This window comes from Pleurodeles waltl, chromosome 2_2 (genome assembly GCF_031143425.1).
Source record: "Pleurodeles waltl isolate 20211129_DDA chromosome 2_2, aPleWal1.hap1.20221129, whole genome shotgun sequence".
Classification (NCBI taxonomy): Eukaryota; Metazoa; Chordata; class Amphibia; order Caudata; family Salamandridae; genus Pleurodeles; species Pleurodeles waltl.
Window position 1 is genome coordinate 1,144,877,784 of NC_090439.1, and position 144,179 is coordinate 1,145,021,962.

Below are 144,179 nucleotides of genomic sequence, written 5' to 3' on the forward strand. Positions count from 1 at the left end.
TGTCCTGTCTGGTTGGTGACTCCTCCTTGTTTTTCTCATTATCTCCTCCAGCCTTGCCACCAAAAGTGGGGGCAATGGCCAGAGGGGCGGGCATCTCCACTAGCTGGGAGGCCCTGGGGTGCTGTAACAAAAGGCATGAGCCTTTGAGGCTCACTGCCAGGTGTTACAGTTCCTGCAGGGTGAGGTGAGAAGCACCTCCACCCAGTACAGGCTTTGTTCCTGGCCACAGAGTGACAAAGGCACTCTCCCATGTGGACAGAAACTCGTCTGGTTGTGGCAGGCTGGCAGAAACTGGTCAGCCTAGCACTAGGATTCGGACTGGTATTCAGGGGGCATCTATAAGATACCCTCTGGGTGCATTTTACAATAAATTCCACACTGGCATCAGTGTGCATTTATTGTGCTGGGAAGTTTGATACCAAACTTACCAGATTTCAGTGTAGACATTATGGAACTGTGGAGTTCGTTTTGACAAACTCCCAGACCATATACTCTTTATGGCTACCCTGCACTTACAATATCTAAGGTTTTGGTGAGACACTGTAGGGGCATAGTGCTTGTGTGGCCTCACCTGTGGTAAAGTGTACCCTGCCTTAGGGCTGTAAGGCCTGCTAGAGGGGTGACATACCTCTGTCACAGGCAGAGTGAGGTTGGCATGGCACTCTGAGGGGAGTGCCATGTCGACTCAATCATTTTCTCATCACCAACACACCCAAGCTGTGAGGCAGTGTGCATGTGCTGAGTGAGGGGTCCCCAGTGGGGCATAATACATGCTGCAGCCCATAGAGACAATCCCTGGCATCAGGGCCCTTGGTACCAGGAGTATCACTTACATGGGACTTATGTGGATGCCAGGGCTGTGTCAATTTTTGAAACAAAGGTACAGTTTAGGGAATGAACTGTGGTGCTGGGGCATGGTTAGCAGGGTAACCATGCCAAGGAGGTATTTTCTTACACAAACCCCCCTCAAACAAAAGGAGATGAAACTAACCTTTCCCAAGAGAGTCTTCATTTTCTAAGTGGAAGAACCTGGAAAGGCCAGTTGAACAGTACTGTACTCTATTGAATTACATTTTATTATTTAGACATTGTATGGTACAAACATATAACACTGAGTATGAGGGCAGAAGGAGAGAGTGAAAAGTATTCCTATGAAGAGGCGGGGAGAGGAGAAAGAGTCATGGAGGGAATCCAGTCAGTATCTTACACCAAGTACAATTGCAAGAAACACAAGACTTTAGTGCAGTCCAAAATCACACTAAAGGGATGAGGTCCTACTGCACCCTACTATACCATGCACACTATGAAGCACCTTCTTATGTTTGCTACAGCTTGTTCACTGTGAAACACCTACTTATGCTTGCCATATCTCACTCACTATATAATGCCTACTTATACCTTCTATATACATTACCCACTATAAAACGCCTGCTATAACTTGCACACTTTGAAATGCCTACGTGTGCCTGCTATACCTTGCACACTATGAAATACCTACTTATGGTAGGAACGATGCAGTGAGTGTTCAATGAGTAACTGTCTGCAGGGGAGCAAGAAGTATGTTTTGTTTTCTTTCCACATAACAATGTAACAACACATGAAATGATTTGGAAACCTTCCTATACACAACCACTTCAGAAGTGCACAGAGAGTACCCAAAAGATGAATGAGTTTGCCACCCTGGTGCCTTCATCTAGTGATACTAAGTATCTGTTTGTGTCACTTTCAGACCTTCCTTCCGCTTTCTTCGACACCCCATGGCTCTTATCTTTGCTGTAGAGGAGATCAACAGAAACCCTGAACTCTTACCAAACCTCACACTGGGTTACCAGATTTATGATTCTTGTGGCAGTGAGATGAAAGCACTTCAAGGCACTATGAGTACATTCTCACATAAAACAGAAGCAGTTCCAAACTACAGCTGCCGGAAGAAGAACACACTGTGTGGGTTCATCGGAGACTTCACTTCAGCAACAACCTTACCAATGGCACAACTTGTGGGAGTCTACAGGTATCCACAGGTAGGAGATGCTGATGACTTTATAAGTTTAGTAGTTAGAGTAGTTTCTGCTTAACTGAGATAGAACCTTCCAGCAGCACAAAAGCATGTAGGAACAAATTGCAAATCTGCACATGTTAAAGCTAGAGGCAATCAGATTCCATTGTACCATGGGTTAGGATCCTGTTGTCACAACGTCCTTGATAGATGCCTTTATTTAGCTGCTTTTTGAACTGTTAACTTAATATCATGAGGTAACTACCATGCACTGTCGAGTAGCAAAGGGAGGTTCAAAGTTCGAAAAAATGACAACTTTTTTCAGAGCTCACCAAATCCACAAATATTGTGTCAAACACTGGGCAACCAAATAGAAGATAAAAAATGATATATTATATATTTTGAACTCTAGCTAATAATAATCTTTATTTCAGCATTATGCCATAAAAGATAAATAAAAAAAAACACAGCAATAGAACACTACTAGTATATACAGCAGCAGTCTCAGATCAAATATACATTGAAATATCAGTAAAATCAAAGGATAGATACCCATAGCACATTCATAAATAAATGATAGATCCAGAGCACAAGTTTCTCAAAGAAAATGTTGAAAAGCAAGTGCAAACATACAGCAGTTTGGCATTAGAAAAAGAATTAGCAGCCAGCTCCCTATATTAGTGAACCCCTGATGTGCAATTAGACTCAAGCAATGCAGCACCAAAATGGAATGAACAGGCAATCAATGTGTTGGATTTAAAGGGGGGCAGTTATCGGTGCTAATTTGCTTCTTTTGTACCACATTGCAAATAGGAATTTGGAGACCTCACAAACAATAGGTTGGCTTGGGTACATTTTTAAAATTCTGTAGGCCTCCAGATGCTGACAGGTCCCAAGATTCCTAGACACAGGAACAATCCACTTTCTTCTGGACTCACTATAAGCATGGCAGATGAAAAAGACGTGGACATCAGTTTGTTTATGTCCACCACATGAGGGATAGGTCAGATTTTTTGCGAACTTTGCATTTGCCCATTTAAAGGTGTATGAAAATAAGGGGAAAGTGGCAACCCTAAATTGCACATTAAATTTCCTAGCCAATCTTGATTCAATTTCATTCATATCATTTTTTAGATTATAAAAGTCTTTATTAGATATAAAATTGTTGGTCTGTGGTCCTAATGGAGAACTAGACAGCATTAGATTTAAAACATAAGATGTATACTTTTTTTTAAGTCCACTGGCATCATCCCACAAACTGCCCCTCCCCATGCTCCTTGGCCTTGATCTGACATGCCTTAACCAGTAAGTACTGTAGAGTAGCAAAGTCAAGTTCAAAAGTGCAAAAAATTATGGGCCTGATTACAACTTTGGAGGAGGTGTTAATCCGTCCCAAATGTGACGGAGATACCACCAGCCATATTAGGAGTTCCATAGGATATAATGGACTCGTAATACGGCTGGTGGTATATCTGTCACATTTAGGACGGATTAACACCTTCCTCCAAAGTTGTAATCAGGCCCAAAATCTTTTGTAAGAGCTCACCAAATCCACAAATATTATCGCAAAATTGTGCAACCAAATAGAAAGTAAGAATATATTTTTTTTAAGTATTTTATTCCATTTTTTAAAATATTGTAGTACCTAATATTGTTGTAAATATTTAGTTGCGTATATGCTAATTTAATGTTTTAAGTTTACAATAAGTTATATAAATTGTATAATGTTAAAAATATTTTTTCTATACATTTATGGAAACATGGGCCAGATTTACTATAGATTTTAACAATCACTAAGTTTCTGATTCACAAAATCGGGCTGTTTGCAACTGCTAATAAACATTTTGTTGTGTACCAAAGCCTTATCTTCAATTTGGTAAGCTATTCCCAAATCGTAAATAGGGTCTGAGATTCGGTACTAGGAAGGGGTGTGTTAGGACCAAAATTCAGTCACAAAATATTTGCAGTTTATCATAAACTTCACTTTCGCAAATGTGAATGTAGATGAAAATATTCTTTTAAGAGCAGGCAGTCATCCTATTGACCATTGCCTACTCTTAAAAAAAGAAAGGAAAACTTTAAATTTTTCTTTCTGAAACACATTCTATTTCCCTTTAAGGAAAACCAGCTGCATTTCAAAAGAAAAAAATGTTTTATTCAAAAAGGAAGCACAGACATGGTGGTCTGCTGACCCCAGCACTCTACCAACCCTGTGATATTTGGCCATTCCCAACGAATTGCAATTTGCGACCTACCCCATGCATATTAATGAGCTAGGTGCATTTTAAATCCACTGGGAATCACTAAATGTGTTTGAGACACATTAGTACATCAATGTTTGAGATTTTCTAATTGTGAATCACAAATATTTGTGATTAGGAAATCAGAAACATATTTTTTCGTGTACCTAGCTCCATAGTTTGTGTTTGTTCATTTGGTGTATATGTAAATTATTTTGTTTTACTTTGGGTAGTAAAACTTTAATCTGCCCTCTCTAAAGTTTAACATTTTGCCATCTGTTGCTTATGCTGGTGCTAGAATAGCAGTCCTCACCCCTCCAAAATTCAACACAATCCCTACTGTGTTTATGTGTGATTGGTAATGGTAAATGTGAAACCACCACAGGAAATAAGGTAAAATTGAATTACATTATTTCAAAAATGTTGAAAATATATAAAAAAAATAATGTTAACAATTTAAAAATACATCATAATTATTATTTCATTATTATATATATGAACAGGCTTTTCCAAATGTATACATAAATGTGATGTGGACATTTTTAATGTAAACTTCAGCAAAATATTTAGTTAAATTTGATATATTTAAATTAATAAATATCTATTTCAAAATTAAGTGAATAGCAGCGTCTATTTTAGCTCTTTTGATTTAAATGCAAAATAAATATATGTAATTTATTTCTACAATTGTTTAACATATAAACATCTTAAATAATGTATTATACAGTTTAAGAAACATTTTACATTTTCCCATAAAGAGATGGTAAAACAAGTAAAAATGTTTTTATGTTAACTTTTTTTGTAAATTGCATTTTTTGTAAATGTTGAATAAAAGAAGAAATGCTATGTCAGTTTAGAATTACATTTTTAAATACCCTAAATTATTGAATTTATTTTAGATTAAAAATGAATTCTACCCTATTTTTTATGCATTATTTATTAAAAGTGATTATAAAATTAATCAACATTTTTTATTTCTTTCACTAATTTTAAATGCCATAACATTTGTTGAAATATTGTACAATTCAATAATACATGTTTTATTTATTTTGTATTTTGATATATACATATTTTATGGATCAAATCTGTTTATTGGTATATAACATAGACGGACCAAATACAACGCTCTGTGCCTACATCCGAATCGGCCTTCAATCAAGTTTAGCAGGAATCCTGCAACACATACTAACGAACAGGTCTGTAGAGAAAGCCAACAGACATGATGATACACATTCCCTTATCTTCAGAGCCCAGCCCTTGGGAGCCACCACCCGTAACCCAGATGACAAGACAGTCCGGTCTATGAGGGAACTAGAAACCCAGAAACAAACTGAAACCCAAAATACAAAACTGTGCTTCCCGTTGCAGCCCCCGGCAGTGCCTCTCTTTCTGACCCACCCCTTGTCTCCTGCTCCCCAGGAGAGGCCCAGTCCCCATCTCCTCTCCTCTGCACCAGTTAGCCTCCTACCATCAGGCATCACCCAGCAGCCCCAGCACTCTTAAGTATGCAGGGCAAGTCAATTTGTTGAATTCCATGGACAAAATCTGAATGAACGGTCTCCAAATATTACAGACGTCTCCCACCCTCTGCCTAGATGCCAATGTTAGTTTCTCCATTGCCAAGATTAACCAAAGCTTATGAAGCCAGTAGGTATAAGTTGGGACCCTGTCCGATCCCCAAAGAGCTAGTATCGCCTGTTGCGCTGCGTTGAGAGCCAGAGCCATCTGCGTCCTCTCTGTGAGCGAAGAGGAAAGGTGAGAGGGTTGGGTAAGCCCAGAATAACATATGACGGCAATCTAGGAATCTCTGTCTGGAATACTCTGTCTATATCGTCAAGAATGCTTTTCCAGTATCTGTTTAACTTGGGACAATGCCATAGCAGGTGTATAGGTGTGCCCGTGCTGCCACATCCCCTCCAGCAAAGGTCAGACTTAGCGGAGTCCCATGCATGCACCCTTGCCGGGGTATAGTACCAATAAGTGGCGAGCTTGTAGGCGGTCTCTGGCCCTGACGTGTTGTAAGCTGTGTGATGCGCTCTATAGTGAACACTCTCCCACGCTTCCTCCGTTAGCTCCCTCCCCAAATCTTCCTCCCATCGCCTCTGCCCCTTGGTTTTAGCGGACCGCTTCCCCCTCTGCAAGAGTCTATACAATTCCGATATCATCCGTTTGTCATCTTTCTTTCCCAGAAACCATTTCTCAAAGGATGTAAGCGGTCTATCTACCAACGGCCTGATCGCCGGCTGGAGGGCCCAGTGCCGGATCTGGTAGTATGTCAGACTGTCTGCCTCCGTAAGCCCGTAAGTCTCCCTCATCTGGTCAAACAGAATTACTTCATCCGCATCACATATGCTGCCAACCCTTTTGCAGCCCCCTTTGTACCAGTGCCGGAAGTGCTCCACCTGAAGACCTGGGGCGAAGTCGGGGTTCTCTCAGATCGGAGACATAGGAGAGGGGAAGGTCGTCAAACCCTGCCTCCCCGTCACTGCATCCCACATCCAGAGTGTCGTACCTGTAACGGGAGAGGGATAAAGCCCCGACGCTCTATGCATAAGCTGGAGCCAAGGCTCCTTCCAGATATGAGACCCGGCCACTGCCTGGCCCATAAAACACCAGTGTTTTTCGGTGATTGACGACTTCACTCCAGCAGATAGTGCAGCTGGGCGGCTTGAAAATACCTCAGCAGGCAAGGGACTGCTAGGCCCCCCTCCTCCTTAGGATGGTACAGGGCACGACGCGGCATCCGCACAGGCTTTCCTCCCCGTACAAATTTCAAGATCGCTGACTGGAGTGTCGATATGGTACGCGGCGGCGGGGTCAGAGGGAGCGTCTGAAACACATAGAGTATGCGTGGCAAAACTGTCATCTTGACTGCGGAGACCCTGCCGAACCAGGAGAGCTTGTGTTTCTCCCACTTCTCCAGGTCCACCAGTATCTCCCGAGACAGGGAAGTGTAATTCATGCTAGACGTTCTTGCCGCCGATGTTGCAAGAGCAATGCCCAGGTAAGGTACATGGGACGCTGACCATATAAAGGGGTATCGAGCCCGTAAGGCCTCCTCATGCGCTGGTAGGATTGACAAACTTAAGACTTGAGATTTCTGTGTATTCACTTTAAACCCAGGTACCCCACTAAACGCGCTAAGGGCCTTCATGAGCACAGGCAGTGAGACCATGGGAACCGCCAGTGTGAGAATCACATCATCAGCATACAGACTAATGAGGTGGTGGTCTCCCCAAAATTTGACGTCGGAAATATGAGTATCATCGTGGAGACGCTGAGCAAGGGGCTCCATATAGAGCGCAAACAATAGTGGGGAGAAAGGACACCCCTGCCTCATCCCCCGCCCTATCAGAAACAGAAGCGACAAAGTCCCATTCACGCGCACGCGGACCACGGCTGTGGGCGCACGGTAAATGCATTGAATCCAGGTCCGAAATGCCGGTCCAACCCCAAAGCACTCCAGCACCCGGAAGAGATGAGGCCAATGCACTTGATCAAACGATTTTTCCGCATCGATGGAGAGAAGGAGCGCCTCCCTATAGGATCTATTAGTTTTGTCTATTAAGTGTAAGAGACGCTTCGTGTTGTCTCCGTACTGTTGATGGGGGTATGAAGCCCATCTGATCCGGGTCAATGAGTCCTGGCATATAGGGATTAAGGCTCTGTGCTAGAATACCCGTGAATAACTTGTCATCAAGATTTAGGAGCAAGATGGGCCGGTACGACCCACAGTCCTCTGGATTCTTCCCATGCTTATGGATGACCGTAATGGTAGCCTCTAGCATGCTAGGCGTGAGGGATCCAGTTACTAAGAAGGAGCCCAGAAGCTGGGCCAGCTCTGGGCAGAAGGTCTTATAGAAAAGCACAGTAAAGCCGCCAGGACCCAGTGACCTCCCAACCGTAAGGCGAGAAATCGCCATGATCACCTCCTCTATCCTTATAGGCTGGTCAAGGGAGGCCGCATCTTGCTCACAGAGCAGGGCAATTCTACAATCCGCGAGATAAGAGGCAGGGTCCGCGCCGATCCCCACATCCGCAGCATACAGGTCTCTATAAAAATCTGCAAACACCTCAGCTATTTGCAGATCTGTCCGTACCTCACCCCGAGAAGGGGAGCGCACCATCTTTATAGTATTGGCCAAACGCTGGGCTCTCAATTTATGGGCAAGGAGTTTCCCACAGCGATTACCCCCTATGTAGAATTTATGTTTAAGCCGGGCAACCGCATACTCCGCCCAATCCCAATCGATTTGTTTCAGCTGGTGACGCGCCTTCTCCAATTCCCTCCACACCCTGGGGGAGCCCGTGTGCTTGTAGGAGCGCTCTAAAACCGACACTTTCTGATCTTACACCGCTCTCAGCTCTCTCCTAGCTTTATTTTCTTTGGCCGAGAGTGATATCACCTCCCCACTGACTACAACTTTCATCGCCTCTCAAAGTGTCTCTAGACTAGTCCTCCCATTGTCATTGTGGCTAAGAGAGTCAAGAATCGCTCGTCGCAGCGCTTCCTCCACCGACCGAGACTGTAGTATGGTGTCCCTGAAGTGCCAACTCGGGACCCAAGCTCACCTGCCATCAAGGCGGACCACCAAGTTAATAGGGGCATGATCTGTCAGGGCCTGAGGTTCAATCGCGGTCTCCCTGACTTGAGAACTAAGCTCTGAGGAGGCCAGGAAAAAGTCTGTGCGTGTGTAAGTCTTGGAGGACGCTGAGTAGAATGAATAGTCCCTTAGAGTCGGGTGTGCCCTCCTCCAGATGTCCTCCAAGTCACAGTCAGCCAGCCACTGTCGCCCCGCCGGAGTCAGCGCCCCCGTCTGCCCGCAGCGGTGTCTAGAGCGGTCCAAATCATTGTCCATGACCATGTTGAAATCCCCCCTATAAGTATAGCCCTGTCCGGTGTAGAGAGCATGGGGGATATAGCTTGTTTCATGAATGATTCTTGCTGAACATTGGGAGCATATAATGTGGCAATTGTGAAGTGGAATGACTCGACAGGCACTCTAATGGCCAGGAACCTACCCCTACCTCCCAAGGAAAGGCCCTCGAGATCAAGATTGGCACCCTAGCATGCTTCGTACGAGCAGAAGACCAAAATTGTCGGGGAAACCACCTGGAGCGCATGCGATAAGTGTCTGTGGACAACAAGTGTGTTTCCTGTAGCAAACAGATATGGCTCTCAGATCTCTCAAGGGCAGAGAGGATTGCCAATCTCTTGGCGGGACTATTAAGCCCCCGGACATTAAGGCTTAGACACTTAAAGGACATGAGTAATTGAGGGGATGAAGCTCCTAAACCAGAGACCTCCACCCAGGGACAGCCTCCGAAGCCTGCCCGGGGGGGGGTATACCCACAAAAGAGCAGTGATCATTACTCGGGCACCCAAAATTTTCAGAGGAAGCACAACAACATAAAACAAAAGTACACAACAGGTGTACATCTAACTCACACAAGTCCTCTATCGAACGTCCAAGAAGAGGCAAGTTCCAGACCATTGCACCCCTAATTGCACCCCCATGTTAGCCACGTTCCTCTCACCTCATTTGTTTTTTTCACTACCATGTCATCCTCCAAAAGTTCCTGTTTCACTGATGAAGAGTTAAGAATCATGGTGGATGAGATCATGAGAGTAGATCCACAATTGCTTGGGTATCAAGGCCAGCATACACCTCATGGTAGGAAACAAGAAATGTGGGACAGGATAGTCGACAGAGTGAATGCTGTAGGTTTCATCTTGTTCATAAAGGAGGACTTCAGGAAGAGGTGGAACCACTTGAGGAACAAGGTACATTCCCTGGTCTATAGATACCAACTGCAGGCCAAGAAGACTGGTGGGGGCCCTCCCAGTGTACGTTACAGCTCTGTTCCTGGGAGACGGTTCTTGCCATCTTGCATCATGAGGGCTTGACAGGAATTCCTAGGGGAGTGGAGTCTGGTAGGTAACAACACTGAAGAGGTAACTAAAATGCCAGTTCATGCATGCCCACAAGTAACCTTGTACCCCACTTACTGTTACTCCACTCACCTGCCCAGTGTCTACCTCTACAAACACATGCTCTTGGCAAATCACAATTAAAGTGAACCCACCTGGGGAGGATACCATCTGTACAGTGTGTGCAGTACAGCGACTGACCTGACTACAGCTCCCAGAAGGCCTAGTTTCACCAAAGTCCAACATCAGCTCAGTAGCCACTTGTCCAAATACACCTGTTTGTCAACAAAAAACTGGAAGTAAACTCACTTGGGGGATACCATTGGTAGAGTGGGTATGGTAGAGGGACTGAGCTGATTACTGCTCCCAGGAGGGCTTGTATCAAATACTCCAACCACAAGCTCAGTGGTCACTTGACCAAATACACCTGTTTGACAACTCCAAATTAAAGTTTACCATCTGTACAATGTGTGCAGTACTGTGACTGACATGACTACAGCTCCCAGCAGGAACTGTTTCTGAACCTGTGCATCAACTTACAAATGAACTTCACCCACCTGGGGGGATAACATTTTTTCAGTGTGGGATGTACAGAGACTGACATGACTACTGCTCACAATAGGCCCCGTGTCTGTGACGCCAATCACTAGCAAAGTGTTCACTTGCCCTCATACTCATGTGTGTCAGCTCTTAAGTGAAGTTTACTAACCTGGGAGTGTAGTATTTCACAAGCGTGTGAAGTACAGGGAGTGACATGAATACAGCTCCCGGCAGGACTAGTTTCACCTACTTCTAACATCAGCTCAGTTGTCACTTGTCCAAATGCATCTATTTGTCACCAAACAACTGGAGATCAGCACACCTAGGGGGATACCATTGGTAGAGTCGGTATAGGAGAGGGACTAAGTTGACTCCAGCTCACAGCAAGGCCAGTAACAAATACTCCAAACAGCATCCCACTGCTCAACTGTCAGAATACCCATGTTACTCAACTGCCAAGTGAAGTGTACTCACCTGGGGGGAGAATATTGCTAAACTGTGTGAAGTGGAGGGAGAGATCTGACAACAGCATCCAGCAGGCACTAATTCTGTGACTACAAACACCACACCAATCCCCACCAGTCCACAAACCTCTATTTGTCAACTCCCACTGGAATTTTGGAAATCTTCAATGGGTGTCACATACTGAGTAAAAGTACATAATTGCAATTACTGACCACCCGAGCAGTGAAGGGAGGGATTTGTCATACATTGTCTTGTAATTTTGGCAAGCAGTGAAGTGGGTAATGTCAGCAGCCCGAGCCTTATCACATACTACTCCAAAGTAATCCAACATCACGCATACCAAGAGACAGACAGAGGGTAGTGCAACAGTCCCTGGTCACAGGCCCATCCCTATGCAATGCCCTTGCATCTGGTGGTATGACCCAAATATACAAGTCCGCCTCCTGTCATAGAGAGATTGCGGCCAAAGTGAAGGGAAAATAAGTTGACAAAATCCATGACTACATATTTTGGAATCAGATGATGACACACATGTAGTAGTAGTAGTACTGGTAGAACTTTATTGCTTGATTAATACAAACCATTACAATATAAAACAAACGTGCAACAAATAATAAAATTAACACTTGCCAATAAAATGAGTTTTAAAAAAACTAAACAGCTAAAAAACATTTCTAACCCAAATAAATGTTTAAATTGAATCTTTAAGAACTAACCTGCAGCAATTGTCCCAAGTCCACCTTGTTCAGTTTCTTACGGGGCAGTTATAAAAATTTTACCCCCACTCAGCAAAATGAAATTGACTCACCCTTGAGCCAGATTATTACTGCAGGTCTATATGAGCGGATGTTAATAGCTATAAAATCATGTTTTAACAATTTTCTTCTTTCCAGACCTAAAGTGGGAAAAATGCAAAAGGCATGCAGCAAAGCAATAGGCGGCAGTTTTGATCAATATACTGGCCTTTCCAGGATGGACGATCTTCTTTGGTGTCGAAAAAACCCACACGGTATAACAGGAATTGATGTTTGGTGTGAACAGAGAAGTGCTCAGCCAAATACCACTGTGGGGACAATGTCGAGTAGAACCTCAAGACTGCCCAGGCATGCCCTCTTTTGGCCAGAATGGCTTTGTCTGTGATGAGCTAAAGGGAACGAAAAGTAATGTTAACTAATCTGTTAAATTCTGCCTTCCCAATGTTAGATTTCCAGACTTCTTCCATTCCCTGGCTAATAATAACCTTACTTAGGTAGCTTCCCCATGTTCCTTTCATATTACCAAGTTGATGCGCCTGCACTTCTAGCCAGCAGGATTAGAGAATGGAAGAATCCTCTGCCGCACGTAACTTCCATGATGCTTTAAGAAAGGCATCCTGACGCTGGAAACTTTGATTTTTTAAGCCCATCTGCAGCCTAACCTGGGCCAGGAAGGCCCTTTTCGGGATGTTAAAAATGGCCTTGTACGTTTTAACCTGACTGTTATTGAAAGCACCGGTCTCGCAGCCCTTCAATATTTCGGACCCATAAGAGATGGCTGAAAGCAGCTGTGCAGGCATGATTTTTAATAAATGGAACCAGTTTGAACAATCCAGCTTCTTTTTGAGCAAGTTAAAGCTACATGTTAGTGATTTGGCCTTTGCCTTGATTGCCTGTAATTGGCGCTTCCATTTCATGCGTGGTTCAAGATGAACTCCTAGATATTTGTACGACTGCACCATCTCCACTTTATTTCCTCCCAGGTACCAATTAAATTGTTTATAATTTGCATCAAGGAAACTTATCAGTTTAGTTTTATCCAGATTTATTTCTAGGCCTTACTCGGCCATAAAGATGTTAAGTGCTGATAAACTTTGTTGTAAACCTTGGGGTGTATGGCTCAGCAGGACGATGTCATCTCCATATTGCACGTACCCAATTTTCGCTGAACCCAATGCTGAACACTTGTGCTAACATTCCAGCAAAGTCTGCCAGGTATAGATTGAAGAGCATTGGTGCCAGAACACAACCTTGCTTTAGGTCAGATTTTATAGGTAATCTATTTCAGTGTTGTCCAACCTTTTTATCGCCGCGGACCGGTAAATGTTTGATAATTTTTCCGTGGCCCGCTTGTCCCATTGTGTGACAAGCGGGCCACGGAAAAATTATCAAACATTTACCGCCCGCCACAGTGGGGCGGCCCCGTGCCGATTGATCCACGGACCGGCACCGGTCCGCGGCCCGGGGGTTAGGGAACACTGATCTATTTGTTAATCTCGAACCGTCTCCGATTTTAATCTGGACTCAGGTATCAGTGTAGAGATCTATAATGGACCTCAGTAGGTTGTTGGTGATTCCCCTTATTCAACCAGCTTAGCCCACAACCTTTCCCTGGGGACCCGGTCAAAGGCCGATTTGAGGTCAATAAAACATGCGTAGAGGCCCAGTTTCTTGTGACTGGCTTTTTCCACTATAAGGGAAAGTGCAAATAAATTTTATGACGTTCCCATGCCTGCCCTGAAGCCTGTTTGAAACCTCGGGAGTAGCTTGTTTTCATCAGCCCAGGCTTGAAGATGTTGCAGCAAACATGAGCCGTATAGCTTGGCTTCTACGTCAGTGAGGGCTATCAGCCTATAATTTGATGGCAGAGTGGGATTCACGCTTTTATAGATGGTATGTATTATACTGCCTCTCTAAGATTCTGGGTTCCAGTTGATGTGGACGATAGAGTTGAAAAGTAGCAGAAAATATTGCACCCCATATACTGGGTCGGCTTTGAGGATTGTATTCGGAAGTCCATTTGGTCCAGCTGCCTCTTCAGACTTCAGTTTCTTGATCAGACCGACTAGTTGTGCTAGCTCCCAAACTTGCTTTTGATCATCCTTTTCGGCGATGTCTAAGATCCTGCCCCCGGCTTCAGATTTAGTAATTGATTATTACTTGTTGATGGTTCGGACCCCATCACTAAGGGAGGAAGCCTGGCTCTGCCTTTTTTACAGCTTATTTGTCAGCCCATACAGATTGCTGACATGGCTCACCCAGGCTGCATGGGTTATCCCACAATTGTGATGTCTGCTTTTCCCCACCGCCAGGTTGTTCACTAACCCCCAAAAGAGCTTGCTATCTGACATTCGGCTTGCCCATAATAATATGGACCATACATGTTAATGATAGCTTCTTTTTGCGGGCCAACAATCGAAACAATACCGTTTTTTCAATGTCCATAAAATGTGATTTTCCTCGCCTTCTCCTCGATGGATCGATTTTACCATTTTCCTGGTTTGATGCACAATTTGTGATTTCTGGTTGCACAAGGCTTTGTTGAACCAATGTTGACTAACACGGTCCCTGTTGGATATGTAGGGCGATCCCTGGAAGGTTTAGTTGGAGGTGGCCAGGAATTTTGCCAACAACCCGCAACATAGCATGGTCCAGTCTTTGTTCCAATCCACATTCAGGGTAGGCTCCTTTTGTTGCATATCTGCAAGTGTTTTTCTGTCTCCCAGGGTACCAGCCATCTGGTACACCTCATCCATCCCTGCTGCTATTCCTTTCTCACACCATTTCAATCTCTTAAGATTAAACAACTCTGGGGAACGTATTAGATCATTTGAGGGTTGTAACAATTCAGGTTTATATGCTAGTTCTAATGTTTGTGGAAAATGATCACCCTCCACTCTGCATTTAATTTGAAAATTCCTTACCAGGGCCCTAGCAGAGGAATTTATAAGGGTGTAATCGATGGTTGAACTTTATTTCCCAATTACAAAGGTAATAGAGTCCGGAAAGTCCTTTTTGCTGTTTCCATTTAGAATGGATAGACCTAGTTTCTCTAGCTGATGTCTGCGGGCGCTTGCACCTTGGTTCTTTGCGTTTCATCCTTTTGGGGGCAATAGATTAAGATTAAAATCGCCACTAATGATGAGTATGGACTCTTGATATTGTCTCAGTATTGTTTTGATAAATTCACCCAGAGTTTCCAATTTCACCCCCTTATGGGCTTTTTTTGGGTGAATTTACACATTTATGAGGATTAAATCTAGTTGGCTTCACTGTGGTCTACCTAATGTGATCTTGGTTGTCTGGATCCAGTTTGACTCTATAGCGATTGAAGTTTTATGGCATATGAGGGCCGTGGAAATCAAGGCCGCCAGGCCTCCCTTTTGCATGACCATATTTGCTATTGGACCTTGCTGGAATGTATGAGGCGTTGTACCCGGATACCGCAATCAGCTCTGTACTCCAGGTTTCTTGGAGTAGGATAATATCGTATTCCTGGAAAAAGGATTGTACTTCTTGATCATGAAAAAGCATTTGAATACCATGGACGTTCCATGAACAAATTTTGACATATGGACTACCTGGACCCTGATTCCTGACCTTTTGACTGCTGTCAGGACATTTTTGCAAAATAGAAGGGAGAGATTCTTTAGAGGCCCAAAATATGTGGCCAATTCCTGTTTCACCATCGTGTTTCAAAACTGATAACTTTCCCCTTGCCAAAGACGTTGTACCTGCCCCTGTCGCCCGTCTTAACACTGATATATTACAGTTCCTGGGGGCCCGCAGTGGACCTGGGTAGCAAGGACGGGCTATTTGTCGTAGTTCAATACCCCATGATAAAAAAGTGTCCGAATATGATGTTAGCTGATGCACATGGTCTACTGTGGACCAAGTGGTGAGTATGACCTCTTGATTGTTCCCAAGTGGATGGGGTTTAAATTCAACAGAGAGTAGATCCACCGATGAGATCTGGGATAGGCCTCTTATTTTCCCAGTCAATTTAAGAATGTTTCCTCTATTCAAGATGTCAAAATTTCCCTCTGATTTAAAGTGTGGAATGAGAAATAGTTTATGCGCCTCTGTGTGTGTCACCGCCATTGAAACTTTCGTAAATGCTTCATTGCTCTGGGTCGAGCGCTTATAATCTATATTCAGTTGATGCTGTAGAAGATAGTTTGGCTGCATGCTAGGGCTGGATGAATTCCTTTCATTCCATCTTTGGGCCTTTCCCACCTTCTCATTTTACTGGTTGATATCCTCTGTTGTTGAATGCTGATGTTCTACAATGCCACGAGACTCTGTGATTGTTGGGTATTCACTGACGTACATACCCTGGGAACCGTTTTGTTATTAATCGGCTCACTGATAGAATATGACACTTTTGCTACATTATTTTTTCCCACCGTTGATTGTCTAAAGAGAGAGCCTTGTTCCTTGTGTCTTTGGCCCTCTGTTACTAGGGGTACAGAAGCACTTTGAATATTTGGGCCTGAACTAGGACATTCCTCAACCGTTACGGATAGTTTGGTATCAGATGGTGAAAAGGCATTAGCATTAGTATTATTGACGTTCAGTACCGCTGGCTGCTTATGTTGCAAAAATAATTGACATATGCTTTCCTGTTTAACTGTTCTTGCTTTTTTCCTTGCTTTCCTTTGCTTCTTCTTTCCCCTTTTTGATCTTATATGTACTGGGCATTGTGAGGCACTATGGGAGGCATTCACCTCAATTTTCCTAATAGTACTTAGATTCTTGCAATGACTCCCTGTATGGGGGACCCCTTCATGTGAACTGCTAAGTGAGTTTCCGGGCTCTATTTTTCTTGTGGCCTGTGGGGAAGATGCATTGAAGGGTCTCTTGACAGATTTTCCATGACAATTTTTTCTTCTTCACATTTTCCTGATTCATCAAGTTCTAAAACTCAGAGTCTTTCTTTTGAACTTAGGGCCTGGGCTTTGACTTCCACTAATATATCCTTTAGTATTGGGATGAAGATCTGAGGATTATTTCCTGAGATCACACAGCCACATGCCACTTGTTGTACATAGTCTGTTTTTGGGCTCTCTGGATCAAATCATTGAGGGATTGTAGCTTTGAATCAATACCCACGATATATTTAGCCACGACGTTGAGTAGGTCGACTTGAATATCTTGCTTATCTGCCTGATGCTTTATTGCAGTTTCCATGACGTTTAATGTTGACAGAAGTGAGCCCCACATGTTGACTGGAACATCTGATTGGGGCTGGGAATTACGGGTACTATCCTGAAATGATGGAACGCAACATGTCCTCTTCGTGCTTTTGGCTGGATTTATGAGGAGGAACTATTTTCACTTGTACCATTCTAGTGTCCCCCTCAAGGGAGTCCATATCAACAAGTTCTATCAGGGGATAGTCAGATATACTACCCAAGACCGGCAAATCAGACTCCTTCCTTGTCTGAGTGCTTGGGGGTTGATCCTCCCAGGTGCTAAAATACAGATATGGAATCGACCCAGAACAATCTGGTCTTTCAATTTTGACCTTCAAGCTCTCCTTACTGAAGTCCAACCTCTCAGGCTCTTGCGGAGTGGAAGGATGATCTCCCAGGCAGAGATCTTTCTCAGAATTAAGCCCGGTTACCACATCTGTTACCGCATCTGCTAGATATGTTGATACTTTATTTTCCTGCAAATGTAAAATCCCAGTAGAAAAAAAGTCTGTGATTTTATACTCCACTTTTTTTACTGATGGCATTGAAAAGGATTCCAAATTGGGTTCCCTCTGATTCGTGGGCTGTACCCCTTCAATTCCAGGAGTGCTTAAACATACTACTGATAAGTTTACAGGGGGGCAATACCTTTCTTTTTTTGGGGTTCTAATCCTCCCACCATTGGGATCAACCCAAAGCTTACTGAAACACATTATACTAGCTTACTTACTGACGGTTGAAAGGGGCAGAAACCAATGGTGGGATTTGTTCAAGTTGGTCCTTATTTCCCCAACAGTCAAAGATTCACTACTTGCGTGCTGCTTTGACATGGCGCTTTGTCACTAGCACTTAATGTGATGCGGTAAATAGGTTCTGCAACCTTACTGACAAGGTTTCCTGGCTTGCTTGAAGAGGGTGGAATTTTCAGGGGCTCACTCTAGATGCGCGAGTGAGTGGGTCTCACTGACGAGTTCACAAGCTGCACCAAGGCCTAGCTGGGCCGCTTCTGTGAACCCGCAGGGCTCAACATGCAGCAGCGGCTGACTACAGCAGCTGCGCTCGTCCTCCCACCTGTACCAGATGCATATGCTGAGCGAAGGCACTGCCCCTTCTGCTACTGATGCTATTAATGCTCTTGGTTCTGATGATGTGCCGTGCTGCCGTGGAGTCAATTATAAAGGAAATAACAATATAAGGGTGTTCCTTTTCCGGTAAGCAGTGATGGCAGCAATATCTGACTAAGATGGAGTGTATGTCGTTGACCCACTGAACAACCTTATGCCTCGTCCCACTGTGCTTGTTTCATCTGTGCTCCTGGTGCTTAGTGGACCGAGTGCTTTGTCCAATCTAGTTATGTGTTCTGTGTTCTGGGTGCCACCTCTCCTCCACGCCTGTATGCTGTAGCTAGCACTGGGCTAGCACTGGATGAACGATAGAGGCAGTGAAGGGGCACAAGCACGCCACCTGGAGTGCTGGGAATACTTGGTGCAGCAATCCAGCTTTGTGTTCTTGGCGCCGCCTCTCCTCCACGCCCGTAGGCTGTAGGCTGTGGCTAGCACCAGGCTAGCACTGGATGAAAGATGGAGGCAGATGAGGGGCACGAGCACGCCACCTGGAGAGCTGGAAAATACTGGTGCAACGGTCCAGCTGGGGAGTAGCAAGAAGGGGCATGGTGGGGCAGGTAATGAAGGAACCCTGAAGAGCCCAGGAAGGAGCTCAGCAGGCAAAGATGGGGGGAAAAAGGGGAGTGGTGTGCGGTGTGTGACACTCTTGCCCCACTCCTGGTAATTCTTGGCCTCTCCACACCCTCCCGACCACCTCAGCACTTCAAGCTCCTCCCCCCTGCCACCCACCTGCTACCCCCTGCTACCACCTACAACCTGCTCCCACCTCCTGGCTATATCAAGCGCAATCCGATCTGGAGCCCCTTGGAGGGGCAGGGGACCCTTCTTACCAGAATGCCAGTATGCTGTGTGCAGAGGGCTGAGAAAGCTGAGAGGCGGCGGTGGCTGTTAAGGCAGCAGCAGCTGCAGGTTAAACTCCCTTTCGCCCCCCACTAGCCGCACCCGATCGGTCTGGCCGCTTCCGCAGGGGTCTGCAGGAGGAGCTGTGAGCCGCAGGCCATGAGGAATTCCAGACATGCCCTCGGCGGGTAGAGTGCTTTTCGTTGCTGCGCTCTGCTCTCTGATGCTCTGCCGCTCGTGGCTTTGCTCTGCTCTCTGCTGCTCTCTGCTGTTGTGCTTCCGCTTCCCAAATTCAAAGCATGCAAAACCTCAGCAGAAATCCAAGCTCTACAGTAGTTTTGAAAGATCGAGGTATGCAGGGGCCCATCCTTTAACCCATGATTCATCAGGCCTAAACAAACACAATAAACAAGTACAATTCCCACATACAAACATTCACCCATACGATGAGCAAACTGTCTTGGCACAGGTCTAACACATCACAACTCTGCAAACAAAAGTACCTGGTACAACCCGTGGCCACTTGATAAGTCAGAACAGCATTAGCCATCTGCCAGTGTCACAAATCTGAAATGCCAAAAGGAAGATGTCAGGGTGAAGGTACCTGTACAAAGGATGAACAAAGAGCAAGGGTTTGAAAACATACCAATGACTTGTCACATTGCAAGGAAGTGGAATCCAATGTACATTGCAAGGACACTGACACAAACAATGATACAGCAACAAGGTGGGGTTTTATCAAATGCTAACATGCCAAGCAGCCTTTGATTGCATGCTGCAGTGTATCAGTCCCCTAGCTGTTAACCAAACATTCAACTCTACACATTCAAACAACTACAGTGAATTGTACAGTCACCCCCTTTACATCACATGACATACTTACACTCATGAGAAGTGGCTGTTGAGATCTTCTCACAAGTCAACCATTCCTCTTCACTACTGTCATCCTCACTTGGCATTTCAGGATTCTCACCCATGGCACTGCAGGCTCCCCCTCCTCTGCGACATATGGGATTTGTCTCTGTAGGGCGATGTTGTGGAGCATTCAGTATGCCAAAGTGATCTGACACACTGAGTAGAGGAGGAGGATGCCTGTCCCATCCAGGCAACTAAACCTGACCTTCAGGTGCCCGAAAAACTGCTCCACTACCCGCTGTGTTCTCCCACGGGCAGGATTATCACAAATGACAATGTGCACACATGCACAGGACAAACGTTACTTACCAACCATCCAGGCCCTCTCTGTTTGCATGTGTGACATCAGCTGGGGTATTGTGTTGTTCTGCATTATCAAGGAATCATGGGCTGACCCAGGATAACGTGCACACATGTTTGCAATGTAGAGATCCACTAGACAACCTGCACATTGATGAAATGGAATCTCTTCTTGTTGCAATGCACTTGTTCACTGGCCTGCATTTGCACAAATCCTACATGTGTGCCATCAATGTCCCGCACCACACATGGGAGGTACCCAAAACCATAGAATTCAGCCTACACAGTAGCCAAATCCTCACTTCGGGGAAGCCTGAAGTAGCTGTTGATGTGCTTCATCATTGCTGAGAGGAAATCCTTCAACACTGGACTAAACATAGGTTGGGGAATGCCAGCTGAGACTGACACTATGGGGGTGATCATGACCTTGGCGGACGGCGGAGGCCGTCCGCCAAGGTACCGCCGCCAAATGACCGCACCGCGGTCAAAAGACCGCGGCGGCCATTCAGACATTTCCTCTGGGCCGGCGGGCGCTCTCCAAAAGAGCGCCCGCCGGCCCAGAGGAAATGCCCCTGCAACGAGGACGCCGGCTCAGAATTGAGCCGGCGTAGTTGCAGGGGTGTGACGGGTGCAGTTTGCACCCGTCACGTATTTCAGTGTCTGCATTGCAGACACTGAAATACACAGTGGGGCCCTCTTACGGGGGCCCCGCGGCACCCTCTACCGCCATCCTGTTCCTGGCGGGAGACCCGCCAGGAACAGGATGGCGGTAGGGGGTGTCAGAATCCCCATGGCGGCGGAGCGCGCTCCGCCGCCATGGAGGATTCCCCGAGCAGCGGGAAGTCGGCGGGAGACCGCCGACTTTCCGCTTCTGACCGCGGCTGAACCGCCGCGGTCAGAATGCTCGTGGGAGCACCGCCAGCCTGTTGGCGGTGCTCCCGTGGTCGGTGGCCCTAATGACCCCCTATATGTTGAAGGGTGCCTGTGGCCAAAAAGTGCAAAACTGATATGACTCTTATGATAGGTGGTATGCTGGTTCATCAGATCTGGCTCCAACTGACGACATAAGTCCACTTTTGTTTCCCCTATCCAGGTGGTAAAATTTGATTATATGTCTATGTTCCATGGTCTGAAGGTTTGGCAGTGGATGGTAGACAGGAGGCTGTCACATTCTCCCTCTCCCAGGGTACCTATATGTGAGAAGACATAATTTAATACATTAGTTGGTGTGTCCACAGCAACATACATGATGCATGTCAATCTTATCATGTGACAAGGCAGTTCAGAATGGGTAGACATGGCAAGCAAAATACATCACAGCTGCAGAGGACACAAGGGTCACATATGATCTCCATGATATCCACACACATGCACACAACATGTAAATGGATGAAACTCAGAGGTGTGCTACAAATTTGCCCCTCAAACTTTGAATGGATATCCTGACCACCAAATTGTCTGTCAGTGGGGGTGGGCTGTGTCCCACTGTGCTCTGGAACACACTACGATGGATTCTGACGGGTAGGAGGACCTATGTGACAGGACAGGATATGCTTGTTGGTGAACTTTCAAATATTTGTTGGCCTGTATGACACATTTGCTAAAGCAGCATTTCATGCCTCCAAAATGGCACTTGACTCCTGACACTGCTGCCAACAACACATTCACTACCTGGGCTGCTGTGTGCCACCTCTGAGAGCAATCAAGCTGAGTCCTGCAGATGATAGGGCTTTAGTCATCTCACCAGAAGAGCTGGAGAGGCTGCGGGGGGAGAGGTCTTACCCCTGTATGGTCTGCTCTATGGCTCACCAGAGGAGCACGCAGGAACCCCATGTGCACAATTTGACTGTACTTAAACATACTTACCCTTCTCACAGGCTGGGATGTGCCCAGGTGTGCCAGTTAGCCTACTTCTCTGTCTGTTACACCAGTCTGTGTGGCGTAAATGGTATAGATATTGTGCATGTACTGATGGTCAGTAACATTTGTTAAGTTTAGTCAGATTGTGTTGTTTGGTATTATTTGGGGGCCTAGGTTCTTCTTGTTTTGGATGCACATAACTAGTTAAAGAGTAGTTACTGCCACCCCCTGCCATCTCATTCCTCCTGGTTCTTGTAAATGTCAGGCAACAGGTATGTGAATGCCAGCATGAACTCTATATGTATGCTGTGGGAGACAGATGGAGATCAAATGAGTAATGTGTAGAGTGCCACAGATCACCTAATTGCATCTGGCCTTGCAGTACAGTTGTGTGGAAGGAATATCATGAGTCAATCTGCCCTTCTGGTTGCCAAACACAACACATGCCAAATTGCTGTTAGCTACAGGATGTACTATAATGCATGGCAGTTGTGGGAATGTAGTGTCAAGTAGGTTCTATCTTCTCAGATGCAGAGACCCGGGCCTGTCACATGCACCTTCCAGTATGGGTCCTAGTCTAGGCTGGGGGGTAGTCACTGTGGCTATACAACTGTAGCAGAATGTCTACTCCCTGTACTCCATCAGTAGACCACTACTCCTAACTCTTCCAGGCTATGGGTTAGTGGGTGATGGATCACTGTTCTCTGCTGTATGTTAGGGTAAATGTGCATATAGGCATCTGCCACCCAGAAGTTAGTTGTGATGGGTGCTGGTGCCTCACGGCAGTCTGTACTGTGAAGATGTCCAACATTCTTGTGACAGGATTTATATTTTTCTTTGAATGCAGCTATAGATCACCACTTACCCTTGGTAAGTGGGGAATGTCCATTTACCCAATTATTGTGCCATCACTTGTGAGCTGCAGTTTTATACCTGGTCTATCTCTGTTGATGGGATGATGGCTGGATTCCCTCACATATATATGCATGGCACACAGTTTGCAGGATGGAATATTTACAATGGGGCTACATTTCGTGTTCTGCCACATACAGAAGTGTGTCATCATTGTTTATTGCCTGACACATATCCTCACCTGTCAAAGTGTGCCATTTGGCCTCTACCACTGCAATAGCAATGAGGGGCATGACAGGTAGACTTAGAGTGGAGAGCCACAATGTGAAAATCTATGCCCTTGATGTGACATCATGTGGAAAAGTGCACTGAACATGTATAATGGGTAAAATTTGTAACCTGACTCTTGACATACATCATGCCGTGACATGCTGTTATGGTGAAATCATATGTGTTTGGGTCTAGGCATTCATCCACAGACAGTCATCTGGGTTAGCATGGCCAACATGTGTACATTGCTGTAGCTTCTCATTGAGCAAGATGGTGAGGATCTACTACAAGTACCTGCAAGCCTCTGTGTGTCTACAACATGCACTGGACTATAGTTATACTGATGCACTGAGAGTATGTCATTGTAAGGTGTGCCAGACATTAGTGGTGAGTACCCTGGGGCTTGCAGATCCATTGTTGTGTGTGATTTGGAACATTTCTCCCTGACATATTGCATATGATGTCTAAAGTGTCCATTTGCATGCCACATGTGTGACCTATCTGATCCATGACTTTATTGGGACATACTTCTTTGGAAAAGTGTGCATTGTTGATATGTTTCAACTCTGACATGGGTATTTCCATGTCATCTTCTCCAGGATGTTATACTGTTGTCATCAACATGACATGATTTTGTATCTTAATTTATTATTGTTGGGTCATTATGTATGTGAGACATAGATGTGTGCACGGTCTTGTGGGTACTGTGGAAATGCATTTTACATTGGCCTACTATCAAATGCCACAGTTGATGAGGTGTGCTCCACTATGCATAATTTTGAGTGTGATGGGGTCTCCTAATGGTTGGATGGTTGTTGTGATTGGACAACTTCAGCCATGCAATTGTTGTTGCGTGAGATCCTGGTTTTCGTATGGGCAACTCTTGCCAGTTCAGATGGCATGCATGCATATGGTATGGCACATGTGTGGGCCACTTAAGTGGAGTTTGCTGGTGAAATTACTTGAAATCATGGTAATGTTTGCTAGTCTGATATGTTGTTCAAGTGTGATCATGGACATGTGATGACCCTATTTCTCTCTGTATTTTCAGCATCAGCACCGGAAAGCGAGGTAGACAGGGCATAGCCCGCCTACTCAAAGGAAACTGTCAGATCCGCACACATCCACATCATAACACAAGAGGACCAGACACATACCCAAGCACCATAAAACACATCAGCACACAAGCATACAACAGCTATCCACAGACACAGTAACAGTCACAACTTCCCTAGACACCTCCACCACCCCCAGCATCACAGACACAATATTCAGCATACCCACAGGCACCACAACAGCAGTCAGTGACACACCAACCCCACACATCATACCCACAGACACCACGCCAGCAGACCCCCGGGCATCCACCAAAAGCACCAAACCCTCAGATACTATACCTGCAGACACACATACATCCACCACATCTAGCAAACCCGCAGTTACCACCCCAACAGCCGCACACACATCCAAGTCTCTCCATCCTTCAGCTCCTCCACCTCCAAGCCTCTCCAGGGACACAAATGCAGTCACTCACCCACTCAACAGAAATCCATCAAATACAAGCATAACTCGCACGTACACACATCAACGACATCCACACTGATTCAGCAGACAACCACTCTCTCTTTCTCCAAAATCCCAAACCCTTCTGCTGACTGCCCTCGTAGATGTAAGAATTGTTTTTGTTTGACCTTGCCCTTTGCCCTGTTCCCTCCACCCTGTCCCAAATCCAAGAGGCTCCCACCCACGTGCCAGTCCCTCGCATTTACCTCCAAGTCCTCACCTGCCATGCCTGCATGTACCCATACTTCCCAAGAAACAGCCCACCTCTCCCAAGATGAATCCCACCTCTCCCAAAAAGCAGCCCACCTCACCCAAGGCCAAACCGTTCTCTCCCACATCCAACCCCCCTCCCAAAGATGATGCCTGAGGTACCTGCCTCCCCCCTTAATGCCTCTTTCTGGGGAGGTTCCCTGGCAATTAGGAGTCAAGTGAGAGAACAGTGATTTGTCTGGACATTGCAAAATTGACTGGCCAATAGCCTTGGACTTCTAAAGTTTGTTTATTGATAAACCCAAACTGTTCTTTTGTTGGCTACACTTTTGTCCTGCAATTCCCTTTCTATCTTTCTGTTGTTCCTGTGTTGTCTGCCAACAGTTGTGAGTATGGGCATGCTTGCTAATCCATTTGCTGTTATTTGCAGTATCTGAGTCTTTCTCTGGCAGTGCCGGTGTCACCCAAGACATAGATATATGTTGATTGTATGGATATGTGTGTGTATTGATGCAATGGTGGTGTCATGGCATTGTGTATTGTTAAGTATCGTAAGTATGTCATCTTGTGTTGTCTAATGTGTGCATGTATAGTGTTAGACTTGTCCCCCTGACATGGATTATGGACACATCTAATGTGTGTCAGCTTGGCTTTTGTTTGTGTAGACATGGAGTGTGCTGAATTTGTCGTACCTTTGATTAAATTTGACTGGGCATGGGTCCATTCCTCTGTGTACATCTTGCAGCTAGTTCCTGTAGATGAATGTCCCAGGTAGTTGGAGTTGTATGTACTTTGTTGAATTGCACTTTCACGTTGTATAGATAGGCATACCATTTGAGTCTGGTTCTGTTTGTCTCTGTGACACATGTAGGTCCATTCCCTGTTCACACGTTGTTTGAGGGGGCCTATGCAAAGTTATACTTGTCAGTGCAGCATCCTTCCCTGAGTGCTCATGATGTAGCCTTCCCTATTGTGCAGTATTATGAGCATGTTGCTCTTTTGGTATTTGTCTACCTGTCTATTGTACATGCCATTGTCCTTCCATTGTACTGTGATGTGGGTGAAGTGTGTGTTCATTGCAGGACTGTTTTATGTGAGTGATGTTTGTGTTCTATGACACATCCATACACATATGTATAGTATGTCACAACAGTCCATAGCCTGTGTGGAATATGAGTATGTGAGGTGTATTTGTATATGTGATTTTGGTGTGTTGTTTGTGATGTGTGAGAAAATGTTGTGTGGAGTTCACTGTCCCTGTGTGTGAGATGGTCAGACGTGTGTTTTTGTGTGATGTTGCGGTGCAGTGTGTATAATGTGCCCAAAGGGGGCATATTGTGTCTGTGGTTGTGTGATGGTTTATGTGGGTTTTCTGAGTCGGAACACAATGAGAAATATACATGTTGCCCATACTGTGCCCCCCTATATGATGTGGCTGGCGGTGCCATAAGCTGATGTCGTGCTGTGCGGCACATGTGTGTGTATACTTAAAGTTGGTGGCTTCTTTGACAGGGATTTGTGCTCCTTCGATGGATCATTAGCAGTGGCAGGATGTGTATGATGGGCTCCATGGTGGCACTGGATGTGTAAAGCTGCCTTCAGGTGATTGTGTCTCTTTATATTTCCTGTTCCGCCTGCTGAGACGTGGTGGTTGGGCTGCCATGGTCGCATTGGTGGTGTGCTATCACATAATGTGTCTGTCAGGGACACAGGCTCTGCTGGCCTGTTTGTGCTGCTTTGTGCTTGCGGTGGTCTGTGATGCCTGGCGGTGCTGGCGGGACCACAGTGGTCTTCACTCCATAAGCCATCATGACTTGTAACATGGCAGTCAATGCCACCAACCCGATTGAGCTCAGACCATCACTATGGAGGTCCCAGGACAGCCAATCTCGTAATGAGGCCTTAAGTGTCAGCTCATATATGTTTTGAAATAATGACATTGAAGACCATAATTTAGAAAATGTAATTAGTGAGAGTTACCCCGTAAAAACACAGGAGTGAATGGAACACATATGTTTGATGTGGCAGATGTGGCAGTCCAATAATCACTCTGTTAGCCCAATAAACACTTTGTTAATTCAAAGTATATGGAATATGTTCATATTATATTGGTAGCATGGCACAGTCTGTCAGGTTTAATTCACAGGCAATGTATAAAGTATTTGTACCAACACACAAAGTAATACTGCGAAACCATTACAAAATGGACACCACACCAGTTTCGAAAAATAGGCAATATTTATCTAAATCAAACCGGTCCAAAACAACAAAAATCCAACATACACAAATAAAGATATGAATTTTCAAAAGAATAAAACACTTACTTTATAGAAAACAATGGAAACGTTGTTGTTACAAAAAGTACCTGGTTTGTGTAAAAAGTAAAGCCGCACGGGCGAGCGTGCATCAGAAAAGTCAGTGATTTTCTCTCCTGCAAGAGAACAATGTGTCGATTTCCGGACAGGCACCTCGGATCCACACAGGCTTGAATTGATTTTGGACAACCATTGACGACGCGAGCGAAATCCGGCACTCGGTATGGGAAAAACATACAGCGTGGTTGTAGCAAAGTACCATCTTGCCTGGCATGTTACCCCCATTTTTACTTGTATGTATTTTTTTTGCCTGTGTCACTGGGATCCTGCTAGCCAGGACCCCAGTGCTCATAAAGTGTGCCCTGTATGTGTTCCCTGTGTGGTGCTTAACTGTATCACTGCCGTTCTGCTAACCAGAACCTCAGTGTTTATGCTCTCTCTGCTTTTAAAATTGTCACTGGAGGCTAGAGACAAATTTTACCAATTCTGATTGGCACACTGGAACACCCTTATAATCCCAAGTATATGGTACCTAGGTACACAGGGTATTGGGGTTCCAAGAGATCCCTACGGGCTGCAGCATTTCTTTGGCCACCCATAGGGAGCTCAGAAAATTCTTACACAGGACTGCCACTGCAGCCTGAGTGAAATAACGTTCCCGAACTTTGTGAGTGCGGGGACACCATTACACGCATGAACTACATATGGGTCAATACCTATATGTAGCATCACAATGGTAACTTCCAACATGGCCATGTAACATGTCTAGGATCATGAAACTGTCACCCCAATACCATTCTGGTATTGGGGGGACAATTCCATGCATCCCCGGGGCTCCAGCAGAGAGCCAGGGTACTGCCAAGCTAACTCTCCGGGGCTTTCTCTGCAGCTACTGCTGCTGCCAACCCTCAGACAGGTTTCTGACCCCCTGGGGCCAGGCAGCCCAGTTCCAGGAAGGCAGGACAAAGGATTTCCTCTGAGAGAGGGTGTTACACCCTCTCCCTTTGGAAATAGGTGTTAAGGGCCTGAGAGGAATAGCCTCTCCTGGCCTCTGGAAATGCTTTGAAGGGCCTTGCATAAGCCAGTCTACACTGGTTCAGGGATCCCCCCAGCCCTGCTCTGGCGTGAAACTGGACAAAGGAAAAGGTAGTGACCACTCCCCTGACCAGCACCTCCCAAGTGGAGGTGCCCAGAGCTCCACCAGTGTGTCCCAGACCTCTGCCATCTTGGATGCAGAGGTGTGAGGGCACAATGGACACCTCTGAGTGGCCAGTGCCAGCAGGTGACATCAGAGACCCCTCCTGATAGGTGCTTACCTCTCTCTGTAGCCAATCCTCCTCTGAGGGCTATTTAGGGTCTCTCCTGTGGGTTTCTCATCAGATAACGAATGCATTAGCTCACCAGAGTTCTTCCGCACTTCTCTCTTCGACATCTGCCAAGGATTGACCTCTGACTACTCCAGGACGCCTGCAAAACTGCAACAAAGTAGCAAGAAGACTACCAGCAACATTGTAGCACCCCATCCTGCCTGCTTTCTCGACTGTTCCCTGGTGGTGCATGCTCTGAGGGCTGTCTGCATTCACCCTGCACTGGAAGCCAAGAAGAAATCTCCCGTGGCTCGATGTAATCTTCCCCCTGCCAATGCAGGCACCAAACTTCTGCATCACCGGTCCTCTGGGTCCCCTCTTCCCTTAACTAACGTGGTCCCTGGAACACAGGAGCTGGATCCAAGTGTCCGACAGTCCAGTGGCCCTTCTCTCCAAATTTGGTGGAGGTAAGTCCTTGCCTCTCCACGCCAGACAGTAATCCTGTATACTGTGTGAACTGCAAATGCTAGGGCTTCTGCACCTTAGCCCAGGTCCCCAGCACTCTGTCCTGCATTGCCCAACTCGCTGAGTTGGACTCCGACTTCGTGGGACCCTCTTTTGTTGTTCTGAGACAACCGCCATCCTCAGATCTTCTGAATGCCCGTTCAGGTGCTTCTGCGGGTGCTGCGTGCTTTTGCGTGGCCTCTCTGTATTGCTGAGCGCCCACTCTGTCTTCTCCTCCATGGGGTGACCTCCTGGTCCTTCCTGGGCCCTGGCAGCACCCAATATCCTCAACCGTGACTCTTGCAGCTAGCAAGGCTTGTTTGCGGTATTTCTGTGTGGAAACAACTCTGCATCCTTCAGCACTCCGTGTGACATCTACTGACCACAGAGGAAGTTCCTGGCACTTCCGTTGTTGCAGAATCTTTGGCTTCTTCCACCCAGAGGCAGCCCTTTTGCACCTTCATCCAGGGTTTAGTGGGCTCCTGCCCCCCCTGGCAACTTGTGTGACTCTTGGACTTGGTCCTCTTCCTTTGCAGGTCCTCAGGTACAGGAATCCGTCTTCAGTGCTTTGCAGTCTGTTGTGGTCTTTGCAAAATCCTCTATCTCGAGTTTAGTGTGTTTCGGGGAAATAGTAGTAGTTTATTCCTACTTTCCAGGGTCTCGGGGTGGGGTATCTTGGACACCCTTAGCGTTTTCTTACACTCCCAGCGACCCTCTACACACTAAACTAGGCCTGGGGTCCATTTGTGGTTCACATTCCACTTTCATAGTATATGCCTTGTGTTGCCCCTTGGCCTATTGCATCCTATTGTTTTCTATAGTGTTTGCACTTTTTTCTAACTATTTACTTACCTGATTTTGGTTGGTGTGTATATTTTGTTTATTTTACTTACCTCCCAAGGGAGTATATCCTCTGGGATATTTTTGGCATATTGACACTAAAATAAAGTACCTTTACTGAGTATTGTCTTTCTTATGATATAGTACCTATATGGTATAAGTGGTATAGTAGGAGCTTCGTATGTCTCCTAGTTCAGCCTAAGCTGCTCTGCTATAGCTACCTGTATCAGCCTAAGCTGCTAGAACACTACTAATCTACTAATAATGAATAACTGGACCTGGCACAAGTTGTAAGTACTATCAGGTGCCCATTATAAGCCAGGCCAGCCTCCTACAGCGTCCAGATGCAGTTTGTTCAGTCAGAGGTCACAGTGGACGTTGCAGAGGAATCCTGCTGGAGTCTTGCAATCCAAATCTGAGGAACCACCCAAGAGAACACTCTAAATAGCCCTGAAATGGGCACTGGTCACCTAGCTGGGTGGCCACCTATCAGGAGTGGGCTCTGACATCACCTGCTGGCACTGGCCACTCAGATGCTCCCAGAGGTCCCTGTCAAACTTGAATCCAAGATGACAAGACACAAGGACCCTCTGGAGGAGGCTCTGAGCCCCACCCCTGGGGTGGTGATGGAGAGTGGAGTGGTCACTCCCCTTTCCTTTGTCCACTTTTACACCAGAGCAGGGACTGGGGGTCCCTGAACTGGTATAGATTGGTTTATGCAAGGAGGGCACCAAATGTGCTCTTCAAAGCATTGCCAATGGCTTGGAGTGGCTACCCTTCCCAATTTGAATTTGTGAGTTAACTACTAAGGTTATGTTGTCCTATTGCCTACTGAGTTTGCCACTCATTTAGAATGTAGGCTATTTTTGATTTTGCAACTACTATTCTGTATTGTCCAGTTACCGGGAGCCTTTGTGGCATTTACTTCATACATTTAAATTAGATTTGCTGCATTTGCTTCTTACATTTTCTGTAATATACTTTTTAAATGTTTGCAATAACTCTTGATAACTTTTCTAATTCCAAAGTAGAACTCACCTATTGAGTCAGTCCTTTCTTCCGTAACTGCATTTTTAATGTGCTAATTATATTCCTTGCTTCTGAAGCACATTAACTCATGAAAATGAGGTTTAAAACTGCCCACATTTCACCCCTGTTGTTTAATGTTTGAGGTACAGGGCTTTTTGGGGTATACCGCACCAACATCTGCCTAGCAGGCATCAGGCAAAACTTTCCAAGTATAGTTGAGGCTCCCTCATCCAGGGGGTGTCTGCATTTTGAGCAGAGTGAGCAGGTATCTATCTCTTTATTGGACATATGTACAGAGGAGTCACATAGGCTTCTCCTTCAACCTTTATCTTTCATAATAGATTACATTTTGCTTTATAAAATTAGATAACTATTTGTGTTGATTTGAGTAAAAAACAAAGAAAAATCTTACTTTTTGTAAAGTTTTTTGTCATCAATCTCTATATTTTATTGTTTATATATCATAACTTGGTGATTGTTATTAATGTGTGCAGCACCTTATTAATAAAGCTATTTTCTTAAATGATGATCAATGTATAGGGGTTGGTAATATCATCACCAAAGTAAGGAATGGGACTAGGGGGGAAACAGGAAGGTAATGTTTACATTACTCACCAGTTTTTCTCATTACTCCAACTAACCCTTCATTCTCCCATTACTTACATTGCCACCCTTCCATGCCTGTTTTAACCTTTGGAGTTGCTTTGTTTTGGTCAAAAGAAAAGAGGAAGAGGGGAAGGATGTCTCATGTCAATTCCTGTTAGGAGGAAATAGCCAAAGAAAGAAGCTTTGTTATCGGAGTGCGGGAAGCTATGGAAGCACCTTCAGCTCACTGTAATAATTAATAGGACAAGGAAGAATTCATCTGAGTGATCTAAACATTACCATTGTTTATGGAGCATAGTCAATGATTTCTGAAAGGAGGTGTGAATGAATAAATCACTGAGCTTTAATATAATGCATACAGAAATCCACAGGTTTTAAGACTCTAGCACATAACACATTAATGGAAACAGTGTTGTGATGTAAGAACATGTTCCTTTCTCGGTGATAGACAGAAAGATCCACAGAGAGTTGAAACTAAGATGGCTGACATATGGGGAGATTATCACCATCTAGCTGTTCCAGGAAGCTCCAGGTTCTGAACCAAATAATCCTCTACATAGCCTGTATATACCACTGCACCTCTTCAGGACAACAGTACAGGAATATGCCTCAAGATAGAGAAGAGGGTGTCCGTAAGTACTTGGAGGCGAGGTGATCAACCTAAAATGTGATCCCAGAAACACAAACCAAGGGGTGATCTGTCTCTGCCAATGCTGTTTAATGTGATGGACAGGTGTGCATCCAACTTTCCCTACAGAAATGATTCCAGATATTAATTGATCAAACACCATTAGTTTGAGACTCCTCTCAGAGCCAATCATGTGATGTGATAACTTACTAGTTGCAGCTAATTCTCATGTGTTATTTTTAATTTCTTCCTCTGCTCTTTTATTCTTGTTTGCAGATCAGCTTTGGTGCTCTTAATCCTATCTTCAGTGACAAATTGAAATTTCCGTCCTTCTTCCGAACAGTCCCGAATGAGCTCTCAGTGTTCGCAGGAATCACTCAGCTGCTAAAACACTTTGGATGGACCTGGGTGGGGATCCTGGCCTCGAATGATGACAGCGGAGAGAGAGCGATACAAGACCTAAAGATGATGATATCCCAGAGTGGAGGCTGTGTCGAGTTTTCCTATACATTGTCCTTAGATCTAACTGAAGATAATACAAAAAGGATTGATCAAATTGTTGCTGCTATACAGAACTGTACTGCTCAGGTTATCATTGTCTACAGCACCAGTGCAGCAATGACCATAGAATTCCTCTATCAATCTTGGAAAAAGGTCCATCATAAAATTTGGATAGGATCTGTGAACATGTCCTTTTCTCAAGCGACAAACGATTTAGATAACCTGACTGTATTAAATGGAACCCTGACTTTCTCCATCAAGGAAGGACAGATTCCTGGATTTGAAGATTTCCTGTATGATATAAGTCCTTTGAAGTATCCAGATGACGATGCTGTGTGGGAATTGTGGATTTACATGTTTAATTGTAGCAGTTACTCTGAAGACAATATGATCCAGCGTTATATACAGTTTTTACCTCTCTGTTCAGAAAATGACACCTTGAGATGCTATGATCTGTCAGCCATCAATGCCTTCAGTTTTCGATTCACCTACAGTGTGTACACGGCTGTCTATGCATTGGCACACGCCTTGCATGACATGTATGTGTCTGAGTCCAGATCAGGATCAGCAACTGGGAGCTTCAAGCTGAACTTCAAGCCCTGGAAGGTGAGGGATTATTGCATGCAGTGTTTAAGGCAGCATTCCCCAATGAATACAGATTATCAATGTTGATGGGTCTCTCATGCCTTATTTTCTGCAGTTTTACTTTCTTAATGATGAGTTTACTTTTCTAGATTTCTGACATATTTGCAACCCTTTAGTATTTCTTGGTTTGTAATATTCTGCATGATTTGAGGATTTAAAATATTTCTTATGCACAATTCCTTTTAGTCTCTCAGTGCATTTGGTAAATGATACCAAGCTACGTTTAACATTTTATGTTCAACATTGCATTAATGTCTGGAGAGTTGTGTTTTGTGTTTTAATCTATACCTCAATTCACCTCAGTTTTGACCTGTAGCTTCAACTTTAAAATGTATAATGTATGCAACAGAAAACAAGAGGCCGACAAACACAACCAGTAAAGGACATAAGCTGAAAACCTCACATTAAAAACATAAAAAGGTAAACAAAAGTATTGCAATCTTACAAATTATCTATTAAACACCTACAATAGACTTCTCACAACCTCATCAAATTCTGTGCTTGCATAAGTGACCTGACATGGTACTTCATAAAGAGCATCTGTAGATATCTCCTGTGCAAGAGAGTAACAACATATGCTGGTATCTCTTGAGCATGCATAGCTTTCTCCTGTGAGGTGCAGTCAGTTTAGGACAGACTTACACACCATGCAGCAGGTCCTGGATCTAAAACTCACATAATATACCAACATGGCTCAGTGATTAACAGTGTTTGAATTTCCCCAGTTCTCCTCCAGTGGAAGCTCCACAGTGCAGAAGGTATTGACAAATCTGGGACAGTTATGCTCATTCAGCAATAGAAGACATGGTTTTGTGATTTTGTGAGAACAGGTGAACTGACTTGCACTGACAAATGAGAGATTAGGTACAAAAACCCTGTCCTCCATTCATGTCTTTCAGTATTGTTTCCATTACATTAAGAGATGACCATCTTCCCACATTATCCCATGTGATTCCTGGCTTTTCTAGTGCCAAGCTTAGATGAATGAAAAAGAGCAAAATCTGTCCACTAGCCCTAGACATTCTTGTTAACAAGGGCCTTGGTACTTGCACTCGCAGACCCCAAATATAAGTCAATTACATGAACAGAAAGGCTTTGCTGAACTCTTATGGATGTCACTTCAAAATCCTTGTGCACCCCTCCTCTAACAGAGACAATTTCCCCAGAGGGACCCAGAAGAGTCGTTGGAACTTTCACTTCATATACCTGGCACAAGAATGCAGATGGCTGTAACTCAATTGAGGAAATACGCTGCTATGGAAAAAGTAATGAGTCTGCAGCAAAGGAATTCCCAGTGCCAGACTCCAAAACACTGCAGACACATCAAGAGGCCCATGCACCCAACTCCAGACAATAAGGACAGGCAAGGGGGTGGGCATTCATTCAACACCAACTACAGAAAACACTCTAAAAGACCAATACATACAGCTCCAGCCGGTGCAGACACACCAGAGGAAAAGCATCCAACTCCAGCCATGACAGATACAACAGGTGCCCCATACATCCACCTCCAGCCATGACAGATATCTCAGGAGGCCCGAGCACCCAACTCCAGCCATGGCAGATACCTTAGAAGGCCCATGCATCTAACTCCAGCCAGGGCAGATACTGCTGGAGGCCTATGCATCCAGCTCCAGTCATAGTCGATACCTCAGGAGGCCCATGCATCCAACTTCAGCCATGGCAGATACCTCAGAAGGCCCATGCCTCCACCTCCAGCCATGGCAGATACCTCAGGAGGCCCATGCATACAACTCCAGCCATGACAGATATCTCAAGAATCTCATGCATTCAACTCCAGCCATGGCATATACCTCAGGTGGCCCATGCATTAATCTCAGGCCACTACAGACACACTACGAGGCCAATGTATCCAACTCCAACCTAGAATAGAGTCCTTAAACTGTGCAGTCAACTCTGCTAATATTCCTTGTCCATCCCTATGCCTGACCCTGTGTAAGCTCATCATCTTTTACCAAACAGCAGTGTTTTGTGTTGTTCACATGATAATGTACCTTGTAGCTCTGCTGACGTGTTGAGCATTCACACAGTTTTTTTTACTAGGATGTTAGGCTATCACAAGTTCCACAAAAAATTGTTTCCTTTTATCAGGTATAGGCTGTCTGACGTCTCCTCTTGAACTGGTTAATGGGGCCTGCACCTCAAGTATCTTGTTTTTCTTTCACCCACATCTAGATTCTGTGTTGTAGTCCATATTTACTTAGTTGTCATATCCCTCAGTGGATACAAACCAATGTGCCTTGGGGCACAGTGCAACCCCTTCCATTGGCTGGAGAATGGCACTTAGAGCCTTTCCCTGCGCCCCTTAGCACCCCCCATACGCCACCATGTGTGCGCCTCATCTAAGGTATGGTGCACCATGGTGGTACTTATGGAACTAGTGTCAAAATGTGCAGGATTAGTGTAAAAAATGTTGATGTTGGTTCTGCAAAGCACATTGAGGCCCATTGTAAACAATGGTGTGCCTCCTTTTAACGTATGCTCTGAGCACGCATTTAAAGTGTCAGAAAAAATGATACAAAGAAATCTTTTAGATTTCTTTGCACCATTTTTTCAGCCCAGGGGAACACCTCCTTTGCATACAACTTGCCTGGTGCAGGCATAATGTAGCACAAAGGGTTACAAAGTGGCACAGTGCATGCATTGTGCCACCTTGTAAATTTGGCGTGGCAATTTTGGCCTTGTTGGGCCACATTAGTGTAAAGAAAAATACTCTTTAATGTCAGCGATAAGTCAGTAGCTAACAAACAAACCCAAAAGTATTTAAAGTCAATCAAAGCCTGATCCACCTCTTCACATACAGTTTTGATAAGCAGGTTGTAGTGTGAAAAACCATGTGGCTATATGTCACCCCTACAAGGTGTTAGTAAAGTCTTGTTTCTTTTGAAGTATTGCTTTAAGTGTCATATACTTTCACACTGTAAAAAAGATTCATTATATTAGATAATGATTCACTATAAATTGCATTTATTAGAAATTATTAGTGGGTCAATCTACAAACAAGTTTCAAACTTCCACCTTCCACCTAAGCATGCAAGCTATAAAACTGTCCTTACCCAATGATTCTACAGCAACTACTAAAAGCATTTTGTCCTTTTAACAGCTGCCCAAGTTTCTTACGAAGACAATCTTTCAGACCACAAATGGAGACAGAATTGTACTTAATGAAGCAGGGGACATGCCAGCAAAGTATGACATTCGAAACTGGGTTAAGTTTCCCAATGGATCAATATCTGGCATTAAGGTTGGAAGTTTTGACTATTCTGCCCCACCAGGCCACCAGCTTTCAATCAATCAAAGCTCTATCCTATGGCACTCTGAGGGGCCTAACTTGAAGATGGTGAGTGTGAGATCCTTTCCTGAATACATCTGCATGTGATGTTCCATCCAGGGACTCCTCTTCCTGAAGCAAGGGAGTGTGAGAGTCTGTCTTTAGTATATCTGCATGTGATATTCCATTCAGCGGCCCTTCTTTCAGTAACAGGGTTGTGTGAAAGTTTTAGAAATTGGGTCTCTAGTTGGCAGAAGTATGCATCCTGTTCAAGTAGAGACCACAATCCTAGTCGGGGGTAAATCAATTACACACAATGAATTATCATGTGCTCACCCTCTGGTAGCTTGTCAAAAAGTAGGCAAGCTTAACTTAAGAGGCAATGTGCAAAGTTTTTGTGAAACACTTAAAACAGTAAAAGAGTGAAAACACCACACAAAATTAACCCACATCAAGTTAGAAGAACAGATCTTAATGTAAAGAACAAAACAAGACCAAAATGGCAACAATCCAATAAGTAGAACTCAAGTTATGAAATTATAAATAATATCTGCAATTGAAGTGCTTAGAAACTTAGTTTAGAACTAAAGTCTAAATATATTCGTAGTCAAGTTAGACTTTTGGTCAAAGTTTAGAAATTTGTTCTAAACTTACACCAAAAGTCTAACTTTACTACTAGTAAAGTTTTAAACTTAGACTTTTGGTCTAAACCTAGACTTTGGTCTAAGTTTACCTTTGTGAATGGGGCCCTTAAAGTGCCAACCAGGCCTATCTGGTTGCGCAAGACTGGAGTAAATACAAATTTCAGCCCGACAGTGATGGAGCGTGGCATGCTACAGCGATCATCCTTGTTCCACTGAAAAAGTACCTTGTGCGGAGTGTTGTTTAAATGTCAAGGATCCAATGCCAGGAACTGAGGAGGTAATGCATTGGTTCTGGTCATTACAGTCAGGGATGTATTGTTGACAAGCCATGGCAGTCGGCAATGCGATGTCTTTGAGATGCAGCGTTGAACAGTGTACTACCTAGAAGCATTCCCCCAGCCTCCAAGCCTCTAAGATGGCACACTATGCAAGGAGCTGGTTCTACAGGCTCCCTCACTGGCTTTTTCTTTCTTTGTATCACTTGTTCTCCTGTCCTCTTGCTGGGAGATCTTCCTCAAACTGGTCCTTAAGAAACCAGCCTTACTGGTAATGCAGAGCACCACTTAGTCCATTAGTGGGGCTTGCTCTTCCAGCTGTCCATTGCTGCTGCCAGCATCCAATTCCATTGTCCAACTCTCCCCCTCTCACTTATATAAGAGTTTTTAAATGGAGATGGAAAGTTGTATGGATGAGTGCAAGTGAAATGGTTTATGCGTGGTAAGTGTGGGTGTCTGTGTGCATGTATAGGGGTGGGGGCTGCGTGGATTAATTGGAGGAGTGGAGGGATTGTGTGTGAATGGGGCTATATCTGAATGTCAGGGAGTGGGGGAGTTAGTGTGTGTATGGTGGGGTTGGTGGGGAGCTGCGTTTGGATGGAGGGGGATGTGGTGTCAGGGGAGTGTTGGGGGGGTTGGGGAGCCACCTACTGGCAACAGGGAAGGAATTCCCTGTCACCGGTAGGGCCTACCACCATGATTTTCATGGTGTTCCTAACGCCACGGAAAACATGGTGGTAGGCTGGCTCAGAATGCGATGGGCGATCTTCTGTTGGCCGCCGGGCTGAGGATTCACATCCCTGGCCTGGCAGCTCATACCGCTGTGGCGGTATGAATGGTAAAATCTCATGATGTGGCGGTATATACCACAAGACTGTTGGTGGTACTACTGCCAGATTAACACATAACGAGGGCCTATGTATTTATAAATATTTATTTACTTATTTGAATATTTATACATTGTATTTTGTCTGTGCAAAACAGTATTTAGAAGAGGAAAAACTGATTCACAGTGGTATATATTATTGTTGTGTCACAACATCTTATTGATATTTTATCAACACCTCGAACCATTAGCAAATGGGCAGCGGTCTCCAAGAGACCCTTTCCCATTTGAGAGTACAAAAAAAATGTTTAAGAGCATGGGCAATTGCCTACTTCTAGAACATGAAAAACTTTAAAGTGTCATGTTTTTAAACAAATCCTGCTTTCCTTTAAGGAAATGTCTGCGAAAAAAATGCTTTATTTAAAAGCAATTGCAGACATAGGGCCTGATTCTAACTTTGGAGGACGGTGTTAAACCGTCCCAAAAGTGGCGGATATACCACCTACCGTATTACGAGTTCCATAGGATATAATGGACTCGTAATACGGTCGGTGGTATATCCGCCACTTTTGGGACGGTTGAACACCGTCCTCCAAAGTTAGAATCAGGCCCATAGTGACCTGCTGATCCAAGCAGACCATCACCCATGTGATAGGAGCAATGTGTAGTGGGCACAAATTGCAACCTACCTCATTAACAGATATGAAGTAGGTTGATTTGCGACCCCACTAGGAATCACTATTTTGAAATATATTCGCTAGTACTTTTCCTTTAGGAATTACTATTTTAACATATGATTCCTAGTACTTTAGGAATTGTGATTTCCTAATTTCAGTTTGGCAAGAAATGCAATTTGAAATCATAATTCCTTATTCTTGTACATTTGACCCCATATTTCTTCAGGGCCTTGATGAGAGATGCTACAGAGTGTAGGATGTCCGTAAGGGGTACCAGCGGATAATCTGCGCAATGGATCAATGTGCTACCACATTGCAAATCTGAGAGTATGAGAGCTCAATAGCTATTAGATCACTTTCTGGAAGAAATAGTTTCACTTTTTTTAAGAGCGAGAAGTGGTACAAGTGATTTCTTGGAGTGAGGGAGAATCTAAGTGGCTAGACCTTCCAGTGAACGTTGGGGTTTGAAGCCATCAAAGTTCATGTCATTGAGGCAGGTTTGTACTTTCATGTTTGTTGTTCTTAGCAAACAACTAAGGCCTGACTCGCTGTTGTCTAAACAAAAATGTTTTCAGTTCTTTTTGAAAGTTGTTTTTTCCCATGATGCATCTTACATATACAAGGAGATGGTTACACGCCTTGGCTGCTACAATGGTGAAAGTGGAGCCTACACGGTGCTGCCTTTTAAAAGGAGTGGCCACCATTAGGCCAGCATTATTGGACCAAAGTGGCCACGTCAGACGATATTCCATCACCCTCTCATTGAGGTCATTTGACACCTTATTATAAAAACATTGGTGGACCAGTGTGTACGTTTTGAAGAATATGCATTGCTGCACTGGCAGCCAGTGTAGTTTTTCTCAAAAAGGGGACACCCTTGCTCTCTTGGGGATTTTAAACAAAAGGTAAAACAGCCATGTTCCACATCAACTGTAATTGTTTGATCAAATAATCTGGCAGACCCAAATAATGGCTGTTGGCATAGTCCAACCTAGAAAGAAGCATTGATCGCGCTTCTGTCACCTGAGCAAAGTGTGGTAGATATTGTAAGGCTTTTTTCAGCATGTGAAAGATCCCAAAGCAAGATTTGACTACAGTTGACACCTGAGCCCCAAATGAGAGTTGGATGTCAAATATGACCCCTAAGTTTCTTGCAACCTTCGTAAATGGAGGTGGAGGAGGAGCAAGCTTGGGCCATGCTCCAGCTTATCCTGGAAAAGGATCATGATCAAACAGTAAGATTTCTGTATTATCTGAGTTGCATTGCAATTAACTGACTGTAGGAGGATTGCCTGGTTTGTAGTGGGTACCTAAGGTACTTATACCAGGTCCAGTTATCCCTTATTAGAGAAATGTAGGCAGTGTCTAGAAGCCAGGCTCTCTAGGGATAGCTGTTGCCGAGCAGCCACGGCTTATCTAGGCAAAGCTCATGCAATACCACTGTAGTCACACAGTACTTACACACATACAAGAAAATACTTGGTGTTACAAAAATAAAGGTACTTTATTTGGGTGACACAAATGCCAAAAATACCAATGAGACTATACTGCCTTAGGAGGTAAGTAATACACAAACTATATACACTTGTATGCAGAAATAGCTTTGAAAACAGTTAGAAAACAGTGCAAATAGTGAAAATCACAATAGATAGCAATGGGCCTAGGGGAACATAAACTATATACTAAAATAGTGGAATTCAATGTTGGTTTTGCACCTAGGCAAGTGTAGTGTGTAGAGGGGCACTGGGAGTATTAGAAAACACCAATGGTAATTAAAGAACCCACTCCAGAGCCCTGGAAAGCAGGAGTAAATCACAGTAACTTTCCTAGAACACACAAGAACATGTGATAGAAGATTATGCAAGAACCAGAAGAGACTATAAGAAACCAACGATGGATTCCTGGACCTGAAGAGCTGTGGAAGAAGGGGACCAAGTCCAAGAAGCACTGAAGAGTCCAGGGAGAACAGGAGCCCCTGCTAACCTAGATGAAGGTGCAAAAGAAGAACCACAGGAGAAGAAGAACAGTCAGTACTGCACCCAAGAAGAAGGATGCGGGTTCCTGGTTGGTGCAGATGATGTCCCACGCTAGATGGATGATTGCAGTCTGGATTGCATTGCTGGATTCCGCCAACAAGCCGTGGCACATGCAACGCACCTGGTTTCCGGAAAATGGCGCTGCCCGGGAGACAGAGGTAGCTCACCTGCTGGCACTGGCCACTCAGGAACTCCCAGAGTGCCACACCACCTTGGAATCGGAGATGGCAAAACCCAGGGACACTCTGGAGGAGCTACGGGCACCACCCCTGGAGGGTGAAGGACAGGGGAGTGGTCACTCCCCTTTCCTTTGTCCAGTTTTGCACCAGAGCAGGGACTGGGGGTCCCTGAACTGGTTTAGATTGGATTATGCAAGGAGGCCACCATCTGTGCCCTTCAAAGCATTTCCAGACGCTCTGGGAGGCTACCACTCCCATGCCTGTAACACCTATTTCCAAAGGGAGAAGGTGTAACTCCCCTCTCCCAAAGGAAATCCTTTGTTCTGCCTTCCTGGGCTTGAACTGCTCAAGCAAGCAACAGTAGGGCAGAAACCTGTCTGTGAGGTGGCAGCATCTGGGGCTGCCTGGAAAACCTCAGAACGCTGGTATGGCATTGCTGGATAGTCCAGTGTGGAGCCCCCAGAATGCATGGAACTACATAACCAATGCTAGAATCAGCATTGGGGTATAGTTCCAAGATGTTAGAGACCATACATGGCCATATTCGGAGCTACCATTGTGAAGCTGGACATAGGTATTGACCTATGTCCAGTTCATATGTAAAATGGCATCCCCGCACTCATGAAGTCTGGGAAAATGGTCCTGGATGACGTGGGGGCACCTCTGGTAGTGCAGGGGTACCCTCGCACACAGGTACTCTGCACCCAGCATTCAGAGTTGGAAGGCCTGGTATATAGGTGACTTATAAGTGACATGGTGCAGTGTAAATGGCTGTGAAATAGTGTATGCACCATTTCACACAGGCTGCAACAGCAGTCCTGTAGAAGCCATTGCATGAGTTTGATATGGGTGGCAAAAGAAATTCTGCAGTCCTGGAACCCCATTGTCCTGAGTACCTGGGTACCATATACTAGGGACTTATAAGGGAGCACCAGTATACCAATTATGAGTGTAATACTGTGTTGACCGTATCCAACACCCAAATTTAAAGGAGAGAGAGCATAAGCACTGGGGTCCTGGTTAGCAGGATCCCAGTGACACAGTCAAACAACCTGACAAACAGGCCTGAAATGGGGGTAGCCATGCTAGAAAGAGGCTACTTTCTCACACAGTGATAATACCAAGATACCACAGAAGGTATCATCAATTATGTAATATGTGAAATAACTTGATGTGCATGGCGAAGGTGCTAATCCTACCAAACATTCTACAACAATGCAGACACAATTGGGCAAGCGTGCCTGCATAGATGCTAGTCAGCAAATTGTGCACCAGCGTAGGGGGGAAAGGACAGGAATGGGCCACATTTTGCCTTTTCGAATTGATGTAGAGCAGTGCAGCAGAAAGGCTTGTGGCACTGCCCTATACCAATTCCTTGTAAATATGCCCCCCTAGTATGAGGATTTACAAAGGAACTCATCCCTCTAGAAACACTCTCTGAGTGAACAGGGTATATCATTCAGTTTACAAACAGCAGACCCTCTTGCCACACTGCTCAACATAGTAGAGGCTCTGTGTTAGATTTACCTTCCTTAAGGTGGTCACCCCCCAAACTTTTTGCCTCCTATTTTTTCTTATTTTACACTTAGGACTCTGTGTACATCACCACCGCTAACCAGCGCTAAAGCGCTTGTGCTCACTCTACTGAACACGATTTAATTGGAATATTTCTAACTTACCTATAAGTCCCTTTTAGAGTGGTATACCATAGACTCAGGGCCAGTAAATGAAATACTACCAGTGGGCCTGCAGCACTTACTGTTCCACCCTCATCGTAAAGACTCCTGTTATAGTAATGAGCCTGCTGGATTTGGGCAGCAGCACCACCAAGTGCAGCGGACTGAGTCTGATCCTGAGCCGTGTGACAGCTGTCGGCCTAACCTGCCAGCCAGCTGGCAGCACCTCACCAGTGCCCAAGGGTAAAGGTGAATTGTGGCAGCCGTTTGCATGATATCCAGATTTCTCATGGAAACCCGTGGGGGAAGAGATCATTCACCTTTTTCTCAGTCACATATGTCTCACACAGGCAAAAATAAACAGAAGCAGGACTAGGTTTAATATATTTTATTGAATCAATTGCATTCTAAAAGGCATGCATTTTGATTTGAAGGATTTGAAGGATGATAAAACATAATAAAAGCAAAGCAGTGACAATGAAAGAGAAACATAGGAAAAAGTCCCACCATACTGTCACAATAATGGTTCTAGAATCCCTACCTATCCTACTAATATTCTATATAAGCGCATGGCAGTGTAAGCCCTATTCTGCCCATCAGGCCCCCCAGAAAGAACTCACCCCCATACCTGTGTTTGTAGGTACAGAAGGCATCTGTTGGTCTACTGAAAGTCTTCCCACATAGGGACAGAGAAGGAGTTAGGTCTCAGCAGAAACGGTACGGTCTGCGTTTTTCATACAAAGGCACCTAGCTGGAGTTGCCTTCTATTATACGGGGGGGTAGTGAGGTGTTTTATAATGAAACATCTGGCCTTCTGAGAAAACTGCCCCGATGTGACAACACATATATTTCTGTATATAAGGGTTCTGGACATGATGAATGCTTTTTGCCGGCAATGTCTCATAAACCTATGATGTTTAGCTTTGAGTGAAAATATCATGCAGAGAAATGAATAACATAATTCTGTGTCAAAGAACACATGATAAAATAATAAAAACACCTCCACTAAAATGAAGCTTTTGCTCAAATAATAAAAGGAAAAAAATGCCATGTATCTAAGTAAAAGGGCACAAGCTTCAGGCCTAATCCAAAATAATATGCCTGTCGAATTGCTAAAGTAACCTTACAACACCCTCCTAAGTAGCACTCTAAAACCTGTCCCAAGCCTTGCCAAATCACCTTTGACTTTTAAACTCCCTTGCCAAGCCATAAATCCCCCTTTTATTATTTATATGCCATACCTAAGGTAGGCCTAGGTAGCCCATAGGGCAGGGTGCTGTATAATTGAAATGTGGGACATGTACTTTTAGGTTTTGCATGTCCTGGTAGTGAGAAACTCCCAAATTTGTTCTTTAGTACTGTGAGGCTTACCCCTCCTTAGGATAACATTGGGGATTATTTCTTACATTTAATAGCTGTATTCCTAATTGAGAGGAGGTATATATGCCCTGTTTGTTACCTATGTAATTGTAATGATAAGCCCTCTTTAATGGTAAAATCAGACTTTTCATTACTGTTAGACCTGGGAGCCTTAGAGTGCCCCCCCAAAACTTTTGCCTACCTCCTCCATTTTCTGAACTGGTGTTGCTGGTATTAGGAGTCACTACACTTTACCACTGCTAACCATTGCTACAGTGCCTGTGCTCTCCCACCTAAAGATGGTGATCTTGATTTACCACAATTGGTATATTTAATTTACTTATATGTCCCTAGTAAAGTGGTACTATGAGTATAAAGGGTCTGTAAATTAAATGCAACCAGTGGGAATGAAGCATTGATTGTGTCACACAGTTAGGTAGCCCCTTTACCATGTCTCATGCCTGCCATTGCAGATCCTGGGTGTGCAGTTTTACACTGCCATATCGACCTGGCAAAAAAGCCCTTTTGCCAGGCCCTAACGTTCCCTTTCTAGAGCTATAAGACCGCCCATGGTAGACCCTGGACAACCGAAAGGGCAGGATGCTAACTATTTTAAAGGCAGGGCATTTACTTTTAGGTTTTACATGTCATAGTAGTGAAAAACTCCCAAAGTCGTCCTTCACTACAGCAAAGACTACCGCTCCCATAGGATAACAATGTGAATACCTTATTACATTGAATAAGTGTAGTTCACAATCTGGAAAAGATAGGCTTTTCAAGTTTGGTGTCGCTGGAATCACAATTGAAAATCACAACTCCTAGTGAAGACGGATTTAAATTACAATTCTGAAAATGCCACTTTTAGAAAGTTGGCATTTTCTTACTTTGGCCATTTGCTGGCTGTCTCTGATTACTTGTCTGGGGTGGGTGACAGCTGGGCTTTGTGTATTCCCCATAGATAATCACACTCAGTAAGAGTTTAGATGTGACTTGATGGCCCTCCCTGGGAGGATAAGAGGGAGGAGTTGGGCACAGCCTCACTTATACCTGAATAGGATATGTCCTGCCCCTACACAAAGGGCTGTCTTGAATCTGGAGCCAGGACAGGAAGGCAAGGACCTTTGTACGCTCTAAATGCCTGTCTTTGAGGTCTCCACCACTTGAAAGGCCCTACTGGAAATAGGTACTGGACCACCACTTCAGTACACCTCTGGACCAGTGTGTACACTGCCAGGAAGATGGTTTGCTGTATTGCTGAAGGACTGTAGCTCTGGAGGACTGCACTCTGCTGTACACCTGATTTGCTGTGCTGGCCTGCTGGCCTCGGCCTGGGTGAGAAGGACTATACCAACATCACTTGAACCCAGAGTGAGCCGAAGGGCTAGTTTGCTGGCTTCCTGATGTCATGTCTCAGCGACATAAAAGAGTTCCATCCATCCTGCTTCTGCATCTAGACTCTGTCATCTGTGAGTCTACCCTGCAAAGTGGTGTTACCGCAGTCCTGGAACCTTGGAAGTGTGTTTAAGGTCCTTTCTCTGCGGAACAAACACAACCTCTGCTGAGCTATACTTCCCTGAGCAGAACCAATGCATCTCCTCAGCTGAGCTGCACACCTTCAAGCAGATACGACACATTGCCGCTGTTGCCTGGATTGGATCCATCACAATAAACTCACATCACCACCGCAGCCCGCATCTTGGGTTTGACGCATCACCTTTCTGAACCACCACTGTGGGGCACTTTTCTCAGTGCAAGCTCCTTATATCTCCCTTCAATGACAGCCTCAACAACAAACCTGAAACTCTGCATCGCATCTTCACCACTCATCGGAACCCATGTATCACTTTGACAGCGCAACTCAGCTTCGACACCGGCCTTCTCTTTAGCAGCACCACCAACAGGATCCTCAACATTGACACAGAAGGATATTGCACCCCAGCCTTGCCTCATCTCAGAACTGACACATCTCCTAGGCTGCACTATGCATCTTCGACGCAGATCTATGCAATGCTTTGCAGACCGTTTTCAAGGTACTTTGGTTGAGAGGGCTTAACTGGGTCCCTGCAGCTGACCCATGCTCCATTACGGTCGGCCTGAACTTTTGACTTTGTCCCAGTCAGTTGTGACCAGATGTCCCCAAGAGCACTTTTTGCTTCTATTTTTGACTCAAAATTTTTAAATTCCATATCTCAGTTCTACTTATTGGACTTTTGTCATTTTGGTCTTGTTTTATTTATTACATTTAGATTTGTTTTTCTAACCAGGTGTATAATCTTTTTGTGTGGTGTTTTCACTGCTTTAATGTTTGAAGTGTTTTCACAAACACTTTTTACCTTGCCTCTAAATTAAATCTGACTGCTCTGTGCAGAGCTACCACAAGGCAAGAAAAGGTTAATTTAGGATTTGCCTGACACTTACATTTACTAGGATTGTAGCTGTTGGTTGACTATGGTTTACTCCCCAGTCAACCAACTACCCAATTTTGATCAAATTTGGAAAATGCAACTTTTAGAAAGTTGGCAATTTCCTGGCCTTAGTCCTCTGTGCCTGTAGCCTGTCTTAGGTCACATGGTTGGGTATATCTGACAGTTAGACTTTGTAAATTCCTCCTAAATAGTCACACAATAGAGGGGTTAGGTGTACCTGAATGGGCCATCTGCTGGCAGGATGGGGGGCAGAGCTTAGCACAGCCCAATTCACACCTGAATAGCTCGTGCTCTGCCTTCACATAATGGCATAACAACCTTCTATTGTCACTGCAGCCAGCTTGGTGCCACGGCAGGGGAGTCAGAAAATTCTAATCATTTCCAAAATCTTTCCAGAAACGTTTTCAATTTCCAGAAGAAGGGAACTAGGATATAAAAATAACTCTTCAACTCTTCATTACTGGACCTGTTTAAAGACTCTGATAGGACTTCCTGCTGCTGTGATCTGCCTTGTGTTCTGCCATACGTCTGCTGAAACTGAAAGGACTGTCCTGCTGCCTGGAGCCTGCCTTCAACCCTCAGCCGCCAGCCCTGCTGTTGAGCCCTACATCAATTGCTCTCAGTATTTCCACAGTGACTCCAAGGGTTACTGGCCTCCTGTTCAGAGCCACAGGGACATACCAGGCTTGCACCATCTTGAACCCAAACCTGGACCCGGCCAAGTGAGTACTGAACTCCCAAGAGGTGTCCCATCACTCCTGAACCCTTGATTGTGGTGATAAAGGTGCCCAGATGGCCATTTTTCAAAACTGAAGAAAAAACAACATTTGGCCAAAAAGTACTCTGAGAACCAGGGGGAGACCGCAACTAGCCTGCTTGCCTATCCACCCAAGCTGTATTGCTGGTCCAATTGACTTTGCAGCTTCTCCCACTATGTTTTTCTCTGCTGCAGCATATATGTTTCCGCGGCTCTTTGCCAAAGGAGTATCCCACTTCTGCTGCAGACCTCTGCTTCATCCGGCTGGAGTTTGTTGACTGACAATTTGATGACTGAGTCCAAACATATGTATAAAGAAAATGCATCAGTAGAATTACCAAATAGCCTCACTGCTGAGACTTATTTACAGTGTAAACAGTGGGCATCAAAATCTGTAGTGAGCAAATCACCCTTTGTAAACACATTTTCTCTGAGCAAACAGGGTGTATTTTTGGATTTGATAAGAAATGCATCTACACTGACACATTTGTACAGAGCAAAGGTTTTGTGTAGAATGTTATACAACAATGTTAGTCCCTGTGCCATCATATTTCAACAGAGTTGTCATTCTATATGGCAATTTCATAAAAGACTCCCTCCTTTCTTTAACCTCTATACAGGCAGAATGCTTGGGCTTTATGACAACCATTGTCTCTCTGCTCAGACTTCTCTACAGAGTGAAGTCTAGTTTTAAAAGGCTTTAGTGAGGGAGTCACCCTTCTGCAACCACATTATCTCTGTGTCAATAAGACCAACAATTGTGTTTACCAAGTGCAGCCTCTCTACTCACACCTCTGACCAGAGAAAAGGGACTGGGTAAAAGGAGTGACAGAACCCGGATAACATCTGTTATCAGATTTTAACAGGGTGCACATTCTAAACGCGCATAGCCTTCATGACAACGTACCCTGACTTGGAGAAACCACGCTACAAGGTGAAAGCTGGGTATCAAAAGATTTACTGACAAAGCCATCCTTCTATAAAGACCATGTCTCTCTGTAAACAGAATATATGGTTTTGCTTAACTAACAGCAGTGTCTCTACTAACATTTCTTAGAGTAATACGTCAGTGTAGAAGGATGGAAAGAAACACCAGGCCTTGACCACCATATTTTAACAGGGATCCCAATGTGTGTGGAAGGTTTAAAAAAACCCATCTCCATATATGTTATATCTAAGTGGATGGAGTATATGAATATATTTCATGATGCTACGCTCTATAGTGTCACCTGTCTGCAGAGTTAAGGTTTTGTATACAACAAATTATAAACACAGTACACCCTGTGCAAGCACATATCAATAAGGTACAGAAACGTTATGCTATAGTTTCATACAAAAGCACCTTCATTTTCTTGGCCTATGCAGGGTGACTATTTCAGTTTTACAACTACATGGTCTCTGGTGATAGCGCTTTATGTTTGTGTTTGCTAAGAGCTCCATCTATACTGACACCTCTGTGCACCGTAAATGCTTGATTATTATAAAAACGCACCTTCTCTCCTAAGACTTATCTGCAAAGTGAAGGCTGGGTGTGAAAGGCTTTAGTGAGGATCTCACCCTTCTGCAAGGCCTTATCTTTTAGGGAACAGGGTGTTTGGTTCAGTACAGTAAGACCACCCTCTCATGTCATACTTCTGAACAGAGTAACAGTCCATGTAGAAGGGTCAAAGGAATAACTAGGCCCTGTGCTAGTACATTGTAACATGCTGTCCATTCTGTATTGTAGAGTTTGATTAAACAGTGTTTGTAGCTCATACTACTCCTTAACAGCAGCCTCTCTACTGACACCTCAGCAGAGAGTTAAAACTCGCTGTAGAAGAATGTAGATAAATAGTAAATGATGTGTTATATCAATTTACAAACAGCAGGCTCTCTACTGAAATATCTGACTAAAGGTTTTGTGTAGAAGGTATTAGAGAACAAGTAGGCCATGTTCTAGCTAACAGAGTTCAGAATGAATATCACAGAGTTTGATGAAAGACTTACTTTTTCTCATACAATTCCATACAGAGTGAATGGTTCAGTTATATAGCAACATACCACCTCTGCTGAAACCTCTATGCAGTCTGATTGGTCGGTACAGAAGGTTTTAGTAGTGAACTCATCTCTCTGTACATACCATTTCTCACTGTAAACAGGTTGTTTGATTCAGTTTTCAAACAGCAATCTGTCATATGACATCTCTGAAAAGAGTAAAGGATCTGTCTAGAAAGTTCTAAAGAAACACTAGGCCTTCTATTATCACATTTAAAGAGGGCACAAATTCTGTACAGTTTGACGAAAGAGTGGCTTCTTTTCTTTTAACTGTATGCAGGGTGAAGCTTAATTGGGTGTAAAAGGCTTTAGTGAGGAACTCATGCCTCTACAAATTCCTTTTCTCCTAGTGAAGAAGATATATGATTGGTTTTGCAAACAGAAACCTCTCTAGTGACAGCTCTGAACAGAGTAAAGGATAGTGTAGAAGGCTTCAAAGAAACAGGCTCTCTGCCACCATATTTTAATACAGTGCAGAATGAGTATGCTGAAGTGTGATGCACCAGTAAACCTTTATAATACATGTCTATACAGAGTGGATGTTTCAGTTTTGTGACAACTTATCCTCTCTACTGACACCTCCGTACAGTATAAAGACTGGGTCTGAAAGGCTTTAGTGAGTAACTTACCCCTGTACCAAAATATTTTCTCTGAGTGAACATGGTGTATCATTGGATTTACAAACAGCAAGCACTCTAGCCCAGGTGCTGACACTTTTTAACAGGGTACAGATTAAATAAGGAATGAGTTGACAAAGACTGAGTATATCTTGTACATTTTTCTCTCTCTAGTAGCACCTCAGCACAGGGACCTGAGTTTTAAAGAGCTTAGGCCCGTATTTATACTTTTTTTAGCGCCGCATTTGCGCCGCTTTTTGACGCAAAACGGCGCAAACCCACAAAATACAACGGTATTTTGCAAGGTTGCGCCGTTTTTTGCGTCAAAAAACGACGCAAATTCGGCGCTAAAAAAGTATAAATACGGGCCTTTAGTGTGGATGTCAACCATGTGCAAAAATCTTTTCTCTGAGTGAACAGTGTCTATGATTGAAGAGGAGCCTCACTAGTGTCAAATGACACATGGATGGATGTAAAAACCCTTAGTGAAGAAGTAAGCTCTCTGCAAATCCCCTTTTTTCAGTAAGTAAGGATGATAATGGGGGTTGCAAAAACAGCCTTTACAGTAACACATCACTACAAAATAAAGACTCCATATACTTGGCAGAACATAATCACAAGGCCCTCTTTTTTCACATTATAACATATGCAGTCACTATGGTATACTTTCATATTGGCTCCTCATCTTAGTACTCTACGGGGTTATTACTTCACTTTCATAACAACATATCCTCTTAGCTGACACTTCACTACCGAGAGACTCATTGAGAATATTTGTGGCTTTATGAGTGTGTTTGCAAGGCCACTCTCCAAAATTATATAGATAGTGAGTAGAAAGCTTTCAATAACAGCAAATACTCCCGAGAGACATTTACACTTAATACAAAACATTTCAATAGCCATTAATTAACTTGATAACATATCAAAGATTGGTCAGGGATGGTTGAACTGGAAGCTCTGTGCCTGTACCTTTGCCTCCCTTCCATTTTCCCTCTTCCTGAATATTACTCATTCTGCTGAGCACTGCTGTCATGACTAACATCCCCATACTGTATCATGGTTTGCCCCTGAGTTTGGGTCACAGCTCAATCCACTGGGTTATAGAATAGGACAACAATTGTGGTATCTGGGAATTCATAACTTGGACATTATTTGGATTAAACACAGAGGTATGAAGTGGTATCAATTGTTACCAATGATTGAGAACATTTTCGATTGTGAGCACCCAGACCTGATGATAGCTCACTGTGGTGGCACAATCCAACTGAGGAGACCTTTTCACAATTGATGTTTCTCCTTCCTCACACATTCTTTGTAAGTTCTAATATATGTCAAAGACAAAAATGGCAATAGTCAAAACAGTTTCTTCCTAAGATTGAGAAGTCTCAGAAGTGTATTAATAAAACATTCCTGTATTTCTTTGTGACCATGGCATGGCCTCCATTCATCAAAACAATATCTGTTTTGATGTGCCTGCTATCTATATGTGAGATGGAGTCGAGTTCTATGGAACAATACACACTATAAATACAAAAGACTTTTCAGAGCCACCCTACGTCTACATAAGCATTTTGTTTTTGGTTGAACTATTTTTTCATAAAAAAATATACACCAGCTGTATACTCCTCAGAAGTACATTATTTCTACCACTCTTGCAAGAGTCTTGTGAGCTAGTTCTTCCTATGTATACAGTCAGGCTGAAAACTGTGCAGTACACACTATTGAAAGAACTCACTCCAAGGAGCTGCCCCCATTGCAACTGGCATGACAAGAACAGACATGAAAAGAAAGGGGAGCAATGTGTGGAGATCCCGTAGGAGGGATCTCAAACATCCACAAGTAAAACATCCACTGCACTACCAAGACAGAAGACACCATCCAGACCATGGAATACCTCAAATGCAAACTCAAAACTAATGGAAAAAACACCATTACAGGCACCCTCACCTACACATTACCTGGAGCAAGCCTCAGGTTCTGCACATCATCACTGACATTATCACTTCTCTCACCATTGACTCCAAAGACTACATCTTCCTTTGAGATCTGAATTTCCACATCAATTACACCAATACCACCAGCCTCCTTAAGAGCATAAATAACATCAGACTCACTCAACTCATCACTGACCCCACTCACAACTCAGAATACATGCTGGACCACATTTTCACTTCCAGCTACAGAGTCAAGTACAGCCACATCAACAAACTCACCTGTACTCACCAGTCCATCGTACACTTCAACATCTCCAGCCCCAGAACGTCTAGCGCTGAGGCACTCAGTGTCCCCCACCACAGCTGGGGCAAAGTATCAGAAAACCAATGGGCCAACATCCTCAACACATCATGCCCTAAGACTGCATCAAACCATGACCAAGCTATCAAAAACTCCAACTCCTGGATCAACCGCTGTACCAACATCATTGCTCTCATCATGACTAGCAGACATAGGAGATCCACCAAGCAGGCAAAATGGTACACCAAAGAACTGAGAACAGCAAAACGACACTGCAAGCAACTGGAAAGACGATGGAACACAAGCAAAGACACTCTACCACCAGCTATTGAGAGAGACAAAGAGGAAAGCCATCATCATGAACTCCATTCACTTAGAACGCCCATAAACCCCTGCCCACACCACATTTAAATCCCCTTAAGCTGCTGGATCTTCAGCAAGCCCACCACCCTCTTCAAGGGCCAGATGTAGCAAACGTTTTACCCAACCTGTGCCTATGGGAAAATGTGTTCATAGATATGGCCCCAAATTCTCATTTGCCATGGCCACCGTTCCCAAAGACTGGAAACATACAGAAGTCAAACCACTCCTCAAAAACCCATCTGCTGACCTGAGTGAATTCAAAAACTACTGTCTCATCTCCCTGTTTTCACCAAAGTCCTGGAAAAAGTAATACATTTACATAATATCTGAAGCAGAACCTTCTCCAAGACTTGTCCCAATCTGGATTCTGTGCCGATCCACAAAACCAAGACTGCCTTGATCACAGCTACCAATGACATCAAAGTCCTCCTCGACCAGGGAGAAACAGTGACTCTGATCCTCCTCAACCTCTTAGCAACCTTTGACACAATATCTCATCACATCCTGATCAGAGCACTCCATCAAATTGGTATCCAAGGAAACGCCCTCTAGTGGATCTCCTCCTTCCTCACCAGGAGAACTCAGAACATCCACTTACTCCCTTTCACCTCCAACTCCAAGGACATAATCTGTGGAGTCCCTCAAGGATCCTCCCTCAGTCCCACCCTCTTCAATACCAACATGACCCCCTTGGCCAACATCATCAGATCCCATGTACTAAACATCATATCCTACACAGTCAATACCTAGCTCATCCTCTTAATCGCACCAATACAAGAACCAACTTTCAATATGGGCAAAACGGAAGTGTTGATTTTCAGCAACAATAGAACCCCTTGGAGTGACTCCTGGTGGCCCTAGGAACTAAGACCATCACCAAAACTGACCAACCACACCAGAAACCCCAGCATAATCCTGGGCAGCAAACTGAACATGAAATCCCAGATCAACACAGTCACCTCTACCTGCTTTTGTATACTTCACATGTTAAAAAAAAGTCTTTTAATGGCTTCCACTGAACACCAGACATATTGTCACTCTGGCTCTAATCACCAGCCATTCAGACTACGACAATGCAAACTAAACTGGAATCACCACACACCTTCTGCAGAGATTCCAGACCATACATAACTGCTGCCAGACTCATCATTGACCTCGTGGACCCACATTACCCCCCAACTCAGAAACCTCCACTGACTCCCCATACCGAAGAGATGCCAATTCACTCTGATGATCCATGCCCACAAAGCACAACACTACCAATGACCAGCCTACATCAACCATTACCTGAACTTCCAACAACCTGTGAGACAACTTTACCCCACCTTCCTCTCACTTGCTCACACTCCCTGCATCCACCAAAGCAACCACAAAGGTCACTCTTTTTCCTACCTCATTGCGAAATCCTGGATTGACCTCCTTCTGCAGGTATGGACCTCCACCTCTCTAGTGGAATTCCAGAAAGTGCTTAAGACCTGGCCGAGTCTTAAGAACCATCAGGACCCTCAAGCACCTCCTTTGACATGATTAGTTGTGCTTTTTAAAACCACTGGATTAATTAATCAGCCAGGGACTAGCCTTCTCCCCCAAGACCTCTTCTTCATGACAGGTATGCATGAAAGGATGTGGGAAGGAACTACACTCTCTACTCACACCTACGCATGCCGGGTGCCCATAGTAAGGTGTTAAAAACAAGTGATATCACTGCTAATACCTCTGCCTGGGATAATAAGAAAGTGTATTAGCATATGGAAAGGGACTGACCTCTCCACCCAAATCTCTCTCTGGGATGACGGGTGTGCATTGTAGGGTTGGGAATATACTGATCTCTGCTCAAAGGCCTCCCTTTCGGATGACGGATGTCAGTACTAGAGTGAGAAGGGAGACTGATCTCTCTGCTGAGACCTATCTCTTGCATGACAAGTGAGCATAGTAGGGTTTAGACTTAACTGGTATCCCTGCTAACACCTCTGACTGGGATAACAGGTGTGAGTAGTAGGATATGGAGAGAAGCTGAACTCTCTACTCGCAGCTACTGGCAGGGTAATGGGTGTGCATTGTAGGGTGTGGCGAGGGAGTGGCCTCTCCTTCAAAACCTCTTTTTTGGTTGACGGGTGTGTGTACTAAAGTGTGGAAAGGAACTCATCTTTCTGCAAAGTAGGATATATGGGAGGGACTAGCCTCATAGCTGAGATGTATCTCTTGGATGATGGGTGTGCGTAGTAGCACATAGGGAGGACCTGACCTGTCCACTAAGACCTCTCCCTTGGATGATGGGTGTGTGAAGTAGAGTGTTGCAAGGGACTTGCCTCTCAGCTGATACATCTCTCTTTAATGATGGGTGTGGGTGTGTGTGCAGTAGGGTGGGGGTAGGAACTTCAGACGAGATTTATAAGGCTGTAGCACCACAAGTGTGTCACTTTTAGTGATGCTCTGGTGGGGCTGTGTGGTGCACCACATTTGCAAGGTGGTGCTAAGCCACTTTTTTGTGGCTTAAAGTCACTTGTAAACGTGGGCTCCCCATGCAGTTTTCTGCATCAGAGGGGCATGCAATGGGTGTTGCTGTGGGCATTCCACAGCAACACCAAATGCTTTTGACGCTGCCACAGATTTTTAAGACGGTGTAAATCTGTAGAAGACCCAAAAACTAACACCATCCCAGGGGTGGCGTTAGCATGGCAAAACAAGGAGAAATTGTTTTTGTGGCACACATCAAAAAAGCAAAAGGCCATGAATGATTATTTATGTGAAGGAAATTGCACCACACATAGACGTGCCAAATTGCCATTGCAGATTGTAAATGTACAGGAAGGGACACCTCCCTGCACATAAACAATCACTCACCTCAGTGTAGACACCCTTACACTATGGTGCAAGGAAGCCTGTGTTGGCGCTTGTTAGAAATGGGGTCTTTGGTTGGCAGTCAGGCTATCCCCTGTCCAAGCAAGGAACCTGACTCAAGTTAGGGTAAGTAACACACAATCCAAATTATCCTGTGCCCACCCTCTGGTAGGTTGGCATGGAGCAGTCAGGTTTAACTTAGAAGGCAATGTGTAAAGTATTTGTGCAATAAATCATGCAATAACACAGTAGAACACCCCAAAAATACACCACATAGTGTTTAGAAAAATATTTAATATTTACCTGGTAAGATGCAGGTCAAAACAATCAAGATTCAATAAGTATACTTCTGTAAAAATCTTCTAAAGTGTCTTTAGCCTTCAAAAAGCAACACATGTCTCTTGCAAGCACAAAGTACCTGGTTTGTGTTCAAATTCTCTGCAAGGGACCACTGAGGAGGAGATGCGTTGAAAACGGTGAGGTGTGCATCGATTTTTTCAATGCACACAGACGATGCGTCGTTGAGTTTTCATGCAGACCAGGCTTTGTGTCGATTTCCGGTGCAGAGACTGGGATCCTCATTGGGTTGCAGGGTTTTCGGACACCCGGAGACGATGCGTCGAAATCCTGGGCATGCAGGACGAAGCCATAGGGGTTGCGTCGATCCGATGGGCGATGCCTGGTAATTTCTGCTGCACAGCAGGCGCTACGTAGATTCCTCGTAGGAAGTCGGGCTGCGTCGTTCCGGCTCTGCTTTGCGTCGATCCTGTGGGATGTGCATCACATTTCTGGTCACAACGCTAGCGCTGCATCGATTATCTCCTTGCAAAGTCAGGCTGCGACTTTCCGGTTCAGTATGCAGTGATTTTCTCACCGCGATGCAGGCTGTGCGTAGTTTCTTGCAGGCTGTGTGTCAATTTTCACCTTACAAGGAGTTCTTTTGCAGGAATGAAGTCATTTTGCTCCTGAGACTTCAGAGAACAGAAGGCAGGCTCTATCCAAGCCCTTGCAGAGCACTTCTCAGCACAGCAAGAGAGCAGCAAGGCAGCAGTCCTTCTCAGAGAAGCAGTTCAGGTGAGTTCTTTGTGCAGCCCGGCAGTTCTTCTTGGCAGGTTGCAGGCTTTGGTTCAGGGTTTCTTCTCCAGAAAGTGTCTCAGTTGGTAGGGTCAGAGACCCTGTATAAGTACCCAAATGTGCCTTTGGTATGGGGGAGACTTCAAAGAGTAGCTTAAAAGTGCACAAGGTCCCCTTTTAGTTCCATCCTGTCTGCCAGAGTCCCAGTAGGGGATGTGTCAGTCCTTTGTGTGAGGGCAGGCTACTGTCCGTTGACAAGTAAGTGTCAGTCCCTCCACCCTCCCAGCCCAGGAAGACCCATTCAATACGCAGATGTGTTTAAGTGTGACTGAGCACTGTTTGGGGTTCTCTGAGTGAATGCACAAGGGAGCTGTCAACTAAACCTAGCCAGACATGGATTATAAGGCACAGAAGGATTTAAGTGCAGAGAAATTCCCACTTTCTAAAAGTGGCATTTCTAAAATAGTAATATTAAATCCAACTTCACCAGTCAGCAGGATTTTGTATTACCATTCTGGCCATGCTAAATATGACCTAGTTACTCCTTTCATATCATAAGCTACCCCTCAAACATTATACGAGGGCAGCCCTAATGTTAGCCTATGAAAGGAGCAAGCCTCGCAGCAGTGTAAAACAAATTTAGATGTTTGACACTAGCTGGACATGTAAACTACACAAGTACATGTCCTGCCTTTTGTCTACACAGCACTCTGCCCTATGGGTTACCTAGGGTCTCCCTTAGGGGTGACTTATATGTAGAAAATGGGGAGTTTTAGGCTTGGCAAGTAATTTTAAATGCCAAGTCGAATTGGCAGTGAGACTGCACACACAGGCCTTACAATGGCAGGCCTGAGACATGGTTAAGATGCTAGTTAAGTGGGTGGCACAATCAGTGCTGCAGGCTCACTAGTAGCATTTAATCTACATGCCCTGGGCACATATAGTGCACTTTACTAGAGACTTATAAGTAAATTAAATAAGCCAATTGGGTATGATCCAATGTCACCATGTTTTAAGGGAAAGAGCATATACACTTTAGCACTGGTTAGTAGTGGTAAAGGGTGCAGAGTCCTAAAACCAGCAAAAACAGTGTCCAAAAAGTGGAGGGAGACTGGCAAAAAGTTAGGGGTGACCACCCTAAGGCTGTCAGGTGTAACATTGTTTGCAGCTCAATTTTAGCGCTGGTGCAGGGGGAAACATAGGGATGCACCATCTTTCAGTAAATACCACGCATCCTTGCATTTCTAAAGTGGCACAGCATTGTGTTGCACCACTTTTTAGTAAATCTGGCCCTTAGTACATAGTAAAGAGTCAAAAGAAAGAAGGCTCTCTGCCTACACCTCTCCCCAGACTGGGGCAAACACACACATTATGCTGTGGGGAGACGCTGATCTGACCCTTGAGTCCTCTACCCAGAGTGGAAGCTGTGCATAGTAGTACTTGAGGAGAGAAAGCCTTTCTGCTTCCACCACTCTCTTGGATGATAGATGTGCATAGTAGGGTGTGAGGAAGGAGTGGTCTCTCTGCTGACACATCTAACCAGAGTGACAGATAGGGGAGAGAGTGGCCTATCTCCTGAGACCTCTCCATGGTGTGGGGAGGCATTGGCCTCTCCTCTGAGGCCTCTAACCAAGGTGACCAAGGTGACCATCGTAGGCTTGCGAAGTAGTGTGGTGAAAGACTGGCCACTCCACTGAGACCTCTCCCTGAGGTTGCGTACCTTGCTCAGTAAGGTGTTCTTTCTGATGAAACATCACCCCAAGGCAACAGGTGTATGTAAAAGTCTGTGAGGTGAGATTGGCCTCTCTGCTTATACCTCTCCTCAAGGTGACGGGCATGTGGAGTAGGGTGCAAGGAAAGAATAACCTCTACACTAAGAACTCTCCCAAAGGCTCTATCCATGAGTAGTAGGCTCTAATAAACAACTACCTTTTACAATCCCTATCAATAACTATGGGAACAGGATGCCTTTGTCCTTTACCCCTTACATAGCTTTTTTACTCTATACTCACAACACCAGCAATTTTCCACAATAAACAGTAACACTATCCATTTCATTTCTGAACCTCCAACAGCCAGACAATCAAAGCAGGCATTCCCATAGTTCTTGCAGGAGTCTCTCTCTTCCATGGGAATGAGAGACGAAAAGGCTGAAGAAAAAAAGCCAACAAGATATACAAATATTTTTGAATTGTAATGTCCCAAAACTACTGAACGGATTTCTACCAAATCACAAAAACTCAATCTAAGGACTAAGATCTAGTTTCCTACCAAATCTGGTATAATTCTATTTAGATGTTTTTGTTCCAGCACTGCCTAAGAAGGTATATGAAAAATGCACAGGGATTTTGTGTTTTGGTACCCCTTTTTTCTTAGCCCCCGCTTGACATCACCCCAAAACTTTCCAGGAAGGAGCTGAAGTGAATTAGTTTTTTTGGAACGTTTCGGGAAGATTCATCAAATGGCACCAAAGTTATTAGCAAACAAAAAAATGCCATGTCTATGGAAAAGCAGTCATAATTATAGCTACTCAGTGGTGACTGCCACACAATTACTTAAATACACACATGTAATTTACATTTTATAATAAACAAACATGTTTATATTATGTAGAAAAAAGATATATATATATCTATATACTCACTTTGTGAATAATGAACATGCACACTTAAATAATGAAATACACATATTATATTGATATATTTAAAAAAAAGAAAATTACGTATGTCTTAACTTATCTATGATCATGCTGCTTGAAAAAAGTAATGCTTAATATTAGATTAATTTTTAGAAAACAAAAACAATACTCACTGAGCCCTCCACCTCAAGACCTCACATGTTGAGCAGGCCCTCCTCATGGTCAATAATGGTGCCAGCCTTGCAGGACATATAGAGATGCAGTTGCCTCCAGAGCACCTGATATTCTGGCAGGACAAACATAGTACAAAACAAAAAATCGAGTAAAATAAGTAAAGAAAGTGACGAAACAAACACACATCGAAAGTCAGAAAGTAATAAGATAAACTGTGCAAAAGGTGGCATTGGGTTGGATTCAGTTTAAATGGGGCCCGGGAGTAGGAAAAAATCAGAAAATCATGAAAGCTAGACAGGAACAGGCCCCTCTCTGGACTTATTCAGGAGCTGTCAGGCCTAGGTACTGTGCTGAGGGGGTCCCATGGAGCTCAGGCACATACTCCCCACTCTGCGGGGTCAGTGGGGGTGTTTATTACACACCTCTTCCATTATTCCTCCTTGCTAGCATGCACTATTTAAAAAAAACAACTGAATCATTTACAATGGCACATCAACCAGTATGGCTGTTTATCTTAAAACAAGTTTGCCATCTCTGGTGGTTCTCTGTACAACTACAGCCAGGACACCATAAGACTACAGGCTGAGCTTAAAGTAAAGAAAAAAGGAAGTGGACCTTTTCTCTCGATGGAAACAGGATTTGGAAAACAATTCTGTATCCATAAGGACCCCCCAACATTGCTCTGTGAGAACACTTGGCTGATTGTGGAAGTCTCCTCACTTTTTGTCCTCATTTTTAGCTGATACTGGTGTTTTCTGACTCTGACGGTGCTCTGGGCACTGCTAACCAGTGCCAGGGCCAATGCTCTGTTTAAAATGGTATATGCAAATTAGGCCTATTTATAATAGGCTCAGATAACCTGCCTATAAGTCACTAGTAAATGATAGGGCATGTAGGTTTAGGGACCCCAGTGTAGTTAGGGCTCACCTGTGTCTGTCATCTGACTGCTTTTAAGTTAAAGTTAACCACAAATTCGACTTTGGAATTAAAATTGAAAGTTCTTCGAATGTCCTAAACTACCTTATCTTTGCATATAGGTCACCCCTAAGATCAACCCTAAGTGCCCCAAGGGTTGGGTGCAGTGGAAATAGCAGAGACTTTATCAAAGCTGTGTTATAAGCCATGGTGAGGGGAAAACAGACACAAGTTGTTTTTCACTTTGTAATGCATTGGCCCCATAGGCTACCATGGGAATACTCTATTTAAAACTAATAAAGTTTCATTCATACTAGAAAGTAGTTAAACTATCACGTTTGGTACCAAATTTAAAGTTATAATAAATCCAACTGGTACAGAGAAAGAGTTTTAGAACTCTTTCTGAAAGTTACCAAAATCAGCCCTGTAGTGACCTAACCTGTTTGGTCAGTCTCTGGCAGCCTGAGCCAAGCTGGCTTAATGAGGTGTGAAGTGGCCTGGGCTAAAATAAAGAAAGTGTCTGGTGGGAGGAGAACTTCTGCAGCAGGTGGCAGAGCAAGATGGGGAGAGTAGCCAAACTGTTTTCAAAGGAGGGAAAGCCACCTGAGACAGAAACTGCACTTTCTACATTTCTTGTTCCCCCAGCCAGATGGGAGCCCCAATAAAAAGATTAGGAGAAGGGCTGGAAGGGGTGCGTTAGGGAATCTTGACCACATCAGTGAGTATGCTCAGAGATGTAACCTTCAATGAGAGATTTCCTCCATGTTAGATTTTCAAAGAATGTTGCTTTCTGTAATTGGTTTGTGACACACTTCATAGGAAGTGGTTGACCCAGAGGTTGGCACCCTGCAACCCATTAGTCAGTGCTTCTTCCCTCCTTACCAAGCAAGGAGTAATTATAAAAATGGCTGAGCTGCCTAGCAATTTAGATCCCTACTGAAAGAAAATACTGGAAAAGAGGGACTGCCCTGCTGAACCACTAGTCTGCACCTGAAGAAGTGCACTTACAAGGACTGCACCAGCTGTAGACTTTGGACTTCCTCAAGAAAAGGTCTTTGCCTTCTGCAACTCCAGGAGAGGACTCCCTCTAACCTACAGGTACAAAGAAGTTGACCGGAGTCCCCTGCATTAAGTACTGTAAGAAGAGCCCAGCTTACACGTGCCTAGAGGCCACTTGAGGATTCTGACCAGGTGCATTCTGGGATCTATAGTCCCAACATCCAAGGAGCAAGTTGGAGCTTCTGGAACCTTGTGCTCAAGTTTGTGGACACTTCAAGTCCCCAAAAAGGACTTCTGGGAGCAGATCCAAAAGTTTGGAGAGGTGTGGATCAACTTTAAGAAAAAAGGTCCATAAGTGGACCGACTCAACGTCGAGAGTCAAGCCGGCTCCTTCAACCACGACTTTACCTGAAATTCAGGTTCATCCAGCTGAACGTTTTGGAGTTCTGGATTCCCAGGATTTGACCAGGGGCTTGCGGAAAGATAATCCGGCGATGTTGCATCGAAATCAGCTTGCTGAGGAGGACCGCCCAACGAAAAGCTCGAAGAAAGTTTCCAAGTGTGAAGATAAAACTTTGACTGAGGCCTCCTGATCAGTGTGTCAAAGCAGGGCTCCATCGCTGTCAGCCTCAACTTTGAACTTTGCCCTCGTCAAGCGCGACCAGATGTCCACGGATAGAGCTTTTGGTTTTTAAGCAATGGAAAGCAGTTCTTTTTACATTTAAACTTTAAAAATCATATCTCTGGTTCCCTACATTGGATATTTGTGATTCTGATGCCATTGTAAAGATAAACATGTGTCCTGTTTGTATACATTTGTATTGGCTTTTTATTGTGTTTTACTTATTTACTTTTTTGTTGATATTAAATGCGTTACACACCTGTGTTCTTAGTTAAACCCAACTGCCTGTGGGCCAAGCTACTAAGGGCTGAGCAAGGATACATTTTTTGAGCCTTTTACTGGACCTAGTGGGGGATTGTGGCCTATTGTGAAGTGTAGGTACCTACCTGCCCTTACCAATACACCCACTTTCCAACATCCTCCAATTTAGGTAAGTGTTCAAGACATTCTTCTCCAAAGATTATTACTAGATAATGCACTAACCATGCACACCCTACCTACCGCTCTGTCACATGTTGACTTTATACTTGTCATTGACCATTTACATTACTCCACTGATATCTGGCTAGGATTGCACAATAAACATGCCACATACCACATACACACAGACACACATACAAACTCATACATTTTATAGTCTCTAATCTGAGACAATAAATCAGACCAACTATAAATCAGTCACAATATATCATTGATGTACGCAGGAATCTGGAACAACATTTCAGTAACCACCAAGACCACCCCAACACTGCACTTCTTAAAGCAATACTGCATTACAATGTAATGAAAATTTACTAACCGGTTACCACTCCAATCACTTCTTTAAAAGAGTTTTTATTATATATCTAATATCTCATTATGTAAATGAAGTTGAAATGTAACGATTGATAGACTCATTGTGAATGTTTATACATTATTTCACAGCTTTTTCTATTTTTTCTCCTGTGCCGCTTGAGTATATCTCTCAGTGATACCCGCTCAGAGTGGAGTCTTAAATAAGTCTTTGCTGAGCCTGTGTTGCACACAGTTAAAACAGCTGGCTGCAGCAGGGTGCATAGAATTGATGCTTTCCTACTGCTCCTATCGCTTGTGACTTTATGTTGCCTTTGATCCTGTACAATGCTCTGCTGCCACCCAGAAAGGCTGACTGCGCTTTTGTGATGAAGGGAATCAAATCCTGCTCTGAATCCCTTTTTCTCTTTGTTGTTCCTCATCTTTAGTGAGTGGATTGTGGTTGAGGTGAGCACTGGCATCATGAAAAAGTCAACACACTGCAGTGGAAAATATTTTGCTGCTCACCAAAAATGTATTTTTGTGGCATTACACCTCCTTGGCATTATGGGTGCCTTTGATGTAGTTTTCTGCGTCAGAGGGGCGTGCAATGGGTGTTGCAGTGTGCGTTCCACCGCAATAGCCATAGCGTTTGACACTTCCCCAGATATACGAGTAATCATAAATCAGTAGCCGCGCCAAAATCTAAAGCCACCCCAAGGGTGGAGTTAGCATGGCAAAACAAGGAGGAATGTTTTTATTCCTTCTTGTTTTTTGCTTTTTCTGTGTGCTGCATTCTGCAGCACACATAAAAGAAGCAAAATGCTGTGGATAATTGCTCATGTGCGGGAAGGTATGCCTTCCTGCATATAAACAATCATTCCAAATGACGCTTTGGAGCACGCATAGAAGTGCCAAATCATCAATATAGATTGTTTATGTGCAGGAAGGGACATCTACCGGCACATAAAAATCCTTTCCCTTCAGTGCAGACTCCCTTGTACTATAGTGCAAGGATGCCCGCGTTGGTGCAGGCAGCTTAATTTAGCACCAGCACAGGGGGAAATGCAAAGGAATGCCAAATTCCTGTAAATATGTTGCATCCCTGTGTTTCAAAAGTGGCACAGTGTGGCACGGCTATTTTTGGCAGAGCACTGCGCTGCGCCACTTTGGCATATATCAGGGCCTTAGTCTTCCTTTTGTACAGGGTGAGATGTTTCACATGCTGCTGTCTTCAGGTTTGGAGACTGTCAGCCCTCATCTAATGCTTCTCTATTGCCTCTTTCCTCACAGATTCCTCGATCTGTTTGCAGTGAGAGCTGCCTCCATGGGTACCGAAAAGCTCCAATAGAAGGGAGGCCCATCTGCTGCTTTGACTGTGTGCCATGTGCTGAAGGGGAGTTTTCAAACATGACTGGTAAGAGAATACTTTATAGTTCTTGCAGACCACTGGTGTCAGAGTTCACATATGAGCAGGTGTTTTTCATAAGAATGAATTGTTTAGCACTCTTAAAGATGCTGATACATTGGAAAGAGAGATTTACTATCTAATTTCATCACAGGTCTGTGTCATGTGCGCAGACCTTTTACTACTCTTATAAACAATTTTAATCCCTGAGCAGGGAAGGTGATGTAACAAGGAGAACAAGTGGTCACCAGGATTGACCAGGAATTGCTGCCAACAATGGTCCACCTGCGGTCCATCACAACTTGTTGTTGGCTGTGAATCCTACTTCATCCCCAGTGATCCTCTGTGGGATGATTTACATCAGAACAACTAAGTCGATTAAACTAATACTCTTCTCAGTGTATTCAGTACAGATGTTGTGGTGCATTTTGTAGGAGGCTGGCCTGGCTTGTATTGGGTACCAGAGGTACTTACACCTGGTGCCAGGTCCAGTTATCCCTTATTAGTGTAGAATAGGAACACATAGGTATGGGGCAACACAAACCATATACTCCAAAAGTGGAATGCGAACCACAAATGGACCCCAAACCTATGTGAGCTTGTAGGGGGTCGCTGGGACTATAAGAAAACAGTGAGGGTTAGAAAAATAGCCCACCCCAAGACCCTGAAAGGTAGGTGTAAAGTGCACCTACTACTCCCAGAGATCACAGAAGTCGTGACAGGGGGATTCTGCAGGAAGAACAAATACCAGCAATGAAGCAACAGTGGATTTCCGGACCTGAGTACCTGTAAGACAAGGGGACCAAGTCCAATAGTCGCAACAGTGTCGAGAGTGGGCAGGAGCCCAGGAAATGCCAGCTGAGGGTGCAAGGAAGCTGCCACCGGTTGGAAGAAGCTTGGAGTTCTGCAAGAAAGAAGAGGACTAGGGACTTTTCCTTTGGAAGATAGATGTTGCACATCACGATGAAGCTTGCAGAGGTATTCCTATGCAGAAAGACTGCAAACAAGCCTTGCTAGCTGCAAGGGTCGTGGTAGAGGTTTTTGGGTGCTGCTGTGGCCCAGGAGGGACCAGAATGTCGCCACTTGGAGGAGGAGACAGAGGGGGCACACAGCAACTCAGGGAGCCCTCACAGTAGCAGGCAGCACACGCAAAAGTACCTGAACAGGCACTTGGAAGGAAAGTGAACTAAAGTCCATGCGAAGTCACAAAAGGGAGTCCCACGACGCCGGAGGACAACTCAGAAGGTTGTGCACTGCAGGAAGAAGTGTGACGGACCTAGGCTTGGCTGTGCACAAAGGAAATCCTGGAAGAGTGCACAGGAGCCGGAGCAGCTGCAAATCATGCGGTACCCAGCAATGCAGTCTAACGTGGGGAGGCAAGGACTTAACCTTCACCAAACTTGGACTGAAGAGTCACTGGACTGTGGGAGTCACTCGGACAGAGTTGCTGAGTTCCAGGGACCACGCTCGTCAGGATGAGAGGGGACCCAGAGGACCAGTGTTGCACAGCTAGCCTGGCTGATGAGGGGTGAAACCCCGAAACCGGTCCCAGGATGCTTGTTTCCGGTCCAGTGAGGACCTGGCTTGGCAGTTTGGGCTGGACTGTTCCCATGAGGAACATGGTCAAGACTGATTTGCATATGGCTGGGTCCAAATTGGGGTGGCATGGTGAGCAAAAGAACGGTAGATTAAACTCAGATCCATGACTGGGGGTGGGTGTTTGACAATGTTCAGTATTCCGTCCATCACTTGTTGTTTTTGTTTTGTCACCCTAAGTGGGAAGGGTATGCCCAGACGTGGGTCCCATGCTTTCCATGCCACTGGATTCAAGCTAGCCTGGCTGATGATGGGTGAAACCCTGAAACCGGTCCCAGGATGCTTGTTTCCGGTCCAGTGAGGACCTGGCTTGGCAGTTTGGGCTGGACTGTTCCCATGAGGAACATGGTCAAGACTGATTTGCATATGGATGGGTCCAAACTGGGGTAGAATGGTGAGCAAAAGAACGATGGATTAAACCCATATCTATGACTGGGGGTGAGTGTTTGACAATGTTCAGCATTCCGTCCATCACTTGTTGTTTTTGCACTCTTTTGGTGCCTGCATTAGCAGGGGGAAGATTCCGTCGACCCACAGGAGAATTCTTTGGAGCTTCTGGTGCAGGGTGAAGGCAGGCTACCCCCAGAGCATGCACCAACTGGAAACAGTCGAGAAAGCCAGCAGGATGAGGCGCTACAGTGTTGCTAGTAGTCGTCTTGCTACATTGTTGCGGTTTTGCAGGTGTCCTGAGCAGTCAGCGGTCGATCCTTTGGTAGAAGGTGAAGAGGGAGATGCAGAGGAACTCTGGTGAGCTCTTGCATTCATTATCTAAAGAATTCCCCAAAGCAGAGACCCTAAATAGCCAGAAAAGGAGGTTTGGCTACCTAGGAAGGAGGATTGGCTACCAAGAGAGGTAAGAGCCTATCAGAAGGAGCCTCTGACGTCACCTGCTGGCACTGTCCACTCAGAGCAGTTCAGTGTGCTCCCAGCACCTCTGTTTCCAAGATTGCAGAGGTCTGGGACACACTGAAGGAGTTCTGGGCACCTCCCCTGGGAGGTGCAGGTCAGGGGAGTGGCCACTCCCCTTTCCTTTGTCCAGTTTCGTGCCAGAGCAGGGCTAGGGGATCCCTGAACCGGTGTAGACTGGTTTATGCAGAGATGGGTACCATCTGTGCCCATCAAAGCATTTTCAGAGGCTGGGGGAGGCTACTCCCCCCCAGCCCTGACACCTATTTCCAAAGGGAGAGGGTGTTACACCCTCTCTCAGATTAAGTCCTTTGTTCTGCCTTCCTGGGCCAGGGCTGCCTGGACCCCAGGAGGGCAGAAACCTGTCTGAGGGGTTGGCAGCAGCAGCAGCTGCAGTGGAGACCCCGGAAAGGCAGTTTGGCAGTACCCGGGTACTGTGCTATAGACCCGGGGGATCATGGAATTGTAATTTCATGATCTTAGACATGTTACATGGCCATGTTCGGAGTTACCATTGTGACGCTATACATAGGTAGTGACCTATGTATAGTGCACGCGTGTACTGGTGTCCCCGCACTCACAAAGTCCAGGGAATTTGCCCTGAACGATGTGGGGGCACCTTGGCTAGTGCCAGGGTGTCCACAAACTAAGTAACTTTGCACCCAACCTTCACCAGGTAAAGGTTAGACATATAGGTGACTTATAAGTTACTTAAGTGCAGTGGTAAATGGCTGTGAAATAACGTGGATGTTATTTAATGCAGGCTGCACTGGCAGACCTGTGTAAGAATTGTCAGAGCTCCCTATGGGTGGCAAAAGAAATGCTGCAGCCCATAGGGATCTTCTGGAACCCCAACACCCTGGGTACCTCAGTACCATATACTAGGGAATTATATGGGTGTACCAGTATGCCAATGTGAATTGGTAAATTTAGTCACAAGCCTGTTAGTGATAAATTTGGAAAGCAGAGAGAGCATAACCACTGAGGTTCTGGTTAGCAGAGCCTCGGTGAGACAGTTAGGCATCAAACAGGGAACACATACAGGGCACATACTTATGAGCACTGGGTCCCTGCATGGCAGGGTCCCAGTGACACGTAGACTAAAACAACATATATACAGTGAAATATGGGGGTAACATGCCAGGCCTCGATGGTACTTTCCTACACAAACCCCCCCCCTCCCAAACGAAGGACAATAAGACTAGCCATGACCTGATGAGTCTTCATTGTCTAAGTGGATATACCAGGAGAGTCCATCTGCATTGGAGTGGGTACTCCCAGGTCTATGTTCCACTGTATAGTCCATTCCCTGTAGAGATATGGACCACCTCAACAATTTAGAGTTTTCACCTTTCATTTGTTTTAGCCAAAGTAGAGGTTTGTGGTCTGTCTGAATAATAAAGTGAGTGCCAAACAGGTATGGCCTCAACTTTTTCAGTGCCCAGACCACAGCAAAGGCCTCCCTCTCTATGGAAGACCAATGCTTTTCTCTAGGGGTCAACCTTCTGCTGATAAAATCAACTGGTTGATCCTGGCCCTCAGAATTCAGTTGTGATAAGACTGCCCCTACCTCTAATTCAGATGCATCAGTTTGAACAATGAATTTCTTGGAGTAACATGGGCTTTTTAGGACAGGTGCAGAGCGCATGGCCTGTTTGAGCTCCTCAAAAGCTTTCTGACAGATACCTTTTTAGGCATCTTCTTACTAGTGAGATCATTAAGAGGGGCTGCTATGAAGCCATAGTTTTTAATGAATCTCCTGTAATACCCGGTGAGACCTAAGCAGGCTCTCACCAGGGTCTGAGTTGTAGGGGGAACCCAATCCATGGCTGTTTGGATTTTCCCCTGAAGTGGTGTAATCTGTTCTCCACCTACCAGGTGTCCCAGATAAACCACCTTTCCCTGCCCTATCTGGCACTTTGAGACCTTGATAGTGAGGCCTGCCTTTTGCAGGGCCTCCAAACCTTTCCAAAGGTGGACCAGGTGCTCATCCCAGGTGGAGCTAAAGACAGCCATGTCATCTAGATATGCTGCACTAAAAGCCTCCAACCCTTGCAGGACTGTGTTCACCAACCTCTGAAAAGTGGCAGGTGCATTTTTCAACCCAAAGGGCATCACTGTAAATTGGTAGTGCCATCCTATAGTTGAAAATGCATTTTTAGGTTTAGCTTCCTCGGCCAATTTGATCTGCCAATACCCTGCAGTCAAATCAAAGGTGCTAAGATACTTGGCAGATGCCAGTGTATCAATGAGCTCATCTGCCCTGGGTATAGGGTGAGCATCAGTTTTTGTTACCTGATTGAGACCTCTGTAGTCTACACAAAACCTCATCTCCCTTTTTCCATCTTTTGAGTGAGGCTTTGGTACAAGCACCACAGGACTTCCCCCATGGGCTTTCAGAATGTTCATCCACTCCTAGATCAAGCATTTTCTGAACCTCTTGTTTCATGCAGTCCCTGACATGGTCAGGCTGCCTATAGATTTTACTTTTGACAGGCAAGCTGTCTCCAGTATCAATTGTGTGTTCACACCAGGATGTGGTACCTGCCACAATTTAAAAGAGTTCAGAAAATTGTCCAAGGAGATTTATGCAGTTGTCTTTCTGTTCTGCAGTCAGACAATCTGCCGAAACTACTCCCTCAACTAAAGCATCATTTTTAGTGGTGGAAAAGAGATCAGGGAGAGGGTCACTCTCTTCTTCCTGTCCCTCATCTGTTGCCATGAGCAGGGTGAGATCAGCCCTGTCATAGTAGGGTTTTAGGCGGTTGACATGAATCACCCTAAGGGGACTCCTGGCAGTGCCCAGGTGTACCAGATAGGTAACCTCACCCTTCTTTTCAACAATGAGATGGGGTCCACTCCATTTGTCTTGGAGTGCTCTTGGGGCCACATGCTCCAAAACCCACACCTTCTGTCCTGGTTGGTACTGAATCAGAACAGCCTTCGTGCAATCGTCAATCCATTGCCTGAGGTTGCAGGCAGCTGTGTTGGTGTCAGTGGTGTTGGCTGGTGGGGCTCGGGTGAGGGCAGAGATCAGCTGGTCGTCCGTGACCTTGTTCCAGCTGCAGTGGGGGATCCGTTGTGGGTGATGGTGCGTGGTGGGCTTCTCGAAGGTGAAGTGGATGCAGCGGTGGTCGGTCCAGTAGAGTTCAGTGGTATGGCTGAAGGTGACGTGGCTGCTGGCGGAGAAGATGGGGTCGAGTGTGTGGCCGACGGAGTGGGTAGGCGTGACAAGCTGTTTGAGTCCGAGATTGTTGAGGTTGCCGAGCAGGGCGGTGGAGTTGCTGTTGTTGGTGTTCTCGAGGTGGAAGTTCAGGTCCCCGAGGAGGATGTAGTCTGTAGAGGCAAGAGCTTGCGTGCTGACGACTTTGGCGATAGAGTCACTGAACTGCGGTCGAGGTCCGGGAGGTCTGTAGACAAGGGTTCCTCTGTGGGTGGTCTTGGGATCGATGTAGATCTGGAAGTGCAAGTGTTTGGCGGTGCTGAGGGTGTCTTCATTGTTGGTTGAGATTCTGATGGTGATCCTGTGGACGATGGCGATTCCTCCTCCCGGTCTGTTGGTGCGGTCTCTACGGGTGATCTTGTAGCTGTCCGGGATGTCTATGGCGACATCGGGTGCCGAGGATGGGTTCATCCAGGTCTTCGTCAGGAAGGCGACATCCGGGGAGAATGAGTCAAGAAGGTCCCAGAGTTCTATGGCATGCTTGTGGATGGAGCGGGTGTTGAGAAGGATACATTTGAGGTGGTTGCGTCTGGTTCTGGCTGGTGGGGCAGCAGGTCAGGGGGTGGTGAAGCTGCAGCTCCAGCAGAAGAAGGGTCCGTGGATGAGCTTCGGGGTGTCCTGGAAGCAGGTGGCTGATCGGGCGACATTGAGGGCATGGAGGGTGTTGGCGTTGTAGTGGTGTTGGGCAACGTGGCGGTGATGGGGAACAGGGGGTCTGGCACTGGGCGTGATCCAGGGGTGGACAGGCACAGACGGGCTTGCCTCTGGGGCACCTCGCCGCACCAGCACTGCGGCCGCACAGAGGCTGCCATTAAGGGGAGGTGGGAGGGGGGAGCAGCTGGGAGGTGGGAGCCATGTGCAAATAGGTGCGCGAGGGGGGCAGGGCTTCAAGGGACACAGCGGAGGGACTAACAAAGGGGGAGAGAGCGAGAAGGGCAAAACAGCGAAGAAGGCAAAAGCAGAGACAAAAAACAGCAAAAAAGGCAGAGAAAGGAAAAAACAGACACAAGACAGACACACAATACTTATTGGTCACCACTGGCCACCAGGGATGAGGAGCAGTCAGGAGCCTGCGGGTGGAGGAGGGCCTCGAACTTGCAGCAGCAGCGAGGGGGGGGGAAGGACACGGGCACAGTCAGGTGAAGCTGTACGGCTTAGGGAGCTTCTCTTGACCACCAGAACAGGTGAAGGGTCGCTCACTTCACCGTGCAGCGGGTGCCATTAAGAAGAGGAGGTGGGAGGGAGGAGCAGCTGGGAAGCGGGAGTGGTGTGCGAATGGGTGTACGATGGGGGCGGGGCCGCAAGTGACGCAGCAGTGGGACTAACGAAGGGAGAGAGAGCAAGAAGGGCAAAGCAGAGACAAAAAACAGCAAAATATGAAGAAAAGGGAAAAACAAACAGAAGACAGACACACAATACTTACTGGTCACAACTGGCCACCAGGGATGAGGCGCAGGCGGGAGCCTGAGGTTGGAGGAGGGCCTTGAACTTGCAGCAGCAGCGAGGTCGGGGAAAAGGACACAGGCGCATTCAGGTGGAGCTGCATGGCATGGAGAGCTTTTCTTGACCACCAGAACAGCATCACTTTCTCAACCTAGTGACTTTTTATCTTATTCGTTTTTACTAGGGCATGTGTTTTTCCTCAATTTACAGTATGTCCAGATATTTAGATCCTAAAAATATCACGATTGTGTTGTCTCACATGTATCCCTTTTTGCCATCTACATTTAGGCACTACATCAATAGTAAAATCAGCCATCATCTCCAGATAGAGAGGATCATTGAATACTGAATATTGAATCCTAAATCCAGAAAGTGCTCCAAGTGTTTGGTATCAGTGAATTATCTGGTCGATCTGCCAATGGCTATCATCATCGTAGCAAGGTCAGCAAGGTCCAGTTATCCATAGAGGATCCCCTTCTGTTTCAGGTTAGAGCAAAGAGAGAGGAACTATTGGCATGTTCTATGAGTGTCATAGGGAAAGTCTGTAGAGAGTGCTACAGAACTGTTCTTATAGATGAAGGGGCAGTGTTAGCATGCAGCTCTTCTAATCTGCTGTGCATGTCGCAGTAAACACATTATAATTGGTCAAGGGCAGTTCAGCGTATCCGGTCCCCTTTGTTTAAGTATGTCCTCTCTTTGAAATTCCAAGGGTAACTGGAATTCTGCATTTATTATGTGTGAGATTATGGAGCATGGAGAGCCCTGTATGTCTGAACCTTCTTTCTTTTATAGCATGGGATGCACTTCAATATTCTCCAACCTGTTATGGTTCTCTTTCACTGAATTGGTCATTTGGCCGCTCCTACTGAGCTGAATTGCTGAATTTGTCTTCCAATGTGGTAACTTAGGCAATTGTTGGGTCTAGTTTAGTTTTAAACGTAGACAGTACAGTATGAACATTTTCCAGTTCACTCATAATCGTATTTGAGGAAGAATTCGCTGTTTACAGTGACCTTTTGATGTATTTTAGTTCTTTAATTAGTGCCTCTAGAGTATTGGCTTGCTCCCCAGACAATGTGCTTGGTGATAATTTAAGATTAGGCAGGAAATTCCCCAGTGAGCCCCAGTGTAAGCCCGGTGAAGAAAGTACACAATACTTCACTCTCTCTGCTCACATTAATCCTGATGCGGCCGTCATGCTGCTGACAGCAGCGTTGTGATTGGCTGGGGGCCTGTGTGCAGTGTAGCCGGGAAGAGGACGGAGGAGATACAAACGCGTCTCCAAAAGAAACAGGTAAATGCAGCCATCACTGGTAGCAAAAGTCACTGTCTTGCATTACTTTGCCCTGGGGGGCATTCCATGGGTGGTGCATGGGTGTTCCCATGCATCCACTCATGGATATTGGTACATTTTCAGATATACCAACACATCAAAATGCTACACCGTCCAACGGGAGGTGCAAAAGAATAAAAAAAAATATTTCACTTAATTGTTCTGAAGATTGTTTTGAATATGTCCCTTCCTTCACAAACAATTCTACCTACAACTCAGGCACTCTTGCACCATGGACAAGGGTGGCTGTATTGGTGCAAGGCAGCACATTGTGTGCTAGTGCAAGGAGAGGACAGTAATGTGCCATATAATGATAAATATTGCGCACTCCTGCCCTCTCCAGTGCATCTCAGCAGTGTTTTGTTGTTTTGCATTGCCTGAAAGCATGATAAACCTGCCACCAAATATGTACTGCTAAAGGTTATGTGCAACAGGGCTGCCCATATGCTGGTGACATTTATAAACCACCTGACGTTTGACTTCATGGTTTAAGATGTCACCCCTATCCCTTGATGGCAATATATTTGATTGGACAGCCAGGAGCTCGAAACAGGAGAGACCAGAGCAAGTGGTGAGTGCTGGTCTGCCTATCATTTATCTCTCCTCCTCCAGGCCATCAACCCCTCAGCACCTGAGCCTTCAGCCTCAATCCCAATCCACCCTCCTGGAGTCAGCGGGGGAGAAGCTTAGAGTAGTGCTGAGGAAAGTGTGCAGAGATGAGTAAGTCAGGACACACTGCTGAGGTGAATTTCAGAGGGTGTGACACAGCTTTTAGGGGTAGCAGTGAAAGGTCGAACCGGGAATGGTGCAGAAGCGGCCTTGCTAGGTTTGGGGTGACTTGTGCCTCCTGAGAAGATCCCCCGCCCCAAGGCCATTCATACACCTCACACACCCAAACTGATTGCCTTACCCCACCACCCTTCTAGCAACTAGCCCAACTTACAGTCAAACAGTCAGGCAGCATGAGATCTGTAAAAATATGTAGGGCTCCTAAGCAGTAAAAAAACATGGGGGGATGTGAAAGAAAAATTAATCATCAACCTCAACTCACATGCCTCAGATTTAGCCCACAACTCTGTGGAGTCCTGTAGGGAGGGCAGCAACCCCGTGCCATCAGCCTCTTCCTTCAAGTCACCGGTCTCAAAAAAAGCCAAGATAAATGACTTTCTAACAGACACCCGCAAAGGGCTCACTGCCCAAGCAGACCAAGCTGACCAAAGGCCAGGCCATGATAGAGAATCACCTTCATTGAAGGCAACACCGAGTCCTACAGACAAGGTCAATCACCAACCACAACCGGAGCATCCCCTGACAGGGGGCATAGACACATTGGCTCATAACAACCTTCTCAATATGTTACATCTGGCCACCCAGGTCAGGGCCCAGCTTTTAGTGGAGGTCTCAGTACATAAGATGAAACAGTGACCCCTCAAACTAAGCCCCTCAATGGACTGCGCAGATCCTCTGCACACAAGGACCCATGGAACCCAGCTGGATGGGGGTCCTACCCAGACCAGCCTCAAGCACACGTGCCAGCCACTCTAGATAAATCAGTCAAACAACAGTTTAAACAAAGCCACACTATAGGGGTCCCGAGTCAACTATTCAGTTTGGTGGGAGATGCTCTTAAGCCCATTCGAGAAGTCACATGTCTCCTCAACTAACCTGTTCTGCTCCTCTCCCTCCTTAGTCCCAAATCAAAATTACAACACTTAGCTCACCAGATCAAATTAACCCTCAGGGTTCACTCCTACCTGAAGAAAGGCTCCTAACCCGGCACACACACTGAGGACTAGACTGCAAGATGCCCTAACCTATATGCACCCTCCCTCGGAGTAAGAGGGGCCAAGAGTAACACAGTTACCATCCCACGGGGTCAGACAGAATAGTCATCCCCAGATTCAATCAACCAACTGTTAGGCCCAGCCATTTGGCATCATGTATTAAGCACCAAGGAGGTGGCCCCATCAGCACTAACATATCATGCTGACAAGCTGGAAACACAATTTGACCTTCTTAACTTACTTGCTGTGCACATCCAGGGAACTGACTACAAACTGCAGGAGTTAAACATCATGATAAGAAACGTACAGCACAATCCAGCCACAACTTATCCTCAACCATCTACACTCTTGCCATTGTACGCACAATACTCTCTTAACTTTTGGAAGAAGTGAAGGCATCCCAAAATAGATGCTTCTCCAGCCAACAGTGGATTACTGATGAACAGGCCCGGCTTGAAAGTCCAGTAACAGGAACATCGCTCCAACCCCCTATGCAGAAGGAGTCAGAAACCAAGTCAGCCCTGCATATGGATGTTCCACAAACGAACAGATCAGTTATCATCCAATCAAAACAACTATCTGCACAAGAAGGCCTGCCACAAGTCTTGCCACCTACAAGCCCATGACCTTTGCTCTCAAAACGGGACCATAAGTGGCAGTGAAAAGCTAGGAAAATGAAACATGAAAAAGTGATCGACTGCACGAGTTACACCGTACACCACTCCATACCCGATCTTTCAGCTGCCTAGCTTAGGAGCATTGGACCATCCATGGCTGCTGAGATAAGCAGACACTCTTGGCTACAAGCCTCAATAACATCTGATCTCCAAACACACAATCAGGAATACTCTGCCGAAAGATCACGTCCACCAGCCTCACCTTGGGGCTTCAAAGGCACCCCGGCCAAACCACTCCTGGTCACCAAGCTTAGCAACTGGGATCATTCTAAAGGGCCTCCCCCCATGGACAGTCCTGAGCCACAAAGTAGGCAGCCCTCTTTCACAGGGGGTTACAATGCATCAAGATGATACACTATAGTTGACCAGCCACACAGAACTTCAAAGAGTACACCAGACCTGCCCTCCACCACCCAAGCCTCCCAAATTGGGGAATGGCTGCCAGTGAAACCCGTGGTGACCCCAACCACATGGGAATGGAGCCAGAGGTAGGGCATCCCAGAAAATATGAAGATTGAGCTGATCACTCATTATATATCAAGGGGTTTTCATGATATTTAAACCTGAACACATTAAGATTGCTCAAAGCACTGCAAGGTCTGTACCACAGTAGGCCCAAAAATATCTAAAAATGTAGAAGCTGTCAAATTCAGGCCCAACTGCAAACATCAAGGGAACAATATCACCACTATTGCCTGTTCAGATTAAAATATTGCAGCTCAAGTCTGGCAGTATACGAAATAATTTGCAGAATGGGGAATTGAAATGAGAAAACCCACAGCAGCCTGCTACCTGACCTCTGCTCCCTCCTCTACCAATGGCAGGTCAGATGAAGGGGGTGATTGTCCCAGAATACCTAACAGCTGTCAGCGAAGGACTACAAATAACAAGGCCATCATCTCCATTCAGAGCAATACAGCAGCAAGTCCACCCTGATGGCCACTATCAAGTCAGGTCCTTAAATAGCAGACCCACCAGAACTGTATGAGGGCACCAACCCTGCCGCCCCACAGGCACATCCTTGCATTATTTGTGCCTGGAACATAAACAGCTTTGGCCCCAAGGTGGGGGAGGACAACGTCTTATCCTTTCTGTTGTAACCTGAAATTCTACTGCTGCTAGGAACCTGGCAGCAGTCTCCAATACCAATTGTGTGATTCTAGGAATATTTCAATGCAGCAACAAAAGAGACAAAGACAGGCAAGGCTAAAGGGGGTCTGTTGTTACGCATCTCATCTGAAATCTTGTGGGCACTCAAGGAGGTGGATTTGAGCCTGCCATGGAACCAGTGTGTTAAGCTCACAATAATAATCTAAAATCGTTAAATCCACCCAGCCCAGAAGCACAAAACTACCAAGATCCAAACTTTGATCTGTCTACTTAAAGCCTCCACAAGCTTTAAAAAAAAAAAAAAAATGCACAACGAGGGTCCCCTCTTGTAAATAAGAAGAAAGAATTTAAATAAACAATTCACATGAAAAATTCATTTGAAATATCAGTCCATATCACACCAAACTGGTCCTGGAGAAAATCAATAGAATCAATCGATGAGTCCAAAGTTTATTCAAAATCTAATTAACATTCGGCAGTCTGAAATCCACAGGAATTTATGCTTCCAGCCAACACGTGTTTCGTCTTGGGAAATAATTAAATCCCTTACGACTTCTTCAGGGCTAGAAATCATTTAATGAAATAAAAAATATAAATAAAAAATAATTGAGTTAAGACCAATATGCTCAATCGTCCACCACAGAGTGCCGGCTTTGTGGATACATAAGCAAAATGCTGAGGAATCTACTGTGCATTTTTCCAGCCTTATTGATAGATAGACAGAAACTCTTACCGCCATCTTTGAGAGCCTTGCAAATTAGATCATGCTGGCCAGTTGTAATCAACTTATTGGGAGGTTGCTCGGTGCAATTAGCATGAAAGGCAGTGATATTCTTGAACTTTGCCGCCAAGGAGCTGGAAGAATTCTAGCTCCTGACCAATCTCTTTACCGACCCGTGCTCTCACTCGAGAGCTGTCAATGGTGACTTTTAGGAAGCAGCAGGCACATAGGGCCAGATGTACGAAAATGCAATTTTGCATTTCTGAGATAGCGACTTCATAGAAACCGATATTTAAGAGATGGAGAATGCAATGTACTGGGATACCGATTTCCTAATAGCGATTCCAAATAAAGTAGAAATCGCTATTAGGATATTGCTAGTAAGCAATCCCATTGCATTTGAATCAATGGGTCAGTTTTACACTTCATAAATAGAGATTTCTAATTAGGAAATTGCTATGTAGGAAATGCTAAACTAACAATGGGAATAGGCAAAAAAAAAAAAAACTTGGTCTACCCCAAAAATATGGGTGCACCTTTAGAGCACACATATGCCTAATGGGCATGTGTGTGCTCTATTGCAATAAAAAAAACACTTTTAGGTGCTTTTTTAAATCTTCACCTGGTTACCATTGACTTCAAGTTGATGGTAATTGCACCTCCTAAATGCCCAAGTTGCACTTTTGAAATGCATGGTATATCATAATAGGAATCACAAATCGGAAATCCCCATTTGTGATTTCCTATTTGGGAATTGCAATTTTCTAGAGGGTAGAAATCCTAATTTGTGATTCTTTAGAGGGCTTTGTACATAAGAAAAGCCCAGTTTGCATTTCTTAATGGCTCGAAATAGCCATTTACTTAGCGCACCACAATTTCAATGCAAAGGCAGCTTCAAGCAAACGGATTGCACAGTACAAATAGCCCCTTTGCTCGATGAAAGCTACACATCATTTAAGAGACAACATTTACTGAAGCAGGTTTTAGGACAATTTCTAAGATTTTGAGTATAATATTTTGATTGATGTTAATAAGCTAGTATTTTGCTTGAATTGATGGCTCTGCCTAGTGGATGCCAAAACTATATTACCTCTCCTGCAGCGGGGCACACCCCTACTTGAGTATATGGAGTTTTTTTTATTTTCTTTTAAGGCACTTTAATGGACATACTGTGTTGTCATGCCTAGTCTTTTAAAGTATTTTAAATGTACATGCCATTGTCTTACCAACTATTCATGATAAAAATAAACTTGAAGCTTGAGCTTGATTGGAATTGGACTGTTTAGGGTTTGTTTACCATTCATTAAATGATGTGTTGCTTCAATAACAAGTAAAGTAGAGGGCCAATGATTTCATGTGACTCTGTGCTGCAGTCATAGTCCAAACGCCAAAGGGCATTGTGACTGCCTCATACTTTGTACATGTATGAAAAATGAGCTCTTTCACATAATTTTACTTTAAATATTAAAATTTCAGTCCAACGTTGTCAATATGTTCACCATACTGGTGCTTTTAAGATTGATGCTACATGCATAGTTCCTATTTCCACAAATGTTAAATTATCTTTTCAATCGTAGATGCAGAGGACTGCCTGAAGTGCCCTGAAGATCAGTGGCCCACTGACAGGAGGGACGGCTGCATCCCTAAAACCATTGTTTTCCTCTCATACAATGATACCCTTGGTGTGACATTGGCCTTCATAGCTGTATCCTTTGCTATAACCACGGCTGCAGTGCTGGGAATCTTTATTAGACACCAAGAAACACCAATTGTAAAGGCCAATAACCGGGATCTCAGCTACGCACTCCTCATCTCACTAATGTTGGCGTTTCTAGGCTCGCTGTTATTTATAGGACGGCCTGCAAAATGGACCTGTCTGATCCAGCAAGTCGCTTTTGGGATTATTTTTACTGTTGCTGTGTCTTGTGTTTTAGCAAAAACAATCACTGTTGTCATCGCCTTTAATGCCACCAGGCCTGGGAGCAGATTAAAGAACTGGCTGAGGTTCCGAGTGTCCAGCTCCATTGTCCTCTTGTGCACTCTGGGAGAAGTGACAATCTGTCTTTCTTGGCTCCTCACCTCTCCACCTCACCCTGGCACTGACTCACAGTATGAGACTGGGAAGATGATCCTGCAGTGTGACCAGGGCTCTGTCACTGCCTTCTACAGTGTGATTGGTTACATGGGCTTGTTGGCCTTCACCAGCTTCATTCTGGCTTTTCTCGCCAGGAACCTCCCTGACAGATTCAATGAGGCCAAGTTCATCACATTCAGCATGCTGGTCTTCTGCAGTGTCTGGGTCTCCTTCATCCCAGCCTACCTCAGCACTAAGGGACGGAACATGGTGGCCGTGGAGATCTTCGCCATCTTGGCTTCTAGCGCTGGACTGCTGGGCTGTATATTCATCCCCAAATGTTATATCATACTATTTAGGATGGATATCAATACCCGACAACAGTTAGTTCTGAAAACAAATATATAGCCATTGAAGAGACATTGTCAAGTGTCTCTGCGTGCCACACTAGAAGTGAGATTGTTTCTCACACATGCATACATTTGGTATATGTCACCTACTAAAGAGTATCTCTTGTCCCATAAATCTCATCATGCACATGCTTCTTAGTTTTGCTCATCATAATTATGCAAGAGCTCCAAAAAATATGATTGTGTAAACTAGTTATGAAGCTAGTCCTCTATTATTAGACAGGTGGAACTCTGCGTCCAGGTGTATCTGATCAGACACTGTTACTCTGCTTACCTGTGAAGGACAGTGGTGAAATAAATACTGCTTCCCTTTGACATCATGGGTCACATTTATTAAAGATTTTGCATTGCCCGTGAGCCACACAAGAGGACGCAGGGTGATGCAAAACCTAAAATCAGATTTACCAGTCAGTCAAAGCCACTTTACATGGCTTGATAAATCTGGAGTAATGCAAGGCAGGACAAACCACTGCCTTGCGTTACTCTGCCCCAGGATGGTTCGCCATGAGCGGACCTGGTTGTATCTATGCATTCACCCATGGATTTTGTCACATTTCCAGATTTACAATGAGTGGTCGACCTTGAAATGCATCAAAATCCTAAACCTTCCCAGGGAAGGCGTAACAAGGGGGAATACCATTATGTCTCCTCATTTTTTGCCAGATCTTTTGCATTCTGAGCCACTCCTTAAAAGAGGAAAAAGCCTCAAAGGATTATTTTTGTGCAGGAATGTGGCCCTTCATTCACATAAACAAACCTGGCTGCAATCTAGTCACCCTTGCACAATGGGGCAAGGGGGCCTGCATTGGCGCTGGGCAGCCGAATGTGGGAACAAGCACAAGCAGAGAGCAGGAATGTGCCATATCTTGAAACATATATTGTGCATTCCTGTCATATCTCTTTTACACAATGCAGCACAGTGCAGCAAGGTGTCATTGCGTGAATAAATGATAAATAGTGGCCCAAGTTTTTGTTGAAGTCAAAAAGGCATATATTCGTATACAAATACTCCTTCTCAGCAGAAATGCATCAAACAAGTAGCAATGATATCATGTTGAGAAAAAGAGATGGTTCCCCAGACTCTACCTCTGATAGACCGTGTCTAGAGGAGAATCTTAAAGTGGTATATCAACTACACTCATAGCATAAAAGGGTATTTCAAGAGATTTTCACCATTAATGTAAAGTCAAAAATGCTTTGAAGACCAGGCACACTAGTCCTGGACCCTAAATGTTGGCACCCCAAACCATGCTGCTTCCATGCAACTTCAGGCTCACATGTACCCGACAGAGGAAGATGGACCTTCCATTCTAGGCAGTGATGTTGTCCAATCCATCAAAGGACTCACGATCCAAGGAAGTTTCATCTGCGCAGCAAAAGCCCCATCTTACATTACACATCTACCCTTAAATCACTAAGGAAGGAAGCAGGCCCCAAAAAAATCACTTCATAAAGGAAAAACAACCTATAATCTATGCAAGATACTTCAATGTCAGTCACTACGCCTAAGAATTCCATCACCTGGGGGATGTGCAGTGCATTGCCTTAAGTGATTGGTCACTTCCTGGAGCATTACTTGACCACACAGAAGAAATGAGACCAGGTAGTGGTTAACATCAATGATCCTTGGATATTCAGCTATTACAGTGTATCCTGGGACCTATTGTAAAATTAGCTGAGCAACAAACGCAACTAGCGACCAGGCAGCAAGCAGCAGGTTTGAACAAGACTAGAGAACAGAATAAAAGATTAAAAAGCATTAGTTACTAAACAGTCCTATTAATACTACCACAGTGTAGCCACAAGAACAGGATCCAAGTAAGGCCCTCTGAAGGAGATTTATAGGAATGCAAACACCATCACCAGGAAAAGCCTCATAAAAATGTAGTGGGGGGGGCTAGAACAGGAGAAACAAATATTGGAATCATGGCACAACCACTAATTCAAACTGTAATTCGGCATTCTTGAATGAAAAACTAGGAAGTGCCCAGAAATACTGTGAAAGCTAATTAACATATTAGAAATGTATGTGGGATAATTTTGTAGTTTCACAGGACCCTCATCGGAGCATACTGTTACACTTAAGGGTGTTGTATTGAAGTAAGCAAAACAGCAAAGGGCAATCACAGATGGCTGGAGCCAATCCACACTTGACTGACAATCCCTGGTTCTTGTGTTCTAAGTGAGACGGGGATTCCCAGGCCTGTGCAGACTGTGTCACTGAAACCAAGTACTATCTGATGGATGAGCCAATACTGTATAGGGTGAAACTGATCCTAGCTTGCTTGTGCTCCTCTTCATAGGACCCGGCCAGGCAGTCCACAAAGGCTTGTTATGACAGTAACAAGGTCAAGATTGATTTGCATATGGCTGTGTCCAATCTGCTGTAGCATGTTGTGCAGAATATCAATAGAGTGGGATGCAGGATCAAGTATTTACAATTGGCTGCAATTAATTCAAGCTTTCCATCCATCACATGTTTGTATACTTTAGTAAGTTACCGTAGGTGGGACGGCTATGTCCAGAAGAGGGCCCTGTGCACACTGTGTCATTGCAACAAAGCGTGCCTTGATGAGGCTCACTTAGGTTTTTGTATCATCATGATCCCCCTTGCTTGTCACAAGGGTGACACAAAGCCTTAATACATATGCTACGTTTGAATAAACTTGAGCTGCATAAGCTAAAATCTAGCATTAGATGAGAAGTTTGATTTGCTCACAGCAATAATCTATTGCAAGTCTGTTAATTCATATCCAAGCTCTGCATTCCAACCAGCTTTAAAGTTCAGGTTTGTGTAAGCCAGTGAAACAATTGTGCTGTTATATAGTTGTGTGAACAGTTTATCTGGACTCTGGTTTGTAAAAAGCAGTCTCGAGCACCCATTCAGGAACTTCTACATTGAAGGATACATAAAAATCTTTCAGTGCACAACACAGATTATTGTATGCCAGCGCATGCACACAGTTAACCCATTCCAGCCCTACAAACTCCTGGAATGAGAGGAAACTGCTATTCAGAAAAATGGCACCCAAGGATCTTTTAAATGTTGAATTACTCGTGGCTCAGTAGTCGGTGTTAGTTGTGGATTATGTGGCAGTAGTAAATGCAGGGAGCACATTTGTACTTGGTTTGACAAATGTGTGAGGAATGTTAGTGCCCACAATATAATGCATAGCAGACAGCGCAACTGCACCCAGGTTTCCGCCCGGCGGCCCAGCGGGGATCTCGTAATGGCCACCGCAGGAGTGAGGCCGCATTGGTTGCCGCATGGGGGTTACAACTTGGCGGGCGGCGGTAGCCGCCCGCCAATGTTGTAATGAGGGCCCTAGTGTGGGTAAAAATGGACCTTATCAATGAGATGAGAATAGTTTAAGGAGCTAGAGTAGTTTGGGGGGATCACCACCTTCATGTGATCTATCCTACCCCCCATGTCAGCTGGAGCTTGCTCCCACTCTCGATCCGCTGCGCTATGCTATCTATACATTATCCATAGTTTTCAAATAGAAGCACCTCCTGATCCCTGTGACATCCGATACTCAGCAAGTGAGTAAGCTTTGTTTGCTACTTGAAAGGGATGTGTGGTAGCAGTTGTTAAGGGGATCAGATGTGATTTATCTCGGTTGACCTACAGACCGGACCTGTTCCCAAACTCAACTATATATTTTCATACACATGAAAAGTTGCTCTCCGGGTTCTTAATGATCATCAGAATGTCATCTGCGTGTAATGTAATAATGAGTCTAAGCATATAGAAATGTATTCCTCCAATGTGGTGATAATGCAAGCTAGGAGATCCGTTGCAGGCTTCAAAGATGATCAGTGAGATGAGGCATTTCTGCTTAGTCCCACTGCCAATAGGGATTGGGAGTGATGAATGACCACTAGCTCTAATTCTTGCTCCTAGGCATGTGTAAAGAAAGATAATCCACTTCAGTAGAGCTCCTCCCAATCCCATCCTCTCAAGAACTGTGAAAAGGAACAGCCACTCAATTGAATGGAAAGCTTTGGACACATCCAAAAAGACAGCAGCCAAAGCTATGTTCAAGTCGATTTGATGCATAAGAGAAAAAAGGGTAGAGAGGTTGACAGAGGTAGGTCTTTGAGGGAGAAATCCTGACTGGTCTGGTTGATTTATATAAGGATGGATTGGGAGCAATCTATGTCACAATAATTGTAGCCAACCTTTTTATATCCACATTTATCAATGACAGGGGACAGTAGGAGTTACATAAATTTGCAGGTAATCTGGTGGGATGAGTGCAATCACTATGACGTCTGTGAGGGAGAGAGGAGAACTCCTTATAGACCTCAAACAAAACAGGACCCTGTTTGTTAGAGTTTTCTTTATAGAACTCCACAAGGAATAAATAACCCCAAAGCACTGAACAATTTTTCGTGGACCCGGCATAGGTTTTAATATCTAGCACTGTTATCAATTCACATAATGGTTCATGCTAACGCTGCTTGAGCCACACCAGAGGACCCCTTTCAAGATATCACTTTTTTGTGTGGCAGACTTATCACATCAATCTGTGCACATTTAAGAGTAATAGTTGGTAAACTCTTGTACAACTAGCACAGTTTTATATTTTTCCCACCCACTGGGAAATTTCATCTGGATAATATTTGATAATATTTGATGCCAGCCATGGTGGATTTATAATGCTAGCCAGCATGCTACCCAGACTTTCACCTTCTCCTTACCATCTGGCAGCAGCGTATTTATCCAAGAATTGGCCTGGTAGACAGCCACCAATTCAAGTAGAATCATTACTTTTAACAATTGGTTGTTAAAATATAACATAATAATACTGTAGCCGACTCCCTCTATACACGTCACAGGTCCCACGAAGAAGAACACAGCTTTCACGCAGAGCCCGTTTTCTCCACACCCAAGCTGTATTAGGCAACAAAGACCCTACTTTGAACATCCTTTGTCATAGTCAGCATACTCCCTCTACATAACCAAGACCCCATGAGCATCCAAGCCCATACTATGCAGTCTTCAATCTCTTCACAGCTCTTCAAGGACAGTCCATTCCCTTCACACATCTAACCCCCATTAGCTTTCGAATCCCTTACTTCGCACATCATTTTCCCTGGACACAGAATCTTACAGATGTGCCACTCCTTCCAGACACCTAAGACAAATGAGGTTGCCAAGTCCTTATGATGCATAGCTTTAACTGTCAGGAATCCCCAGGGTGTCTCCTGCATTATCTGTCAGCATCCCCAGGGATTAGGGTTAAATCATATCTCTGTTCTTGATTAAACCTTCATGTTTCTAAGTAAACATAATGTGCTGTGTTCACAATTGGTTTTATCAGTGCTTGTTTTACCAATGCTTGTTTGCTAATGTGAGTAGGTGTAGACATGTGCTTCTGATTGGGCGTGGTGACATTTAGTTTCATCCACACATGGAAACTCAACTGCTTTCCTGATTGGCTATAAATAGCAGAGTGAAGCCTGCCTCCCTGCTTGGTGTTCTTTTACTTCCTGATCTCAGCATCTGACTTGGCAGTCCAGCCCCTGCTGTCATCCTCATATTCAGGACTTTTGTGGCAATTCTTTTCTTCATTCCTTTACCAGCTGACACCAGGCATTCCTCCAGCACTATAGAAAAGACTGCAGCTAAGTGACTAGCATTCTCCAGGGAGTTTGTTTTTGGAGCGCTGCGCCTTCCTAGAAGAGCTGTTGTATTTCAGACGTCCTATTTTGGCAGGTCATTTATCCTGAAGAGACAAATGCATTTCTGAACACTCTACATTATTACTGTAGTTACTTGCCTAAATGTGCTTCAGGAAATCGTGCTTGAGCTCAAGTACTACAAAAAGTGACAGTGCAATTTTAAAAGAGCATTTACGTGACTTTTCTTTCTCTAATAACATAAACCTTGATTTAAATTGTGTCATTCATGCCTGTGTTTCACTTTTGAGGAATTTACTTTTTGAAGGGTTTTTCACATGCAGCGAAATCAAAGCAAACTGTGCCACCTTAACTGTTTGAACCCAGAGTGGACATTTGTATTTCTTGGATTGTTTTTGTTCCTTTTAGTTTAACCCAAGGCATGCAAAGAAAGTTATATGTGATATAATTAATGCCCTTATTTGTCTTTCTTTCGCATGATAAGTGCAGTCACAGTTCTAATTGTAGTTTACAAAAGTCAATCTCTGTGAAACCAGCCCTAGTGTCACAGTACTTATTGTTATGGTACTCATTTGGGTTTTTGTTAATGCAGTGTTAGTGATTGCGCCTACAGTTAATATTATCCAAGAAAAGTGCTGGAGTATCCTGGGGTTCTTCTACCACTCCCGTGCCCATATCAGGAAGAGAGATTCTAAGTTCTAAAACAAAAACTGAGCTGCCCTTCATACTCCCACCTGCTTTCTGTCATGGCAGGGCGGCTAATGGCCACCATCACTTATGGCGCCGAAATTATGCTTGGGAAGGAGGCAGTTTTTTTCAATCAAGTCCAGATGAAGGCCTACAAAACAGTTTTTCGAATACCACGACCAACATCTCCAGCTCAGGTTCGTTTAGAATTGGGTCTGAAAAACTATGAATTTCAGAGTAGATGTGCCTTCATTAAACTATGCTGGAGGTTGCGTACAGCTGAGACTGGTACTCTAAACAACCTATGTTGGATGGAACAGCGACACAATGATAAAAGCACCTGGGGTCATCACTTAAATAATTGCATTAAAGCACTAGACTTGCTAGAAGCCTGGGACCAGAACCCAGACAAAAAGGAGTTTTTTCGGAAGGCAAACACTGTCACTAAGAAGAAATCTTTAAATTCTGATAAACAAAAACTGGCAAGCAGACAGCACGCCTGGACTATGATAACATCGTACAAAACTTTACGGGCACAGGAATACCTAGCAGCAACCTCCAACCAGTCGCTGAAACATCGGTTCATGCTATTCTGCTTTGGGTTGATGGAAACGAAGGATATCGTCCCTTCATGGAGACAGCAGGATCTGACACATTCCTGTCGACTGTGTGGGTACAGACAAGAGTCACTAGAACACATTATTTGTGCGTGCGTGGCTTTGTTAGGCCTCAGGATATTATATCTAAAAAACATTTTTAATACACTGAACATACGCTCATGCAGACCGGCCATTATAAGCAGCGGACTTTCAATCCCGTTTTCCTGTCAAAGGACCAAATTCATGGTACAGGCTCAGAAAGAATTTGTGAATAAAGTTGAAGCCGAGTGTGCAAGGGCTATTATTTTATGATTAGTAAAGCTCCGAAAGTTTAATTCCAGCCAGGAAACAGCCCAAGGTACTACTTAGGATTCTCACTCAGCTTCACTCATTCACTATTATAGTGTTCGTAAGGGAGTAAGAAAGTCCTAAAGTTAAGTTCTAGACCAAGGCTGGAAATAACTCTTTACCATGATATGTTTTAGTTTCAAATAAGCTTTTATGTTTTTATTATGGGTTTCTATTAACATAATGAGTAGGCAAAGTATCTTTATTATTATTATGCATTTTGGAATTGCGATGGTTTTAATTAACCAAGTCAATAAACTTAAACTTGAAACTAGGAAGAGAGATTCAGTTTCAAGGAAGTTGAGTGCACTAGATCTACTATCACTCTGTCAACAACGACCCCCCCGAAGATACAGGGTGCCCGGCTGGACCGGGCGGCAAGACATGGCAGTGTTTGTCTCTTTCTCTTCCACATTCCCTTTCCTTTTGGTACACCTGCCGGGGCTACTGTGTCCACCAGGCAGTGCCGAGAGGTGTTCCGGGAGGTCGGGGCATACCATCACCCCTGCAGACATTCTGCTTTTCAGGTGAGTGGCCCCGTCACAACATTAACCTTGTACACATCCATTCATGGTGAGATCACTCCCTCTACATATCCAAGCCCAATAGGTACCCAAGCCCTTACTATGCAATCTTCAACCTCACCACGGACAGTCCACTGCCTTCACATACTGAAGCCCCATTAATTGACCAAGCCCCTGCTTTACACAATCTTTTCCTTGTGCACAACTTTCACAGGAGGCCAAACTCTTCAGGCACATCAGCTAAATTAACTGGCCATTAGCTGGCTAAGCTCCTGCTATGTCCAGCCTTCACTCTGCGCACAATGCTTTACGGAAGGGCCAACCAGTCCCACACATAAGACTCATTTGGTGGCTAAATCTCTACTACACACATCCTTTAACCTGTACACATCTCTTTATGGAATGGCTGGTCCTTTAAGACAGCCAAGCCCAATTTGATGAATAAACTCCTACTAGACACCCATTTATTATACTCTTCACAGAAATCACATAATCATGCCTCATTAAGGACCTCATTTATAAGGCCCTTGTACCACAGGAGCATCACTTTTTGCGACACTCCAGTGGTGCTGTCTCTTTTCCATATTTGAAAGGTGTCATTAACCCACTTCGAGCCTGATTACGAGTTTTGCTGTTGGCTTTGCTGACCACCAGACCAGGGGTGAGGAGACTACTGTGGAGCTAGCAGCCTCCCCATGGGCCCTATTACCACTTTACAAATTGTTGTTTCAATCACTGACCCTCAAGGGGTTATAATTGCAGCAACCATGAGACTCCCCCTCACAACACATTTTTTTTTTTAAATAGCCTCACAGATGAGGGAGGAGAAATTACATTCTTTTTTGAGGCTCATGCAGCATACAGAACTGAAAGTTTCTATCCTTGGGTCACATTAGCAACATCTGATGGGAACAAACACACACATTACACCAGTACACTCCAGCAAATGCACCCACACATTCCAGACCATACACATATTTAGAAGTACCACTGTATTATCAAGAACACCAAAATTGGCTTGATGGCACCCTACCACATGTTGCATAAAATGTTAGACTAGATCCTTTAAGTAATGACCATTGTACATGGCCAGAATTGGCTTCTTCTAGGTACCATGTTGGTAGCAGAAGTACACCGCCTACACAATGATGTAGTAGAAATTTATAGACGCTTATTACAATTTATAATGCAGTCCTTAAACACCACCGCATGAAGGGCTACTCCTGATCAACCACATGTTGCCACAGCGGAAGCGTGGCTAGCTAAAAAAAAAGCGCTTTGGAGGAAGTGTTTCCCCATACGGAACCCCAAGATAAACATATAATTCTCACAATGTGCTGGCCTTATGGGATGAGTACTTGTCCATATAGCCATTCACAAAGCCATACACTCACCCATACAGGTACTTCTATACCTACTTACTCACCCATACAGCTTCTCAACAAAGCCACTCACTAACCCATACAAGCACTCACTCACTCAATCACAAATCCACACAACCACTTACATACTCATTCACATATCCATATGCATACTCACACATCAAATAACTCACCCATACATCCATTAAATCAGACACTTACACTAAAATACAGCCACTCACACACTAATTAATCAAACAGCTACTCAAATAGTCACTCACGCAGCCACTTACACAGCCAGTCATTCGCTCATACACTAGTCAAATACTCACTCACTCACCCACAAGTCACTCACACACCCACTCACCCATCCATACAGCCACTCACACACCCATACTGTTACTCATATAGCCACTAACTCTCCCATACCTCCACTGACACAATCACTCACTCACCAATATAGTCACTCACATAGCTACTAACATGTCTTCTTATACACCCATACCAGCACTCATACACTAATCACACACCTATACAGGTACTCAGACACCCACTCACACACAGGTGCACACAGTCACTTAGCCACCCATATAATATATGTTAGAAAAATGATCACTCATTAGTAGAACGGAAAGTATACTACTTTAACTTTTGTAGTACCTTGGTATATATGCTTTACAGTCATAAACCTTTTGTCAACATCAGGGCAGTGCGCGCTCTACGGGCGACTAGAATGCAAAAACCCAACAATTTCAAGCTAACATAATTTATGCATTGTGCTGATATGATGTTGTTTAACCTTTTGCATTGCAGAGTTTAATCTTAAAGACTTATGTTCAGCATGCATATAAATACTGTTCACATGCTATGTACTGCTGCAGGTTTTCAGACTGTGTCAGGGTGTGGTCCCTTCCAGGGCCTTCTAGAAGCTTTCCCTGCAGCATGCCTGGGTGTGGTTTGTGGGCTGGGCCAAGACTCTATATAAGGGAGCGAGCCCAGCTCCACGTGTTCACTATTCAGAGGTCCTGGTGCAGAGCAGCAGCAACTTCCTGAGCTCCTGTTCCGGTGGCCTACTTTGATCCTCCAGGCCTTGCCCTTTTCAATTTAATTGGTGATCCTAGATCAGGGCGGTAAGACAGAGGTCGGGCTGGGCCCTCGACCCAGTTATCGAAGACTCTCGAGTTCTTGGGCCTAACTTTTTGCATGATAAAAGTTTTACTCTTGTGCGTGTGCATGTGCGCTTGGTCGTTTCGTGGCATTTGCATGCTGATACTTGAATCGGCAAGACACGTGATTCTTTGCTTGTGTGTTTACTCTTAATATTCATTGTGCGCTACCATTTTATGGCATTTACAAGGTAGCATTCGAATCGGCAAGACGTGCAATTCTTTTCTCGTGCTTAATTCATGTTATTCATTGTGCACTACCATTCCTTGGCAGTTACATGGTGGCATTCGAATCGGCAAGACGCGCAATTCCTTTTCTTGTGCTGTAACCCTTGCTATTCATTGTGCGCTACCATTCCTTGGCAGTTACATGGTGGTATTCGAATCGGCAAGACGCGCAATTCTTTTCTCTGGCATAATTCATGTTATTCATTGTGCGCTACCATTCCTTGGCAGTTACATGGTGGCATTCGAATCGGCAAGACGCGCAATTCTTTTCTCGTGCTTAATTCATGTGATTCATTGTGCGCTACCATTCCTTGGCAGTTACATGGTGGCCTTCGAATCGGCAAGACGTGCGATTCGTTTTCTTGTGCTTTAACCCTTGATAATTATTGTGCGCTACCATTCCTTGGCAGTTACATGGTGGTACTCGAATCGGCTAGACGCGCGATTCATTTCCTGTGTGTAATTCATGTTACTCATTGTGTACTTCCATTTCCAGACATTTATTTGGTGACATTCGAATCGGCAAGCCGCGCAATTCCTTTTCTGTGTTTAAAATCACGTGTTCATTATGCGCTACCATTTTAAGGCATTTACTTGGTGGCTTTCGAGTTGGCAAGTCACATGATTTATTTCTCAAGCCTAATTTGTGATATTCATGCTGCACAATCATTCTATGGTATTTACTACCTGTGTAAAAATCTGCAATGTGTGCAATTCATGTTCTGGCAATTTGAGAGAACAAAAAGCCAGAGTTCTAGATGTAATGTTGTGTGTTCCGAATATGTTTCTCAAACATGATTCATACGATGGTTTAGAAATCATTCAGATTGTTTCCTGATCCTCATGCATAGGATAATACTTGAATTTGAAAGTTGCATTTAACCTTTCTTGATTCCCTCACAGGTATCCAGTCAGCTTGAAGCCTAGTCATTTTAAGTCTATGCTTAGGTTGTCCATGTTTTCAGAATGACAATGCTTAGAGTCATAGCCTAGTATTGATTCAATCTGATGTAATCTTGATATTGTGTGTTTTAACCTTTTGCTTCCTACAGGTCTCCTTCTCAGCTGTTCCCTTCCTAATCCCCTTTTCCCCACTTGGATTCTCTCAGACTCTGTGACAATTGTAATGAGAGTATTGGAGCTGTCTTGTGGTGGAAGTGTTGGGAGCGTGCACAGACCCCGAGGATCTGGTGACCCTGACACCTTTAGAAAACACTCACACTCACTGGATGTCATAAGTGATGTTATATGTGAGGTCATAAGCAGTGCATTTATAGTTAGCACTAGTTTTCTACAAGTGAAATGTGAGCCTTACTATAACGTCCTTGTAACCTTTGTTTTTTTCAGTAACTTTCTATGTTTTTTCAATTCTATTTTCTAACCATAACATCCCTATAACCTTTGTGTTTTTCGGTGAGAAACAAAATATGTTAAATCACTGAAAAAAACAAAGGTTATAGGGATGTTGAAGTTAGGAAATAGAATTAAAATAGAATAAAAAAAATAGAAACGGCTGTGGCACTGAGGTGCCAAGGACGTAACCGTTATGCCCTTGGACTGCCTCACGGGGAGCGCTGGCTATGAGCCTCGCCTCGGCCCCCCTGCTGCAGGGAATCGCTTCCCCTTCCACCCCCACCCTCCATGCCCCCTCATGGAATCTGATGACATCAGCGCGCAATCACCTCATCAGAGGCCAGCCCCTCTTGAGGAGAAACGTTTTTGCATTTCTTCTCCGATCACGTGGAGGGGCAGTGCAAGGCAAGCCATCAAAGCAAAGGATAGTCCTTTCCTTTCTTTTGATGTCTTTCTCAGCATTTCTGCTGCCCGATGGTGATGCGATCGGGCAGCAGAAATGCCCTCTAGACACCAGGGATTTAATGTTTTTTAGGTAATTGACATGAGGGGAACGTCCCCTTGGGAAAGGACCGCTCCCCAGGGGGCCAAATTATTTTTAGGCCATTAAAACCCCCTACACAGCAGGGATCATTTTTTGGGGGTTTATTTATGTTTTTTTATATGTGGAGAGTGACCCCTTAGGCAAGGGTCACCCCCCGGGGGGCAAAATTACTTTTAGGCCACCAGGCACCAGGAATATTTGAATATTTTTTAATATATTATTGAATGAGGGGAGTGGCCCCTTGGGCAAGGGATCTCCCCAGAGGGGGAACATATTCTTAGGCCTTTTCTGCCCACCCTGGCCTATTATAATTATTATAATTAGAAACCTCTAGACACCAGGGATATATATTTTTTCATGTTTACTTTTGTTTTTTATATATGGGGAGTGACCCCTCAGGCAAGGGTCGCGTCCCTGGGGGTCAAATTGTATGAAATGCCCACTAGACACCAGGGATTTAATGTTTTTTAGGTAACTGACATGAGGGGAACGGCCCCTTGGGCAAGGGCCGCTCCCCAGGGGGCCAAATTGTCTTTAGGCCATCCCCCCCCCCCCCTTGGGATCATTTCAGCCAATTTTTGTTAGGCCAATCTGTCCCCAAGGGGGGCAGAAACCACTAGACACCAGGGATTTTTATTTTTTTGTGTCAATTTTACACAATGGGAGCAACCCCTTCGGCAGGGGTCGCTCCCCGGGGGGGGGAATTTATTTTAGGCCATTTCTGCTCTCCGTGGAGCCAGGGCCGCTTCCCATGGGGGCACATTACTGTTGGTCATATCTGTCCCCGTTGGGAGCAGATCAGCCAATTTTTGGAAGGCCCATCTGCCCCTAAGTGGGGGGTAGAAAGCCCACCAGAGACTAGGGAAGAGTTTTTTCCTAAAATAAGAGGGTGGGGGTATGGCCATACCCCCACCCCAAATAAATGGCGCCAAAGTTGTTCTGCCCACTAGTTGGCAGATGGGACAATTACCCTGATCCGTACCCCGGGGTGGTAGAAAGTCTACTAGATGATTAAAAAAAACAAAAAATTGTGGGGTGATGGCTAACAACCAGTATGGGCCTGGTTATGCCCCCACCCCAACTGAAGGGGGTAACAGTCTTTCAGCTCTCCCCCACACACTAAACATCTTATCCCACAGCAAGCAAGAGGACATTTGATTATTTTGGGTTTTGGTTTTACATTTGGGCTGTGAGAGCTTGGCTAACTCTCAAAATTGTCCCACTTGGAATTGTGAGGGCTGCACTTTTTGGACTTTGGGACGCTGCCATGTAGAAAAATCCTCAAGACCTAGACACATCTGAAAACTAAGTGTGAGAAAGTAGCCTCTTTCTAGCCTTGTTACCCCCACTTTTGGCCTGTTTGTGAGTATATGTCAGGTGCTTTCACTATCTCACTGGGATCCTGCTAGCCAGCACCCAGTGCTCATAGTGAAAACCCTATGTTTTCAGTATGTTTGTTATGTGTCACTGGTACCCTGCTAGCCAGGACCCCAGTGCTCATATATTTGTGGCCTATATGTATGTGTTCCCTATGTGATGCCTAACTGTCTCACTGAGGCTCTGCTAACCAGAACCTCAGTGGTTATGCTCTCTCTTTACAAATTGTCACTAATAGGCTAGTGACCAATTTCACCAATTCACATTGGCATACTGGAACACCCTTATAATTCCCTAGTATATGGTACTGAGGTACCCAGGGTATTGGGGTTCCAGGAGATCCCTATGGGCTGCAGCATTTCTTTTGCCACCCATAGGGAGCTCTGACAATTCTTACACAGGCCTGCCACTGCAGCCTGAGTGAAATAACATCCACGTTATTTCACAGCCATTTACCACTGCACTTAAGTAACTTATAAGTCACCTATATGTCTAATCTTTACCTGGTGAAGGTTGGGTGCTAAGTTACTTAGTGTGTGGGCACCCTGGCACTAGCCAAGGTGCCCCCACATCGTTCAGGGCAAATTCCCCGGACTTTGTGAGAACGGGGACACCATTACACATGTGCACTGTACATAGGTCACTATCTATGTACAGCGTCACAATGGTAACTCCGAACATGGCCATGTAACATGTCTAAGATCATGGAATTGTCACCCAAATGCCATTCTGGCATTGGGGAGACAATTCCATGATCCCCCGAGTCTCTAGCACAGACCGGGTACTGCCAAACTACCTTTCCCAGGGTTTCACTGCAGCTGCTACTGCTGCCAACCCCTCAGACAGGTTTCTGCCCTCCTGGGGTCCAGCCATGCTTGGCCCAGGAAGGCAGAACAAAGGACTTCCTCAGAGAGAGGGTGTTACACCCTCTCCCTTTGGAAAAAGGTGTCAGGGCTGGGGAGGAGTAGCCTCCCCCAGCTTCTGGAAATGCTTTGATGGGCACAGATGGTGCCCATCTCTGCATAAGCCAGTCTACACCGGTTCAGGGATCCCCCAGCCCTGCTCTCGCGCGAAACTGGACAAAGGAAAGGGGAGTGACCACTCCCCTGACCTGCACCTCCCCTGGGAGGTGCCCAGAGCTCCTCCAGTGTGCTCCAGACCTCTGCCATCTTGGAAACAGAGGTGCTGCTGGCACACTGGACTGCTCTGAGTGGCTAGTGCCAGCAGGTGACGTCAGAGACTCCTTCTGATAGTCTCTTACCTGTCTTGTTAGCCTATCCTCCTTCCTAAGTAGCCAAACTTTCTTTTCTGGCTATTTAGGGTCTCTGCTTTGGGGAATTCTTTAGATAAAAAATGCAAGAGCTCATCAGAGATCCTCTGCATCTCTCTCTTCACCTTCTGCCAAGGAATCGACCGCTGACTGCTCTGGACGCCTGCAAAACTGCAACAAAGTAGCAAAGACGACTACTGCGACCTTGTAACGCTGATCCAGCCGCCTTCTCGACTGTTTTCCTGGTGGTGCATGCTGTGGGGGTAGTCTGCCTCCTCTCTGCACTAGAAGCTCCGAAGAAATCTCCAGTGGGTCGACGGAATCTTCCCCCTGCAACCGCAGGCAACAAAAGACTGTCCACAGGGTCCCCTCTCAGCACGACGAGCGTGGTCCCTGGAACTCAGCAACTCTGTCCAAGTGACTCCCACAGTCCAGTGACTCTTCACTACAAGTTTGGTGGAGGTAAGTCCTTGCCTCCCCACGCTAGACTGCATTGCTGGGTACCGCGTGATTTGAAGCTGCTCCGGCTCCTGTGCAGTCTTCCAGGATTTCCTTTGTGCACAGCCTGGGTCCCCAACACTCTAACCTGCAGTGCACGACCTCCTGAGTTGTCCTCTGGCGTCGTGGGACCTTACGTTGTGACTTCGGGTGAGCTCGGGGGTCACTCTTCTTCCTAGTGCCTGTTCCGGCACTTCTGCGGGCGCTGCCTGCTTCTGAGTGGGCTCCTTGTCTTGCTGGGCACCCCCTCTGTCTCCTCACGCAATTGACACATCCTGGTCCCTCATGGGCCACAGCAGCATCCAAAAACCCTAACCGCGACCCTTGCAGCTAGCAAGGCTTGTTTGCGGTCTTTCTGCATGGGAACACCTCTGCAAGCTTCTTCACGACGTGGGACATCCATCCTCCAAAGGGGAAGTTCCTAGTCCTCTTCGTTCCTGCAGAATCCACAGCTTCTACCATCTGGTGGCAGCTTCTTTGCACCCTCAGCTGGCATTTCTTGGGCATCTGCCCACTCACGACTTGAGTGTGACTCTTGGACTTGGTCCCCTTGTTCCACAGGTACTCTCGTCTGGAAATCCATCATTGTTGCATTGCTGGTGTTGGTCTTCCTTGCAGAATTCCCAAATCACGACTTCTGTGCTCTCTAGGGAACTTAGGTGCACTTTGCACCCACTTCTTAGGATCTTGGGGTGGGCTATTTTTCTAACCCTCACTGTTTTCTTACAGTCCCAGCGACCCTCTACAAGGTCACATAGGTTTGGGGTCCATTTGTGATTCGCATTCCACTTTTGGAGTATATGGTTTGTGTTGCCCCTATACCTATGTGCTCTCATTGCAATCTATTGTGACTGTACATTGCTTGCATTGCTTTCTATTGCTATTACTGCATATTTTTGGTATTGTGTACATATATCTTGTGTATATTTGCTATCCTCATACTGAGGGTACTCACTGAGATACTTTTGGCATATTGTCATAAAATTAAAGTACCTTTATTTTTAGTATATCTGTGTATTGTGTTTTCTTATGATATTGTGCATGTGACACCAGTGGTATAGTAGGAGCTTTACACGTCTCCTAGTTCAGCCTAAGCTGCTCTGCTAAGCTACCTTTTCTATCATCCTAAGCTGCTAGACACCTCTTCTACACTAATAAGGGATAACTGGACCTGGTGCAGAGTGTAAGTACCCCTTGGTACCACTACAAACCAGGCCAGCCTCCTACACTAAGCATGTGGGTGATCCCAGGGTGGTGTGCTTCACATGCACCCCGCACCATTTTCTTACCCACAATGCCCTGCAAATCTCCAACTTTGATGGAAATTACACATTTTTCCCAAATTTTTCTGATGGAACCTTCCGGAAGCTGCAGGAATTCACAAAATTCCTATCACCCAGCATTGTCTCGTCTATACCGATAACATTTCTGCTGCACTTGTCAGGCTAAATTTGTTTTTTTTCAAACCGCCCTTTTGGATCCGCTTTGCTTCACCCTCAATTTCAACATGTTTTTGGCTCTTCCCTGTCACAGGCACTTGGCCCACCTACACAAGTGAGGTATAATTTTAACTGGGAGACTGAGGGAAACGTTGGGTGGTAGGACATTTGTTCTGGTGCGGTGATCCCACAAAGAAATGTGGGAAAAATGTGATATTTTAGCTAAATTTGAGGTTTGCTGAGGATTCTGAGTAAGAAAACATTGGGGGATCCTCCAAGTCACACCGCCCTGGACTCTCTCGGGTGTCTAGGTTTCAACAATGTCAGGGTTTGGTAGGTTTCCCTAGATGGCTGCTGAGCCCAGGACCAAAAAACGAAGATGCCCCCCACAAAAACAGGTTGTTTTATATTTGATAATTTTGATGTGTCCTGATAGTGTTTTGGGGCATTTCCTTTAGCGGGCACTAGGCCTACCCAGACAAGTGAGGAACCATTTTTATCTGGAGACTTGGGGGAATGCTGAGGGGAAGGCAATTGGTTGCTACTCTCAGATTCAAAACTTTCTGTCACCGAAATCTGATGAAAAAGTGTTTTTTGGCCAAATGTTGAGGTTTGCAAAGGATTCTGGGTAACTGAACCTGGTGAGAGCCCACAAGTCACCCCATCCTAGATTCTCCTAGGTATCTAGTTTTAAAAAATTCACAGGTTTGGTAGGCTTGCCTAGGTTCCGGCTGAGCTGGAGGCCAAAACCTACAGCTTGGCACTTTGCTAAAAACAGCTCTGTTTTCTTTGGGAAAATGTGATGTGTCCACATAGTGTTCTGGTGCATGTCCTTTTGCAGACACTGGCCTACCCTCACAAGTGAGGTATCATTTTTATCGGGAGACTGATTTCAGAGACATGTCAGATTTCAATGTAAAAATGTGATGTGTCCATGTTGCATTTCCTGTCACGAGCATTAAGCCTACCCACGCAAGTGAGGTACCATTTTTATTGGGAGCCTTGAGGGAACACAGAATAGCAAAACAAGTGTTATTGCCTGTGTCGTTCCTTCCGAATGTAAGACAGTGGGTAAGAAAGACACCTATATGAGAAATGCCCTGTAATTCACATGCTAGTATGGGCACCCCGGAATTCAGTGATGTACAAATAACCACTGCTTCTCAAAACCTTATCATGTGCCCATTTTGGAAATACAAAGGTTTTCTTGATAGCTATTTTTCACTCTTTTCAGCAAATGAATTGCTGTATACCCGGTATAGAATGAAAACCCATTGCAAGGTGCAGCTCTTTTATTGGCTCTGGGTACCTAGGGTTGTTGATGAACCTACAAGCCTTATATATCCCCGCAACCAAAAGAGTCCAGCAGACGGAACAGTATATGGCTTTCAAAAATCTGACTTCACAAGGAAAAGTTTACACAGTAAAACGTGGAGAACAATGGCTGTTTTTTACCTCAATTTCAATAATCCAACACAGAAATGTGGGAAAATTGGATTTTTTAGCTAAATTTGAGGTTTGCTGAGGATTCTGGGTAAGAAAACATTGGGGGATCCACGCAAGTCACACCTCACGGGAATTCCTCTGGTGTCTTGTTTTCAGGAATGTCTGGGTTTGGTAGGTTTCCCTAGATGGCTGCTGAGCCCAGGGCCAAAAACCCAGGTGCCCCCCGCCTGCAAAAACAGGTCGTTTTCTATTTGATAATTTTGATGTGTCCAGATAGTGTTTTGGGGCATTTCCTTTCACGGGCACTAGGCCTAACCACACAAGTGAGGTACCATTTCTATCAGGAGACTTAGGGGAACGCTGGGTGGGAAGACATTTGTGGCTTCTCTCAGATTTCAGAACTTTCTGACACCGAAATGTGAGGAAAAAGTGTTTTGTTGGCAAAATTTTGAGGTTTGCAAAGGATTATGGGTAACAGAACGTGGTGAGAACCCCACAAGTCACCCCATCCAGGATTCCCCTAGGTATCTAGTTTTCAAATAAGCACAGGTTTGGTAGGCTCCCCTATGTTCCAGCTGAGCTGGAGGCCAAAACCCACAACTGGACACTGCAAAAAACAGCTCTGTTTTCTTTGGGAAAATGTGATGTCTCCACATAGTGTTTTGGGGCATTTCCTTTCGCGGGCACTAGGCCTACCCACACAAGTGAGGTACCATTTTTATCGGGAGACTTGGGGGAACACAAAATAGCAAAACAAGGTGCAGCTCATTTATTGGCTCTGGGTACCTAGGGTTCTTGATGAACCTACAAGCCCTATACATCCCGCAACCAGAAGAGTCCAGCAAACAGACCGGTATATTGCTTTAAAAAATGTGACATCACAGGAAATAGTTACAGAGTAAAGCGTTGAGAAAAATGGCTGTTGTGTTACCTCAATTTCAATATTTTTTTAATTCAGGTGTTGTTTTCTGTAGAAAACCCGTGTATGATCTACACAAATTACCCCTTGCTGAATTCAGCATTTTACTTTTTTTTTGTACAAATGTTTAGCTTTCTGGGATCCAGCATTGGCTTCACACCCATTTCTGCCACTAACTGGAAGGAGGATGAAAGCACAAAAACATAGTAAAAATGTGGTATGTCCCAGTAAAATGCCAAAATTGTGTTGAGAAATGGGGTTTTCTGATTCAAGTCTGCCTGTTCCTGAAAGCTAGGAAGATTGTGATTTTAGCATTGCAAACCCTTTGTTGATGTCATTTTCAGGGGAAAAAACGAAAGCCTTCTTCTGCAGCACTTGTTTCCCATTTTATAAAAAAAAAATGAAATGTTGTTGTATTTTGGCTAATTTTCTGGTCTCCCTCAGGGGAACCCACAAAGTCTGGTTACCTCTAGAATTCCTAGGATGTTAGAAAAAAGGACACCAATTTTGCGTGAGTAGCTTATGTGGACAAAAAGTTATGAGGGCCTAAGTGCGAACTGCCCCAAACTGCCAAAAAAAGGATTGGCACTTCAGGGGGAAAAGACCTGGTAGCGATGGGGCTAAATAACCAAAGGACACGGTGAAGTTGTAGTTAGGATCACATTCTAAATGTACAAAACCATAGAAATTCACAGGTTATAGTTATAGGTATTTGAAGTATCTATAAATCATGCCCTTGGACATTTAAAATGTGAGCCTAACTATAACGTCCTTCTAACCTTTGGTTTTTTAAGTGAATGTATTTTTTTAACATAAAGTCATTTTCATTACTATACATCAATCCAACCACCGCCTAACCACCAAACCCCACAGTGCACATGGCCTTTGGCGGTGTGTAGCAGGAGCTGGCTGTGGTCTTCTCTCTAGATGTGAGAATAGGTGTGACAGGGTATATCTGGGTGTGAGAGTAGTTGGGTGTGAAAGTGGGTGGGTCAGTGTCTTAGTGGGTGTGTGAGCGGGTGCATCAGTGTCTGTGTGAGTCTGTTAGTGGGAGCATGAGGGTTTCAGCTGGTGTGTGAGTGGGTGTGTGAGAGTCTGATTGGGTCTATGAATAGGTGCATGATGCCTGAGTACAGCCTTGAGTGGGTGCATGATGGTCTGAATGAATATATGAGTGGGTGTGTGAGTGTCTGAGTAGGTCTGTGAGTGGGTACGTAAGGGTCTGAGTGGGTGTGTGAGTAGGAGAAAGAGATTAAGAGGGAGATAGAGATAGAGATAAATAGTTTTTATGCTTTAATCAATGCTATACTTAGAATTAGATATTTCTGGACAAATTGAAAAGAAAAATGTCAATTAAAAAGAGTGGGATCACCTGTCAGTATGAAACTTAAAATCTTGCAGTTAAAAAGACATTAAAGAAGGAAAACGACCATGGAAACACATGGATTAGAACCCTCAACTTTCTGTAAGAAGGTCTGTGACTTTAACCTTTAGGCCACACACGACTCTTTGCTATGATGCTTCCAGACATACCTATGATAGTCAACCCATGAATGTGGTTGGAAAGAAACATGAATATTCCATCAATTAGGTGGTTTAATAGTCAGAACACTAGTAATAAACCAACACACTGCAAATTGACACTAAGATTTGAACCTTCTGGCTACTGTGTGACAAGCCCTTGACCACTACACCAGAAGTGACTATGTTCTACTCTGCATCCAGATATAACTATAATTCATACCAAACATTTTGCTAGTCTAACTCTATGAAGTCATAGCATGGAGAGACTATTGCAATGCCAATCTCTCTCTCTTCCATCCTATTATGGGATAAAAGAGAGAGTGAGGGAGAGTAATGTGACCCCAGGTGTGGGGCTTGGGGGGAGCCCTCACGGTCCTAGCTTGCTCCCCCATCATGTGGGAGCCAGCATTGCTCCTGCAAGCAGGGTGCTGATTTAAATAGCAGATCCCTGCTTGTGGGAACAATGTTGTCACCTGTTTGTCCCACACGCATATTTACGTTCAGGAAAACAGATAAAACACTCTGGGGGTGATTCTAACCCTGGCGGTCGGTGATAAAGCGGCGGCCAACCCGCCAACAGGCCAGCGGTCCAAAAAATGGAATTCTGACCCTGGCGGGAACCGCCAACACAGCCCGCCACATTAACACTCCGACCGCCACCGCGGTACAGACAAACAGCGCGGCGGTCACCGCCAACAGGCAGGCGGTCACCGCCAACAGGCAGGCGGCAGACAATGTACCGCCCACAGTATCACAACTCACCAATCCGCCACCTTTTCCGGGGCGGGAGCCCCGCCGATAAAAACATGGCAGAAACAGACTACGGACAGGAAAACGTTCACCAAAACACACTCCACGAGTACGGAGGACAGCATGGAACCCGAATTAAACATCCTACCTGCACTCGTCTACCTGCTCATCTACCACAAGTACGAACACCGGCGCAGACGACAACGGTGAGTACTGCACCTACGACACACGGGAGGGGGGAGGAGGAAAGGTTACGGGCACACACATATGCGACCCCCACCCCCCCAAACTATGTACACACCAATGCAGAGCAACAATGCACAGTGACACCACCCAAACCCCCCTGAAAAATGCAAAGACATAATTGTGAACCAAATTTTTATATAAAAAATAGACTCTGAGACGTATCGGCAACTATGCAAAATATCCTTAACAAAATAATACTATACACACTGCCATGGCGAACCGAGGCAATTAGTCCGCTACATCCAAGTCAAATGGAACAGTCCGTGGGCTACAGTGTAGCGACACAAGGGCAAAGCCCTCACAGGAGACCTGAGTCCTTTGGAGAGAACACTGCAGGGGCATCTGATGAAAATACTACAGGCACCTCAGGGGGAAGGGAAGGGGGGGGCACCACAGCCACATGAGTCCACGACGCAAGATCCACGAAGGGGCCACCATGCCCACTGTGCCATCCTGGGGAGTGCAAAGCCACAGTCTCTCAAGTCTCTACAGTGGGTGGGTTGCCCACTGTACCATCCTGGGGAGTGCAAAGCCACAGTCTCTCAAGTCTCTACAGTGGGTGGCTTGCCCACTGTACCATCCTGGGGAGTGCAAAGCCACAGTCTCTCAAGTCTCTACAGTGGGTGGGTTGCCCACTCTGCCATCCTGGGGAGTGCAAAGCCACAGTCTCTCAAGTCTCTACAGTGGGTGGGTTGCCCACTCTGCCATCCTGGGGAGTGCAAAGCCACAGTCTCTCAAGTGGATAACAGTCTCCACTGGTCAAGGAGGAGGCATGGTGGGCACAGTGAACCATAAACAGTGCTTGAGATGAAGGGGCCCAGCGGAGCGGTGCTTGACAGGAAGGGCCCAGCGGAGCGGTGCTTGAGACGGCGGGGCCCAGCGGAGCGGTGCTGGAGCCGGCGGGGCCCAGCGGAGCGGTGCTTGAGATGAAGGGGCCCAGCGGAGTGGTGCTTGAGACGAAGGGGCCCAGCGGAGCGGTGCTTGAGATGGCGGGGCCCAGCGGAGCGGTGCTTGAGATGAAGGGGCCCAGCGGAGCGGTGCTTGAGATGAAGAGGCCCAGCGGAGCGGTGCTTGAGAAGAAGGGGCCCAGCGGAGCGGTGCTTGAGACGGCGGGGCCCAGCGGAGCAGTGCTTGAGATGAAGGGGCCCAGCGGAGCGGTGCTGGAGCCGGCGGGGCCCAGCAGAGCGGTGCTTGAGAAGAAGGGGCCCAGCGGAGCGGTGCTTGAGACGGCGGGGCCCAGCGGAGCGGTGCTTGAGATGAAGGGGCCCAGCGGAGCGGTGCTTGAGATGAAGGGGCCCAGCGGAGCGGTGCTTGAGATGAAGGGGCCCAGCGGAGCGGTGCTGGAGCCGGCGAGGCCCAGCGGAGCGGTGCTTGAGATGAAGGGGCCCAGCGGAGCGGTGCTTGAGACGGCGGGGCCCAGCGGAGCGGTGCTTGAGATGAAGGGGCCCAGCGGAGCGGTGCTTGAGACGGCGGGGCCCAGCGGAGCAGTGCTTGAGACGGCGGGGCCCAGCGGAGCGGTGCTTGACAGGAAGGGCCCAGCGGAGCGGTGCTTGACAGGAAGGGCCCAGCGGAGCGGTGCTCTTCTGCACGGCGGGCCCTGTTCAGCGGTGCTCTTCTGCACTGCGGGCCCTGTTCAGCGGTGCTCTTCTGCACGGCGGGCCCTGTTCAGCGGTGCTCTTCTGCACGGCGGGCCCTGTTCAGCGGTGCCTATCTTCACGGCGGGCCCTGTTCAGCGGTGCTCTTCTGCACGGCGGGCCCTGTTCAGCGGTGCTCTTCTGCACGCCGGGCCCTGTCCAGCGGTGCTCTTCTGCACGGCGGGCCCTGTTCAGCGGTGCCTATCTTCACGGCGGGCCCTGTTCAGCGGTGCTCTTCTGCACGGCGGGCCCTGTTCAGCGGTGCCTATTTTCACGGCGGGCCCTGTTCAGCGGTGCCTATCTTCACGGCGGGCCCTGTTCAGCGGTGCTCTTCTGCACGGCGGGCCCTGTTCAGCGGTGCTCTTCTGCACGGTGGGCCCTGTCCAGCGGTGCTCTTCTGCACGGCGGGCCCTGTTCAGCAGTGCCTATCTTCACGGCGGGCCCTGTCCAGCAGTGCTCTTCTGCACGGCGGGCCCTGTTCAGCGGTGCCTATCTTCACGGCGGGCCCTGTTCAGCGGTGCTCTTCTGCACGGCGGGCCCTGTTCAGCGGTGCCTATCTTCACGGCGGGCCCTGTTCAGCGGTGCCTATCTTCACGGCGGGCCCTGTCCAGCGGTGTTCTTCTGCACGGCGGGCCCTGTTCAGCGGTGCCTATCTTCACGGCGGGCCCTGTTCAGCGGTGCTCTTCTGCACGGCGGGCCCTGTTCAGCGGTGCCTATCTTCACGGCGGGCCCTGTTCAGCGGTGCCTATCTTCACGGCGGGCCCTGTTCAGCGGTGCTCTTCTGCACGGCGGGCCCTGTTCAGCGGTGCTCTTCTGCACGGCGGGCCCTGTCCAGCGGTGCTCTTCTGCACGGCGGGCCCTGTTCAGCGGTGCCTATCTTCACGGCGGGCCCTGTCCAGCGGTGCTCTTCTGCACGGCGGGCCCTGTTCAGCGGTGCCTATCTTCACGGCGGGCCCTGTTCAGCGGTGCTCTTCTGCACGGCGGGCCCTGTTCAGCGGTGCACATCCAGTAGGTTCAAGGGAGCCAGACCTGGCCTGGACTCCGTGCTCAGACGCCCTCCGGCCGTGATGTTCCTGGGCCCTTCGGTGACGGAGTCCTGGGCCCTTTGGTGTCCTCCTTTACAGCTGGGATGTGGCATGTGGGGCCCACCTGCTCCGGGCTCCTGCTGGCTGACGTCTCCGCCCTGCTGCCCTTATGCTCCTTAGATGGGGCTCTCGGGCCCTTGCCTCCCCTAGACGTTGTGGCTGGTGAAGTGGGCGAACTCTGCTCCTTGGGGGCAGCCGTGTCAGTCTTCGCACGGCGGCCCTTGTGTTTCCTGGTCCTCTTGCCGGGGGGGGGCTGGATGTGTCCTTGCTGCTGATGGAGGTGTCACTGCTGGCAAAGGGTGGGCTCCAGAACCCATGCACAACAGTGACACCCGAAGTTGGGCTGGTAGTGGCTGTGGTGCTCTTGGGACTCTTTGCAGATGGAGGGGGTAGGTCATCGGAGGGGAAGAGGTCAAGATTAGCCAGGAAAAGTTTTTTAGGGCCAAGGTAAAAGGTAGGAGAAGTGGAGATGGAAGTGGAGGAAGAGGATGTGGTTGTAGGAGAGTCAGGTGTGCTGTCATTGGGTGAAGGTGCAGGTGCTGTAGGCTGTTGTGAGGTGGATGTCTGTTGGGTGGGTGTCTGCCTGCGTTTGTGTGTCTTGGAAGGGGTGGTGACAGACACAGTGGGAGAGGACACAGGGGACGTGTAAATGGCAGTGGGGGTGGTGACTGCACGCGTGCGGACTGTACAGGAGGGTGTGGTGGTGATGGAAGCACTGGCTGATGTTGGTGTGCATGCAGGTGTGAGTGGAGACGCCACAGGGAGACGAGGAGGAGGGGGACACAGGGGTGGTAGTGACTGTTGGGATGTCTGCATCTGTGTGTTGCTTGGGTGAGTGTTTATGGGATCTGTGGTGCTTGTGTCTGGATGAGCTGCCCTTGGGTGTTGAGGTGTGTGCAGGCTGGTCAGATGGTGTGGATGGGATAGGCTGAGGAACAGGAGACAGAGACAGGGTGGAGGCAGTCAGAAGAGGGAGGCTGGAAACAGGGACAATGGCTGCCGTCAGTGCTGAGGCCAGAGCATTGAACGATCGTTGATGGGCAGCCTGACCCGAATGAATGCCCTCCAGGTAGGCATTGCTCCGATGCACCTCCCTTTCTACCCCCTGGATGGCATTCAAAAGGGTAGTCTGCCCAACAATGAGTGTCCTGAGGAGATCAATGACCTCCTCACTGAGGGCAGCAGGGGTAACAGGGGCAGGGGCTGAGGTGCCTGGGTCGAAGGAGACGCCCGCCTTCCTGGGTGAGCGGGCACGGAGCGTAGGCTGAGGGGCTGCTGGGAGGGCGGGGCTGGTGCGCTGGGTGGCGGCTGTACCTGTAGAGGCGGGGGGCCCGGATGTTGCCGCCACCGCTAGGGAGCTCCCATCCGAGAACGTGTCGCTGTCGCTGCTCTCACCAGCGGTCCCCATCGTGGTGCTCCCCTCGCCCTCGGGCTCACTTGGGTCCTCGGTGTCTGTTCCTGTGCCCACCGGGGCCTTGTGGCTTGCAGCTCCCTCGTGCTCCGATGCCAAATCTCCTCCGCCTGATGATGCTAATGCACACATGCACAAGAAGATGAAGAAGAAGGGTGGGGGGAGAAAGAGAAGACCTGGTTGAGTGCATGCAATGTCAACACCGTTGGCGGAGAGGACAGACACAGGAGCCGCATGCACTAAGCCGCGCATTCGGGGCACACTACTCAGTACTTCTGACTCGTACAACAGGTCAGGAGACGACAAGCGCGCACATGTGTGAGGCTGGACCATCAATAGCTGGACTTGTCACCCTACGGAGGTGGGGGCCGGGAGCACAGGGCCATGCCTAAGGGAGAGGACTACACTACAGAAAGCGCCCTGGCCTAATGTCACCCCCAACCCTCCTCCCCCACCCAGACGCCTCCACTCAGTACTTGTGACTAGGCCTACAGGTCTATGGACAACAAATGCACACATGGGTGATGCAGGACCATGGATAGCTGTACTTGACACCCTACAGAGGTGGGGGGCGGGGGCACAGGGCCATACCTAACGGAGGGGACTAGCCTACAGAAAGCGCCCTGGCCTAGAGTTACCCACAGCCCTCCTCCCCAACCCAGACACCTCTACTGCGTGCAAAGATAGCTGAATGTGCTGATACTCACCCCCTTGTGTCTGCTGTGATGCTCTCAAGCGCCCATCCAAATCAGGGTAGGCCACCGCCAGGATCCGGGACATCAGGGGGGTCAGGGTACGACTGGCACCCCTCCTAGGTTGGGAGGCCATCCCCAGCAGTGACTCGGCGGTCTTCCTGGTTCCGCGGCGGATTTCCTCCCACCTCTTGCGGCAGTGGGTGCCCCGTCTGACGTGGAGCCCCAGGGCCCGGACTTCCTTGGCGATGGCACGCCAAATCCCGACTTTCTGATGGGCGCTGACCTATGTGACATGTACAGGGTGGGAAGGAAACAATCATCAACTTACTGCATGTTAGATGTGATTGGCCCCCCCTCCCCAACCTTACAATATAGCACATGCTCTCATCTGTCGTGCGTTGCACTCCTCATTCGCCCCCCACCCCACCAACTTACATCCACCCCACTCCACACAGGCATCGCCCATTCCATGTGCACCCGGTGTACTCACCTGTTGGTCTGGAGGACCGTAGAGTAACGCATACTGGGGGAGGACCCCATCCACGAGCTTCTCCAACTCTTCAGACGTGAAGGCAGGGGCCCTTTCCCCAGTCGCAGCAGCCATTGTCACTTCCAGACCGAGTTCACAGCAGCACTTGCAGTATAGGTCCTCTCCTGTGGATGATCAGGTCTCGAGTGATTAAGCAGATAGAAAATGGCGGTCACACCCTCGGCGGTGCGTACCGCGGCGGTGCGTACCGCGACCGCCGGCGCACATCGTCATTGGCTCCTGAAACCCATAGGCTTCAATGTTATCCAATGCGGCTCCGTATAGCGGTCTTCGACCGCCTACCGCCACGGTGTGCTCCGCCAGCGCAGTGACCTCACATCCCATTGTCCCACTTCACAGGTCAGGCAGCCGCCATTTCAAGGGCCCACATGGCATAATCTCTACTGCGACACACAGGCCTAGGCCTGGCATTGCCACACATACACGCCTTTCAATACCTAGATAACCGTGTGCCATGCAAGCAGTGGTGAACGTACCAGTGATTATCTTGACTCTGTGCTCCATGTTGTCCTTCCTAGGCACCGTCCGCTGGGATTTGCGAGGAGAAGGATGAATCCTCGCGTGTACCGACCGCTGGTGGACCTGTCGACAATTGAAGAACGCCACATCATACTACGATACCGACTTGACCGTGCCACCATCCATGAACTGTGTGCCCAGCTGGAGCCAGCCCTGATGTCCCCCATCCGCCAACCCACAGGAATTCCCCCTCTGGTGCAGGTGCTGTCAGTCCTCCATTTTCTTGCAAGTGGCTCATTCCAGACAACAGTGGCCATGTCATCTGGAATGTCTCAGCCAATGTTTTCTAAGGTTTTGTCTAGAGTGTTGTCTGCCCTGACGAAACACATGCGGAGTTACATTATATTCCCAGAGGAGGTTGATTTGCCCACTGTGAAGGGTGATTTTTATGCCCTTGGACATATTCCCAACATAATTGGTGCCATTGATGGGACCCATGTAGCCTTAGTCCCCCCAAAAGACGATGAGCAGGTGTACAGAAACAGGAAGAGTTACCATTCTATGAACGTCCAGGTGGTCTGTTTGGCTGACCAGTACATCTCCCATGTGAATGCAATGTTCCCTGGTTCAGTGCATGACGCGTATGTGATGCGTAATAGCAGCATCCCTTTTGTGATGGAACAGCTACAGAGACAACGTGTGTGGCTAATAGGTGACTCTGGTTACCCCAACCTGCCTTGGCTATTGACCCCAGTGAGGAATCCCCGGACCAGGGCTGAGGAACGGTACAATGAGGCCCATGGGCGAACTAGGAGGATCATAGAAAGGACCTTTGGCCTCCTGAAGGCCAGGTTTAGGTGCCTGCATATGACAGGGGGATCCCTGATGTACTCACCAAAGAAGGTGTGCCAGATCATCGTGGCCTGCTGTATGCTTCACAATCTGGCATTGCGACGTCAGGTGCCTTTCCTGCAGGAGGATGGTCCAGATGGTGGTGTTGAAGCAGCTGTAGAGCCTGTGGAGAGTGAAGAGGAGGAAGACTCAGAGGACGACCCAGACAACAGGGACAGAGTTATCCAACAGTATTTTCAGTAGCACACAGGTAAGAATCACACACGCCATTTTAATTTTCCTGACTGCCTCGTTTTTCTCAACTTTGTCTATGACCCCCCAGTTATTTGAAACTGATGTTTGATTCTCCCTTCCCTTTTGAGTGCTGTATGACCCACTGCGTGACTTCTGCTTGGTTAGCCCATGGACTAATGCTTATTGATCTCGGTATGTGTTCAGCACAAAGTTTACAGAACATAATTGATCGGTAATGTGTTTTACATTTGTAAATAATACAGCCTGACTCCAGCATGATTTCAGTGCATTGAGTGATTTATTTTTGGTGCTAGATAATGGTACCTGATATTCACACGGTGATGGGTGGGGGTGGAGTAATGTCCATGGCAGAGTCCAGTTCTCAGTCTCACAGGTGCATTGTCCATATGCCTGTGGAAGGATGGAGCAGGGGCAGTTCAAGGTTGGACAGGGTGGCAATGTGGGACAGTGGGATGACTTCAGGGGGTATCTCATGCTGGCGGGGGTCTTGACATCCTACTCTGTCTTTTTTTTGGATCTCAGGCTCTTCTTGCGGGGTGGTTGTTCTTCAGCAGGAGGTGGGGTTCTGGTGGCCTGTCGTTGTGGTGGGGCCTCCTGTCCACTATCGCCGGCGGAGGTGGTAGGCTGTTCCTGGTCCGGGCTAGTGACAGGGGCCCTGTGTGGTGCCACATGGTCCCGCAACGTGTCTTCTATCCGGTGGAGGGCCTGGACTAGGCTCCCCATGGCGGTAGAGATGTTGGTGAGATGATTGTTGAACCCCATGTAGCGTTCCTCCTGCTGTGCCTGGATCTCCTGGAACCTGCCCAGTACCGTCGCCATCGTCTCTTGTGAGCGGTGGTAGGCTGCCATGATGGTGGTGAGGGCCTCTTGGAGAGTCGGTTCCCTGGGCCTCTCCTCCCCCCCTGTCGCACAGCAGCCCTCCGAGTTGCACTGTTTCCCCCGGACTCTGTCCCCTGGACGGTGTGCCCACTACCACTGCCCCCAGGTCCCTGTTGTTGTTGGGATGGTGGGTTAGCCTGGGGGCCCTGTAGTGGCAGACACACCGCTGATTGACCTGTCCTAGAGACAGAGCCATGGGCCCACTGGGTGGGAGCTGTGCTGTTGTTCCCAGAGGGGGTTGGGTCTGCTGTGGCCTGTGTGTGGGGAACCGACTGTCCAGAGGTCCCCGATGGTCCAGGCTGGTCGTCAGGTTCCAGGTCGACAGAGCTGCTGTCATCACTGGGTGCCTCTTCCGGGGGGGGATGGACATTTCTGGACCCTCCTGGCCGGTTTGTTGGCGTTCGGGTCCTGTAAGAGAGTATGGTTATTGTTTCTGTGTGTGCTATTGTGTGCGATTTATGGGTGCCCTTGTCCCCCAGTGCTGTCATTCCGTTGGGGGAGGTGTTGTGGGGGTGTTGGGGGGGGGGTATGTGCAGTGGTCATGCTTAGGTGATGGGTGTCCATAGTTTGTGGTGGCATGCAGGGGTTGGTGTTGGGTGGGTTGTGCTGGGGAGACATTCTCAGGGAGGATGTGTGATGGGGGGTTGGGGGTGAGGGTGGTGGTGGGGGTTGGCATGCTGGGGGGGGTGAAGTAGTTGAGATTGTACTTACCAGAGTCCATTCCTCCGTGTACTCCAGCGAGGCCATCAGGATGCAGGATGTTTAGTACCTCTTGCTCCCATGCTGTGAATTCGGGTGGTGTGGGTGGGGGTCCCCCGCCAGTCTTCTGCACTGCGATGTTGTGTCGCGAGACCATCGAGCGCACCTTTCCCCGTAAGTCGTTCCAACGTTTGCGGATGTCCTCTCGATTTCTGGGATGCTGTCCCACCGCGTTTACCCTGTCCACGATCCGCTGCCATAGCTCCGCCTTCCTGGCTATAGTGGTGTGCTGCACCTGTGAGCCGAAGAGCTGGGGTTCGACTCTTATGATCTCCTCCACCATGACCCGGAGTTCTTGGTCCGAAAAGCGTGGGTGCCTTTGGGATGCCATGGGGTGGTGTGGATGAGGTGTGGGGTGGTGTATATGGTGAAGAGTGTGTTGGTGTGTGGTGCTTTGTGCTTCTATGTGGTGTGTGTGATGGTGTAGTGTGCCTCTGTGTGATGTAGCTCTCTATTCTGTGATGTGTCTCTCTCTCCTTCGTCTATGATCTTCGGTCGTAGGGGTTTGTGGGTGATGTGGGTGTGTGTTTTATAGTTGGTTGGATGTGTGGGAGTGTTGTTTGTATGTGTGTCAGGTGTGTGTATTTCAAATTGTCCAATGTGGCTGGGTTTTGGAGCTGTGTGTGTATTTTGACCGCGGCGGTGTGTCCCGCCAATGGAATACCGCGGTTGAAAGACCGCCGCGTGGATTTGTGGGTCAGAATGGCATGGGCGTGTTTGTGTTGGCGTGACGGTGGAGGTTTGGTCATCTCCAGTTTTCCGCGGCCCGCTGATGTGGCGGCCTTCCTTGGATGTCGGGATTTTGGCGGTTCCGCCGTTGTGGGTCAGAATGACCGTGGCGGTTTACCGCGGCCGCGTCGGTAGAATGGCGGACTTCTGACCGGCGGTAAGGGCCTTTTACCGCCGAAGTCAGAATGACCCCCTCTGTATTCTGCCAGTGGGAGATGTTTGCCAGCTCCTGCTGTCAGAAAACAGACTTTGCTTTTGCTTGGTGGGAGCTGTCAAAGGCAAAAAAGCAAACAGCTATGCCCAGGGGTAGGCACCCTGGGACAGAGCAGGAGCCGGCCCTGGCAGGGTATCAGTCCCTAGGGCCATCAACACCTCCTTGAGGAGGGCTGTGCGGTCCCCCTCCAATTTAATCTAGCCCTGGGGAGATGGTGGTCCCCAGTGCTCAGGGATCCAAAGCAGAACCCCTCATTCTTTTATTGAAACCTGAGGAGGTGTGGTCCCCGGGGTTGCATGGAGGGCTATGGGGCTCCTCACATTACATTTTATCAAGACCTTAGGGAGGTGGCAATCCCGAGGGCTGTGGGGGGCTAAACAGCTCTCCGCATTACATTACAATAAGGCCCTATTGGAGGTGGCAGTCTCTGTGGCTGTGGGGGAGCCTGACTGCCACCGCACTGAGTTACAATCAAGCCCTTGGAGGTGGCAGTCCCAGGGATGTGGGGCGTTCACAGGACCTCCCCACAGGACGGCACCCTATATTAGTTAAAGCATTTTCTATGGGGAGGTGGTGGTCCCTGAGGCATGGGGGCAAATAGACCCCTGCATGCAATATGAACAAAGAACTGGGGAGGTGGCTGTCCCTTGGGCAAATATAAGCCCTGAGGGCGGCCTGTGTTCCCCTTTCATATGTTTTCTTTGCCTCCAGGGCCTGGCCTACAAGGGGGCTTCATAAAAAACCAGCTCAGGAGATGGCGCTTGTTTTCTTTTTTAATTATTACCATTAAATCATGACAACATTGCAAATTTTCAGTAAACTTTTTTTCCATGAACTGAGCACCTGAGCTAAGGGGTCAGGGTGTCTATAACATGGCCCCTTTTCCTTTTTGTGCATTTTTTGTTGGGACTCAACTTCAAGCTGAGTCCTAAGAAGGCTGCCAACACTTCCTGGTTGAAGTGTTGGCAGCCAATCAGAGTTGTGCATTTCCCTGCATGAGCTTGTCATTATTCTGGAAGTGAACTAGAGATGTCCAAATTTATTTTGCCTTTAATTTCTCAAAAACTACTGAACGGATTTACATCAAATAAGTGAAAGCACATTCTGTGTACCGAAAGCTAGCTTTCTGCCAAATTTGGTGAAATTCAGTCCGGTGGTCCGGGCTGTAGTCAAGTTCAAAGATCCTATGGTAATTAATATGGGAAAACAACTTTTTTGCCTCCCCCATTTTTCTCCACCCCCGTTTGATGGATCACCCTGAAAACTTTCCTTGCACATCATCAGTACACCTTTTTTGGAAGGATTCTTGAAACAGTGCCAAAGATATAGGCAAGTCAAAAATGCTTCCCTTTGAAAACATGGTCCCATACATAGAAATGAAAAGGAAAATGTCTTACCACTTTCTTGTGCAAATAGGTTACAGTATTTCTATTCAAGACTGCCTATGGGCCATAAGAATAATTTGGGTATGTCTGAATAAATTTGAATTTTTGCTAATTTTCACTGCTCCTATTTGTGATAAGATGTGACATTTATCCTTTGGAGTGTGCAGTGCCTTGGCAACTATAAACAAGGCTGTGGTATGAATATACTGGGTGCCTCACCCGGACATGAATCTGCACTGTTTTGGATCCCGGCATATGAGGAACTTGTGAGGCTCTCTTTGTATGAGAAACATGGCCATCGCCCCGTGAGAGTGTTCAAGGACTACATTAGGGGAAATCTATTTATGAAGACATCAACTGATGTGGCATGATACCCAAGGGGGTAGCCTTGGTAATGCACTCAGTGGATGGTGTTAATTCATTGTTCCATAAATTGGTGCCGTGAGCCGGAAGCCCTGAGATACTCGATGTTAGTGGAAATGGTGAGCATGCATCCCCGCTGCATTTAGCAGTATTCTTTCTATGTTACCAGAGTGACCGTCACCAAAGTATTTCTGCTATTTCACTTACCTAAGGCAAATGGATCAAGAATTTAATATAATTTGAGATGTGTCAGTAAAGCAGACACCTTGCAGCAGCAGTTCAACGGAGGGGCCTGAACTAGGTGATACTCAGGAGCACTCCCTTTGATGAATATGTGACAATAAGGGAGACTCCCCCTCCTAGTGACTGATGAGGTTTTTCCCTGACGGTTGCAGGGAGATGCATAAAGTACCAGGTAAGAGCCATTCTTACCTTATTGCATGTACTAAATCCAAACATGTGATTGACAGTAGGGACTTGGAAAATACTTCTGCCCTGAAGTAAGACGGAGGACTGGAGGAATCCAGACAGGTACGTTAGTAGGCCAAAACATGTTAGCATCTGAGAAGGTGTGGATTGTCATTGTAGATCACTAGAACACTGTTAGCATACCCCCAGCAGTATAGGAGGGACTAGCACATTTTTTACCTCGTCCCGCATCATCCTGAATAAAGCAGTGTCTTCGAATAGACACAGTGGTAGTTTTAATTATTAGTTTTACTGATACTGGTCTCCTACAGACCAGAAGATACTTTATTCTGATTGCCCTGTCCCAAACGGAGCTAGTTCTTCTTTGAGGCTACAGTTGAGACCGCTGGGTTAGTACTAGCTTAACTCAGCAGGATGGACTGGCCTATGATGAAGCATGCCGCATTTCCATCCATAAAAGGAATATATCTTCCTGGAGAATCAGGTACTTGGTAAAAAGCAAGAATTGGAAAAGTGTTGCAAGTGGAATAGAATCCTGCCCCACTTTTTTATGTGTTTGACCTTGCAAGCACTTCCCATTCTTCTTTAACAACTATATAGTGTAGAGTGTGGGATAGTGTTTCAGTTTTCTTAGGGATTTCTGTATATTTATATATTATATATATATATTATATATGTATATATATATATATTTAAACCTCCAACTAGGAAGGCTAATGACATGGTCAATGTAAGAAAATAGAAAGCAAATTATATGTTTTCTACGGGATTTATTGAAGCTAACACAAACCAGGGCAATACAACGGGGTCTTCCAAAGCTCAAAATTGTTACAGATTGGAGAAAGAAGCCTATAAAGAAATAACAAAACGTTGGGAGGCAACCACATTGGAGAAATATTTAGAACAAGACAGTGCTCGCAGGGAACTTCTTATCCTGATTGCTCCCTCTTATGAGCAACCAGATCCTGAGTTATTGAAAGAATGGGCCAATAATTTAACTGACTGTTAAGCAAAGCGTATGATAAATATCTTGATCAAGTTTGCATGGAATGAACACAAAAAAATATTAAAGGAATTGGATTTTTTTTAAACAAGAATTAGAACAAAGTAATGCTAAACCAAACTTTTGACAAGAAAGTGGTAGAGATCATGTGCAGAATACTGGAACATGAGGCACAGATTATTCAAATAAAGCAAAGGAAATTCACACATGATCATGGACACAAAATACACACACACAAACAAAACAGCACCACATTGGACAATTCAAACTACACACACCTGACACCCATACACACACCACCCCCACACACCCACACCACTATAAAACACACACCCATATTACTCAAATCCCTTTACAAATATAAATAATTGCCACCAGAGAGAGACAGCAAGACAACTCACACAACCAGAGCCACATACCACCATCACCTATAAACCACCCACATACCTCACAACACACACCCCAACACATAACCCTACACACCCTCACCCACACTACCCACACAACACCCATGGCACCACAACAACACCCCAAATTGTCTCTGAGGAGGAGCTGAAGGTCATGGTGGAAGAAATCATCCTTGTAGACCCACAGCTATTTGGAGCACAGGTGCAGCAGATATCCATTGCTAGGAAGATGGAGCTATGGCGGAGGATCGTGGACAGGGTGAACACCATGGGACAGCACCCCAGAGCAAGGGACGACATCAGGAAGAGGTGGAACGTCCTGCGGGGGAAGGTGTGTTCCATTGCAGAAAGACACGAACTAGCTGTACAAAGGACTGGCGGTGTTCCCTCACCTTCTTCCGAACAATAAACAACATGGGAGGAGCAAGTTTTGGCAATCATGCATCCTGAGGGCCTGGCAGGAGTGGCAGGAGGACTGGACTCTTGTAAGTCAACTCTTTACTATTATCACCCCCCTACATGCATGCCATTACATACCCCCACCCTCACTCCCATCACTCCACTCCATCCCACACACCCCACCATCACATCTCACTCATCCCAATGCAAAGCGCTGCATGCTCTACCAATGCATGGACACTACTCACAGCCCTGCATGGACACTCATCACTAAAGCATGCACACAATAGAGATCTAATCATCCTACCTACACCAAAGCTGTCAGGGCAAATACAACCAAAGCCGGCAAGCCACAGATGTACAACATGTCAGACACAGAAACCATAACACATCATTTACATCCCCACAGGTACCCCAGCCAATGACAGTGGAAAGGAGGTGCCAGCAATATCCAGTCCCCCAACGGAAAAGGCCCACAGTGATGACAGCAACTCTGGTCTTCAGGATCTGAATGACCTACCTTGCCCATCAGGGACCTCTAGACAGCCGGTTACCAGGCTCAGTCACACACCACCACAGAGCCTCCCCATCAGGAAACACCACCACAGAACCCACCCAGCGTACCCACACCTCTGTCCCCAAAGCAGTGTGTCCACCTCTACAGGGACCCCAGGCCACACCTCATACCCAAGCCAATGATGGACCTAGGGTCAGTGGCAGTGGACACACCGTTCAGGGGACAGAGGCACAGGCCAACTGGGAAACAGGGAGGACTGCTGTGCGCCAGAGGGAGGACAGGTCCAGGGAACCAACTCTCCAGGAGGCACTTGCAGAGATCCTGGGAGTCTATCAACATTCCCAGGGCATGACGGGCCAGATCCTGGATAATCTGCAGGAGAACAGGCGGCTGCAGGAGGGACAGTACCAGTGGATCAGGGAGGACTTGTAGGCCATCAACACCCCCCTGATCTCCATAGCAGGGGTGCTGGCAGACATGGCTAATATTATGAGGGAGGCATTCTCACAACAGCGGGCCCCTGCCACTAGGCAGACATTTGAACAGCCTTCCACCTCCACTACCGCTAACGGCCAGGAGGCCCCGCCACAGGACTCATAAGCTACCAGCACCTCTCCCCCTGCAGAAGGTGAACAACCCCGCAAACGTTCCGTACGATCCAGACAGAAGACAGAGACACTTGCTAAGACCCCGCCAGGAAATGAGAATCTCCTGATAGTCACCCCTGTGTCCCACTCAGTCACCCTGTCTACCTTGAACTGCCATTGCTCCCCTTCCTATTTCCCCTTGGACGAAGAACCTGTGCTACAAACAGACTGGAACAATACCCTAGACCTTCCTCCATTATCACCCCCTCTATATTTTAACACTTCAATAAACACCTTTTTTTAAAAAAGAAGTTTGGAGTATGTCATGTATATCAATTATGAATTAATTGAAACAGGTACAAACATTGCAATTCAACTGTACAAACAATGAGCATAGATCGGTGACCTGTAGCTGGCTGCAGCGATAACACCAGGAGTATATGTGAGGTCACCAACATCTGCAAAATGAATTGACAGAGGGAACAGTAATTGGGCATAGAAGTGGGAAATATCAGCATGCCAGTGCCACAGAAATTCAAACAAATGTCATTGAAATTTGAAGTAACACTGTCCTACCTGTCTGTCATTGGATGTATTGTCTGATCACAGATGTTCTGTTGTCCTCATCCTCATCCTCTGCCACCTCATCCTCACTGTCCACAGGGTCCACTGCTTGCACACGGGCATCTCCAGCCTCCTCCTCCTGCAGGAATGGGACATGGCGACTGAGAGCCAGGTTATGCAACATGCAGCATGCCATCACTATCTGGCAGACCTTCTTGGGTGAGTAGCACAGGGATCGACCTGTTAGATGGAGGCACCAGAACCTGGCCTTCAGGAGGCCAAAGGTCCTTTCAATATCCTTCTGGGTTGCCCAATGGCCTCATTATAACATTCCTCTGGCCTTGTCCTGGCATTCCTCACAGGGGTCACCAGCCATGATAGGTTGGGGTAACCAGAGTCACCTCAAATATTGAGAGACAACATTTAGCCACACACTATCCCATATGGCCCACACCATACCCATACACCAACATCTACTGGGTGGGAACCAGGCCTCACCTATAAGCCACACCCTGTGCCTCTAGTTGGGCCATCACATTTGGGATGCTGCTATTCCTCAGGACAAAGGCATCATGCACCGATCCAGGATACTTAGCATTGACGTGGGAGATGTACTGGTCCGCAAGGCACAACATCTGTACATTCATAGAGTGCAAACTCTTCTGATTTCTGAACACCTGTTCATTCTGGCGGGTGGGGAACACATGCAATATGTATTCCATCAATCACCCTAATTATGTTGGGCATATGCCCCATTGCATAGAACTTGGTCTTCACTGTGGCCAAACCTTCAACCTGGGGGAAAACAATGTAGCTGCACATGTGTTTAATCAGGGCAGACAACACTCTTGTCAGCACGTTTGAGAACATTGGCTGTGATATTCCTGCTGCCAAGCCCACTGTCACTTCGAATTAACCAGTTGCCAGGAAATGGAGCACTGATAGCACTTGCACAAGAGGAGGGATCCCAGTGGGGTGACAGATAGCAGATATCAGGTCAGGCTCCAATTGGGCACACAGCTCCATGATTGCGGCCCTATCAAGTCTATAGGTGAGGATAATGTGTCTGTCCTCTAGTGTTGCCAAGTCCACCAGGGGTTTGTTCACGGGGGTATGTCTCTATCTCCTATTGATCCACAGCGGTAGGAATCGAAGGGACAAAAGAGTGAGGAGCCGGTCACAAACTGAACAATGGAGCTTCAACAGAAACTTGCATCCTGTTAACTTGTAATGGGTCAGTGTCATTTGTCCAGTATGTCCTAATATCACCAGTGGCGCAACAATTTTCCAGGGTCTGCCCCCCCCCGAAATGGTGTCCGACTCGTCTGTGTGGAGGGACAGGTGGAAGTGAGGTAATTCCGCTGACTTTGTGCGATGATGCGGGAGGCAGTCGGAAACCGCCGTGCAACTCCTCATTGGTTAGAATTGGGCCCTATGGGGTACAGTGGCCAATGGTGATCTATGCTGGCGGTATGCACCGCCACGGGCGTGACCGCCATTTTCTATCTGATTTCTCACTTGCTACCTGACCTTCCTCAGGAGAGGACCTACACTGCATGTGCTGCTGTGACCTGTGTCTTGAACCTACCATGGCCCATGTGACCGGAAAAAGGGCCCCAGCCTTCACAACGGACGAGTTGGAGAGACTGGTGGATGGGGTCCTACCCCAGAACAGACTGCTGTATGTGGCTCTATACCAAAAGGTGAGTACGCTGTGGGCATGATGCATGTGGCATGAATACAAGGAGTGGTGTGTGTGAAGGTCTCGTGTAAGGGGGTGGGTGGATGTCCTCTGGGCGGCGTACAGGTTGTGTGCTGTGTTATGTGTGTAAATGGTGATGGAAACGGGTATGGTGGGCCATATGTTTAAAAGACAGGACTTTTTAAATCTATTTTCCTGTGTGTATTGCCTCTGCAGGTCAGAGGCCATCAAAAGAAGGGTGCATAGCGTGCCATTGCCAAGGAGGTTGCATACCCCAGGGGTCTATGGCAGGCAGAGCACCCACTTTCGCAAAGTGTGAGAGGACCTGAGACGCTTGGCATGGAAAATGGTGGAGGCCCAGCTGGGGATGGCCTCCCAACGAGGAAGGGGTGCCTGCCGAACCCTGAACCCCCGATGGCCTGCATACTGGCAGTGGCCTATTCAGAGCTGGATGGGCGCTTGAGGGCATCACAGCAGTCACAAGGGGGTTAATACAGTGCCCATCATTACAACTTAAGTATGGTAGAGTGGTATCCGGTGGGGGATGTGTGTCAGTGGGTGCCCCTAGGCCAGGCCTGAGATGGCAGCGTAGGTCCCCTGGTGGCTAGGATTCAGAAGGGAAAATCTTGCTACCTAGCTCGTAGGCATCCACTACTGGTCAGGCCTGTGTGGGTCCCAGGTGTGCTGCATTTGGCAGTGTGTGCCCCTCTCCATGCCTTGGCCGCTAACTATTTCTCTGGTAGTGCAGTGGCATATTGGGTAGGGCTGTTCTCTGTGTGTGAGGGTGCTGTGTACGCCAATGGCAGTGTTGGTGCAGCCATTGACCCAGTGATCCTTTGTCTCTACCCCTGTTGTTGTTTTGTTATCCTGTCCTTATCATCTGGAAGAGGAGCAGAGGCACCAGTGACAGAGGAAGCTGCATTCCACAGGACCCAGGAGACAGAGTCCACCGACGCTGAGGGCACCAGTGGGACAAAGGGCGAGGGTAGCACCATGGCAGAGACTGGAGGGGACACTTCTGACACAGATACCTCCTTCGATCTCCCTGGTTTGGCGGACACTTCTGTGACCACCCTAGCTACAGGTACATCGGCCACCCCGTACCAGCACTGCCCTCCCAGCAGCCCCTCAGCGAGTTGCCCATGCCCTCTCACCCATGAGGGTGGGCATCTTCTTCGCCCCAGGCACCTCGGTCCCTGCCCCAGTGAGCCCAGCTGCCCTGAGTGAGGAGGCTATTGACCTCCTGAGATTCATCTGTGTAGGGCAGTCAACCATTGTGAATGCCATCCTGGCAGCCCAGGTGCAACAATCTAATGCATTCCCGGAGGGCATTCACACTGGATTGGCGGCCCAACAGAGATTGATTCAGGCTCTGGCCTCCTCTCTGTTTGCAGCCATTGTTCCTGTTTCTACCTTCCCCCCTCCATCTTCCACTGCCCAGTCCCATTCTCCTCAACCCCAACCCATCCCAAGCACACAGGCAGACGAGCATGCACACAAGACAACACCCAAGAGTGTCACAGGCAAACACAAGCACCACACTTCATCCCACATGCACTAACACAACCACCATCCAGTAGCAGACACACCAACATCCACTATTTACACTGTCTCCCCCTCCTCCTCCTCTACCACCTCCCACACAGTTCTGTCTACACTCACACCTGCATGCACCACATCATCATCCACTACCAGCATCACCACACCAAGCAGAACACATACCTTACTGGCGGACACCTCCACAACAGCCATGCACATGTCCCCTGTGTCCTCTCCCATTGTGTCTGTCCCTCCTGCCTAAAGTACACAAACGCAAGCACTCAGACACCCAACAGCCATCAAGCTCACAAAAGCATACAGTCCATGCACCTGCTCGCAAAAGCAGCAGACAGACACCGCCAACAACCACTCCCTCATCCTCCACTCCCATTTCTACTCCCTCTTCCCGCCCAAATATCCCTAAAAACTGTTCCTATCCACCGTTGACCTCTTCCCTGCCCCTCCCCCCAGTCCTGCACATATGGCCATGGTAGGAAGAACCCAGCCAAGCACCTCAGCCACGCAGTCCACAGGCCCAGTTGTCATCACACCCAATCGTGGTGGAAAGAGATCCAGGCCACATGTCCTAAAGGTAATGAAGCCTGCACCAGGCAGCCTCAAGGGAAAGGAGCCTGCCCCAGCAGCCAGGAAGACTAATGAGCCTGCACCAGCTGACAAGAAGGGAAAGGAGCCTGCCCTGGCAGCCAAGAGGACCAAGGGGCCTGGGCCAGGAACTGTGACGGAGCCCCCAGCACCAACCACGGTTGTGCAGCTGTCCGAGGTTGCAGGGGATGGGCAGGAGCCTCCCCCCACCAGCAGCACCACCACCACTGTGCAGCCATCTGAGATTGCAGGGAATGGGCAGGAGCCTACCCCCACCAGCAGCACCACTACTGTGCAGCCATCACCGCCACCGGACAGTTTATAATCCTGCCTCCATGGGTTGCTGTGCGTCCTACCCTCTCCAAAGCTGGTGGGTATGACACCCACCTGAGAAACTGTGGCCCATCACTCCCCAGGATCAAGCACAGGGCATGTAGCCCCCTACATAACCAGTGAGTATGACACCCACATGCCCATCACTCCCCAGGATCAAGCACAGGGCACGTTGCCCCCTCCAGAACCAGTGCGTAAGACACCCAACCGAGAGACTGTGGCCTATCAGCCCCAGGATCAAGCACAGGGCATGCTGCCCCCTCCAGAGCCAGTGGTCTTATAATATCTCCCGGCTGAGGTGCCCCTCCACCCCCCAACCCCCTGAGGTGCCTGTCTATTTACCAACTGATGCCCCTGCAGTGTTCTCTCCGTGTTGAAGCAGGTGACATGTGTGGCCTGGAACTTTGGCCTGTGGCCTTGTGGCCTACGAACATTGTGGACTGGACTGTGTCCCTTTTTCTGTACATATGTATATATCTATTATCTTGCCTAACTTATTTTTCATACTGTTTTGATCTCATTACGATCACTATTTCGAAATCGTTTTGTCCTTGCATTATTCAGCCAAGTGACGGGGTAATTGTTTTTATAATGCATCTAGTTGTGTGTATGGTGTGTGTATGTGGGGTGTGTGTTGTGCATGTGTGTGTCACTCTCTTTTTCCTCACCCCCTCCCTTGTGAGCTAGGCGGCTGTACTCACCGGCGTCATCTTCGCCAGCATTGGTATTCGTGGTGGAGCAGAACATAGATGATCATTGGGCAGAAATGCAATTCAGGTTCCATGGCGGCATGGTTGTTCCCTGTGTCTCCAATGGTGAGTCATTTCCCTTCTGAGCTCTGTTTCCACCAGGCTTTTGATGTTGTTGGTACTGCCCTGAAAAAGGTGACGGATTGTCTGGTCATAGTATGGTATGCGGAACATTGACTTCCGCCTGGCTATCGACGGCTACCCCGTGGTGGCTGTTGTTTCTGCCCTGGTGGTCGGTGTGGTACATTGGCTGTCTTTCGGAGAAGTGTCCGCCATGGTCACAGTTTGGCAGTCGTTACCGTCAGCGTGCTGGTGGAATTACCATCACTTTGTCACCGACCGCCAGGGTCATAATTAGGACCTTAATTTGAAATATATGGGTATTGATCTTGAAAGGAATTGTCTGAATGAATTCAAATCTATGTGCACGTTTAATCTTACCCTCTTCTGATACAATTGATATTTTTGAAAATGTAGTTTTCAAAGATCTTAACAGATTGACCACCAAAAAAGTTGGCAGATGGATAATTTGCCTAAAATGAGTTGGTGGCTATTACAACACTACACATAAGGCCTTCAGATAAAGTTGGCAATGTTGTCATTCTAAACAGGGATGATTATCTAGATGAGGGCAAAAAACAACTTAATGACATGGACTGCTATGAAAGGGTCACCAGAAATGATATTGAGTCTCTATATTCTGGAAAGAAAGGTGACTTATCGAATGGGATAAAAAATCCTTCCTGTTGAATACCACGGTCAAAATACCCATGTTGTACTTATTGCCTAAATTGCTCAAGAACCCATTGCATCCTCCTGAGAGGCTGATTCTTTGTTCAAATGGATACCTATTAGAATGCATGTCTAAATATATAGGCCCTCATTCTGACCCTGGCGGTCGGTGATAAAGCGGCGGCCAACCCGCCAACAGGCCGGCGGTCCAAAATATGCAATTCTGACCCTGGCGGGAACCGCCAACACAGCCCGCCGCATTAACACTCCGCCCGCCACGGCGGAACAAACAAACAGCGCGGCGGTCCCAGCCAACAGCCAGGCGGCAGACAATGTACCGCCCACCCTATCACGACCCACCAATCCGCCACCTTTTCCGGGGCGGGAGCACCGCCGATAAAAACACGGCGGAAACAGACTACGAACGGGAAAACGCTCACCTCCACATACACCACGCGAGATCCCGGCAGTATGGAACCCGAGTTGCAGGTCATCCCCGCACTCCTATACCTGCTCCTGTACCAGGAGCACGCCCGGCGGCGCGGAAGACATCGGTGAGTACTGCACCTACGACACAGGGGAGGGAAAAGATTACCGGCACACACCCACCCACCCATACCCACTACAACACACACATCAATGCATTCCCACAGATCACTGTCACAACCCACAAACCCCCCCCTTCCGAAATAATGCAAAGACCAAAAGAAGAGATCTCAAACGGGCAGATATATTGAAAAATGGACAGCAGCAATCCAAATAAATTAATAAACTATGTACAAAATATATACAGCTACTAAATGTAGTCCAACCACTGTCCGTGGACCACAGGGGTCCTGAGCAAAGGGGCAAGGCCCAGTCCCACGACAAGAACTCCACGGAGAGAACACTGCAGGGGCATCAGAAAGAAAAAAGGACAGGCACCTCAGGGGGAAGGGAAGGGGGGGCACCTCAGCCACTTGAGTACACGACGCCAGATCCACGAGGGGACTCCATGACCACTGGGCCATCCTGGGGAGAGCAAAGCCACAGTCCAAACAGTCCATACAGTGGGTGGCCTGCCCACTGGGCCATCCTGGGGAGAGCAAAGCCACAGTCCAAACAGTCCATACAGTGGGTGGCCTGCCCACTGGGCCATCCTGGGGAGAGCAAAGCCACAGTTCAAACAGTCCATAACAGACTCCACTGCCACTGGAGGAGGCATGTTGGCCAGAGGACATCCTGCAGCCCTGCCCGAGACAGATCCTGCCCTGCCACGTCTGCCAAAGGGCCAGCGGTTCCTGCCTGGAAGGGCCCAGTTCAGCGGTTCTTGAGACGGCGGTCCCCAGCGGAGCGGTGCTGGAGACGGCGGGGCCCAGTTCAGCGGTTCCTGCCTTGAAGGGCCCAGTTCAGCGGTTCTTGAGACGGCGGTCCCCAGCGGAGCGGTGCTGGAGACGGCGGGGCCCAGTTCAGCGGTTCCTGCCTTGAAGGGCCCAGTTCAGCGGTTCTTGAGACGGCGGTCCCCAGCGGAGCGGTGCTGGAGACGGCGGGGCCCAGTTCAGCGGTTCTTGCCTTGAAAGGCCCAGTTCAGCGGTTCTTGAGACGGCGGTCCCCAGCGGAGCGGTGCTGGAGACGGCGGGGCCCAGTTCAGCGGTTCCTGCCTTGAAGGGCCCAGTTCAGCGGTTCTTGAGACGGCGGTCCCCAGCGGACCGGTGCTGGAGACGGCGGGGCCCAGTTCAGCGGTTCTTGCCTTGAAGGGCCCAGTTCAGCGGTTCTTGAGACGGCGGTCCCCAGCGGAGCGGTGCTGGAGACGGCGGGGCCCAGTTCAGCGGTTCCTGCCTTGAAGGGCCCAGTTCAGCGGTTCTTGAGACGGCGGTCCCCAGCGGAGCGGTGCTGGAGACGGCGGGGCCCAGTTCAGCGGTTCTTGCCTTGAAGGGCCCAGTTCAGCGGTTCTTGAGACGGCGGTCCCCAGCGGAGCGGTGCTGGAGACGGCGGGGCCCAGTTCAGCGGTTCCTGCCTTGAAGGGCCCAGTTCAGCGGTTCTTGAGACGGCGGTCCCCAGCGGAGCGGTGCTGGAGACGGCGGCCATTGTATGGCCAACTGCTCATTGCCTGGTGGTGCCCTCCTGGGCAGCGGGGATGGTGCTCCTTCAATGCCCACCTGGGCTGTGGGTGGTGGGGCCCTCCTGGCCAGCTGGGCTGGGTCCTCCCTGGGCAGCGGCTATGGGGGTGGTGGGCTCTCCCGGGGCAGCTGTGCCGGTTCCTCCCGAGGCAGCGGCTATGGGGGTTGCGGGCTCCTCCTGGGCAGCTGTGACGGGTCCTCCATGGGCAGCAGGCCTGCTGCCTGACTTCTCTGCCTTGCTGCCCTTGCCCTCCTTAGTCGGGAGTCTGTGGCCCTTTCCTCCCTTTGGAGTTGTGGCTGTTGACGGTGGCTGGCTAGTGTCCTGGGGGGATATCGAATCCGGGCTCCGGCGGCGGCCCTTCCGCCTTCTGCTCCTCTTCCCAGGGGGTGGGCTGGCTGTCCCCTTGCTGCTGGGCGAAGATCCAGACCTGCGGGCTGGTGGGCTCCAATACCCCTGCACCCTTGTCAAGGGGGCTGCAGGGCTGGTGGTGGCTGAGGTGCTCTTTTTACCCCGACGAGAAGGAGGGGGGGGCTCAGGGTCAGGAAAGAAGGTAGCAGTGGAGAGATAGATTTTCTTGGGACAATGGAGAGTGGTAGGTACAGTGGGTATGGGAGTGGAGGGAGAGGATGTGGTTGTAGGCGAGACAAGTTTGCTGTCTTTGGGTTCAGGTGCAGGAGCGGGAGGCTGTCGTGAGGTGGATGGCTGTTGGGTGGGTGGGTGGCTGCGTTTGTGTGGTGTGGAAGAGGGGGTGACAGACACAGTGGGAGAGGACACAGGGGACGTGTAAATGGCAGTGGGGGTGGTGACTGCACGTGTGCGGACTGGAGTGGAGGGTATGCTGGTGATGGAAACACTGGCTGATGGTGAGGTGAATGAAGGTGTGAGTGTAGACGTCACAGGGAGGGAGGAGGGAGACGAGGAGGTGGGGGTCACAGAGGTGGTAGTGACTGTTGGCATGTCTGCATCGGAATGTTGCTTGTGTGAATGTCTGCGTGATCTGTGGTGCTTATGTTTGGATGAGCTGCTCTTGGGTGTTGAGGTGTGTGCAGGCTGGTCTGATGGTGTGGGTGGGACAGGCAGAGGAACAGGAGACTGGGAGGAGGGAGTTAGTAGAGGGAGGCAGGAGACAGGGACAATGGCTGCCGTCAGTGCTGAGGCCAGAGCCTGGAACGATCGCTGATGGGCAGCCTGACCCGAATGAATGCCCTCCAGGTACGCATTGCTGCGATGAACCTCCCTCTCCACCCCCTGGATGGCATTCAAAAGGGTAGTCTGCCCAACAATGAGCGTTCGGAGGAGGTCAATGACCTCCTCACTGAGGGCAGCGGGGGTAACAGGGGCAGGGCCTGAGGTGCCTGGGGCGAAGGAGATGCCCGGCTTCCTGGCAGAGCGGGCACGGGGCGAACGCTGAGGGGCTGCTGGGAGGGCGGAGATGGTGCGCTGGGTGGCGGCTGTACCTGTAATGGCGGGGGGCACGGATGGTGCCACCCCCGCAAGGGAGCTCCCTTCCGAGGACGTGTCCGTGTCGCTGCAGGGTCCAGTCGTCCCCGTTGTGGAGCTCCCCTCGCCCTCCGTCTCACTGGTCCAGTCAGACTCTGTGGCATGGCCCTCCTGGGCCATGTGAGATGCAGCTCCCTCCTGCCCCGATGGCACTTCTCCTCCGCCTGATGATGCTGATGCACACAAGCACAGAAAGACAAACAAAAAGGGGGGAGGGGAGAGAGAAATAAAGAGATTTTGAGTACATGGATCACCGGTACAGTTAGCGGACATGACAGACACAGATGCCCCCTGCACTAAGTTGCGCACTTGGGGTCCGCTACGCATTCCGTGGAACATGCCCTACACGCCTAGAGTTGACAACTGCACCCATGGATGACACGGCCCAGGGATGGCTGTACTGACACACTACTGAGGGTGGTGGCTGGGGACACAGGGGCTTACGGGGGTGCCCAGCCTACAGATATCGCCCTGGCCTAGGGGGACCCACAGCCCTCCTCCCCCACCCAGACACCTCCACTGCGCGACAACAGAGTAGATGATGCTTGTACTCACCCCCTTGTGTCTGCTGTGCTGCCCTCACGCGCCCATCCAAATCAGGGTAGGCCACCGCCAGGATCCGGAACATCAGGGGGGTAAGTTGACGGCAGGCACCCCGCCTACGTTGGGAGGCCATCCCCAGCAGAGACTCGGCGGTCTTCTTGGTCCCGCGGCGGATGTCCTCCCACCTCTTGCGGCAGTGGGTGCCGCGTCGATGGTGGACCCCCAGGGTCCGGACTTCCTTGGTGATGGCACGCCAAATCCCGATCTTCTCATGGGCGCGGACCTATGTGACACGTACAGGGAGGGAGAAATACCACGTTCAAGTTTGTCTGCATTTTCGTTGCCAGTGGCCCAACGCCCCCCATCCCCGCCAGGCCCCCCGCCAGGCCCCCCGCCAGGCCCAACATGCCCCCCATCCCCGCCAGGCCCCCCGCCAGGCCCAACATGCCCCCCATCCCCGCCAGGCCCCCCGCCAGGCCCCCCGCCAGCCCCAACATGCCCCCCATCCCCGCCAGGCCCCCCGCCAGCCCCAACATGCCCCCCATCCCCACCAGGCCCCCCGCCAGGCCCCCCGCCAGCCCCAACATGCCCCCCATCCCCGCCAGGCCCCCCGCCAGGCCCCCAAGCCAGCCAGTGGCCCCAAATCCATATTGAATTAAACTCACTTGTTGGTCTGGAGGACCGTAGAGTAGCGCATACTGGGGGAGGACCCCATCCACAAGTTTCTCCAACTCCTCTCCAGTGAAGGCAGGGGCCCTTTCCCCAGTCGCAGCAGCCATTGTCCCTTCCAGACCGAGGTCACAGCAACACTTGCAGTATAGGTCCTCTCCTGTGAAAGTTCAAGTCGCAAGTGGATAAGTAGATAGGAAATGGCGGTCACGTCCGCGGCGGTGCGTACCGCGGCGGTGCGTACCGCCACCGCCGGCGCCCTTCGCCATTGGCTCCTGAAACCCATAGGCTTCAATGTTAACCAATGCGGCTTCGCGCCGCGGTCTTCGACCGCCGACCGCCGTGGTCTTCGACCGCCGACCGCCGCGGTGTGCCACGCCAGCGCATTGACCTCACATCCCATTGTCACACTTCACAGGTCAGGCAGCCGCCATTTCGAGGGTCCACATGGCTCAATTTCAACTGCGTCACACAGGCCTAGGCCTTGCATTGCCACTCAGACACGCCATTCACTGCATGGAGAATCGTTTACTGTGCAAGCTGTGAGTACGTACCTGTGGGTTGCTTGACTCTGTGCTCCATGTTGTCCTTCCTAGGCACCGTCCGCTGGGTTTGGCGAGGAGACGGATGAATCCTCGCGTGTACCGACCGCTGGTGGACCTGTCGACAATGGAAGAACGCCACATTATCCTGACCTACCGGCTTGACCGTGCCACTATACATGAACTGTGTGCCCAGCTGGAGCCCGACCTGATGTCCCCCATCCGCCAACCCACAGGGATTCCCCCTCTGGTGCAGGTCCTGTCAGTACTCCATTTCCTGGCAAGTGGGTCATTTCAGACAACAGTGGGAATTGCTTCTGGGATGTCTCAGCCCATGTTTTCGAAGGTGTTATCCAGAGTGTTGTCTGCCCTGATGAAATACGTGAGGAGCTACATCATTTTCCCTGAGGTGGGCGAATTGGCTACAGTGAAGGGTGATTTCTACGCCCTTGGACATATTCCCAACGTCATTGGTGCCATTGATGGGACCCATGTGGCTTTGGTTCCCCCAAGAGACAGGGAGCAGGTGTACAGGAACAGAAAAAGTTACCATTCCATGAACATCCAGGTGGTGTGTTTGGCTGACCAGTACATCTCGCATGTAAATGCCAAATTCCCAGGGTCAGTGCATGACGCCTACATCCTGAGGAATAGCAGCATCCCTTACGTGATGGAACAGCTAGAGAGACACCGTGTATGGCTATTGGGGGACTCTGGGTACCCCAACCTGTCGTGGCTACTGACCCCAGTAAGGAATCCCCGGACCAGGGCAGAGGAACGGTACAATGAGGCCCATGGGCGTACTAGGAGGGTGATCGAACGCACCTTTGGCCTCCTAAAGGCCAGGTTTCGGTGCCTGCATATGACAGGTGGATCCCTAATGTACTCACCTAAGAAGGTGTGTCACATCATCGTGGCCTGCTGCATGCTTCACAACCTGGCTTTGCGCCGCCAGGTGCCTTTCCTGCAGGAGGATGGTCGAGACGGTGGTGTTGTGGCAGCTGTGGAACCTGTGGAGAGTGACGAGGAGGAAGACGACGGGGCTGAAACAGACAACAGGGACAGAATCATTGAACAGTACTTCCAATAGGACACAGGTAACAATTCAAACATAATTTAGTAAATGTGAACTACTCTCCTGCATCTCTGCTGCCTGTCTATTTGCCCCAGTGTATGATGACTGAGTTGTGGCTTTTCCCTCCCTATTTCAGATCTGGGGTCCCCACTACGAGTCCTGTGCTTCGTTTCCCCATGGACTACAGCTTTGTGGCAGCTGTTTGTTGACTTCACTATGTACAAGGACATATTTGCACTGTCATGTCAATTACAATATTTTGAAATCACAGCCAGACTCCAGATAGTTTTGTGCAAAATAGGTGTTTATTTCAGTGCTCAAAATGGGATGGGTGGTTTCAAGTGGGTGGGGGCTATGGTGAAGGAATGTCCATCGCAGAGTCCAGAGTAACAGTCACACAGGTGCATTGTCCAGAGGCCTGTGGAGAGATGGAGCATGGGCAGTTCAAGGATGGACAGGGTGACAATGTGGGACAGTGGGATGACATCAGGTGGTATCCTTTGCTGGCGGGGGTCTTGACATCCTACTCTGTCTTCTTGCGAGATCTCAGGGCCCTCTTGCGGGGTGGTTCTTCTCCTGCAGGAGGTGGGGGTCTGGTGGGCTGCTGTTGTGCGGGGGCCTCCTGTCCACTAGCGCCGGCGGAGGTGGTTGGCTGTTCTTGGTCCAGGCTAGTGGCAGGGGCCCTTTGTTGTTGTTGAGTGTCCGTCCTGGTGTTGATGAGGTCCTGCAGCAGCCCTACCATGGTAACCAGGGTGGAGGTGAGGGCTCTGATGTCCTCCCTGTACCCCCGATAGTGTTCCTCCTGCAGTACCTGGATCTCCTGGAACCGTGCCAGTACCGTCGCCATCGTCTCCTGGGAGCGGTTGTATGCTCCCATGATGGTGGTGAGGGCCTCGTGGAGAGTGGGTTCCCTGGGCCCGTCCCCCCCCTGTCGCACAGCTGCCCCCTGGCCGGTGTGCCCACTACCACTGCCCCCAGGTCCCTGTTGTTGTTGGGGTGGTGGGTTATCCTGGGTGCCCTGTAGTGGTAGACACACCGCAGATTGACGCGCCCTGGAGACAGAGGCATGGGCCCGCTGGGTGGGAGCTGTGCTGGTGTTCCCAGAGGGGTTTGGGTCTGTAGTGGCCTGTGCCTGTGTGAGGGGAACCGACTGTCCAGAGGTCCCCGATGGTCCGGGCTGGTCATCGGTGTCCAGGTCGACAGAGCTGCTGTCATCGCTGACGGCCTCTTGGGTGGGGGGTGTGGAGAATTCTGGGCCCTCCGTGGCGGTGTGTTGACGGTCGGGTCCTGCAGGGGTATAGAGGTATGGTTATAGTTTCAATGTGTGGCATATGGGTGTATCTGTGGGTTCCCGTGTCCCCAAGTGCTGGCATTCGTGTGTGGGGGCTTTGGTGAGGGTGGCTTGTGGGGGGGATGTGTATATGCATTGGGCATGCTTTGGTGATGGGTGTCCATGCTTAGTGGACGCATGCAGGCCTAGGTTTTGGGATGTGTGGGTTGTGATGGTGAGACATTGGCAGGGAATAGGTGTGCTGGGGGTGGGGGTGAGGATGGTGGTGGGGGTGAGGATGGTGGTGGGGGTGAGGGTGGGGGTGAGGATGGGGGTGGGGGTGAGGGTGGGGTTCGAGGATGGGGGTGAGGGTTGGGGTATGATTTGGCATGCAGGTGGGGGGAAGCAGTAATGAAGCTTCGACTTACCAGTGTCCATTCCTCCGCCGACTCCTGCGAGGCCGTCAGGATGCAGGATGTTCAAGACTTCCTCCTCCTATGTTGTAAATTGTGGGGGTTGAGGTGGGGGTCCTCCGCCAGTCTTCTGCACGGCGATGTTGTGCCTGGATACCATGGAACGCATCTTCCCCCGTAGGTCGTTCCATCGCTTCCTGATGTCTTCCCGATTTCTGGGGTGCTGTCCCACAGCGTTGACCCTGTCGACAATCCTCTGCCATAGCTCCGTCCTCCGGGCAATGCTGGTGTATTGGACCTGTGTGCCGAAGAGCTGGGGCTCTACCCGAACGATTTCCTCCACCATGACCCTGAGTTCTTCGTCTGAGAAGCGGGGCTGTCTTTGGGGTGCCATGGAGTGGTGTGTATGATGTGTGGGGGGGAGTATGTGTAGTTAAGTGTGTTGAGTGTGGTGGTGTGTGTTGTTTTGTGTGTGGATATTGTGTGGGTGATGGTGTAGTGTGCCTCTGTGTGATGGTATTCTGTGATCGCTGCTGTGTCTCTCAGTGCTTCTTTCTGAATTTTTCGTCGTAGGGGTTTGTGGGTGATGTGGGTGTGTGTTTTATATTGTATTGTGTGTGTGGGAGTGGTGTGTGTATGTGTATCAGGTGTGTGGAATTCAAATTGGCCAATGTGGCTGAGTTTTGTTCGTTTGTGTGTATTCTGACCGCGGCGGTGTGTACCGCCAATGGAAAACCGCGTTTGAAAGACCGCCGCGTGGATTCGTGGGTCGTAATGGCATGGGCGTATTTCTGTTGGCGTGACGGTGGAGGTTTGGTCACCTCCACTTTTCCGCCGACCGCTGGTCTGGCGGTCTGTTGTGGCTGTCGGATTTTCGGAGGTTTGGCTGCTGCGGGTCAGAATGACCGTGGCGGGTTACCGCGACCGCGGCAGAATTATGGAGGATTTCTGACCGGCGGTAAGCGCCTTTTACCGCCGAGGTCAGAATGACCACCATAGACTATTACTGTTATGACATTCCTCTCCTCTCACATTCAGGATAGAAGGCACTTCTTGAGAAGAGTTTATGACATACCATGGGAAGTAGACTACCTTTTAGTCACTTTGGTGTCTGTAGTTTAAATCCCAGCATTCGTCATGAAGATGGCCTATGGCATGCTATGATTTCTTAAGTGCAAGATCACTCTCTATTTTCTTCCACACTGAAAGAATCTTGACACTGATTGAATTTTGCCTCTGTAACAATTCCCTTTTGATTGACAACCATTTTTACAGGCAGGTTCAAGGATCAGTGATGGTCACCTGTTTTGCTCACAGTTATCCCAGCCTTCTACTGGGCTGGTGGGACCAACAGGTGTCCAAAGCCTTTGAGTAATTTAACAGTTGTGTGATACTTTGGCTGTGTTTCATTGGTGACCTCTTCCTGATCTGGAAAGGAGATCAAGAACAGGCATCTAGATTCATCACCAAGTTGAATGACAACAACCTTAATTTAGATTTTTAAATATGAGTGAGTATTTTAAGTAATAAGATTATAACCTCTCTATATCTGAAAGAAACAGTAGGACATTTCTTACTACAGGCACAGAGTAGTCACTCCAAGAATCTAATAAAAGCGTCCCTGATGGTGAGTTCTTGTGGACTCGAAGGAACTGTAGAACAAATTATATCCAGATTTCATGGACGGGACAACAATGAGAATGTTTTAAAGGTTGCACTCATGATAGATAGCAGGGTTAGTGGAGATACCCTCCTAACCCCTAGGAGAGTAACAAAATTGGAGATACAGGAGCTCACAAGATTCATTACTACTTTTAACAATATAGGAGGAGGGATAAAAACACACTAAAGAAGCATTGGAATGTGCTAAAAAGAGAAGACACAATGACAGATATTTTGGGTACCTACGCTAGAGTCACTTTCAGAAATCTCTCAGAGACAGAGTATGCAATAATGGGATCAGAAGTATAGTGAAAATACGTGATATGATGATACAAGGTTTTTTCAAATGTGTTGCATGTAAGGCTTGCAAGGTCAGCCACAATGATAAGGAATATCATTGTCTGTTGAGTAATATGCACAAAAGCATTGAAAAACACCGAAAATGCAACTCTGATTTTTGTGTATATGCAGTTGTCTGTATGAAAAAAGCTATGTGGGCAGCACAATATTCACAGTTAAAAAATGGGTGCTGGAACATATGAGAGTCATACAAAATAGGATAGACAATATCCGGTAGCACGCCATTTTGAACTTGTGCATCAAAGTAACAGAGATCTTCTAAGATTCTTCGCCCTAGACAGGATATTGATTTCTGCTAGAGGTGGGGATTGAGTGTGAAAATTGAGCCAACTTGAGTCAGGATATATGTAGAAACTTGACAGTAAGATCCCTAAAGGGTTTAAATACTAAGGAAGAAATATCAATACATGTGGGAGACTAAGATGAGATATGTCATACTTATCCTGCCTTGAGACCCCTTTCTTAAGTTTTAAATTAAGTGTAGTGAAATCTTACCCTCTTCTGATATGTTTATTCTGTTTTGTTTTGTCCACTAAATTACATATAAAACATGTAAAGGGTTTTAACATATGTCTGTATTTGGATTTTTACATATGTATCTTTGCAATTTTACACATTGTATTGTATTGTACTAGTATTGATATATAGCACTTACTACCCCTGACTAGGCGTCGAAGCGCTTTTTGGGGAGTAGCACGCTACTCCGGAACCCAAGAGGAATTGATGGTGGATAAGTATAGGGAAATATGATTTCAGTTTTAGTATTTTTATGAGTTAATTTGAATAGAGGATATGTGGGTTTATTAGTTGGATTGACTAAAGTAATGGAGGGATAAAGGAGGGAAGAATCCAGAAGTGTTAATTGGGAGTCTATAGTAATAGGATGAGGCTTGGGATGAGTATAGAAGAGATGGAAGAGGGAAGTGTATGCGAAAAGGGTTAGGGAGATCATAGTAGCAGGAGGTGTTTTGGATGAGTCAAAGGTGAGATAAATGAGTGGGAATTTATTAGGATTGTTTGGGAGATCATGGTAGTAAAGTGAGGTTTGGGTGAGTTAGATGTGGAAGAGTAGGGAAGAGCTTAGGCAGGGTTATCTTGTAGATGAAAGTAGTAGAATGGGTTTGGGATGAGTCAGATTGGGGATGGAGGATAGATTGATAGAGACATGACATGGTGATGGGTAGACAAAGTAAAGCTTACAAGAGAGTAAACTTATATTATTTTTTTTATTTATAATTGTAGTTTTATATATATATATATATATATATACACACATATATATATATATATATATATACTTTTTTTAATCATTTTTTTATTTTTCTTTAATATATTTATTCATTATTATTATTTTAATTTATTTATATATATATTTTTTACTTTAATTTATTTATTTATAATTTGAGTTGTATTTATAGATTTTATTTTATTTATGTTTATATATATATACGTATATATATCTATATATATTCACATACATATACATATTTAATCATGAGTAAATATACATTTGTTAAACAGGTTTAAAGAGTATGTGCGTAATTTATTGTTATGACATAGTAGTGATACATATTTCCTAAAGAACTATACATATCTAGAATATACACATATTCAGATTAAAAATATTTACCAACAAAGGCATATGCAGTACATTGCTGTTTGAATATAGTGGTTATGAAGGAAAGAGCCAATTTTTGAGTAGTCGTCTGTAGACAAGATAGTTATCCGTGGATCTTATATTTGGGGTTAATAAATTCCATAGTTTGGCTACTTGAAAGGGGAAGGATTTACCACGTATAGTCTTTTTCTTGTATGGCAGGGTGTCAATCTTGAGAGGAGGTTTATTTGTTGAATGTAATTGGTAATTTTGTTTCTAATAAAAACTGTTCCTGTTCCATGTATGGCTTTGTGGGTGATACAGAGCAGCTTGAAGGTGGATCTTCTTTCAACAGGTAACCAGTGTAGTGCTCTCAAGGCAGCAGAGATGTGGGCTTGTGGCTTTACATGTAATAGTTGCCTGGCAGCAGAGTTTTAAATATGGAATAGTTTTTTCATAATAGATAGATATGATCCATCATAGAGGCCATTGGCATAATCCAGTTTGGATAGTACAAGAGAGATAGTAGCCTGCACCTTGTGTGGAAATCCGAGGTGGGGCGAAGATGCATCGCAGAGTCTTCAAGGTGATGAAGCTTGTTCGTGCTAATTTGTCCACTTGGGCATTCATGGTTAACTTGGAGTCCATGGTAATTCCAAGGTTTTTAACTTCCTTGGATAATTGAGGAGGTGGTTTGAGATCATCAGCCAAGGCACACAGTGTGTCAGAGTATTTTCCAGTAACCAAATATGAGTATTTCCATTTTGGAGGCACTAAGGGCCTGATATAGGAACGCAAAAAATAGTGACTTGGAAATAGCGACTCCATGCGAATCGTTATTTCTGACTCGCAAAATGAGATGCCAGGAAAAATCGATATACCAAATAGCGATTCGGTGCAATTTGCAACCTCGCTTTTGCAAGGGTGTGGTCCGGTATCGCAAATTGCGACTGACTCGCAAATTGCACGCAGGTGCAAATTAAACTTTTTTAAAAACCCACTTCCTGGTTCTGAGTGATGACATCAGAACCAGGAAATAACCCCATGGAACAGGGAGGAGCCCACCCAGCCCAAACTGCAGAGCCACACCCAGGTGAGAGGAGCTGCAGCAACAATGGCTACACAGGAGAAGGAGACACCCAGTGGAGGCAGAAAACGAAAACTTAAGTTTTCGGAGAAGGAGTTGGAGGTGCTCACTGAGGAGTGCTGCCTGCACCATGAGGAATTATTTGGAAAGGCAGCAATGAGTGTCCCTGCCAGCCACAAAAAGAAAATCTGGCAGGACATCCTCAACAAAATAAATGCCATCGGAGTCAGCCACCGCACCCTGGATGAGGTCCGCAAAAGGTGGTGTGACCTTCGCTCCAGGACCAAGGAAAGGGTGCCGGAGTGCATGAGGGAGATGCATGGCACTGAAGGAGGGCCATCTACTGTACCACCCCCTGCAGCCATCGAAACCATGGGAAAGACCACTCTGGAGCCAGAGGCTGTACTTGGCATCGGAGACCTAGACAGTTCAGCACCAGGAACATCAAAAAGTAGGTAACAAAATGTATGTATTTATACCAGCCTATCCACCATGCACACAATCACAGTACACATCAGTATGCACCTCCAGATTAGCTCCAGTCCCAGTTTTGCAACCTATAGAACAGTGCATTATGGGCAATGTAGTACAGTAGTCCAAATATAGGGAAATGTTTATTCTGAGGCATCAAACATATGTGAGACACTGACAGTGTATCCCCTATGTCCCACAGGTCTCCCACAAGGACCCCCATCAGCGCCACCGTGCAGGGAGAAGATCAAGGCACTGACACACAGGAGGAGGCTGCCACAGACACCACAGGGGAGTGCAGGACAACACCACCCATCCAATCGGCACAAGAGGGCATGTATAATCCTGCTCTGGGTATAGAGGCATCCATTGTGACACCGGGGCCAATGCCTAGGGAGAGTCAACCACGGGGATCAGCTGACTCGGTGCATAGACGACGACGCACAATGCAGTCTGTGCGTGGGGAGGATGTTACCAATGAGGAATTGTTGGGACTGGAGGGATCCTTACTGCAGAGTCACCGGCTGTAAAATAGACAAATACAGTTAATGAACCATAACCTTACAAGACTGCAGAACACACTCACACATGGGCTTGCAAATGTGGACAACTAGTTCACCACAATGAACGCTCACATGGCTAACCTGACCATCTCCATAGAGAACTTGGTCAGGGAAATGGTGGCCGACAGGGCACAAGCACGACACAGGGAGTGCAACACTGCAGCCCGTTTAGACAGGCTAGGTGTGTCCATAGGGAGCCTGGCTACCACTACAACCTGCCTTTCAAGGCGCACAGTCAGCCTTGCAAGTGGAACTAGGCCATTTTGCAGGAGATGTGGCTAGAGGACGTGGTCACATCAGCCATGTGGTGGACCTGCTGGAGACCAGAGAGGCAGCAAGGGGCATTGGGGATACCCCGCAGGACAGTGAGGAGGTCTCTAGTGTCAGTAGTTTGTCTGCCACTGATGCACATGTGTTGTGGAGTAGCAGTGCCCACCAGGGATCAGGGGACCAACCTGGAGTGAGCCATGGTGGCCGCAGTTGCAGGAGGCTGTGAGCTACTGATATGTGGTGTGACAGAGGCACATGCACTTAATGTGTCAGACTACACTTTTGTTTTGCATTCTGCAGTATAGTTGACAATTGTTTCCACATTATAGTCCTGCAATAAAAGGGTTAATTTGTTGACCTACACAACTGGGCAATGTGTGTCTTACATTAGTGAGTGTTGTCACGGTTGCTACGTACCTGCCAAAGTAGTGGGTTGCTATGTGGTTTCGTCTCTGTCTGCCCTCCATTGCAATGCTTCCATCCCCAGGCTGTCGGTGTGGTAGCTCTTGGTCCTCATCCTCCAAATCTGTGTTGTCAGGGGTAAGATATAGCCCTCGTCTGGTGGCAATGTTGTGTAGGATGGCACAAGTGGCAACTATCTTGCATGCTATTTCTGGGGCATACTGAAGTGTTCCTCCACTTTTGTGGAGGAATCTGAATCGTGACTTCAACAAGCCAAACGCCCTCTCAATTACAGCTCTGTTCCGCCGATGTCCAATGTTGTATCGCCTCTCATTCTGATTGCCAGGTATGGGGTAAGTATCCATGGTCTCAGGGCAGATGCACTGTCACCTGTTTGACAAAAGAGGCACATTTAGCAGGGCATCACAGGGTTTCGCAGTAACATGTATGTAAGGCATCAGAGTGTACTCGCCAGTACCTAATAAATATCCTTCTCCAAACTCCCGACGTTCTAGGCATTGGTGTATCCCACTGTGCCTGAATATGTATTCAGGTACTCCCTGGATATTTCGCCACAATGTCAGTAATGACAGTATGGGCGTCACATACCACCTAGATGTTTAGTGAGTAGGTACATTTCCTATTGCGGAACAGATATTCCAGATTTGCTGGTGGGCAAACTGGTATATGTGTTCCATCCACACACCCTATTACATGGGGGAAGTAGGCAATTCTGTAGAAGTCCAATTTGGTGCTGTTAATTTCTGCCTCATTCCTGGGAAGGTATATATATCTGGATATGTGTGCGAGTATGGCATCTAGGAAACGTCTGAAGAATCTTGAGAGTGCACTTTGGGATACCCCACCTGCCACTGCAATCACCCCCTGATAGCTACCCGAGGCCAAGAGGTGCAGTGAGCATAGCACTTGCACATGTGTGGGGATGGTGCTGCCACGCATTGTCTGGCGTTCTAGCTGAGGTTCCATCAGTTCAAAGATTTCTAGGATAACTGCACTGCTCAGTCTGTATTTATCATAAATCTCATCCTCAGTTTGTTGGAATAGTGTCTGCCTGGTTCTGTATATCCTCTCCCGTCTCTGCCTCCTCCTCCTCTGCTGGGCAGCCTGGACTCTCCTCCTCCATGCAATCATGTATAGTGCAGCCATTTGATTAACCTAGATGCATTCTTGGTCTCCTTTTATACTTTGGTTCTGGTTACCACCTGTTCTGAATAAGTGGTAATCTGGGTGTGCAAAACGGGCTTTTTGCGACTCGTCGCAATTTGCGACTGGCTTTTGCATACGGTTTACGACTCGCAATTTGCGACTTCCTAATTCCGAGTCGCAAAATCAGGTCGCAATTTTTGCGAGTCGGTAATGGGTCGCATCCCTATTTGGTACTCCCAAATGGGATTTGTACATCCCATTTCGTATTTTGCGAGGTCGCAAATAGTGGTGCGACCCATTTGCTACATCTGGCCCTTAGTTTAAAATGGCTCCAAGTCATCCACTGATCAATAGCTCTGAGGCTACTGAAGATTTGTGAGTTTTTAATGTCTTTGGGGCATTCCAATTGAAGCAGTATTTGTGTGTAATCTGCATAGATATTGCTTGTGAGTTGAAATTCATTGATCACTCCTGGTAATGATATCATGTAGATTTTGAAAATCAAAGGTGAGATGATTGATCCTTGATGGACCCCTGTTTTTGTGAGATAGGGTTTGGCTGAGAAGGGGGGAGAACAGATAATATCAGTTCTGTTTTGAAGGGATGATGTAATTCAGTCGAGAGCAGTCCCTTCTATGCTAACTTTGTGGAGTCTTTGAATTAGGGTATCATGGTCAACTCTATCAAAGCTATCCGAGAAGTCAAGAGAAGTAGTGCAGCAACTTCATTGAGGTTGACTGTGTTTTTAGGATCATCCCAGATTGCTATGATTGCCTATTCAGTGCCTCTTCCTGGGCGGAATCCAGTTCGGTAGTCTGAAAGTATGGAATTATCTTTAATGAATTGTGACACCTGGGCGAATTCTGCTCTTTCTGGAAAGGTCCATTTGTGATTGGTCTGTAGATGTTGGGTCCTGCGGGTCTAGGTTTGTTTTCTTTAATAACGGACGTATGTATGCCTTTTTTCAGGTCTTCAGGAAAAGTTCCTGTAGTTAAAGAGTTGTTGATTCTTCTTCTTACAGTTGTGGTAGCAGAAGTAGATAAAAGAATGTTCTTGAAGATGTGTGATGGACAAGGGTCAGAAGGGCAACCGAAAGGCCTGCTTGCTTTAACCAAATCCATAAATTCACCTTGCAATATTTGTTGGACTGTAGAGTCTGGGTTGATTTATTCTTAGAGGGGATTTTGGGACTGATGGTTTTCTTCTGCTTTAAATTAAATAGGAGTCAAATGTGTCTGCCTTGGTTGTGTAATGAGTTGTCAGTTTGTTTGTGAAAACTTGAGTAGTGGGATGACTTCCTTCCATGCATTTAGGTTTTGAAAATTCATTGAAACATTTTTAAAGTTCTTTGATTGCAGATTTAGCATTTTGTATTCTGTCTGAGTAGTAGCTTTTTTTTTTAGCCTTTTTGATTGATGATTTGTATTTTCTGCTAACTTTGTGTAGCTGCAGTTTGTCCTGAATGTTGTTTGTTTTGAGCCAGGTCCAATGCAAACTTCTGATTTGTTGCTTTATCTTTTTAAGTTCTGTGTTTCTCCAAGGTGTTGTTTTTTTTTTTTTGGTCCTGTTTAGTTTTTCTGAGTGGTATAAGCATAAAAAAAAGTTTCCTGTTGCCACTCATGAACATTGGAACAGAATTAGTTGTATCTAGATATGTGTTGGCTGTTAGTTGTGTTTCTAACCCATCAAATTCGAGTTTGCTCCATGGTCGATAGGTGCATGTATGTAAGTTGTTGTGTGGTGTGTTGATCTGTGGTGTTTTATGTCGTAAAGTTATCAAATGGTGATCTGACCATGTGATTGATGTGATGCTGTGAGCAGTACCTAGTTCATGCTTAGCAAAAATGACATCTAGGACATGTCCAACGATGTGTGTGGGATTGTGTACAATCTGAAGTAGTTTCAATGCGACTAGGCCAGTGGTGATAGCTTTTGGATGGGGCATATAGGGGGTTGTCAAACCAAATATTTAGGTCCCCAAGAATGCATAGGTTTGAGTATAATGTAAGAAGGTTTGAGACTGTATATAGAAAAGCATCTGTGAATGTTGAGTTGTTAGGTAGATATCTGTAAAGGAGGAGAAAGCTGGAGGAGGAAGTTGGAGTAGGGTGGCATCTGGTGAGGAGAGCTTCACAACCTTGAATGGAAATGTTATCTGTTTTACTAAGATGTATTGCTTGTTTAAATATTACTGCTAGTGCACCTCCTCTCTTGTCTATACGGTTTTGTGTGATGGTTTGACAGCCCGGAGGAATGGCTTCATGCAACCCTGGGGCCATGTCATCTCCCAACCATGATTCTGTTATGAATATTAAGTCAGGTTGTATGTCTGTAAGAAGGTTGTAGATGTGATGCTTGTTTTTTTAGAGTGATTGAGCATTTATAAGCTGGCAGTTTAGAAAAAGTGTGTTAGTGGCAGTGTTGTTTTGTTAGGAGAAGCGTGAGCAGTATATTTTGAGCTTGTAGCAGGTGTGTTGTAAGTTGTGATAACTGTGTGAGGGTCACAATAGTCCTGTATTTCAAATTAGTGTTCCTCTTTTAACAGGCTCAGGAGGCATTTTGTTGGGTCTGGGTGTGTTGGTGGTGGACTTGGTGGCTGAGACAGACATGAAGAGTGAACATTTTGTGTAGGTTAGCCTTATTATGTGATAAACAAGGGGATGCGAAGCTGTCAAGAGTGGCATGTTGTTTATATTGTTTGCATATGTTTAGTGTGGAAGGAGTATGGGTTAGGGGTGGTGGATGAGCATGTGGATCATAATGTAAGGCTCTAAATGGTGCTATGGATGAGAGGCGGGTGAATTAATGTTGCTGTGTTGGGGTGCTTGTGGTAGATGTTTGTGAAGAATGAGAAAGTAGAGGTAAAGACATGTCAGGATTTGTATTCTTTGTGTAGTTATGAGGGTGGGAGTGGGTGTGATGGAAAGTATAATGAAAGTTTGTGTTATTTTGATGTGCTGATGTGTGTGGTCTGCATAGTTTTTCTTAAATAGTGAGAGGGGATATTGATGCAGTGGTTTTCTGTGAAGGATTTGTATGGGAGTTAGTGCTGGTGAGTGGTAGTAGAGTATTACAGGGGTTGTTGATGTGTTTTGGTTATGAGTGTATGATGTGTGTAAGTGGGGATGGATATGTGTCAGGAGAGTTTGTGTTAGTTGTGATGACTAGAAGAGGTAATATGTGTGGTGAAGTGGAGTATGAGGATTGTATGGTTGTGTGTAATTGGGAAGAGAGGGCAAGGGTGTTTGTAGATGGTGTGTTGGAAGCCTGGGTTTAGGTCTTGTCATGATAAAAGGGGGTCTTTGTGGAGCAAATAGAGGACAGTGCTGTTGGTTTGTATGAACAGGGAGTGTGAACCTGGATGGCTGAAAGTAATGTATAATGTGGTTTTGTGTTGTGTGGGTGATAGCTAAGCCCAGCTTCAGTGGGAAGGGATGATGGAGCTGCTGCTCTATTCAGAATCTCCTTGGATACAGACAGGCTGTATCCTTACTTGCAAGCTAGCAGAATCTACTTTCCAGGTAAGGGAGGGATTGTAAAAAACACCTAAATACTGCTTGTCGCGCACACAGAAACAGTTTAAGCAGTCTCATAAATGCACTCTGGTTAGCTCCTGAGGTGTATGTAGCCTTTTTTACTTTAAAAAGAAGGAGGGGTCATTATGCAGTATTTTACCACAAACTAGGAGGGAAATTTCAAACAGACATGGCTAAAAAAAGCACTTTAAAAGGCCAAGCTGCCGGAAACACAGTAACCAGGCACGGGTAGCAGTAGAAAACACTTTTAAACAAATATTAAGATTTTCCCAAAGAATCTGGGACTCCTTACCTAAGTCTCCATGGAGTTACTGATGGTGTTGGAGGAATTTTGCCATATCCTGATATGTCGTGTAACACAAGGATGTGCCTGCATTATCAATTCCGCTCCTTTGCATTGTGGTGGGAGCTTGATTCGGCAAAAGAGCTAGGATACCCTATTTCCTCTTATTTTCAAATTATTCTTTTGTATTTTATTATATTCATGATATGTTTCTTTTTGTCAACCTTCTGTACCATTATACTTTCATGGTGGTTTATTAGAACCCGTTTGAGCCATTATAATATGCCTATATTTGACTGGGTATTTGTTTCAGTATTTTCATATTTTCAATTTTTTCATGGATATTATCAGTGCATATTGCAATGTTTACTACGTATTTTGAGATTTGTTTTGTCTATTTTCATATTGACATGTATTGATGAATATTTGCAAACATTTACATGATTATAATTGATGCCAAGTCATATTTATGTATGATATTATTAGGATCAATCAATCAATCAGGTTCCTGTAGAGCGTGGCTCATCACCTGTAAGAGTCTAGGAGCTAGTCTAGGAGCTAAGGGAGTAGCAGTTCATTTAAAGAGCCAGGTCTTGAGGTCCTTGAATTGAGGCAGTGAGGGTGAGGTGTAGCGGAAGAGGGGTCCAGGTCTGAGCAGTGAGGTAGGAGAAGGATTTTCCTAAAGCTGAGTACTTGCAGATCCTTGGGGTTGTGACTGAGGCTAGTTGGGTTGAGCAAAGGTGTCTGGTAGGCAGGTAGAAGGACAGGCAGTGGATGAGGTATGCCGGTCCAATGTTGTGTAGGGTCTTGTCGGTGTGCGTGAGGAGCTTGAAGTTGATTATTTTGTTGATCGGGAGCCAGTGAAGGTCTCTCAAGTGAGCGGTGATGTGGCTGTGGTGAGGGATGTCCAGGCTGAGTCTGCCCAAGCATTCTGGATTCTCTGCAGTTTCTTTTGGAGTCTTTGGGTGGTGTTGCCATAGAGTGCATTGCCATAGTCTAACTTACTGCTGCTGAGCTTCTGGGTTACTGTTCTCTTGGACTTGATGGGAATTCATTTGAAAATCTTTCAGAGCAGGTGGAGCTTGTGGAAACAGGAGGACGGTATGGTCATGATTTGGCGGTTCGTTGAGAGCAAGGAGTCAAGGATGATACAGAGGTTGCATGTGTGGTCAGTGGGTGTGGAAGGGTTGCGATTGCTGAGGGCCACCAGGAGTCATCCCAGGCAGAGGGTAATAGAACCTTGGATGAGGACATCATTTATGTCAGAATTAAGTTTCAGGAAGCTGTTCTTCATCCAGGCAGTGACTTCCTTAATTCCGTTGTGTATGTTGCTTTTGGCAGTTGTAGGATCTTTGGTGAGGGAGATGATCAACTGGGTGTCATCGGAGTAAGAGAGTCTGTGGTTTTTGATGATGTTTGCAAGTGAGGCCATGAGGAGGTTGAAGAGGGTGGAACTCAGAGAGGAGCCTTGAGGAACTTCGCAGCTGATCTCTGTCAGTTTTGAGGAGAAAGATGTAAGCCTGACTCTCTGGGTTTGGCAGGTGAGGATCCACTCTAAGGATTTGTGACAGATCCTGGCGTTGTGAAGTGTAGTGCAGAAGGTGTGGTGGGAGACAGTGTCAAAGGCGGAGGAGAGGTCCAGAAGGATGAGGGTTGCAGTTTCACCTCAGTCGAGCTGAGTGCAGATGTTTTTCGTTACTGCAAGGAGTGCGGTCTCAACGCTGTGGTTGCTTCTGAAACCTGATTGGACTGGGTACAGGGTGCGGTTTGTTTTGATGAATTCGGTGAGTTGGGCGTTGATGACCTTCTTGATGATTTTGACTGGGAAGGGAAGCAGTGAGATGGGCCTGTAGTTTTTTAGATCCGTCTGGTCAACAGAGGGTTTTTCAGCAGGGGGTTGATTTATTTGTGTTTCCAGTCTTCCGAAAGGGTGGAGTACTCGATGGAGCATTTGATGGTGTGGTACAGTTTGGGGGTGTTGGTGGCACTGTCCCGGTTGAAGATGTGGTGGGGGCATGGGTCTGAGGGGGCTCCAAAGTGGATGGTTTTCATGATCTTTAGGGTGTTGTCAGTGGTGAGGATAGTCCAGTTGAGCAGGGTCATCTGGGAACTGTAGCCTTTGGGTGCGGTGGTTGTGGGTGAGGTCAGTGGGTCTTCAATTGCGAAGCTATTACATGTCTAAGATCTTGCGTTGGAAGAAGGTGGCGAGGTGGTCATATAGATCTTGGGAGGGGGATGTCAGTGGAGTCTGTGTTGGGTTTGGCAAATTCTTTCATCACCGTGAAATGTACTTTGCTGTTGTGTACATTTGCTTTGACGCATTCCTGAATGTCAGTTTCTTCATGGTTCTGATGAGGTGATGG

The 144,179-nt window shown here is 46.8% G+C and overlaps 1 protein-coding gene across 1 annotated transcript; it reads left to right on the forward strand.

The window, feature by feature from the left end:
• Positions 1–9,796: 9,796 nt before the first annotated feature.
• On the forward strand, positions 9,797–79,545 carry LOC138278782 (vomeronasal type-2 receptor 26-like). The gene is made up of 5 exons (XM_069219304.1): positions 9,797–10,021; positions 32,563–33,393; positions 36,557–36,793; positions 64,156–64,279; positions 78,641–79,545. The coding sequence occupies exons 1-5, from the start codon at positions 9,797–9,799 to the stop codon at positions 79,543–79,545; spliced, it is 2,322 nt and encodes a 773-aa protein (XP_069075405.1).
• Positions 79,546–144,179: the final 64,634 nt, after the last annotated feature.

Coding starts and splice junctions, on each gene's coding strand:
- LOC138278782 (XM_069219304.1), top strand. CDS start 9,797: ATGTCATCCTCCAAAAGTTCCTGTTTCACTGATGAAGAGTTAAGAATC. Junction 10,022..32,562: donor GGAACCACTTGAGGAACAAG/GTACATTCCCTG, acceptor TCTTGTTTGCAG/ATCAGCTTTGGTGCTCTTAA. Junction 64,280..78,640: donor GGAGTTTTCAAACATGACTG/GTAAGAGAATAC, acceptor TTTCAATCGTAG/ATGCAGAGGACTGCCTGAAG.